We start from the raw sequence: 139595 nt of genomic DNA on the forward strand, positions 1-139595 counted from the left end.
ATCCTGCTTCTGTGATTCCCCCTGGCTTTTCCATCTGCTCAGAGGGAATTTTGCACCTCTAATCACCTCTGAGTGTGGGGAGAAAGCGCTGCTGCATTGCTGGAGTGGCAGATAGGAAGGTTCCCAATGTGTGATGCTCAGAGAGGGAGAAAGGAGCTGCCTTTGCTCTGGATATTCCCTCCTGCCCGGAGATATCGGATGGAATGAATAATTTGCTATCCGATCATCTCTAATCTTCATCCCATAAAATCAGCAGCAAGCTGGGAGGGTTTTTGAAGCCTCCAGCTGCATTTGCTGATAAGACATGAGGCAGGAAAGATTGGAAGCCCATAAAAATGATAATCTCAGGCTTCAGTGTAACTTGGTGGAAGGGTTTTCTCCTGTCCTTTCATTAAGGATGGATTTCATGATCTTCCTTAAATAACAACAAGCCTTCTCACGAGGAATCTCCCACCCGAAAACTGATTGCATCGTCATTAGGAAATAGGAGACCAAGAAGCCACGAAAAAATAGATGGAGCACAGCTGAGCTCCAGGCTAAGGCCGAGAGGTGGGAGGAAAAGAGGTAATTGGAAGTAATTTCTGAGCACAGAGAGAATCTTTAGGCATTTGGGGCTCTGCCTAGGAGAGTCAGGCACTGGCACCGTGTCAGGCTGCTGGGCACAAGCCTGACCATGAGTCTGGATGTGGAGCAAAGCCTCCTCTTCCTCATCTTTCACCTCCTTGGTGTGAAGAGAAATATCATGTCCCATTTCAGTGTGATTTGATACAGCATCGTCTACACCAGCCCCAAATTCAGTAAATCTGGAGAGAAGAAGGGAAAGGAAAAAACTCAGCTCAGCAACCATTTACATTTGAATGCCACCTATGATGGACTAAAGGAGGAGAAGGGAAAGATGACTGGTCTGGTGAGGGTGGAAAGTTTCAGGAAATAATTACCTCAGATGCCAGAATTTTAGGGAAAATAGAGGAGACATAGGAGAAAATTAAAAGTGTAAACTATATTCAGATGTTAAATTGCTTTTCTTCAGCTAATTGAAATAATGTTTTCTCTGCTACCCACCACTCTACCCCTTTCAGATGCTAATCCCTATCAAACATGGACTTACAATTACAAATTCATAGGCATTTTTCCCAGGAGCAGAAATTGCTTTGCCCTGTAACCTCTAAGATGAGGTCTTAATAGGAATTCACGAGCAGTCTCTGGTAAAGCTTCATTAGCCGGAGAGAATAGACAAGGGCAAGTTGCAGTGCTCCCTAACCACTCCAGGGAAAAATTAATTTAAATTACTTTGTAAAGTAACAAGGCCAGATAATGTGTTTCCTTCTTGGATTATTGTTTTCCAACACCCTAATATGGGGGCAGATTAGGTTACTTTGTCTGTCTTGATGGTGGTCCATGCTAAATTGTGATTTACGGAGTGCAGAAGCCTTTGGAAACACGGACCCCTTGGGCCAGAGCTGGATGGAGCTGGGGCAAGGACCTGGCTGGATCTCACTGGCTGGGTTGCTTGGAGGCTGTTGGGAGGCAGGGGAAAGCCACCTCCAGCACAACTTCAACACAGCCTAGGAGAGAATCTCAGCTATTAAAGGTGGCACTCCAGCGTTTCCCTGGCTGGAAACTGATCCAAGAGTCCTGCTGCTTTGGGGCAGATTTAGATTTGTTTCCTGGAGGCCATATCCTAAGCATTGCTGAGCTCTGTGTTTCCAAGGGCTCGACCAGCATGGAAAACCTCTTCCAGAAGTCCCTCAGCAAAGCCGCTGCATGGAACTTAATTTCACGGAACTAAAACCTAAAATGCACTAAAATATGCTGAAAATCAAGCCTGCAGCCCCAGGAAGGGGAGGCTGTGATTTCATACACCCCCTCCAGCCCTTGCCAAGCCTTCCCAAAAAGAGCGATAATTGTTTTCCCCTGGCACCAGTCCGGGTGTTCTTCATGCTGGTGTGAGTTTATGGAGCTTTGCAGAGAGCCAGGCGAGGGGCCATGGGGAGATGTGGTGATAAAGCCTTGGCAGAGGGGCTGGGACTCCTCTCAGCACCCTGGACACTGCCAGCTCCAGGCATTATTCACCTGAGGCTTTTCACCCAGAATGGGCCAGTCTGGCTAAACCCTCATCACTCAGCAAGGAGACAAAGAGTTCAAAGGGCCTCTGGGCAACAGACAGCACAGATCATCTCAGCTGATTAAATGGGTTCCTAGCTGATGTGGGACTCCTAGGAGACCAGCCTGAAGCGGGGAGGATTTATGGACAGCTACCTGAATTGGAGAGGGCATGTATTGATTTTATTCCTGGCATCTGAAGGGAATCGCTGCTGTTTTTCAGAGCAAAGAGGGCTGGTGAAAGATGCATCAAGACAGAGGGATAGATAGGTAGGTAGAGGGAACTAGGGACAGAAATCCAACCCATCTAATCATTTTCTTGTCCCCACTTACCTGGGGGAAGATAAAAACCTCATGGCACTACTTTCTGTCATTCTCCCAGCAAAACTGCAACACGTCAAAACAAGATATAACCCCCAAGGATGCAGGTTTATATCATCCCAGCTTCTGCAGTCACTTGAATTGTTTTATTCCTCATCATCAACCCAATACTGTCCAAGCTCTGACAAATTCTGGACCACCTTTGCTGCTGACAAGCCCTGTGTTTTGATAGCTCCAAGTACAATTAAGTGTGCTCTTGAGTCTTCTTAATTTTGCTGTCTCACAACAGGACCAAGCATCCCGGAAGGTAGAGGAGCACCAGGAAAGGCCATGTCCCATGAGCAGGACACCCCTGCATGACTGTCTAGGTCCCCAAGGGTTAGAGAAGAGCCTGCATTCAGTAGGGCACCCCTGCTCAGCACCATCTGAGGAAGGTGATTTCCTTCCTCCAGCCCCACATCCTTACTGGGAAAAAGAAAGGGTCCTGGGCAGAGGGAGGAGCATCCCCAACACAGGAGACCAGCCTGAGCATCCTTGAACTCTGGGCTGCAATCAACCAGAACCCTGCCAGCAGCCCTGTTTCCATGGTCAGCAGCAGAGGCAGCAGGTTTTCAGGTGCCATCTCTCTCCTCCTCCTTCTCAGAACCAGGGCAAAAGCCTGGAATGTGAAGGGGAAAAAATAACAGGACCATCGGCAAAAAGTGAAATGAACCTAATAACCTCCACTTCTTTTCAACGAGCTCCAGTTGTTGCTTTACAAGTGTACTCCAACCCTGGCGAGTGCCAAACAAAAGCTTCCCTCTCCTTCCCCCTGCCTGTTAAACAGCCTTTTTATTTCAGCGAGCTGCATCTGCTGGGTGGCAGCCGCGATTACCATAACACAAGGGTAGGATTTGGCCGGGATGCTTCCCCCTCCACTCTACAACAGGCGGGAGCCTTGGGCTAGTAGAAAAATAAAATGAAAAATAAAGGGCAGGAAAAAAAAAAAGATTGAATGCATGAAGTCACTTTTCTGGCTGCCACCCAAGCAAACAGATGCAGGTAATGGAGGAGAGGGAGAGAATCGTGTCTTCATCTCCTCAGAGCAGTGACTTCTGTTGCTGGGAAAGAGAGTGGGAGGGACATGGAAAGGCCAGAAGGATTTCATGTGAGTCCAAGACACGAAAAAGGCATTTCTCAGGGTATATTGAAGTTAGGAGAGCTTTTTGGGAACCTTAACCCATTCCTGAAGCTTTGAAGGCTGCTGGCCCCCCAGGATGCTGCTGCAGACACGCTGAGTGCCCTGAGAGGGGGACAGGGATCCAGGCCTCCTGCAGGAGGCACAGGATTGGTAGGAAAGGGCTGAACAACGCCAAATTGTGCCGATGTGCCACAGCAGCTCAGAACAGCCTCCCCTTGGATCCAGCCCTGAACAGGTTTTGAGGACAAAAGGTGAAGACCCCTGGGAGATGCCTTTGCCTGGGACTGAGGAGGAGAGGTTGTTTCCAGGACTGGCAGGACATTAATTAGAACTCAGTAATTAGCAGGGCATCGGCACAGCCACCAGCGCTCCCACTGGGAAGTGTGAGTCTTCATAGGGTCACCTCACCTCTGCTGAAACCCCAGCAGACTCGGCTGCCTGTGCTCCTCTGGCAGAGCCAAGGGGGAGCTGGTGACCACGGGCACAGAACCCACCGCCCTCATTCCAGGGAGTGGGAACCTGCGGACAGCGCTGAGACCCCCAGAGCCTGACCGAGCTGGGGGAACAGCAGCTGTCCCAAGCCGTCTCTCTACCTTTCTACCCCAGAATACAAATTTCTGCAGGAAAATAGCTGCAGGGTTCAGATATAGCGGGTTTAACACAGCGACTGTCGGTCTGCGGTAACCCTAGGAAGACCTGTAGAGGGTGGAGAGGGAAAAAGGAGAGGGAGGAATGGAGAAGGGGAGGAGGGGAGAAAGGGAGAATGGGGATAGAAGAGAGGAGAAAGGAGAAGGAAAAGAAAAAAGGAAGAGGGGAAAGGACAGTCTTTAACACACTTTATTTGGAAAACATGAGAAAACGCTAAACCCCGTTACTAACAAACCCCGGGGCAGGCGCTGCGCTCCCGCGGGGCCGCTCGGGACGGGGGGCGGCGCCCTCTGGCGGCAGCGGCGGGGGCGGCCGGGCTGGGTCCGCTCGGGCTGCGGCCCCGCTTCGGAACCGCCCCGGTTCCGTTCCGGCTGCGGCCCCGCTTCGGAACCGCCCCGGTTCCGTTCCGGCTGCGGCCCCGCTTCGGAACCGCCCCGGTTCCGTTCCGGCTGCGGCCCCGCTTCGGAACCGCCCCGGTTCCGTTCCGGCTGCGGCTCCGCTCCGGTTCCGCCCCGGCTCGGCCTGGCCCGGCGGGCAGGGAGCGCTGGTGCTGCGGTGGGTTTGATGTGCCGTTTATCTGCGAGCTGTTCAAGGGAGGCGCCCGCCCGGAGGAGGCGGCCCGGGGAGCGCCACGCCCGCCCGGGCTCGGTGAGGGGCTCGGGTGGGACCCGCGTGGGACAGCCCCGCTGCGACCCCCCGGGACACGGCACTGGGAAGGCGTCGACTGCGAGCTCCTGCCGGAGAACGGAGCAGCGGGCAGGGCGGTGGCGTTGGCGTTGCCAGCGAGGGGACAGTGTCCCCGCTGGCGGGGACGGACACGCTCCCGCTCACACCGCCTTTCTGCCCGTCCCTTGGGGTGTGTGGATGTCGGGCCTTATCCCCATCGCGCGGCACCTGCGCGCAGCGATAGAGGGGAGCAGCTCGGAGCAGGATGGAGCCAGCTGGAGGGTGCTCCCAGGGACGGGCAGAGAGCTGAGATAGGAGCAACGGCTGCCACGGGTCAGCTCAGCCTTCCTGCTGCCCTGGAAACACCCCGGGAAAACATCCAGAACCTGCTTTGCATGGTTTGGTGCCACCTGACCCAGAATGTTAAAAAACAGCTCAAGGTTTGCAAGGATGAGGCAGGGAGCAGCTTGTGAGTGATTTCTGCTGATGGCAGCCAAAAGCAAAACTACCCTGGAGTTTTGTCTGGTGAGGACAAGAAGGGCAGCATGCAAGGGGGGACACATGTGGAGCATGGGGCTTGGGTGGCTTGAAGACACATGCAGGAGTGCATGTCCACATCCATCCAAACGTGTATTTAGGACTGTCCACAAATGTGCATCCATGGATGCGCCCACAGGAATGGGACGTGCAAAAAGGAGTGCTTGTGTTTGTGCACCATTACAGTGCAAGAGCACACGGGCTGTGTGGTTGTGAGCAAGTCAGTGCACACTCACCTGTCCTATGCATGGGCAGGTATTTGTGGAGTGTGTGTTTGTGTCTCCTTGTCACACAGGTGGCTGTGCCGATGTGTCACTGCTAACCCCCCTCCGTGGTGTCCACACTGGAGCCTCACCCGGGCTTGTTCCTCACCTGCTCCCTGGCCCAGCACAAACAGAGCACCAGTTCACCAACTGCACCCCTGGCAAGCACAGAGATTTCCCCACCCACAGCAGGCGCTTCCCATCCACAGCACCCACAGTGGCACACTGCTGGCTCCATCCAGGACACCCCTGCCTCCAGCTCCCGTTTCAGTGCCATTCCTGGGGATGGAGCAGGCTGGATGCTCAGAGCAGTGGTGCTGCGATGCTGGCTGGTTGCAAGTCACAACTGGGAGGTGTGGATGTTTGGTTTTGTGTGGATGTGTGGTTTTGTTTCAGCTACAGCAGCGTGTGAAGGGATATATCACAGCAAACAAAGTGCTCTGGAGATGGGACAGCTGCTGTGAAGCATCCTCTTGCTCCCAGTCCTCTCCAGGCAGCCTTGGATGGGCAGTAGGTGAGACCACGGCTGGACCCTTCAGACATGCAGGATGGCTTCACCTCTGGTTTCTGTGGGCTCTGGGCAAGCCCTGGCAGCAGGGTCCTGTGCCGCAGGTGGTGACAGTGGTGGAAGCAGAACAGCTGCAGGACTGGACACATTCCCTTCCCTTCCCTGGGCTTTGGCCATCTTCCCAGACGTACATCTGGAGTGGGACACTGTTGTTCCCTGCCACAAACACATGGTGAACAGGGTGTGCAGGCAGCCACGCTTCCCTAGCCACTCTAGGCTGCGATGCTTGGTATTTTTGGAGCCATTCACTCCCGACAAGCCCAGCTCCCGGTCCCACATCAGGAAGGACCACGGCTTAACAGCTCTTCACACAAAGACCTACCTCCAGCCGGCTTATTTCACATGAGGCAGCCAGGATGCTCTGCCATGCCTTTCCTCACACCCTTGGCCATGCCCTCAAACCTCTCCTAGCCCATCCAACAAGACACCTCCCTCCCTTCTTTCCAGCATTCCTTGAGCCACACAACGCCAGCAGAAAGCCGCCTTTCACTTTGCAGTGCCCGCACCGAGGAGCACGGTACCACCGCGGCTTTGCCATTTGCCCTTTGCTGCAGGACCCATTGCCACCTTGGCACGGCCAGATTAAGCTGGTGCCATGCGGGATTTAGCAGAGGGATGCGCAGGGAGAGAAGCCCCCGGCCCCAGCACGTGCTGCCGGTCGGGTTCACATCAAAGCGCCGGGGCTTTAGCCGCGCTCCAGACGCTCCCTCCCATTTCCTGCTGGATTCCCGTCTCGTTCCCTGTGCCCGCATCAGCAAAACAGAGTGTAAAAATAGAGGCTGGGCTTCACCAAAACACAATAGTAAATTGTTCCCCGGAAAGGTCACTGGGGAGACTGAGAATAGCTCCAAGAGCAGGGGAAAAGGAATGCCTACCGGGGGGACAAGTCTGAAAGTGCATGTTGGACCCACCCCGGGAGGTTTCCTGCATCCTCATCAGTCGTGCAGGTCCCCGCTGTGGCCCCTGTGGTCTCAAAGCATCCTCATCCTCTCCTATCCACCCCTAGCCTGCTCTCCCTTCCCAGTTTTGGGATGGAAACCGAAAAAAAAACAAAAAAACAAAAAAACAAAAACAAAAACGGAGAGTGAGTAATAAGGTGAAAGGAGAGGCAGGAGGACCAGAAAGAAAAAACAGGACTAGGAGGAGAGAGAGCATCCTGCTCGCTGCTCATCTCTTCGCTGTGTGTGACAGTGCTGTGTCCCCTGGGCACCCCCGGCCGGCTGCAGCCTTTGTGTGGCGCTGGGAATGTCAGGGATGAGCCCTGGGATGAAGAGCAGATCGAGCAGTCCCAGAGAGCCATAAATTACTCCCTCCTGTTGTCACTTCGCCTGTCACAGCGAAGAGGAGAAGCTTTCTCATCGGCTGCCGGGGTGGGAATGTTTGGGTCCTGTCGTTTCCGTGAGCATATTTGATTCAATTATGTGGGAATGCCCTTAATGAAGCAGGTCCTTGCTCCTGGCTTCGGCTGTGTTCCCAGGCAGGGCTGCCAGTGCAGGCTGTCCTCAACGTGGCTTTGCCAGAAAGACTGTAATTAGAAACAGATAATGAGGCTGGAAAATAGTAGCTGCCCAAATTTGGACTGATTCTGGGGCTTTGTGTTTCTTCTTTCATAATTTTGGATATATACAATCCTCCCACCTTCTCTCTGGTTTTTAATTCAATTTTATCTCAATGTTGAGCCCCCTCTGTTCTCACTCCCCAGTGTCATCCATGCACTTGTAAGGGAAATTTCCTGCCACTGGAAGCCTGAATGAACAAAACACCTTTAAATGCATCTGTTTCAAGTTTGTGAAGAAACTGCTATTTGCCAGAAAATTTCCTGCCCTACAGACGAGAAGCCCCCTCACCTTGTGGTGCCACCAGTGAGAGATGGGCCCCAGCACTGTCCCAGGTGAGGCCAATGCCACCCATGACAACCAGGCTATTTCCCTCCTGCTGTACCAATCCCTTCTGTGCAGTGGCAACCAGGACGTTAGGGTGTTTCCCCAGCTTTCTTTTCTGTTTTGCATGAACAGAAAAAAAACCCCATGGTCAGTTGGGGTTTTTCCCCCATATATTTGAATCCACAGAGCATTGCACATCACCCTTTGCAACACAACATGATGGTAAAAAGGAATTACCATTTGATGAGAAATGAATTAAATTTTTCCATTGGAAGAAAAGAATGGGAAGGGCTTTCAAAAATTACTTTTAAAAAGAAACACAAAGGCAGGTGAATGTCTGCTACCTTCTGTGACATTTGCATTTTGGTGGCCAAGCAGCAACAAGGTCCAGATGCTCAGGAGAAAAAGATGATGGAAGAAAGATGCTTCTTCCAGCATGGCCAACATGAAGCCACCACCTGAGGACACATCCCTGGAGCCTGTCCCAGCAGAGCAGCACCCAGAGTCTCCCCAGCACCAGGGTCAATCAGGAGTGATGCACATTGACCATCCCACCAGGGAGCAGGTGGCACTGGAAGCCTCTCAGCCCTTTCCATAGGTCATAGAACCTATAAATGTGCACAGAGTTGTTTGAAGCCTTCACCCTGCACATGGTTTTCCCTTAAAGATGTGTTTTTTTCCTTTGCTGGTTGCAAAATACTTGTGGCCATCAAGGATATTTTACTTGAAGAAAGCAAAAAAGCAGAAGGGGGGTGTGAAAGGAGAATTGTCTGGGCAATGGAAGGAGGGAGGGAGAGGGGCAGGAGGTGGGAGGCAGAGATAACTGGTGGGTGAACTATCAGCTCTTGCTGGGCTGGCAGCACAACAGGAGACTGGGTTAAACCAGATGTACAGCCGTGATCTCCCAGCTCCAGATAAGCACCCAGCAGCCACACACTGCCCACACCTGCCCCACGCCTTGCCCCAGAGCCTGGGATGAAACCAGCCCAGTCCTGGCTGCCGGGGCTTTGCTCAGCCTGGCTGTGGAGGGGACACCCCCTGTCCCTCATCTGGGGCTCTGGACAGGGCTCCCTGCACCCCCAGGGTGGAGCCTGAGAAAAGCTCCCCTCTTCCATTTGGGGGAAATTTCACCTAGAAACCTTAAAAGCAAGCATTGGCTCACAGACTGCTGTGGAGGAAGGGTTAGCAGCTAAGCTTTTGTGGGAAGGCTTTAAAAAAGCAAGGGATGCTTTAAAAGGTTTGTTTAAATAGGCAACTACTCTGTAATTCATAGAAATTAAAGACAAGAAAATACTTGTGGTACCATTCCTGCTCATCTGCTCTGTGCTCAGTATGGCGTCAGCCACCATCAGCAGCATGATGCTATATACATATATATATATGATATATACAGATAGATACGTATATTTATATTTTAAAACATGCACATGTTCAGTGGAGTGCTTAGCCTGTAACAATCCCTAATTAGTGCTGCATATTTTTAAAAGCACTTATGCACGTGGCTGTGATAATTTATTTCTTGAAAAAGAGGAATTACTCTCACTGCCTGTTAAATCATGGTGGAATGCCTGCCATGGTGCAAAGGGAAGTAGCGTGGCCCCCAGCAGCCTCTTCATTGCACAGTCAGCCTCGCCAAAAGAAGGGAAAAGGCCACTGGAGCCTTTGGGGGACCTGCAAGTGACACGCTGGGGGTAAGGTGGGGGTGGCTGGTAACGCTCGCCAGCGGCGGGGCATTGCTTCATCGCCTGCCTTCCTTCCTGCCGGCCCTGCGCGCTCTTCCCCCCGCCCAGGCTGGACGGTGTGAGTCAAGCAAGTAAAAAAAAAAAAAAAAAAAAAAAAAAAAATTAGTAGCAGGTCCTTTTGCAACGTTTTTTGCTGCCCGTTTATGTCTTTGGCTGGCTGGGAATGGGCCACCCCGGCATCTTCACCCCACGACACTCAGGGATGAAACTCCAAAGTAATGATGGATTCGAGTGGTGAGGTGGGACAGAGGCAGACAGCGAGTGGAGGCTGCTTTGTAAAACTTTATTTAGAAATATTCTTGATATATTCATTATATATATATATTTATATATACACACACATTACAACAAATGTGTTTTCTAAATAGCACATCCACAGTGGGTTGAGACTCAGGGTACCAGGTCTGGTTACTTCGCTTCTGCAGAAAAAATGCAGAAATCCAAGGGGAGGGTGGCAGAGAAAGGGATAGGGCTGAAAAAACCAAAATTCGTAAGGCAGGAATTCACTCACACAGTACGACATCGCCCCAGAGCGCTGCTCCCAACAGGAATGGGGGTGTTGGTCCACACAGCGAGAGATGAAGCAGGCAGGAGGAGAGGTGGGCAGAGGAAATGTACCATTCAAATCACAATTAAAGTACAACTGTACATACCCCGGGGGACCTGCGGCACTCCCTGCAGGAGAGCGGGTGCCTGGGGGTGTTTGGGGGTGCTGACAAGGTTGTACCATTTTCCCAACTGTTCAGCTACCGAGAAGATACAGACAAGAAGTAATGAGTTTGTGTGGAATGAGGGATTTCTGAGTATCGGTGATTTTTTTTCTTGCAGCAGGTTAATAAGTAGGGTGTAAAACCCCCACATGCCCCACCCAGGGTTATTTGGGAACCAGGGGCTTTACCTGTGTGACAGCACCACCCTACTCCCTGCCCCGCGGGCCCCCTGGCAGCCCCACTGCTTGTCTCTCCTACCCCTGGCACGAGTACCAGTCCAAACCTCGTCCTCAGCATTGCCTCCTCACCCCCCAGCACCGTCCCTGGCCCAGCCCTGCAAGAAGCCCCCTCTCGTAAAAAAACCCCCTGCACAGGCAATCCAGACCCAAGAATTTTCCTCCTTTTCCCCAGTTTAAGATGGGGCAGATTGGTGCTTTCCAAAAATTTGGGGGCTATGCTGGAAATCCTTGCATGGGCCAGGATCTTTTCCCAGGCAACTAATTCTGCCTAACATGCCAAGCCACATGCCAGACTCTTACCTATTATTTACAAAGAGGCATCAAAACCAAGCAGGGATGGAAATGACAGGGCTCTGAATTAAGCCTGGATGGGCTTGCAGACACCCACTCAAATTCTCTGTGTTCCCTTGTACCTCAGCATCCTCGGGAAGGCACGAGTGTGGTGGAAGTTGTCCCCACTCAGAAAGATTTATTCCCTTCCAAAGGATGTTTGTGTGTGGGTTTGGGGTTTTTTCCTACTGTATCATGGTAGAGATTTCTGTGCCTTGACATCTCTGCAGAGGGAGAGGATGGGTTTGGGGCAATTGCTCCATCAGGCCTCAGGAGATGGGCTGGTGAGAGGTGGGCCTGATGCAGCAGTGGTGGCACAGTGTGGCTCTCAGCTGCCAGCCACCACAGCAGCAGCCTCCTGCTCCCCTCTCCTGTTTCCCAAATGTGCTCCTGGGGGGCAGCAGGATCAGGGGATCAGCTCAGTCACAGAGCTCAGTTTTGCAGCAATTTGAGCACTCGGGAGTGCAGGCTAATCCCATCACTGTTTTTACTGCTTCCCCCAAGATTCAGAGAGGCTATGGACTCCCACCAGCCTTGACAGGTGAGGAACTTCCTAACACCAGAATAAATCCAGCACTATTGTGGGCATTGGCACAGCTGAACCAACATTTCACAAAATAAAATCAAAAAATTCAAAGCATACAATCAAAAAACCTTTTTATAACCCTATGTACACGCACACTGTTGATACATCATTGACTTCTTTTGCCCTTTTTTTTTGATTTTTCAAATTTAATAATCCCCCAGTCCAAAGAAATACTTCACTAGCAAGTATTTTCTTCCTTTACCAACTCTGAAATTCGTCTTTCTCGAGAGAAGATCTGGCCCCACAGAAACCACTGGAAAAACTCTAGAAGACCTCAGCAGGCTTGAAATTCACCTGCTGAGTGTCACCAGCAAAAGGATCAGGGACTGGGAGGGTGGCAGAAAACACCTATGTACCTTTTCATTCAGTGGATACTGCATGACAGTGTTAAACGGAAGTAATCCCACATCATAAATACAACAAGCCCAAACAATCCAAAATTAGATAGAAGAGAAAGGAAGAAAGGGAAGGAAAAAAAAAAAAAAGAAGAAAGAAAAAAGGAGAGAAAAAGAAATAGTCTAAATCCTTTTAATAGTTCTTTTGCTGAGGGTATTTTTTAACCTCTTTAAAAAGATACAGTCAAAAGCTCTCGGACAACAGGAATATGTGGCCAAGCTCCTGCTCAGACCAGCTGGACATGCCACAGGCTGGAGAAGTGCTGCAGCACTGGCATGATGCAGCAGTTTCCAGCACCACATGGAGCTGGAAAGCGCCGGTGGCCTCCGTGGGCAGTGAAGAGGAGTTCCACGTCTCACCCCGATAACTGTTTGAAAAGAGACGTTCACCAAGTGGTCTGAAAACCCTCTAAACACTGGAGACGCACCAGCCATGTCTCCTTCCCCTCCTCAGAGTCCCATCCCGAGCAGTTCTGTACAACGAAGATGACTTCAACGCTTTTCTTCTTTGTACGGTCACGTACCTAAACCCCGAACGTTCATCTTGGGTTGGTCTTGTCCTCAGCCAGCGTGCCGGGCTGGGGAGAGCGGGCAGCCCGAGCTCCCAGGGAAAGGCAGAGTCACAAATCCCACAAGCACAAGTTCCAGCAATGGCACGGCCGGGCCCGGCCTCTCCCCCGTGGCTCTTCAGGAGCAGAGTGAGGGTCATCACCGCTGCGCGTTGCCTTCTACAGGGAGGATGGCATGGTGCAGGCTCCGCGTGTGCTTCGAATCCAGCGTCTCGTGCTCTTCCGTGAAGCTGTCCGGGCTCGCCGCTCCGTCCAAAGAACTTCCACAGCTAGAGTTGGGAGACAACATGTCCTGCAGGAGGTCTTCCTGGACTATCCCCGAGTCTTTGTTCACTTTGCCCCTTTGGTTTCCTTCTTCCTCCTGGTCGTTGAGCAGCTTGGCTAGGAAGTTGATGTATTTCATAGCCAGGCGCAAAATCTCGTTCTTGCTGAGTTTTTTGTCGGGCGGGTGGGTGGGGATGAGCTTGCGCAGCTCTGCGAAGGCCCCGTTGACGTTCTGCTGTCTCCATCTCTCCCGGCTGTTGGTGAAAATGCGACGAACCACTTTCGTGTGAGGACCTGCAATTCCAACCACACAGAATTAGGAGCTGGGCTTAACAGGCCAGGTATTACTTTGCTGAATAGGTCACCACTTTGCAAATATAACTAACTGGCTAATTTTAGTGAGGTTTAATCAGCAAGGCAGTGAAACAAGAGTTTCCAGCTAAGTGGAAACTGACTCCATGAGCTGAGAAAGCCATAACTTCTGTTCAATCCAGTGGCAGGGAAAAATGGAGTTGCATCTCTTTGGATGTCTCCTCAGATATCAAAATTTACCTCTCCAAAGAAGAAGGCTTAGGCCATGACATGTGTGCAGAAGGCTGCTATCATTTCAGGGTATCCCAACTTGTCAACAAGGATAACTCAGCAACAACGGTCCTATTAAAAGTTAATCTCACTAGATGGCTTTATTTTCCATCCCCAAAATTGTCTAAAGGACACACCATTGGGACGGGAGGAAATTAGCTTGAGCAGAGGCTTTGACAACTCTGAGATCCAGAGGTCTTCCCTGCTGAGAGAGACCAGAGGGTTGCCACCAGCCCTCTGAATGAAACGGGGTGGTGGGATTTGTCCCATAGCAATGAGGACAGGTACAAAGTGACCACACTGACCCACAGAGTGAAGGCAGTGTCCTGCTGGAAGGGTGCTCCCAGGTGAGGATGGAACAGTTTCACAGCTGACCTGAGGGCTGCCTGCTCTCTCTCCTCCTCACTGCCACAGGGCAAAAACTCCCTCTGACACTAATTGGAGAAGGCACTCCAAATTGCTGGAGGTGTCCATTTGACCTAAGTACATGTAACCCCCAATTACACCTTGAAATTTTACAGCCATGTTTCTGAGAGGGGATGCTACACAGGATGAAGGCACAAAACACATAAATTCTCCTTTCAGCACATCGGGGCAACTCCTGGTGTACATAAGAAAAGCTTTGTCTCTGTGCTAGAAGAGACCCAAAAGCCCATCTATTGAAAAGTACTGTTCTGCAGGAGCAGCAGCACAGTAAATCAGGAGTGCAGGTCCTTGGGTCCATGGAAACCAGCTCACATGAGGGAACATTATCATAAGATGTTTTTATTATTACATCCTTTCCATCATCTCCTTCAGGAGACATCAATAATGGAAGGTCACATCAATCTCACGAAAATCTGGAAGAATGACCAGGGCAGAAACTCCCATGGGATAGGAAGCATCACATACAATGAAAATCATCACGGAGTGGGAAGCAAAGCCTTGCAGGTATCACATTGGTGAGATTTACCCCAAAGGACTGTGGAATTCCCATTCTCCCCATGTCTCCCCTGTATTTCCCACTCTGTGACACCTGCTTAACTTCTCTCTCCTGGTGGGAACAAGTCCCTGGCCTTCGTGAGCAGTTTAAGCCACAGTTCTGACATCACCCAGTGGAACCACCACCCCAGGGCACGTTCAAACACCTTTATTCTTTTCTAGCAAAACTCTTGGCTGCCTTGACTGTGGCAAAGGAACCAAAGGTGTGGCTTTTTAGAAGTATCCCGGTCAGGCTGTACCTCAGCAAATCCCACCCTGCACAACAGGAGAAGTGGAATCCCTCGTTCCAGCTGATCAGATATCATCACGCTTTCCTCCCTTCAGGGGAAGCTGAGTCCCTGCAGCCCAGCACACCACACAGAACACCCTGCACTGCAGGGTTTGCATGGGGACACACTCCCAACAGCCAGTTCAAGCTGCCAGCTTCTCCAGTGTGTGAGCAGCCACACAATTCACTCCTCCCCACAGTGTGCTCAGAGCTGGGAGTCCCCTAAAGTCACAAACAGCCCCTGGGACAAGCTGGGGGATGTAGAAATGAAAAAAGCCTCTCTGATCTCTAGGATGCCAGTGTGATGCTTTAATAAAGGCAATATTCACCTCCAAACAGCACCTAATGCCCTCTGTATGAGTTAAGGTACAGGAGCTCATGCAAAGGGAATGTTTCTTGTCCCTGATGTGTGCAGCCTGCTATGCCACAGGATCATGGGGAAGGTGACAGGGACCTCAGCAGCACTGCTAATTAAGCAGTGAAGAATGTGCTACATCCTGCTAAAATAATAAATTTTAGCACTTTACTGCTCTTTCCAGACAAGACAAAGCAACGGGTCTTGAATCCAGAGAGAGATGGAGCTCAAAAGCTATTTACTCCCATAAAGGTATGAGAAATAACCCCATCTTGGATGCTGCTCATTAAAAAAAAATCCTCTAGAGACTTTCAGTCTTCAAATATGTGTTTCTGTTCAGTGATGACTAAAAGGCATCTATTACTAAACTGGTCAGAAATCAGAAAAAAAATAAACAACAAAAAAACCTGTTCATTTTCATCCAGGGGCATCCAAATCAAGTTTTAGTATATAAAACAAATTCTGACACCACTCAAATTCTTGATTCCTGCCCCAACTGAATTAAACATATATTTTAGAAAGACATCAGGCTTTGGCCAAAACGTGTCAAGCAATGGAGGAAATTAAAATGCCCCATAGCTGTGTTATAATAGAAAATCTACTTCTCATAAAAAAAAAAAAAACTTGCCTGATAATTAATTCAAGCAGTCAGATGAGAATTTTTGCCTGGATTTTGTTCTAATGGATTGACTGATGCTTTTTAAAATTAGAACTACGAGGGAAATTAATAAAAATACGATCTTCCAAAGTTCCAGGATATACTTTTTTAGAGATACTTTTTTGCATTATTATCTTCACTTCTTCTTTTAAAGAAGATATTAAATGGAAAAAAATTTCCGAAAAATAGATAAAGAACTACTGCAAAAAGCCCACCACTTATTCTCTCACAGAAAAAAAACACAAAGTGTCTGGGAAGACTTTCCTGCCCTTCTGCAGCCCCCAAGGGCTGAGGACCCTCAAGAGTGATACTCCTGAGTGCCATGGATGTCACCCAGTAGGTGCCCATCAGAGCAATAAGCAAAGGGCCTCAGACCACGCAGGTGCCTCAGCATGGGATGTACATCCCTATAAATTGCTCCTGTTTAGACAACATAATCTGATACTCTTTTTCCCCTCAAAAAATATTAAGGCCAAACTTGGAAATTCACATGAACCAGAACCTGCAGGATTGAGCCCAATCTGTACACCTGCATCAAAACACATGTTCAAAAACTTGGTTAAAACCAAGTATTTCTGTAATCCTTAATGCCTAATTTAATAGCAAGTCCAAAGCTTTAGTCAGACACCGAGATTTGATGGACTTTTCCCCATAACCGTTAAGCCTCGGAATCAAAACCCAGACAAAAAGCCCTTCTTGTGCCGGGGCTGTAACATCCCCTGTCCCACGGGGCTGCAGTCTGAAAGGACCGGGAGGACAGAGAGTGGGAAGGGGAGGACTGATTAATGCAGATAATACCCTGAGCCTCTCATTTCGGGATGCATTATTTTAGACTGATGTAGGTTATGATTTGATCTCAGATTTATCGGGTAGAAGGAAAGGGACAGCTAGCTGGAAAGGAGGAAAATTATTTGTCCAGGAATTGAAATACAGTGTTTACAATCGCTAAAGATAAAACACATTTCAGTGAATCTCATGTGTACGGGCTATTAACTCCAGAGATAAACAGGTCGGCCTTCCACGTGCAAATCGTTCTCGCAAGTGTTCCTTTGCGTGGGCAGCAGCCCGTGGGCAGATACCCCTCGCACGCAGCATCCCACACCCCAAGCCTGCTGCCAGGAACAGGCAAACCGTAAAACGCGAGAAGGATGCTCAGGCGGCTGGTTTAAAGGCAGGTTATCCTTTCTGCCCAAGGCTGTGGTCTGCACTGCCAACGCCTCCTGGCTGAAAGGGTTTACAGACCCAGCATCTCACTGCAATGGCCCTGATCTGCACTTCAACAAAGACGTGCACTTCTTGTCTTCTTTCGGATTTAATCTCTAAGCAATTCGCAGAATAGGGATGTAATTAGCCACAGGCTGAACTGCATCGCTGGGTGCTGGGTAAAGGCACACTCACCGAGCACGCTGCTAGGAACCGCAGTGGGCTCCGCTTACTGGAGAGCCCCCTGGACCCCCTGGGCATCCTACTCGCGTTTTACCGTTTGGGGGTTTTGTGCTTTTATTAGTTGGGGGTTTAGTCCCAGAGTGTGGCATTGTGCAGGAACTTGCCCCCCATGGCAGATGGAGACACCCCTCCCTCCCAAGATGCGGCGCAGGGGCGAAAATCTCTCACCGTCGGTGATCTCCATCTCGTACGGAGAGGGTCTCCGCTTCACCCGGTTGCTGCCGTACATGGAGAAGGAGTCCGGTTCGCCGAAAAACCCGCTGCAAAGAAAGGCAGACAGACCGTGAGGACACACGGACATCCCCCCGACCCGGCCCGTGACGGGGGCTGCGTCCGGGTCGGCGGGAAGCGGAGCTGCTCCGTGACCTCGGAGCGAGCTCGCTGCTCACGAAGCCGAGCCCGGGGTCGTGCGGTGACACCACACGCGGCCAACCAGGGACACGCAGCGAGAGACGCCAGCCCTGCGCGGGCAGGGGGATGTGAGCGGCGTGGGGGTTGCTGTTTAGGGCAAAATCCCCATTCCCGAGACTTCGTGACGCCCCGCAGGTGGGCACGCACGTCCCCCGGGCCGGGTGCGCACCGCAGCTTTCCCTGGGAGGCAAGGCGGGGGTCCGTCCCAGCGCACCCCCGGGCTGGCTCAGCCCCTGTCAGAGCCTCTGCTGTCCCTTTCGCTAATTTGCGGGACTCGTCGGAGAACAGAGAGCCCGGGGAGCTCGAAAGAGCTAAACCGGTTCTCGTCCGTTTATTGACGGACCCCTTCGCTCTGCCCAGGATTTTATCACCGCAAATATTTTTCCTTCGAGGAACGAATCTTTCGTTTCTTTTTTGACTTTCCCCCCGCATTTTCCCTTTCTCTCTTTGCAAACTTTGCGTGCAAACCCGCGATGATTAAGCGACGAGCCCCGCGCAGAGGAAGGGATGCTGCTGCTTCTGCCCCCGCATCTCCGCCCCGCACCTCCCGCCGCCCCAACACCGCGCGGGACACCCCTGGGGGAGCTGCTCCGGGATGGGACGGGACGGGACAGGGGAGACACGGACCTGTTGATGGTGGCCAGCGGCTGGCCCAGGTTGTAGAGCATAGCCCTGCCGGGGGGCTGCAGCGGGAGCGCGGGGGGGCTCAGCTGCACCATGCGGGCCTCGCAGGCAGCCTCGGCGGCGCGGCACGGCTCGGCTCCCGGCGCTCTCTGCATCGCCTCCCCCGCCGCCTCACGGCTTTTTATGTCCAGGGAGCCCCCCCGGCGCACCAGCTCGATGACGGGCACAGGGGCGGCGGGGGGCCCGGGGGAGGGCCGGCCCGCCTCCTTGGCCGCCCCGTTGAGCAGCAGCTGGGGGTCCGCCGGCGCCTCCATGCCCCCGCGGCTGCTCTCCGGCTCGCTCGTGGTCTCCGCTTCCGAGTCGTGCCGCCGGGCGGGGCGGGCATCGCGGGGGTCACTGGGGGGCGGCGGGGCGGGCGGCCTGTCCATCGTCCTGCGGAGAGAGGCAGCGCTCAGGGGCGGCCCCGCACGGGGACCACGGCGGGGCTTTACCCCTCCACGGGCACCGCCCCGACGGGGGGCCGCTTCGGGGCTTAGACCCCTTCGGTGAGAAACGGGGGAGTTCCTGATCACCCCAAATAATTTAGAGTTTGTTGGCGGGAGGAGAGGAGTATGTCGGCCCACCCCGCCGAGCCGTGCGGTGCCGTGACGTCACGGGGCGCCCCGGCCCTGCCGTGACGTCACGGAGCCCCGCGGAGCGGCGCTTTGACGTCTCGCAACGCCCCGGTCCCGCACGATGGGGACGGGCCGGAGCCGCGGCCGCGCCGCCGGCGCCCGCGGGGATTCACATCGGCACCGGCGGGGCGGCTGAGCAGCCGGGGGGCTCGGGCCGCGCCCGCAGCACTGCCGAGGGTGCGGTTAAATTGTGCGGCCAAATTACGGCGGAGACTCAGCGCACATCCCCGCTTTTCTGGGGGTATTTCTCCCCGTTCAGGGGTCCCCGGCGGTGTTCGCCACCCTGCGGAGCCAGCCCAGTGGCCGCCCGGCCTGCCTGTAGCGGCCTTAGCCTCACGGGCGGTCCCTTCTCTTCCCATGCTTATTTTTTATTGTTATTTATAAACTATCGAAATATACCTGAAGGCACTTTTTAGGGGAGAGGGCGTTAACCCAGCCCCTAACGGAGTCATCCCCCCGCGCACTCGCAACCGCAGGAAGGAGGAAGGGGCCCGGCCGCGGCCGCACACAAAGCATTGTCCCCCTTCTCCCACAGAACAAATGCTGTCGCGACAGGGCACCTCGTGCCTGGGGCAGATATGGCGATTATTTCTATGCTTTATCCCCCACATATACCCGCGTTCCTTTTTGGATTCTTTGTTTTGTTTTGTTTTGGTTGATTGATTATTCTTTCCTATATAAATAAGGAGATTCACGGAGCAGAAAGCTGCCACCCATCCTTCTCGCTCCTTTGCCTCGGGTAATTTTTTATTTCGTTTCTGATAAGCTGAGTCGTGAGGAAAAAAAAAAAAAAACAGAAAAAAAACCCCAAACCAAAACAAAACAAAAACGCAATTTTTTTTTTTGGCCATATATCACTATCTCTCTGGAAAATAAAATTTTAAAATTTACAACCACCCAACCTAAAGCACAAGTTCTCTGCCTTCCCTCCGGCCACCTTCCCACCAGCCCTCTAGAAAGAAAAAATCTAATTGCCTATTCCGATATTGTATAGGAAGAGATTACTCACATGTGTCATATTTAAGTAGGGACACCGCAAGTCTCTCCTGTTTCAACAAAAGCGCTCTCAGTGTCAGGCTGAATTTACTCCTCCCACCTCAAGGTACTTACGACTTTACAGAGAGGAAGGACACCCGCATCGGGATAAAACTGCTAAATCCTGGGAGGAAGAGAAGGGGGGGAGAAAAAAAAAGAAAGGAGAGGGTGGATCTCGTGGGTCTGGATTGCTAGAGATCAGTGCAGGGAGAAAGGTGCAGGGGAGAGGGAAGGAGGGGACAGCACCCCGGGAGGCCCCTGTGACAGGGGACAGCGGCCACCCCCGGGTCCCCCCCCGCCGCCGCCGCCTCGCACATGGGGCCACAACGAGCGACGGCCATGGTCTGGCGTGGAAAAAAAAAATAAACAGAGAAAAAAAAAAAGGCGTGAAAAAAAGCGCCCTATATTTGGGGAGAATTGGGCGGTTTTTTGGACACATTGCAAGCCCGGTCTTCCCGGGAGGAAATCACAGACGGGGCCGGACACGGGGTTGTTTTTCTCCCGATGGGCTCGCACGAAGCGGCGACGGCAGCGGCGTTTCTCCCACGTCCGGCTGGAAAATTTAATTCCTAAAGGGGCAAATTAAATTCCTCAAGGGGCCGGTTACCGGCCGCGCTCCCGGCCGAGGAACCGCGACAGCCGGCACCGGGCCGGCGGCGGAGTGAGCCCGCTCCCCGCCGCCCAGCGACAGGAAGGTGAGGCCGGCTCACCCCGCCAACGAAATCATGAAAAATTAGGTTTTCCCCTTCGTAAAAAAAAAAAAAATCCCGCTGGCGTCTGTTCCCGCATTTGTTAAAAACGAAATACGCAAAACCGCAAAGATATCAGCAGAATTTTGCCTTAAATTGGGGTGGTTTCGTTTAGAAAAAAATGGAGGGGGGCATTAAATCCCCGCCCGCTGGTTTCTGCTTCGCAAAATCCTTTTGTTTTCCAGCAGCCGATCGGCAGGAAATTTCCAACCCAAAAGCGCACCTCTCCCGCCGGCCCTTTGTAGGGAAATCGCCCCAAAGCGAAGGGGCGGGAGGGAGCGGGATATCGGGGACCCCCTCTCGGGGAGAAGCGCTTGGGTCCTGGCCGTGTCCTGGTGTTTGCCCCTGGGGAGAGGCTGGGGGAGCCGGGCCCGGTGGGCGCTTTGCCCCCAGCGCCCCCCAGCCCGTCCCAGCCGCCGCCTCGCTGCCGCAGCCCGAGGGTGCCGGGGCCGTGGGGGTGCCGCACCCCACAATTTCAAAGGGGAAGGTGTATTCTCCTCGTCACCGACCCCGCATCAAAGAATAAAAAAGATTAAAATCCAACCGCGGAAAAGATTTTGTGTTTTTTCCCCCTCTCTCATGTGGGGCAGAAGCCCCCAGAAGCTCCCTCGCTGCCCTCTGAAGCCCCCCAAAACCACATCCCGCCGTCCCCAGCGCCCAGACTTCTGCAGAGCCGATTCCTCTTTACTCACCATTTGCTTTTCATTGGGAAAAGTGAGTGGAGCCATTTTGTGGCCTACGCATCGCGGCTATATTTGTAGTAAGTGTTGGGTGGCTTCAGCTGGGTAGGCTCTAATTCCACATCACGTCCAGTTTCCTATTTAGTATGGAGAGCGGAACACTACTGCAATGTGGCCGAGAGAGATAAAACCCCAGCAGTGGCCCGCCTGCCCTGATAAGCTTCTAAACCCATTATTTATGAAATGATTCATTATTATTTGGCAATTTTATCGAAGGAAAGCGGAAAATTATTGCAGGGATATGCATAGGAATAACTCCGGAATGCATGCCTTCTAGCTTTTTATGTGTGTGTGCTTAGATGCTCTTAAAAAGACACTAAAAAAAAAAAAAAAAAAAAAAAAAAAAAAAAAGTAATAAAAAATTGCACTGTGGCTGCCCGCATCTGAATAGCGATTCTTTATTTTAGTCCTCTTGGAGGTTATTATGCCCCTGTTTTTTTTCCCTTTTTTTTTTTTTTCTGTTTTTTTTTTTTTTATTATTATTATTATTAAATATGGAACACCTACTCCGTTCTTAATTAAATTTAATGAGCCAAAATAAATTGTAAATTGTTAGAGATGTTGAGAGAGGGGGAAAGGGTGTGGGCTGCTTTGGGACAAGAGGAGGTAAATAAAACACATCGAAAGGAGATGTTTTGGAGAAAAGCGGTCCCAATCCCCAGCCTTCCCCCCCAGCACTGTGTATTTTTGCTGAAGGGCTGAACTGGGGCGAGCTCCCTGTCTCGTCTCCCGTTCTGGGGTGGGAGGAGGCCCAGCATCCCTGCCGAGCTGGGGGATGCTGGGGACTGTCAGCGGAGCGGGTACCGAGCCGGCACCTCTCGCCCTCTAGAAATTTGGGATGTTAGAGGCAGACCCTGGAGGAGAGGGGCTTGGGGAAGGGAGAAAAGGGCCCTGGCTCGCCCCGCAGCAGTGCGGGGCTGCCAGCGGGGCTGGGGCCGGGCTGCGCGCCCCGTCGGGGAAGGGGCTCAGCCAGGCCGCGGCGAGCTCCGGAGCCGGGCGGGCAGGGATCCCCGGCCTGGCCAGAGCCCCGTGCCCCCGGAGAGGCTCCTGGGGACGGAGCGGGCGGTGCGGGGGTCTCGGTGCCCTACGCGGCGATCGCAAAACGACGGGAGGCGTGAAAAGCTCCCCGAAATGCCAGAGGCTCCCGGCATGGAAAGGGGGAAGGCAGGAGTCGCTGGAGGGTCCCAGATCCGCTCCTCCGGGCACCCGCGGGTAGCGCGGCCCTAAAGGCAGCGGTGGGGAGCGGGTTTGGACAGCTCGGGGACCGGCCCGCGCGGGAACCCGAAAATCAACGAAATCACGGCCGGAGCGGGGCTGGAGGGAAGGGGGCCGGGCTGAGCCCCTCCCGGGGCACCCCCGGTCCCCTCTGCGGGGCTCGGGCCAGGCGGCGTCCCCCGGCGGGGCTCGGGGACAAGCGGCGGCGAGGCCCGGCCGCACCTGCCGTGGAGCGGGGAGCGGCGGCAGGGCCGGGGTGCGGGGGTCGCTATTGTCTCCCCGCCACCTGCGCGCCCTCCGCAGGGGGAAATGCCGGAGCTGTTATTCTTCCTTTCACTCCTTCCCCTCGGCCTCCCGCTCTGGACGCGGCCGTGGGAGAGGTTTCCACAAGCCCCGGGCGCTGCCCCCCGCCGCACGGCCGGGGCCGGGGCCGTGTCCCGGGCGGCAGGAGCCCGCACGATGCCGGCAGCGTGCGTGGGGCGGCGGGGCAGGGACGGTCACGACGCGCCGGAGAGCCCGCCGTGCCTCCCGCCAGGAAACACGACCATTTTCGAGCCGGCTCCTCTCACCAACAGGAAGCGTTAAAGATAGAACAGCCGGGGCTGGGCGGGGGAGATTAGGAAGCCGAGCATCTTCTGAGCACCGAGGGCCATTCCCAGCCGTGCCTGTGCCCGCTGCGGTGGGAGCCACCTCTGGCCCGCATTTTTACTTTACTGAAGAGGGATCAAACCCTCCAGTGAGGGTGGGGAGCATCAAAATGATTCAAAGTAAAGCCGTCAGTGATGCTCCGAGCAGGCCCAGCATCTTTTTGGCTAGCGCTATAAATATCCTCCCTTAATTATAATAAAGAAGAGCTAGAAACAATAGAAGAACAAAACAAAACAAACCCAAAAACCAAATCAGTAAAGCTTTAATGTTGCCCCATTAGCCATGCCATCACCTCACAAGCCAGCTCTGGAGCTTGGGCCTCAGTGCTCAGTTAACAAAGCCAGACCTGGCTTTACGTGTGTGCTTTTTTTACCTCAAATTGCAGTGGATGCTTCAGGGAAAAAAAAAAATATCCAGACATCTTGAAATTACTCAGCACCACACTATGAAAGGAAAATGCTGCCTAAAGGGAAGGGTGTATTTTGTTGCTTTGGTCCAGTAAATTAACATTTTGCTTGCTCAGAGGCTGCTGTCCAGGATTATATGCTTTGTATAACTTATTATAACACCACACCCTTGTCCTGAGCTGTGTGGAAGTAGTTTGGCTTTTGTTTTCAAATTGTTTCTAGCCCTTGAGCATTTGAAGAAAGTCTTTAAAATATTAACCAATACAACTGTCATCTTCCCGTGTTTCCAGACATTTTACAATAGGAAACAAAGAACAAAACCCTGCAACAATAGCTCAGAGGTATGAATTGCCTCATTCATCTCACTGGAATGTTCAAAAACATTAACTATTTTTTGACTGATTCAGCAGAAAATGTGCTGGCAGATAATAAGCTTATGCCTGATCCAGGGGAGATCCAGGGACTGAGAAAGGTTTTATTTTTCAGCACAGTATAAAGTAGCACCTTTCCTGAAAGGAAGCAAATATCCTTGTTGATGGAAGAGGCTGCGTGAGAAGAGAAATTCTGGCTTAAAGGAGCTGCTGCCTTCCTCTCTCTGTACTGGCTTCAAAACAGCACATGGCTTAGCCCAATTCTGTAATAAATTAATTAGTGCCCACTCAAACATACCAAGAACTAACACTGCAGTCCTTAGGATCTGACTGGGATTTCAGTGTGGGGTGTTTAAATCTCTGGTTTAACACTCAGAACAGGAAAGGCAAGGTCAGCACCAGGCTGAACTGCTGTTGAGACAATGCCATCACTAAAACAAAGTTTGTTCCAAAGCCTGTGAGAGAATGCTGATGCACCTAAAAGGCCAGTGAGAAAACACATGGCTCCACCACCATTCTACTGTCCTCCCACAAGGAATGGTGGGAATGGGAATGAATCACCACTTCCAGCCAAATTCTTCACCTTGTGCAATATTATCATCACAAGGTTATGGAAAAGAGCTGCTTCATTAATAGACTGGAGTGCTTGGTGACAAAATATTTATGTGTTAATCCAGAACAAAGTAAATTATTATTTCTGCTTACCCCACCACCCATATCAGATTCCTGATGAGTTCAGTAGCTGGTGAATGGTTAACTTGAACTTCAAGTTAACCATTTTAACAATGACTGGGAAGCCACATGTGTCTAAAATAAAGGCAGCATTAGTAAAGTGAAGATTAATTTTTTTTTAATGGAACCTTTGACCTTTATCAGCAATATGTAATTTTAAATAAATAGAAAACACAGAGGTGAAAAAAATTACAAGTCTTAAAAGTGCCAGCTTTCCCCCATTTCCTTCAAAGATTTCATGATACAGAGAGTTACATGTGCCATTTTGGCTGAATTCAAAACAATTTTACACAAAGTAAAGCCAAAGTTATATATTTCCCCACAGACACAACCCACACAGAGGAATCCAACCATTTCAGCAAACTTCTAAAAATTAGTGCTTTAGCTCTGTCACCTCTGCTCTGCCACACACATTATCAGTGGCTCACAGTTGGCACAAACATGGAAAAGTCTGTTTTTAAAAAAAGTCAACAAAAGAACACTTAAGTAATCACCACTGTTAAAATTATATTAAAAGTACATCTTGGGCTCAGGTTGATTCACCTTCAATATGCTTTAAAATCACACCTAACTGTAAACAAAAGTGCACACATATGTCTATGCTGATCAGCACTGCCTCAGCCAGGCACTTTGAGGTGGCTGTCCCTGAGCTGGCTGAAATCTCAGTTCTGCAAGTTTTACATTTCTACAACAGAGTGACCTCTTCAAAGAGAGCTCAATCCGTGGTTTCCTGTAGTCTTTTACAGAGAGGTCCCTCTGATTTGAAGCGGTGGTTGCAGCCATCTCAAGGGATGTTCAGAACAGCTTTGGTAATTGCCTGAGTTGTTTGACATCAAGAATGGTGCCAACAGAATTGATGCTGTTTGACTGGTTTAACATTTCAAGAGCTGGAGTGTGTAGATTTCCACGAAAGGCCTGAGTATCTCCTTCATCTTTCCTGACGGGCTGTTCAGTGAATTCAACCCTCCCAGGTAACAAACTGGTTTTTGATTTTAAATCCTTTAGGAACTGAAGAGAGTTTTCATCTGCTTGATCTGTTCTGGGAGGAAAAACTTCATTTGTAATGTTTCTTAACACAGGACTGTTTAATTCTTGTGGAGAAGCACTAGTAGTCAACTCTCTGCTGTAACTTTTTAGGTGAATGGGAAGTCTTCCATCCATTCTTTTGGGTAATTCAGTCTGATGGCTGAAGCTGTCCAATGCAGGGGTACAGTTTTTATTTGGCATGCTTTTGCTTCTGACAGTGCCAAAACTGCCATCTTGAGCCTGCAGCTCCTCTTCATCTTCGCTGCTGTCATTGCCCTGTATCAGCCCATATCGCTTCATGTACTTCTTGGTTGCAAAGGACATATTGTTGGGTGAAATTAAACTCAGACCCACCATGCTCTTGTCCGTATTTGTTTGCAAGATGTCTTGGAAGGAGAAATCTGTGGGAGGATTTTGGCCTGAGCGACTGAGAGACAGTCGGGATAACTGATTTTCACTGAGATATTTCAGGGCTATGGCATTTGCTTCCATGCTCAGATCAACAACGTTGGGACACATACTGACATTGGCAAGTAACATGGAATTTAATCCAGGCACCACTGCTTCAGGACTTATGCACGCCAAGATGCTGAAATAAAGCATCAAAAAGTTACCTTAGCATTACAGGAAAAGCATCCCTTTCACAATTTTGCTCACTGTACTGATTTCTCCTTTCTTCTGAACACAGCTCCATCAGGACTGATATCATATTATCTGCACATACTGAAAACCAGCTACTCACCCCTATAGTATCCAAACACTGTCAGAGGATGTATGATATTCCCTTCTCCTTCAATTCACAGTACCCTCATATGAAGAGCCACCCATCTCTAGCAGGTTACAGTGCTGGCTTTGGTTTTAAAGCAGGTTTGAACTCTTGGTCTTTTCTCACTAGTGAATGTGACGTTATGTGTGTCTGATCCTACAACTCTAAATTCTATCATTCAGCCCAAATTTTATAGCTAGAAATACAAGCCAAATGACTGAGACCAAGAACATCTTTCCCAATGTATGGTAATTCCAGGATTTTTACAGAAACTCTGACACAGCATCTGTTTCCAGAAGCCTAAAAGGTTCTAGTTTTTGAAGTATCTTCAAATGAGGAATGTTCATTTGTTTGTTCTGTTGCCTGGTGCAGCAATTTCTTGTATATACATCAAGTGTTTAAAGACTGAAAGAACAAGCTCTGGTACACCAGTAATGGTTGTAACCCACTGCATTTAGTTCACACATCATATATTAGTTTATAAACCCAAGCTACTCATATTAAGAATTAAGAGGCTTCCTATTTCACTGAGCACAAATTCTGAAGTTTGCCCAGGGAGAATAAATTGGCTCAGCAACAACAACCACTTATTATGCTATGGAGCTGCACTGTTGTTTCCTTCTCTACTGAGCTGTAGACCTTTTCTCAGAATTGTTTATCAGTCTTGAAAGTGGCAGAAGGAAGAACTCCACCCCACTCCCCAAGTTTGAAGAAAAAAACCCCAAGAGTTCCAGTTTCGCCTTACGGGTTCACATGTTACCATGTTACTGACATTAAAAGAACACTAACAGACTGCAGCCAGGAAGGCAGTCTAGAAATTCTAGAAAAACACCCAATAAAATACAAGTAAAAAGGAGAGAAAAGAGATTAGAAACTGTATGACTGGAAACAGCTTTTGACACATGGCTAAGGGAAGATTAATTAGGAGGTGGTTAGATTTTTTGTTTACATAACAGCTACACACTAAGATCAAGAAGACAATAAGGATGAAAGTGAAGCAGCACCAGGCAGTCAGCCTATGCCTACACAGCTATGCAAGTAAATTCCTGTGCCTAAAAAGCCTCCTTCAGAATTACTTCTCTGTTCCTTCCTCTGCTTCAACAAGGCTGTTGTTTCTCTCCCCAGCACTTTCTCTGCTCAAGGCACAGCACCCACAATAACAAGCAATTAGGACAGAACCAGTTTTGATTAGATACCAAAGCCACAATAATAATTTCACATGTACTGGTAAAGTGCAAGACAAAGGTTAAGAAGCAATGACAAAATACACAGCTGCTTTATGTTCAGTCTCTCAAGTCCAGAGTTGCTCTGGAATACCTGGACACAGACCAAAGAATTGCCCATAGCTTCTTCGTTATTGTAGGGAATTGCATGCACAACACTAAGAATCACCAGATGCTCTAACAGCAAGAGCTACTTGTGTTCTATTTAAATATTCTGAGTTTTGCTAGCAGAGCTCTTAACCTATCTGAAATGTCCATAGCATGAACCAGCATTTCAGTTTTGAAGGAAATGTAGATCAAGGTGCACCCAAATTCCAGTGGCAGTGAACAGTCTTCTCTTGACTCATTGAGCCAAATCTTAATTTTCAGTTGGATCTGCACATTACTACTCAAAACCACCAGCATCTTACCTGGCATTCTCCACTTTGTGTGCATTTTCCTTCATACTGCCAGGGGAGTCCACAGTCACCCCAAGACTCCTCAGCTGTTTGAGTGTGGCACTAATGACACTCTCTTTGTCCACCCCTCCTGCGTCAGTCTCTGAAGCCACTTCTGTATCATCAATATCCTGATACGTAGGACCATCATCAGCAACAAATCCTGATTTTAAAGGCAAGTGATCTTGCACTTCTGAGGTCTTTAAGAGGTGGTTTACTTGGCCCTACAGAAAAAGGGAGCACATGGCAAAAACATAATGACATACAGGGACTGTCAAATACCAAAATCCTGACTTACTCTTACACAACTTCAAATGCAACTTGATGGATTAATAGTTTATTCTGACAAAGAAGGCAAATTCAGATGCAATCACTTAAACTCACAGCAGTGTAGTCAAACACTGGAACATTTTACACTTCAAGCTTTCTATAAGAGTCTGTTCTGAATTTAAACACATCACATACTAATATTCTTCAAGATTAAAATATCTGCCCTTTAAGGGACTTGAAGGTAAAATGCTGTGTTATTTTTAAGGCCACTAATTTGGGAAGCTATCAGCTGATATCCTTGAATTAAAAAATTATTATTTATTAGCTAATAGAAAGTACTCCAGGTATGCATGAAAGAGAAGTACAAAATAACCACTTAAACATTTTAAAAAACTGAAGAACCACAAACTCAGTGTTTTCTGTAGAGCACAATGTGAATTTGAAAACCACAAGCAGCTTTCATTCATGCCAATACCACATCATAAGTTCAGCAGGGTGCTGTACTGACTGCTGCATTCAGTGCAGAATATAAAATGTGCATGAGTTACCAGTAAGTCCTGGTAAAGCTTCAGCTCCTCTGAGGGCTGCTGAGGCAGCAGCGAGGCGGGTGGCTCCGAGCTCTGCTCACTTGTTACCACCACCTGGCTCCTGGCTCCCTCCGATGGCTCTTTCTGTAAAGACACACTGACACTTTCTTCCAGGGATGAAGCACGAACAAGTGCTTGGGAAACGTTTCCAGTTCTGGAAGAGAACACCAAGATAGCCACATACCTCCTTGAAACAGCAGAAGCATCATTATCTACGTGCACTTTATTTGTTCATGAACATCAGAGGAGAACAATCGAGTACTGCAAACGGATCCTAAGGGGTTTTAGTTTTGCCTGCTGCTCAAGGCTTTGCTCCTTTCTGCAGTCACTTCCTCTCCAAAGTCATTTGAGGACTGAGGAAATAGACCTCCAAGTGTGCAACTACAACAGCCTGACTAGTTTTCCAAAAGATGATTTGAAAGTGGCAACGGCATCTCTGGACTAGTCAAAACTCAGTGACTCACTATGACTTAAACCAGATGAAAGGAAAGTTATTAACAATTTGGAATTTACGTTTTCAGCATATCACGTATAAGCCTTTAGAAGCAAGTATCTTCTGTGTGCTCTGACACGTGACATATTAAAAAAAGCTGCTTTTACCAAGGTACATGACTTATCATGGGATGCCTGTGGCATAACTTACCATGGGATTCCTGAGAAGTTTAAAAACTTCTCAAAGAGGGTTACAAATACACACATACATATTGAGTATCACAAACTGAGAACAAACAACTAGCTAAAATATTTTTCAATAAGAGATGTGAAAGAGGAACTATAAAGGCTAAAAAGGGTAAACATTGAATGAGTTATAACACAATGCTCTGCACCCCCCTCATTGGTGTGTGCATTGCATAAGCCTTTGGAGACCAGACATATCAATACTACTATCATCCCAAGAAGATCCTCAAGTGACCCTCCTCCCCCTTCCTGTTCCTCCTGAGGAGACAAGTGTAAGATAAGGGAATTTCAGAACTCAACTGATCAATTGCCTGTGTTGAAAGCGATAAGATTTAAACCACGTGACATACCAGATAGTCAATGTAGGTTATCAGCTACTGTTACACTAGCAATTATTCATCATTCCCAAAAATGTTCCCCTCCTCCTCCTCCAAGAAATCTGGGTGATGCTCTACATTCTCACTATAAGATACTTTCCAGCTATTTTACTGGTTTATGAATCCAAGTTGAAGAGAACCTTAAGATGGCATTGCCCTAAAATACAAAGGTTCATAAGACTGATCTGAATCCATAACATTTCTGGTACCAGTATATGTTTGCAGATAGCACTTTAATCAAGGACTACAAATAGTTAACTTATAGCTTAATTACCATCATTTTTCCCAATATGAGTATTTTAGGAACCTAATTTAACTGGAAGGGTATTCCCCCCTCCTTTGGCTTTTTATACTTAGACAATATTAGATCACTAAAGTGCTAAATTGTTGAGCTATTCCTATGTAGAAATACCATCCATATAGATAATTAAAAATATTTTTAAAACCACTTCCCAAATTAGTCTCAGATTAGTCATTGCTCTATAAAGCAACTGAGCTTAAAAATAATTAAATTAGCAGCAGTGAAGTCAGTATCTGCATGCACCACACACAAAGTAATCAGGCATAAAATAAAGAGAAATTCAGGGAACAGCCACATAATTATAAACACCTCATCCCAAACCCCTCAGAACAGGAAAGGTTCTGAATGCTGACAAGGAAAAGCTACTGCAGGAAAACAACTGAGTATAGCATCATCCCCTTTTCCAGTCAGGATTTAAGGTAAGAGAAGGAATGTTGCAAGCACAGTGCATGCTTTTGTAAGTTAAAGGCTTCTGCCATCAGCTGCTGCTGACAGGTAGGCGAGAGCTAAAACTGCATGACTGATAACTGCAGACTCTAAAGGCAGATGTGTTTTGGCGAGCTGTACAATTCAAAGCATAATTACAAAATAAAGAAGGGAGAGAACACAACAGCTGAGGTCAGACTATTTATAACTCCTGAAGAAAAAATATTACAGAAGTAATAACTTACATAAGGCAGTTCAGCACATTATGTGAGCACAGGGTGTTTCTGTTACTTACTGGGGAGTGTTCTGATTAGTTCCTTCTTCCACAAGGTGAATACTCTCTACAAAGCTGGGCATGTCAACCACCCTTAAGGATGAAGCAATACTTGTATTACTTGCATCTTGTTCAGCATTAATTGAAATGCTTATGTCCTTAGAAATCTCTCCATCTTCTTTTTTCCCTCGTGGTATGGAGTTGCCTTGTTTTTCTGAGGCTGTATTCCAAAATAAACTAGCACCTAGGACAAAATCAGAGATTTAACTATTTAGGAAGAGTCATTACTTTTTTCTGAGACCTTTGGCTTTCTATAGCTAGAGGAATAATTTTCTCCTGTTCATGTTTCTTTCACCATTTAAAAAGCGATTTACAGTTTAAATCAGCTAAAAGTTGCCAAAATATCATTCAAGTCCTAGTTTCTTCCAAAGTATACTTGATGAAAAGAAATGGTTGTATTAAATAATTTTAATGCATTGACCTTGAGCCTGTTTCAAAGTTTCCTCCAGACTAAGAACAACATTTCCATGGATTTAACAGGAACCAATATGTTAATATGCAGCTGTACGGATACAGCTGCATAACTCTCCTAAACTAAAGCAAACACAATCTCCTCTTCATGCATGATTTACAAACAACATCAATAATATATTTATTGGAACACTATATGGCATAGAAGCTATTACTTTTCAAAACAGTGGATGAAATAAAAAAAGATGTGGAGTTACATTTCAACAAGACAGCATTTTAAACAGAACACCTTTCTAAAGCTATTGGAAAAATAATTATTTCAGTGATGGCAATCAAAACCAAAAGTAACTCCAGCCTAAACTTGCAAATAACAGCTCAACAAGTTAGGTATTTTCTGGATCTAGGTGCACGTTTGCACAGCTTCAGCATTTCTGCAAATCATTTCCTCCATGCCCAAACGAACCACAGAAACGTCCCGAGAAAAGCGGTGCCGGTCTGTTTTAGAAGAATGAAGCGTTACCTGTGCTCACGGCCACGCTCACACTCCTCTTGTGCAATCTCGGTGAGGTCTGTGTTTCCATGGAAACAAGCTCCCCCGGCTTCTCCGGCTGCGCAGCCTCCCAGGAACGCTCCTGGCAAGCCTGAGCTTCCAGCAAGCGCTGGATCTGTAACAGTCACCGCAAAGTCAGGATCCGCACTATAAAATTCAGCTATAACAGGCAAAAGTGAATTCATTGGGTTCTGCTAAGATCTGGATTCAAATACAGGCTGCGCCGCCACAGCAGTCTGAACACCTTCCAGCTCTCAGCAGTGCACACAGCATAAATCAAAACACCAATTTTGATGTTGGCAGAGCTAGCAAAGAAGATCTTTAAGCACACTGGCAGAGGCAGCACCAAGACAACTCGGGTAAAGCCAATTTGCACCACACTTGCTGGAAGTATTCCTTCCCTTTCATTCACATACAAAGCCTATTAACCAACTTACTAGCCAAGCATTTATGCCAGCTGTCCCGACACCAACTTTTTATTAATTACAAAGCTAAGCAATTAAATTATAAAATTAAGGTTGCCAGGAAATCTTGTCTTTAGGATTTTTATCCACCCTGTTCACTGATTAGCTTGCAGCTCCAGGGAGAAATATAGTAACAGTGAAGGCTGGAGTAAGGAGGGGTTTCCCTTCATGGAAAACTGATGCTTTGGGAGCTTGACTTTACATACAGGAACTATAACAAAAACAAATTCCAGCTGCAGTTTTCTAGTTCAAGCACTGCAAACTTTTCTGTTTGTATTGTTCATCACCAGCAGCAAAATTTAAACTCTGTCTCTTCAGCCCCAAATCACACCCTGCAAAATAACAGGGCCAGCAGGTTGATCAAGGGGCTGGTATTTTGAAGAAACTTCACCTGGTGAGGCAACAGAGCCCAGAAAGACCCCCAAAGTCCAGTTTTCTAGCACAGAAAAGACCTGATGAACCAGGCCTCAATGCAGACAACTTAAGTTTTCAAAGCAACAGCTCAGGGAACTGCAGACTTGAAGGTGGAAAAAGCAACATATGAGAACATTGTGTGGCTCATCTTATGTTTACAGTAATTCCAAAGTCTATAGCCTATGTATTTTTTTTTAACACAGACAAGCATGTAAGTACAAAAGCATTTATACAGAAAGTTTATCATTTTGCATTACAAACGGTCTACTTAAAAGAAACCTTCATGTTGCGGAAATACCACAAAAATAAATGCAAAATTTAATTAGATACAAGTCAAATAGTTTTTAAAGGGACACCAATTGGTAGAGCTAATTGAGTCCCCTCTCCATGCCCAAACTGCAGCTGGTATGACACGCTCCCTTGTTCCAACACGGATAGACAACAGTTAATTTAATTCCTTTGGCAGGGGAGCTATCAGAGCATAATCACTGAGAGGGCAGAGGAGAAAGCTGACATTTCCACAAACCTGAGCCTGAAGTAATTTGAGTTGTCTGTCTTGCTCGGTAAGGAGCCGGTATGCATCTGGAGATAATCCCATCATGCCATTATCTGATGCTGCTGCAGGAGCAGGCGTGTGCAGGCACGGGGAGGGGGCTGCACAGCACTGCAGACTCGAGGGGCTCGCACTCGATGGCATCCTTATTCCAGGTGATAAGCCATTGTCAAGAGAACAGCTCCCTGTTTTCCCAGGATATCTCACGTTTATAGGGCTGCTTGTGGCATATCCTGGGTTGCAGCAAACGTTTGGGCAAATGGTATTTTGATGGAACACTGCACAAGGATTTTGCTGAGCCATCTCCGATTGGATTTCTGCTCCGTGTTTGGGGCTCGTTTTACCAACCCCTTGCCATGAGTTTATGGGATTATACTGGAGAGAAGCAGGACACTGACAGCTGCATGCTGGACAGGAAGGTGGCACTTGAACTGGCACCTGCAGATCTGGTGGCTGTCTGCAGCTCTGTGGTGACAAAGCTGAGTTGTGGAGGACTGGCTGTGTCACAGCAGGAAGCTGCTTGGAGCCAGATGTTGATGTTCTCCTAAGCAGAGGCTCTGCCTGTGGTGTGGCACTCTCAGGATTTAATACAAGTTTTTCCAATGGCTTTCTGGGGTGGTGCACAGATGTATCTGGGGAAGGCCCACTACAAGGGGTTGAAGAAGATGATACCGAACTTTTTCTTGATTGAGGGGAAGCCTTCTTACACTGCACCTGCTGCTGTAGTAGACCTTGACTTCCTCTACAAGGCATTGAAGCTGGAATCTTCTGGTTTATAGGATTTGGCAATCGTCTCAAAGTGGGATCTCCCATATTAGCAGGAAAGTTCTGCCTGTCTTCAGAGTGCTGGCTGGGGTGACACGTAGATCTCATGCAACACTTCTTTTTAATAGGCTGATTTGGCACTGTGGGTAGACTTTTAGCACTTGAAGTCCCCACAGGCTTAGATGATTGTCCTGATTCGACAAAACTCCCTTCCAAAATAAGTGACAGCTCTGGCACTGAAGGAAAAATTCTGGTAACCTGAAGGGACAATTACACACACATATAATAATTTTAAAACATTGTCTGCTCTTTGTATGCAGAATTTCCTCAAAGAAAATGTTTTCATTTAAAATCAATATATTATGATTATCAGCTTCCAAACCAATCACATGGTAAACACATTCCTTAAAGACTGGAGAATCCAGAAAAAGCAGCAAGATCTCTAGGATCATTCTTAAAGGAAAATTGCTTTTATATAATGTAACAGCCCTGTCTGCCAAATGAATGCTCCATGTCATTTGGGAGTACATTTCAGAATATGGATTTTTCCCTTCTAGAAGTGGACTCTGTGTCCCTTCTTACTATTCTTAAATCCGGGAGACAGCTGCAATAGGACACATTTTATACACAATTACCACATCCTTCTAGACCTATGCTATAAAAGGGTTGGTATTTATTGCATTTGTACACACTTCAGTGAAAAAAAAAAAAAAACCAGAGCAGATCTTTTGGGTAAATGAAATAAAAAACCACAAGAACTGGCTGTCTCTATCTCAGACACTACAGCTCTTCATTCAACAACAGTGAGATTCCTAAAATAGAAACTACCCTCTCTATTCCCAAATCACAGCATGTACAAGAATTTAATGTGTCCAAAATCCTGGAAAAATAGCAGATTAACCACAGGAATGGGACTCATGGTTAATTTCTTCAATTCTGTTTTCCCCTGCTAGCTTGAGAGAGAGAAGCTTTACACTCTCCAGTTCCCTTACACTGAGTTTTGCTGCTCTAAGTGTCACATCTGAGATACCCAGAGCAACTATTTATTTAGTTACCTGTTGACTCACTGGGTGAGGACTTGGAATTGGTCTGGGGGATAAATCCTCATCTTCCACACCAGAGTCATGATCACTTGCTGACAACTTGCTGGGTGAAGAGCCTTGGGGAGGACTAAAAGCAAAATAAATCCAAGTAAGTGTTTGATTGCCAGATTTGGCAGCAGTAACATGAAACTTCATGTTTATCAATGCGCCATCTACAGTGCATCATTTTTGTAAGAAGCAGCTGCTATCCATCTTCTCCCTGGTTAGCTGGGGAGTTCACCAAGCAAACAGTTCTAAGATGAAACAATGAAAATAAAAAAGCTGCTTTTGGGCAAGATACAAACCCTCCCTACACACAGCATCACAAAAACACACCTTTTAAGTGACATTCTAACAGCAAAGCACTGATATATAGTAAAAAGATAGGAGGTGCTACAGTAAAGATTGTAACATTGTTTGAAGGAAAATAAAGGCCATCTTCTAGTCACAGATAAAAATTTGATGGATAAGCCAGGTTCTTAAAAATTACTAAGTTTCAACCTATCCAGGTCTTGGAGCTCTGAAAGGTGGGAAGAAAAAAAAGGCATTTTTTTCAACTTAAGTAGATTTAAATTAGAGATTTGCTTCAAAGTACAGATCTCACTTAAAGCTTAATACAGCAAACTAAGCCTCATCAGTGAGGAAGCCTTTTTAGAAACTTCAACTGTATAAATTAAAACCACCAGTATCAAGTAGGTTTTTTTGGCATACAGACAGCTTGACCATCTTATTTGAAAAATATTAACTCTAGGAATAAATAAAAGCACATACACAGATTTTAATGCAAGAGAATGTATGCACAGCTCAACTGACACATAGCACAGAACAGATTAAAACCCTCATCCAATAAATATTTCATTTTTGCACATAAATGACATCTGAGAGATTTACCTTTTGATTAGAAGTTTCTTGCAAATTCTGCTGAAGAACTCAGTTTCTGAATTTTGGTTTTCTGCACTCAACTCAAACTGGATAGGGCTCTTGTCTGATGGTTCAACATTCTGGAATGAAATGTTCCATATTTGTGAAGTACAAAACCTTCAAACTTTCAATCACTGAGGTACTACTCCCAAAGACACAGCTTTAAGGACATTTATAAGATTATTTGCTGCTCGTCCTCTACTTTAAAATTTTTCAGCACTACAAGGAAGCAGGCAACTTCCCTTCCTGTTTAACACTGTTCCCCTGCTACTCTGTAAAGTAGTTGGGCTAATTATAGTCATGAGCAGATGCTTCCTCACTGTAACTGCTCACATACTCCTCCAGGGCTGCCACCACTACAGGAAACAGCAAACGTTCCTGTACTGTTTCACACACCACAGCTGGGCAACTCCTGGAGACAACAGAAGTGAGCTTCTGTGGAGAGATCTGTCATCTTCAGAAGGCTGAGCTGTCCCGAGGCTAAAGGTAGAAGGCAGCCCTGACAGAAAATTCAGTTGGGAAGAGAAATGAGTACACAGCATAGCACACACATTACACTCACTGCTTCCCTGACAGAGCATCGCAGCACTTACTGAGCAAATTAACAACTCAACTGCAGGTTTTGCACAAGCCTAGGAAAACACATAAGGAACTGAGATTTCCTAGAACTTCCTCAAACCTTACTATCCATCTCCCAGACTTATATCATCAAGTTCTTTCAGAGTTACTTTGCACAAAGATAAAATTTGCCATTAATAAAACTGTGATGAAGTTGGTAACCTCTGAATTCCTTTTTGCATTCAACTTCAAGCAAAGCACAACACTCAGCTTTGTTCTCCAGCAAGCATCACCCAGAGCAGCTGTTAGATGTGGCCAAGGTGAACACAGCACACCGAAGTAACAAATGCTGTACGAAGTCTGAATCTCTGCTCATAAGGTCAGAAGGTCATTAGTAGGAAGGAACACTGACTCAGCACACTATACGTAAAAGACAGATGCTTAATGCTATTAGAAACCCGAGCAGTGCTGACTTTGGAAGCAATTTCTCAATTTGAGGGACAAACTGAATTTACAGTAGTCCCCAGGAAAAGGCAGCTTTATAGAGTTACATCATTTTCAAACACTGCAGATCCATTTGGGTCACACCATAATGACTCTTTTAAGGCAAATTTTGAAGTACCACAATGCAGGAGGAAAGCAAGACACTTACTTTGAAGAGGTGAACTGTTTCATGGCAAGTTAGGATCTGAAACCCCAGCTCAGTGTGCCCACTGCATGGAACACACTCATAAAACTCTGGCTCCTTGTGTGTCAACGAATAAAGCACAATAAGAAAACACCCAGATTCTGAAAAAACCCTAAAATAGAAAAAAACCATATCTTTAAATAACCTAAACATGAAGAAGGCCCTTAGATTTTCAATACAGTGAACAGATTTTCACACAGTTTAGCAAACTGGTGAATCATAGCATTTTGAGTGGTGCTTAGCTATAGATAGTGCAGATGGATTTATGACTATAGCCACATGCAAGAATCAAAGAAAAGTAGAGGAATGGGAATAATCCAAGTCCTTTGTATTTCCAACCTTTACAATCACTTAGTACTTTAAATGAATTCCTGGAAGAGTTCAAACATATCAGAGAAGAAACCATCTGTAAAAATGATATTGTGTTTTATTTTCTTTTTAGTTTTCAGTTGAAGATGCATTATAAAGACACTTAGTGTCTCGGTTATCCCTAAACATTTAAAAAACATTCATTAGCAAAAAAAATTTTTTTTTTAGGAAAATTATATAGAAGTTTTTCTTTTCTACAAGTTGAGAATAGCAAGTAACAACAATCAGCATTTTAAACAGGTTCAAGGATAATGACAACAATGTGTGCTTCCAGTCAAAGGCAATACTACTTTCAGAACAGTTTTTTTATAGCACTTGTAACATGCTTGTTTGTGAGGTTTTTTATTTGTTTGCTTTTTCATTAAATAATACATGCAATAGAAAAAGCAGTAGAAACAGGATGCTTGAAAAACACATTCACACAACTTCAAAATTTAATTAAAACTTAAAGAGTTAAAAATGTATGATGCACAGATTAAACAGTTAGCCTGCAGAGGTTAATGCTGTTTGCACGGTTCATCAAATCTCCTTAATCCACTTCCATGATGGCATCAGAGAAAGTTAATGAGAGTCAAGCATCCAACTTGCCTATCTAATAATCTAATTGGTCTCTTATCTGTGTTTGGACATATTTCAGTTGTTAAGGGAAAGAAGTCTATATTGTAATTGCAGACACATCTGTTCACCAAACGTGGTTGTATTTCACAATTTAAAAACAAGTGTGGTCAATCAGAATAAGTGCTTATGCATACAGCATATTTTAGAGTCTCATTTACCGGAGGTGCTGTTTCAAACTACGGACACCTAAACTCTCTTCAAGCTCCATACAAATAGAACTCAGTAAATGTTACAAGTGAAAATATCTAGACAATGAGGAACGATTATACACTAACATCACAATGAAAAAACAGCCCAGAATGCAAACACTCCTAAAAAAACCTGAACATGTAACAGGAAGTCATAACAGGACAGCATAGGCTGCAAACCAATATGCTTCAATTTGCTGGTCAGGCACAACCAGGAAGAAAACTTATCTCAAAGAAAATACCCCTAAGAAAAGCTCAAAACCAAAACCCCACCACTGTTTAAATTACCCTTTCCTGCTTGTGGCTTCTTATTTAAACAAAAATGCCGTGACCTTGAGGATGTTAATGTTCACCCTCTTCTGACTTTAAGATACCAGCTCAGCTTTCCAACATTTCAGTCACAGAAAATTTTTGTGCAGAAACCAAAACTGAAAAGAACATTTAAACCAGACAGCTTTACCTCTATACAACATATAAATCACAGAATTTCCTCAAATATCTTTGAGCAGAGCCTATGTTGTCATGCACTTCTGTGGAATACTTTTTTGGCAGCCAATAGCTTCAATGTTTTACCTATAAAAGTGACTTGCCTTTCTTGAATTGAAGAACTGAACAAATATCGCAAGCAACAGGCCCAGACTTGAGGACTATAGATATGAGTAACTCCACTCAGCCAACTAAAAATAAGAAAAAAGTCTCTAATTAGAGACAGTTCTTATACCAAATTTTTGCTATGTAATCCCTCAGATACATCACAAATCAATGTGTGTATTAATCTGGACAAACACTTACACTCCAACTAATGGGAGAGCATAAGCCTTGGGATCAGACTCAAGCAGTAAAAGCAATTTCCGTGTTTGGTCCATAGTAAGGTAGCTGAAAGAAAGCGAAAGTTGGGTGGTTTTAGTATTTTGGAAGGCAGTTTTTCAGAAAAAAAATCCTGAAGAGAAAAGTACAAGTTTAGAAGAATACTGTAAGAAAAGAAATTTAGGGAAAAAAAATAAAGCTCTCAAAACTGCTCTTACTTCACACACTTAACAGCAACTCCCCAGCTTTTCAGCAATTCCCTGTGTATCAAAGAGTTATCGAGCACAAAATTTACATACTACTATTTGTAGTATTTTAGTGAATATAGAATTAGTGTTCATAACAAATCCCCAAGGACAAATCATGTTAAATTTGAAGAGTAACTTCCAGAGAGGCATTCATAAAGTCCCTGTCCAAATAAAATGACATTCAGTTGCTTCACACTATTTCCCTGATCTATCCTTAGTTCACCCTATTAAATTAGTTAAGATTGACTCCTCAATGATGACTTCCCAATACCATCTCAGAAGCACAATTAACGAAAAGAAAGCTTTGGTTAGCATTCATCTGTTTTTCATTGCAGGGCAAGCACTGATGGTGTTTAAAAAGCTGGAAGCTGTTTATATTTATTATGTTAATTAGGGGTGTGTTCTCCTGCCCCAGTAGGAAGATCCTTTCACTGAAGCCAACAGCAAGAACTTCTACTCAACCAGTTATAAGTTTTTGCTCCACCCCATTTCCTGTTTCTTGTTCCTAACTTTTAATACATTCCCAAGGCCAGAAGCCATGCTATTTTTATGCCTGTTATTTTACTAAAAAGCAAAGTACAGTTCAGATCTCTCCTACCCACCTCCTTTAGGAAGGCAAGAAACTGACAGGCAACTTTGACAGCTTTAGCACCACCCTTTACTCACCCACATTTATAAGTTCCTTGAACTTGTGCAATATTCATAGGACTGTTCAAATTTCTTGCTAGGGCTGTTGGAATAATTGGGACAGACTTCACAGGGGTGTATTCCAAAATATTGGCCACAGTAAGAGAAGCCCAGCAAAATTTAAAGTGCAGATTATCCAGGTTTTCTGTGAAAACAATGTGAGCTCTAACAGTGAGCAGTTTAGAAAGATCCAGAGATTCTTTACTGCACAGACTCTGCTGCAGACCCTAGAAGGGAAAAAAAAAAAAGTTAAATACACAAGATTATTTTCATATGATTACCATGATTCAAGATGTATTACAATAGGAATTCAAATCATTCATCACAGCTACTACTGCAGTAGGTAATATACAAAAAGCCATTAACACAGGTCTCCAAAGCTCACTGCTCTATTGACTATAATGAATAATGCAGAATACACTTGAAAATTAGCTATGCATACCTTAGCATTGTTTTATGTTGTATTAGAAAACCTGGGGTTACTTCAATTATATAAATATAATAACAGACAACTAAAAGGCTCAAGCTGATTTGTCAAAGCTTTCTTACTTGCATTCAAGAAATATGTAATTTAACATCTGGATGTATCATCATGAGAAAATTCAGCTGTGAAGCAGGCTTAATTTTTATTATAAAATACACACTGCAACAACTACAGGGAAAAGTGTATTTAGTAGATTACATGTCTACAGCAGAGCACACATTTCACCTGTGGCTGCTAACCTACATAGGGCTGTACACGTTTTGGGCGGGTCACTCACCTAGCAACACAACAACTGCCCAAATACTGCAACTGATTAATAACAGCTTTCAGGGGAAAATTATAAAAAAAGCTGTTTTCTCTTGTTTAAGTGAGTTTGCTTAAATCTCTTTTGTTTTGCTGGTTTTGGTGGTTAGACCAGCTGAAAAACTTTGGTCAGTCAGCAAGATTTTCATCCAAGATTAAAGACTGTGTGGTCCTTAAACACCTGTGAGGATTAACCGATTTTACAAGTTTCCAATACACTTCTCAATGACACTCAAGCAGCTCATTTCACACAATTAACTACATAGTCTTGGTTCAGCCATTACCTTGCTGTGCTGGAAATCAAGCTCTGTGCATAGTTCAGTGTCCTGCCTGGCAGACAGTTCACTGTTTAAGAGACCCTAAAGTTGCTAAGAGCTGCATACCTTGAAAGCCAAGCTGATATCTTCAACACTGTGCACTATTATATTATCTGAACAAGGTCCCCAGGCATTAACTGTACATGGAATCAAAAAGTCTCCGGGAAGGGATGCAGTTGGAATTTTGCCCGATCCACCAGCAACTTCTCGGCCAGGATCAAAGCGATCTATTGTTAGCGTTATGCCTTCGCCATCTTCAAAATAAATAAATAAAGTTAGAGTCCAAGATCAACAACTCAGGCTCCTTAACAACAGCTCACTCAACCAACCAACACTGCCTGTCTACCTCATGTTTAGAATTACCTTCATCTACTGCCAGGGTACCAAGCAAAAAACAGGAAAATGATTTCTTTTCATTCTGCTTAGCATGGCGATAGGCAAGCCGCAAGGTTTTCTCCACCAGAGATATTTTGGGGTTTCTAAAAAGAGACAATAAGCAAGTTTAAGTCACAAATTATTTTTAATGCTTGTTTTTAAAAAGTATCACTTACCCATGTGGGAAGAAAATGGAAAGAAATTTTAAGTCACTTTAAAATTATGCACCTTCAAGCCACTGGAACGTGTTACACAAAGGAAAGGAAACTGAAATCTATGCCATGAAAATCCCTATATGCTTATAACAAGCACACTGCCTCCTTGTCCTTGCCATACAACAGAATCAAAAGACAAAATGAGGCTTTGCATCACACAACCCATGATTTATTTTAACCTTTAGCTTGCCCGAAAAGGGAATCAATACCTGTAATAGGTGACATGTGTGCCAATGACATCGCCCATGGGGACTGGGTCCCAAAGTGCACACTTGGACAGAGGGAAACTGAAAGGGACCATCCTTTTGGGATCAAATCTGGGAAGATCACAAAGATTAAAAAAAAAAAAGATTAAGGTACATCATTATCTTAGAATGTTTGAAAGAAGGAACAAAGGCATGACACAGTAAGAAAACCAAGAAATAGGATACATAAAATGTTGGTACTTTTTTGTTTCAAGTCGAGGCCAACAAAGCAGAAACTTTGTCCTACGAAGTTCTCAGAGTTACAAAGTCAACACAAACCCTTTACTGTCCACCTGGCAGTTTCTTTGTGTAACCTTGGAAGATGCGTAGGCCAAAATACAAGCTCGCAGATAAGGCTTAAGGAAAAACTGCTTGGATATAGTTTAGGGAGAGAAAGAGTTATCACTGATTAGAAACTCCCATGGCACAAAAAAACCGATTTAGCAAATTTAACACTAGATCAGCTTCCCAAAGCCCTGTTTTAGCCTTCATATTTCAACTGAGCATTCCAACCACGTAAACTTTGAAGACTTCTGAAATAAAGCCTTGGCTTAACTCAAATAGTATGGTGCAAAACTTGCAGTCAGACTTCAAAGAGCCCTGGAGAAATCAGTATGTAATCACATTAATTTATTTACACTAGCAGGATTAGATTTTTTTGAGGTGCCTAAACAAAGCAACACACAAAACATCGGACAGCTCATATAATTTGGCAATTACCTCAATACCTTTAAACAAATAAGCAAGAAGTATTTTTGTAGTCATCTTAAGCATGAAACTTTGCCAAGCAAAGGTGCTTCCTCTGTATTTCAACTCGCCAGGAAAGAACTTTACTTTTAAGGCAGTCCTCCAAGGAACTCGGCCACCTCTGATGCTTCCAGCGGCAGTTAATTAACTCCCCTTAGAAGCCAAATGCCCAAACAAACCTCAAACTTGCAGAAGAGGACATTTTTTTAAAGTCCCACCCTTTCAACTTGACAAGCACGAAGCAGAAGCCCACCGCCCTCCTCCCGCAGCTCTTTACACCCCGAGCCGCACTCGCAGAGGGGCACCGGGCGCGCTGCGCTCGGCGGGGCTGGGGCGATGCGGGCCCTCCCGGCGCCGAGCGGGTACCTCCGATCCGTGCCGGGCCGCAACTCTGCCCGCTCCTCTTCTCCCTCTTCCCAGCGCGGGGCCCGCCCGCTGCGGCCCCCGGCTCGGCCGGGCAGCAGCCGTGAGAGAGGCGGCGGCTCCAGCCCCGGCTCCGGCGCTCCCGCCTGCCCCGGCGCCTTCTGCGGCCCCGGCCGGCCCTCTGTCCACGCCGGCCAATCAGAGAGCGGAGCCCGCCCCCTCCGCCCGCCCCGGCCCAATCGGCGCGCGGCGGGGAACGGCTCGCCCGGCCAATCAGAGCGCGCCCCGGGGAAACCAACCGCCAGCGCGCGCGCAGGGGGTTTAAAAATGCCAGGGGGCGGGGAGCGCGCAGGCGCAGTGCGGCGATGCGGCGGCGTTGCCATAGCAGCGGGGGCGCCGCCGCTGCCGTCGGGCCGGGCCGGGCCGGGCCGGGCCATGCCATGCCATGCCATGCCATGCCATGCCATGCCATGCCGGAAAGGGCCGTGGCGAGGCGAACAATGAACCGACACGCCCGGTCCCGCTGGAGCGCCGCGCCGGCCTCGGCCTTCTCCAGCCAGGGTCCGGGACTGTGAGTCCCCGCGCCGCCAGCCCCGCGGCCACGTGCCCGCCCCGCCCCGCCCGGGACCCGGAAGCACTTTCCCTCCGCGGGGACAGAGCGGCGGCGGCGGTGCCACAGTCAGAGCCCCGGTCACAGTCCCGGCCTCGGCCCCAACGCTCCCCGCCCGCCCTTCGGCCGCCCCACGGCCGCCGCCCCGCCGCCGCTGTCCTGCTGCTGCAACGCCGCCGCCTCCTTCTCCTCATGAAGCCCGTCGTCGTCTTCGTCCTCGGCGGGCCCGGGGCGGGCAAGGGGACGCAGTGCGCCCGTATCGTGGAGGTGAGGTGGAGGGGCTGCGCGGCCTGGCGACCCTCGGCGCCCCGGCCGAGGGGGGTCCTGGGGGTTGTAGGATCCCCCTGTGGGGCCCGTGACCCTCTATGGGGTGGTCACCTGGGGGTCGTGTCCCGCTCTGCTGCGTGGCGGGACCCCCATCTGCCTTTCGGTCTAGTCTCTTGTCGAGTCTCCATCCATTCCTCGCTCCTTCGATGCGATAAATCAAAATAACTGACCCACATCTCCCCTGTAGTGGGTGAAGTGGTGGGGCAGCCCCCACTCCAGCCCCTCTGTTCCCCTTCAGCCCCTGTCAGGCCGCCTAGCCTTTTCCCTTTTCCCTCAGCTTCGCGGGTGGAGGGAAAAGGGAAACTCTCTACGGGTGGGTCTGCCTGCGCCGGCGTCCACGCTGGGGACACCACTGGGGTTTTTGCATCCACTTCGGGGACACTCGCTGGCAGTCTGGAGGCTGCTCCGGTTTCGGCCGGGAGCACCGATTGCCCGCTGTGCCTCGGCGGAGGCAGAAGCTCCCGGCTGTCCGGGCGGTGCTGCCTTGTCAGGCCAGCGCCGCGGCCCATCCCGAGTGGGTGGCTCCCGACACGTCTGCACGGCCACGTAGGTGCCTGCGGGGCTGCCACCCGGATGCTCAGGCAGCCGGAGCTGTGGCCTGGGAGAGGAGGTGAGGTGTCTGATAGCCACTGGGGATACGTGCACTTCAAGTGGATCAAGGTCCATGTCTCCAGAGGCCTGTCCCATAAATGTTACAGCTGGTACAGTAGGCATTGCAGGGTGTTGGCTTTTTTACCCAGTGCCATTTCAGTAGGTTGTGGAAGTAATATGTTAAAAATAGAACATTTTTTTTTTCCTGTGACACAATATAGAGATCAAAGGATATACTGATCCCATAGATCATTCATCTTGTTCCTCCTTTTTAAAGAGCCTGACTGACAGTATAATTTGATTAAACTTTCAGTTATATTATCAAATTTTCAGTTTTCCAAATACATTTTTTCCAGCCTTTTGAGACAGCAAATATATAAGAAAGAACAGTGGATGATACATGGTGTAGTACTGTCTTTTTAAAACCGCAGGGATAATTACAGTGTATCCAGGTGGATAATTACGGAAGTAGTTAGGGATGAATGCTTCCAGACATGTGTGTGTGTTGGATTTGAAACAGCTCTTTTATCTTTTTGTCCCCCTTTTTTTTTTTTACTGAGTGGTTGTATGTACTTTTCTAATTGAAAGCCATATAGGATCAAAACTTAGTCATACCCTCACTGAAAGATATGGCTAAGAGCTGTGGTGATGTGCCTGTTCCTGAATCTGTTGGTGGGAAAGAACCCTAAAACTCCTGGAACAGACTCGTTGTGTGTGTCCCCTGTTCTGGTGGTACCCTGGGAGTGCTGTTACAGTTTATCCATGCTGCTGCTACATCCCAGACCTCGGTGTTGTATAACTAAGTTAGGTGAATTTGGTCCAGACTAAAAAAATGCCGTTATGACTTTAGTTCTGAAGGATTTAAACCTCAAATTACAGACTCACATTCAAACCAGCATATTCATTAAATTAAATTGTGGGATGGAAGGTTCACAGCGCTCATAAAGCCTTTTTGGTAAGGTCAAATTCAGCCCCTGGCACGTAGCAAACAAATGAGCTTAAACTATAGGGGAACCTTGTAGGCTGTCATTAATGGCTTTCAGCAAACCATTAGTGTAGCCTCAGGGCTGAAGTACCTTGTGTGGCTGCTGGCCTGTGTTTAGGAGGATAAATGCCTATGGCTGGATAGGCTGATATAATTGGATAAAGACCACTTTATAAGGAGGAGTTCAAATGAGCCATTGCTACTCAAATCGTATTTCCAGCTAGAAAGGCAAAAAGAAAAACCTTGCTTGTGCGGTATTTATTTTCTTCTCTAAGCCTGGAAAGGGAAATCCAAATTCGAATAAATGCAAATTTGCTTTAATTCTGCTAATCCTGTTCACTACATGGAAAAAAGTTTATTGAAGTCAGTGAGCTGACAGTAGAAAGGACTCAGACCTGTTGAATGCAAAGGACAACCTTCCTGCTGGCTCAGACACCTCCACGAGAGTCACTGGCTAAACTGGGAGGCAGGGAGGGTCTGAGGTAGTTTAATGAACAGCTGGACTGATGCAAGTGTGCTGGAAAACTTTAGAAAAAGGGCACATGAACAGGGAAGTGTGCGTGAAACACAGCAGAGGTACTGGATAGCAGCAGCTTGTCTAAGCACAAATCCTCACCGTGGCCCCTGGCAGCCCCCAGAGAGCCCTGCTGCAGGCGAGCGAGCAGCCTGTGTGCAGTCAATGCTGCCTTTAGGTTGAAAGTGTATTTTTATTTGTGTTTTAAACCCTGTTGGCAGTTTGCCACAGAGAAAAGGGGGCTGTAGCTGAGTAATAATAGACCTCATTCATCCTTGTTGCAAATGGACAGAATAATATTAGTTTACATTTGGAATGAATCTGACCCAGTATCTTGCTGTAGAGCTGAAGGTTGTGCTGAACAAAAAGTCAGTATGAGCTATAAATATGTCTTGGTTGCTATTCATACTGGAGATTTGGGACAGAGTACATCACATGTGGAAGAAGTCTCATTTGGCTGAGGTGAGCTCTTGTATGAATTTAGCATCAAACCATTTTTATGAAAAACCAAATGTGTGTGTTTTGTAGAGTAAGGGGGATATTATGTACTAAGTACCTGGGAACAATTTCTCAAAGAAGTTTTGTATTTTTTTTTTCAGACTGTGCTTTACATTCCCAAAAAAGGGAGATGGATATCCCATTATGTAGCTGAAAAATGTATTTGTTTAATACTAGTGTAAATCATAACTGCTCAATATGTGTGTGCTGGAGTCCCTGAATGTGGAGAAGGCATGTATTCCTGCCAAATTTGGACACAAATGGAGAAATTATTTGAGGGAAGAAGACCTAATAACAAGTGGAAACGGGTATTGACATAATGTAAGAAAGGGAGCAGTGGGTAAGTGATTAGGATTCTTTATCTCCACAGATAAGGTTGGATGAGACAGCTGAACCAGGCTGGTTTTCTCCGATATGGAGGGAAGACTTGACTCCTGTATGTTCCACAGACACAGAATTGTCAGGGAAATGCAAATACAGCAGAATTGCTGCTGTTCTGGAGCAGTTCCTCCTATTTAGAGAGGGATGAAGCAGAATTCCCTCTTAAGTTCTTATCCTCTCCCTTCCAGCTTTGCAGATTAACTCCTGAAACCTTCGACAGCTTTTTAGGTGGAGCTTGCCATCATCGGGGACTGTTGCGTTGCTGTCATGTGAGGCAGAATATTTGAGCTATAGTTGAATGATGTCATTTGAATGCAGGTTCTTGCAATAACCTTCATGCTTTCCACAGTGTATCTTCTGTGACTGTGAGATAATGAAATGTGCTTTATTGCTGACTTCAGAACTTTATGTATAAAATCATTATGGTAAAGTCAAGGAAAAATAATGCATTCAGCAAATCTGCCCAAAATATGCTTTCTTGTGCTTAAATTCTAAATCTTTGTAACCTCTGCTTGAGATGCAAAATCTTTGGTTGATGGGAAGAATAGTAACTAAATCACTTGTCTTTATTCCAAGCAAGATTTGAGTTGTAATTTTTTTGTCTGTTTGTTTTGGCAAGGTGATCTGTAGAGATTTGGGCTATGCAAGGCATTTCTCTCTGTGTACCTAAAATATAATTCACCTCCACCACAGCCCTATCCTGTATGTTTGTGGTTAAATCTAAAATTAATTCCACAAAGTGGGATGCTGAGCCTCCTTGTTTTTATAAGAGTATAAGTTAATATCCAAATGGAAAAAGCTGTTAAGTTGCTTTGGGATATATGATAAGGAGATTTTCTAGGGTGAAGGAAACAATGCAAAGAAGTATTCATTGTATCAGAAATGGTCCTCTGAAAGTAGCAGAGGATTTAGGTTTTGCTGTCATGTGTTAATTGTCTTCTGGAAGTCTGCTGAGATACAGTTAACTTCCTTGAAATAAAAACAGGGTTTAAACTCAACTTTTGAAATCTCTTTAATTAGTATCATGTATTAGTATTCTACTTAGCCTTAAGTTCTTATAGTTGATTTTTAGAATATAAATTTATATTTCTGAACTTTGGAGCTTTTTTAAAAAAACATGCTGAGTGTTTAAATCTACCCCCTGAAGATTTATCCCTGAACATTTCCATTTTGCAGAACACTAGGCATTAAATTTTGGACTTTCCTGAACATACTGGGTGCCCTGTATTGAGTCAGTGCTCCTGAAGCACCTGGGGTGCTCTGTTTGCCTCCCTCTCCCTTGGAGACACTGTCAGTGGGATGTCCATTGTGTGTTTTGGTTTGTTAATGTGGGGTTTTGTTTGTTTTTCTTTTCCAGAGACAAGAACATATTTCAAACTAAGAAAATTTCTTTATTTTTTAAAATTGGAATAAGCAGACGGAAGGTCTATTGCTGCATTATAGTCTGTACCCCAGAGATTTAATTCCATGTGCTAGTAGGACAGACAAACGCTTTCTAGGTTAAAAAAATCCCGACGGCTGCACAAGAACTGCTTTGCACAGTTCTGTTTTTATTTTAACTAGTTTTTGAATGGTGTATGTAACAAATTTTGGTTATTTATTAAAATTGCCCAAGATATGAGAGGTCAGAACTAGGGCAATAAAAGTTTGTATTTTATTTGTTTAAATCTTAAGACCTGTGACTTTCATTTTCAAACTAACATTGATAAGCCAAGATAGGAGTCAAGGTCAAAGCAGTAATTTGTGTTTCTCTTGCTTCTTGGCTTCTGCTCTCTTAAGGAAATCTCAAGCTGTGTGTTTAGTGGGGAGATTTGTTGCAGGACCACCAGGGCTGAATCAGAAATAAACCCCGTGCCCCTCGGAAGGGGCTGTGGAAGGAGTCCCAGCATCAGCTGCTGCACACCTCTGATCCTTCCTGACACCTCTGATCCTTCCTGACTGCCCGAGATTGCTGGGGCAGACTCCGCCTGGTTCCAGCCTGATGTGACTCATGGATTTCCATTTCTGTGCATCTGTTTATTGTATTTACTGAAAACAAAGCGTATTCTGTCTGCAGAGTGAAAGTTGCAAATCCCAGCTGACAGAAGGAAGCTGGAAGGGCAGGAGGGGAGGGAAGGGCATCCCGAGGAGGCTGCTGTCTCGGGTTGGAATTTGGAGATGTGGAGCTCACAGCTCATGTGTCCCAGTTTGTCCTGCTGTGACTGACCAGGCAGATCAAACAGCAAGTGGTATTCTGATCTGCCCTGTCCACTGCTGCTGTGATGGGATTGATGGAAACTTGAGCTGACCTTTCCGTTTCATTGGGATTTTATTAAAATTTATTTTTATGTTTTATTTTTTTAAAGCAAAAGAGGAGGATGATCTTGAATGGTGTTGAAGACAGCACTTTTTCTTTCACAGTCGATTGTTGTAAGTTATATTTGGAGACCCATATTTCAAAAAATGGTTTAAAAATAGTGAGAACTTGTCTAATAAATAGATGTGGTGCTCAATCTACTCTTGCCAGTTTTAATCAAGGTGTTTGGGGCACAAAATTTCCTTTAATTTTAGGTGAAAGAAACCCTCAGCAAGTGTCCTGAATTGGAGCAAATCATCACAGCACCAAGGGCTTGCACTACTGGTGTAGTAATGAGGACTTATGTAATAGTAACTTACCGATTTAATCTTTTTTCCTTCTTCTAGATCACACCAGTCTGACAACATAGCAGAAAACATTATCTCTGAAATACATTTTAGAATAGTTAATTCTATATTTTCTTTTTTCTTCTCTGTAATACCAAAATCTCTCCAGATTTTAGGTGCTTGGCATCCAAGTATTTGGAAATTATTTTGGACCTTTTTTTTTTTTTTTTTTTCCAAGTCGTCCTTTCAGTCTGACATTATGTGCCTAGAAAGGGCTGGGAAAGCTGCTTTTTCATTATTTGGCAGCCACAGTCCTGCTCCCTTTTTGATTGCGGAGGAGAATGCAGGAGAGGCAATGAGTCACATTCTGGGGATTGCATCAAGATGTGCTTGGCACTGCTGGGAAGTCCTGCTGCCACAAGGCAGACCTTGTCCAGACCTGAGAGCGTTTTGACCCGTGTTTTGTGCGGTTACGTCACAGTCTCTTCTGCGAGCCCTTGGCGCTGCAATGATTTGCTGCAGTTCAGGACCCTTGCTGAGGCTTTCTATGACCTAAAATGAAAGAAAACTGTGCCCTGAACATCTTGATTAAAACTGGCAAGGGTAGCACGAGCTCCACATCTCTGAAGCCTTCTGTGTGTGGAGCAGCAGCCAAGCCGTTCTCCCCCCTTGTTTGCATTGTTTAAGCCCACGTGTTTTCTTTGGCTCTTGGCTCAGTACAGTTCACAAATAGATGTTTTGCCCCTGAAGGAGAGGTTTGTTTTTCTTATTGCCTGGTTAAGCCATTCTGAGGGTTAGTCTTGAATATAATTTATTATTATCTCAAACAAGTCTATTTGTACAAAAGCACTTTAAAACACTTCTGTTTTTTGCTTTCCAGTTCAGCCGTTAAAAACTACTTTAGTTTGCTCTTGCAAAAGACAGAGAATTCCAAAAATTTTCTGACTCAATTTCATTTTCATGCATGAAAAGGGAAATGCCAAGGAAAATTAAATGGTTTGGTAATCCTCTAAAACCTAAGGGATTATATTTTCCTCCAGTTTTTTTCTTTGTAGAAACCTGATGTTAAAAAAAATCATCATTCTATAACTTTAGCAAGAAGAGCTACATGTTAATTTAGCATTCAGCAGAGTAATGTCTCTTGCTTATAAGGAACAATTTATTCTGGTTTATGGCTTCTGTAGGTTAGAAATATTTAGATTTGCAATTAGTTAGGCATATCCAAATGCAATGTACATTAAAGCAAGAGTACAGTGAGCTTACAGAGGATGTCTGTGAAGCTTTTCCTTCACACTTATTTACAGCAAAATCTTGCTTCTGTTTCTTGCCAACTGTGTACAGTTTTGGAGATTTAAGTAATTATATCCCTTCTTAAATTATGACTATGGCAGAACTAACTTTCCATGCTTTTGTGGGTGAAATTGGAAAGCAACTGAAATGTTTTAAAGTCACTTAGTGGGTTGTGTAATAATTCTGTTGTACTTAGTTCAGTAGCCAAGTTTTTAAATCCAAAGTTCACAGCCTCACCAAGTGTGTAGTCACATTATTATGCCTCTCAGACACCTTGTTTGAAATTTGCTTTGGATGTTGCTGCAGCCAAACTGATAACCTTGAAGTTTTTTGCTGCTGTTTTTGTTTTGTGTAAAAACTTTCAGATGAGAATGTATGTGTGTGCTGTGTTTTGGATATATAGCTAGCTTAGGTAATACCAAGGAGATGTCTTTATTGCCTGTTTTGATGGTCTTATATTTGGTTGAGGAGCATAGTGCACTTTGTTAGTTTTCTTGCAGTGTTAAATGAGCTGAGAAAATTATTATTTCTGACAATGCATTTCTCTTTGGTAAGAATGTGTTTGTATGCTTGCACTAGGTATCTGTTTACAATGATAAATGCCTGAGAAATTACTTCCATCAGTATTTTTCATAAGTGACTATTTTAGCTGTAGTTTGAGGTGACAGAACAATAGTGTGTGCTGTTTTCCTGCACAGTGCTGTCATATTGATAGATATGAATCTGATCTCTGTTTACTCTGTGTGGTGTGACAGAAGGTGGAACCAGTGTAGCTATTTACCTTCATCTACCACGTCATCCTTAGGAGAAGTCACTGCTTTTCCCCAAGTGCTGCTCTCCATGGTCATCCCAGGGAAGGAGGTAGCAGGGGCAGGAGGACTGTGCAGCTGCTGTGTTATAGGTGATTTCACCAAGGTGGGGGAGGAAGTTGGTGCCAGAACCACAATATGAACATAGGGATTTCTGACTTAGCCTGTGCTTGGGACATTCCTCCAGCTCCAAAGGACCTGCAATCACCCTATGTGTTTTCTTTAAGTAGGTAATTAAACAAAATTCCTGTCTTATCTTGTTTCCAAACATAACAAAATTGCATTTGAAAACAGTACAGAAATACCTGACCAAAGCCCTGTTGAGCATTTTACCCAAGGATGTCCAGTTCTGGGCCCCTCACCTCAAAAAGACATTGAGGTGCTGGAGTGTGTCCAGAGAAGGGTACTGGAGCTGATGAAGGGTCTGGAGAGTGAGTCCTGTGAGCAGCAGCTCAGGGAGCTCAGGGGTTTTAGCCTGAAGAAAAGGAGGCTAAGGGAAACCTTGTCATTCACAACTCCCTGAAAGGAGTTCGTACTAAGATAAGAGTCAGCCTCCCAGGCAACCAGCAACAGGACAAGAGGAAATGGCCTCAAGGTGCAGCAGGAGAGGTTCAGGTTGGACATCTGGAAGAATTTCCTCACTGATAAAGTTGTCAGACACTGGAACAGGCTGCCCAGGGAGGTGGTGGAGTCACCATTCGTGGAAGTGTTCAAGAAATGACTGCATGTGGAACTTAAAGCTTTGGTTTAGTTGTCACTATGGTGTTTGGTCAAAGGCTGGACTTGATGATTTTGGAGGTCTTTTCCATCCTTAATGACTCTGGTTCTTTGTGTGTTGTGTGCAGAGTGTGCTCTATTGTCAGATTGCACACGGAAGATGGAGCAGATCCATCGCTAGCAAGATACTGTTCCCTGGGTTTTCCTGTTGCAATGCAAGTGTAAAGAGGGCTGACACTGCTGGCTGATGTTAGGTTTGCACAAATGCTCTGACTGAAGGGAGCCTTTGCTTGTTTTTTCTGTTGCAGAAATATGGCTACACACACCTTTCTGCTGGTGACCTTCTCCGGGACGAGCGGAAAAGGCCAGGCTCCCAGTATGGAGAACTCATTGAGAACTACATTAAGGAGGGGGAAATCGTGCCGGTTGAAATAACAATCAGCTTGCTGAAGAGGGTAAGGGAAGGGCTATTTCCTTGCTGGGTCACTCCTGCAGAGTAAGCAGCAAAGCAGTGGCTGTTTTCTGACAGGGCTGCTTTTCCTCCAGTGTGAGCAGTATGAATGGGCAGACATGGAGCTGCTTCTCTCAGCAATCACTTGTGTTTCTTTCTGACTGCTGGAGAGCTGATGGCCTTTCATACCTGGGGATCTGTGAAAATGGGTTATTTTTATTTTCTTTTATTTTTTAGTAGCTCTAGGAAAAGCAGTGAAACTATTATTTCCTTGCACTAGCTTTTGGACCTCTTGGTCCATTCAGTCATATTTGATTTGAATGTTAGAGGCCTTAAAGGCACTAAGTTTTCTAAGTTTTGTCAAAATAGATAGTCAGGTGAAGGAGATGAGCACCTACTGATGTTCTTGTGAAAGGAAAAGCTTCAGCCTCTATTGGATGTCCGTGAAAACAATGAGAGTATCTCTTTTAAGTCAAAAGAAGGCTTCTCTTCATGGCACTAAATTTATCTGGAGCTTTTCCCTTCAAATTAAGTTTAGATCAGGGATGTTCTGATGTCTTATTGTGTAAAGACACTTCCCAGTATCTTGTAGAAAATAAGCTTTAAAGCTAGGATTTATTATGAGATTTGTTTATTACGAGATTTTTAAGCTTTGTGAAATAATTACTTCAATTTGAACAATAGCTGTGTTGGTGCATCAGTGAATTAACCAGCATGCATTGAAAGTGAAACAAAAGCACATTTTGTAAATCTGCAATAATCCTAAAATAAATGCTTCTCAACTTACCATGTCAACATCTTGGGGGTAAATTAATAAGTAGATAAATATGTGCAGGAGATTGTGAATTGAATTATCTTTTATCAGGCTATGGATCAAACAATGGCTGCCAATTCCCAGAAGAACAAGTTTTTGATTGATGGATTTCCCAGGAATGAAGATAATCTTCAAGGCTGGAATAAGACTATGGATGGAAAAGCGGATGTTTCCTTTGTTCTCTTTTTTGATTGTGACAATGAGGTAATGAAGTGTGTAATTCTGAAACTTCCTTTCTTGCAATATTGTGGGAATCATTCAAGAAGAACAATTAAACTCTGACAGGGAAAATGGACTAATGTAAGAGTAGAAGGAAAACTTGGCCTGGGTCTTTGAAGGATTTTTTGGCAACTTGTTTTAGCACATGAAAAGCTGCCTGTTTATTGCAATAGACAGCTAATGACACTTGGTGTAATCATATGTGAATAAATTATATTGAGGAAGTACTCCAGGCAATTGCATTCTTAAAGAAAATTTATCAAAACTTTAAATACATTTTACAAAATTATTTGGTTACTTTTCAGAAAATATTGCTCTGTTTACTCTTAGTAATTTGTTTTTTAGTCCAAAATGAACTTGGTACAATGTCTGCTTTAATTCTGAAGTGCGGCAGCAATCTTTATTTTATAGTTGAGCTGTGATGTAGGATAGTCAGTAATCAACATTTTATTCAGCAAGTCATTAAATTACAAGGGCATTTTGACAGTGATGCATTACATTCATTTAACAAGTGCTGTGATGTGCTGTCTTTTTAATTTGTCAGTGCCCTTGAACAGAAAAACTGTTATGAGTATCCCAGCACCTTAAGCTGACTTTTTTCCTGTTGCCCCTTTCCCCAGCTTCCTGAGATTTTGGTGTTTTTTTTTTTTTTTTTTTTACTTATTTGCAATCATTTTGTAATCTTAAAGAGTGCATGAAGGATTATTATTTTTCTGTTAAAACCTTAAATAAGACTAAATTAATTTTTTCACTTGGTGGGGGCTTAATTTTTGTGATTCTGATTTTTTTACTAGATCTAAAAATACGCAATGCCTAAATGATCTTTACCATGATTGTACTGTGTAGGAAAAATATTTTTAACTCTTTTCCTCTTGCATGAGTAGGATAAAAGTATTCACGGAGTGTACATGTGTCAGCTTTGCTTATTTAGCTAAAGGTTTAAAAAAGTTAGTTCATTGGAGCACTTCTAGCTATGGTTAGCACTTAATTTTTTACTTAGATTTTGAAGTCTTCATTATAGCAATGTCAGGTAAGAACATTTTAACTGACAGTAACTTAGTATTGTCAGTTTGCCTTACAAAATTCTTGAGAGAACATACAGTGACTTTCCTTTAGTGCAGACATATACTAATAGTCCCATTTGACATGCTGCTTTTCAGAAAGCCTGAACACATCCTTGAAAATCAGGTAATTTTCTTTTTTTATATCTCAGGTTGGGGATCCAGTCAAATCACAGAGGTTGATGCTGCTTTTACTTCCTCTGACCCCAATCCTGTTCTCAAAAACTGAATTGTAGACCATCATCCTTCTGTAGAAGACACTAATTTCCTATGTGACTTCTGGTTACATCTGGACTGTGTTTTGTGTGCCAGGCCAATTTAGATTTACAGGATTTTTGTTTGTTCCTGCTCTCAGGATGGCAGCTGGTGTTCCTGGCTGCAGTCATCCTTTTGATGTTTTTTTGTAGATATGTATTGGCCGGTGTCTTGAAAGAGGCAAGAGCAGTGGTAGGAGTGATGATAACCGGGAGAGCCTGGAGAAGAGGTACTGTCTTCAAAACTTTTCAGTTCCCTTCTCTTTATATTTTTCTATGTAATGTGTTCTTTTTCTCCTTGTGCTTTCTCTTAGAATTCATACGTATCTGCAGTCTACTAAGCCTATCATAGATTTGTATGAGAGAATGGGAAAAGTCAGAAAAGTGGATGCCTCTAAATCTGTTGATGAAGTAAGTATATACACCAAAAAACCATGGGGATGGCAGGGTGCATATTTTTGGCATTCTTCTGAGGGGTGTGTGTGTGATTAGCCTGCTAATTAAGCATTGATGTTGTTACTCGGGGATGTTGTGGAACTCTTGATTTGACTCTTGAAGGACCCAATAGGATGTGAATAACTTGAGGAAATTGATCTGTTTTGCTTGACTGTGAGCTGGACCTAACACATCTCCAGTATTTCTGTGTTTAACAGGGTCTTGCCTTCTTCATTTTCATGAGCTTTTGCTCTTCTCAAGTAGTGTTGCTCTTCTGTCTGCTTCCCAAAATTGATGCCAGTTTCACTGTTAAAGAATTACTGTGAATGTTCTAAAAGAACGCTATATTTTTTTAAGTAGTGTCAAATACTGTTTATGTTGGTTTAACTTGGAGTAACTGTTTGATGAACACTTCAAAACATTCTTCTTTATCTTTTTAGGTTTTTGAAAAAGTTGTACAAATTTTCGACAAAGAAGGCTAATTCCCAGCTTGAAACTCCATTTAAACTTGTGCTTGAATCTTGCTTGAATAGCTGCTACTGCAGTCCACTCTTTGTAATTATTTTAAAGATTTTTTTATTTTTTTCACATATCTAATGATGATTGGTAAAACAGTTTATTAGAAATGGATCTGTTTTTTAAATAGGAAATCATTTCTTGTGGCTATAGTATACAAGTTTCAGGGTTCTCCATTACTGTAAGTTCAGTTACTCACATGGCAGAATCACAGTTAATACATCTTTCTAAAGAAACTGTTTATTCTGTCACAGTTCTGTGCCTATCATGGGCAGTCCTTCTTTTTCCTTATTGCTGTACTCCTACTTTCTTTTTAAAGATCAACTGAACAGCATTAATCAATGAAGGACCCCTATACCTTGGGTTTTTTTTGGATGCTTGGACCAGTTTTTTTTTTTTTTTTTTTTTTTAATATAATTTTGCCCAAAATTCCCTTATATATCCCCAGACCTGAATTCTCTAAGTCAAGCTACAGTTAGTGTGAGAATCTGTTTTAGCAGTTGTCAAAAAACTATTCAATATGCTTTTCAGGAACAGACATACAAAGTACTTTATGGAAAGTGGTGCTTCCTTATGACTCTGGATGTAAACTGTCCTGCAAGTTCTTGGCTGACATGGCCCTGGATTTTTCCTTGTTTTCATTTGCAAAAGATTAATAAAGTCAGTTTAGTATTTCAATAGTCATTTATCTTAAATGATAGCTATGTTCTTAACGATAGCATAGTCTTCACAAGATGGCAAAGTTCTTAAAAAGTGTACAGTAAGCAAAATCTTCTGACAGTTCTGTCTTTTGTAACAAGTAGAAGGGTTTTTCTGTATTATTATTGAAATACTGTGTTACCAAATGCTTTAAGGTTTGTTACCTGGGGAAATATTTTTATGGTTAAACTAGTGAATATGTTTCCCTAAAAACGTGTACTTTTAATAGCTGTTTGTTTGAGAAGTTTGTAAGTTATTGCACTTTTGTTACAATGTGGTCAGCTGAGGGGAAGATAATTGCAGAAAAAAGTTTTATTCCCTGAAACAGAGTCCTGCTTCCCCATGTTCTCTTGAATAAGCCAAATGCAGTCAGCAGGAGGAGCTGGCACGAGCAGGAAACTGGTTGAAACAACCTGGTTGAAATATTTGCACAGATGGGGTGCAATTTTGTCTTTTGTTTAAGCTTTTCTGTCCCCTATATAGTATGCATAGGTTTGGGGGGCCCCAGCCATGCATTCCTTTTGTGCCCTAAGCTTCCACTGATGGCATGAAGATGAGAGTTTTAACTGATTTTAGTGCTAGAGTGGTTGTTCCTACATTAACTGACACTCTGATTGGTTTGTGACATGCTAATTACACAGAATTGCAATTTGGAGATCTTGACGCTCAGCTTTTCTTTAGTCATTAATTTCTCTATTTAGGAGAAGGTTTAAATTAAGCTTAGTTTTTAATTAGAATCAGATGTGTTGGTCCTCATCTTGCAGTCAGGTTTGTATTTTCAGGAATTCTCATCTTGCTGAGGTTATTGAGGCTCCTGGACTGGGGAAGAGACGGGTGCAGAACCAAGGGTAAACTGCAGTAGCTTTTCCAGTCTGGTAGGAGTTCAGGCAATGGACTGGCCACAAATAACTGTTAACTACTGCAGAATATATGGACCATGACTGCTTTTATGAGTGTGGGAGGCCAATGCTCTCACTTTATGAATTTCTCATTTAAAAAAATAAAATAAGAAAACCTGGAATTTAACTCTTGTTAACTCTGTATAAGTATGCTGACATGGATAGAATCCAGCAAAACTGCATGTTTTCATATGAAGGTTAGAATCAGGGTTTTTCGAAAAATACTTCAAACTGGGTTCTTTAATCCAATTAGAGAGATTTCAATAGCTCTTGCTTCTAAGGTACTGTTTTTTACAAGTTCTGTTCAGAATTTTCTCTCATCATATACTTTTCTGTGTATTTAAGTGCTGAAACAAAAAAAAAACAACCTCTGAAACAAGTTTTAGAAAAACACCCAATAATGTTTTGGCAGTATTGAATTTGGAGTGGATTGTAATGTGTCTGTGCAAGGACTAGATTTTTTGTCATTTTATTTATTGAAGATGCCATTAAATGTGTTACCACTTCTTTCAAGATGGACTTATGATTGAAATAAAAATTAAAGGCAATATGCGAATGTGTCGTGTCCATTTAGCAGCAAAACTGTATAAAGAATTTGAGGAGATCCAATAAACTTTGTTCTGTGGCTTAATGAGTGCTTGCCTTACAGTTATCTGTCACAAGGGATATTTTTCATATATATCCATCTGTATAAAGTGAGTATTTATTAGAGTTAAATACTTCATGTGGCCACATGCACAGGTATGTGTATAAAAGTTCAGTTTTCACCATCAAAACTGAAGTCCTGAAGATCCTTCTGGGCACAGGAGAAGATGAGGCCATTGCCTGAGGCACTGATACCTTTTCTTGATTATACAGGTTTATCAAATGACTGTATTCATATCGTTGTGCAGTGATAATTCATTTGGCACATGTGTGAAAGAAAAGTGACTTGGAGTGGTGTAGGAAACAGAAACCTATTGTGCACCTGCTGTTGGAGACATTTTTGGCCTGGATTTCTCATGATTCCTTGCTCAATCAGCAGCTGATCCCCTGACCACCATTCTGCTGGCTCTGCAGCACGTGTATACGTGCTCTACTCCAGGCTGTTCTTAAAGGAGATTTGTGCAGCATAATATTCTCTAGAAAATAAACTGAGAGGCTGCCAGGCTCATTTTAAAATAGCCTATTTTATGTAAGAGTCTCTTACAAAAGAGGTTGTTTTGTCGTGTGTAGCTTCCCATTAAACATCTTGTTGAACTTAAAATCATAGAATCATTTGGGTTGGAAAAGACCTCTAAGGTAGATCATCTCTTCCAACTTGGAACTTTACAGTGGAAAGATTTGCAGAGCTGGTCTGAAAGGGGTGGGGAAAAGCAGGGAATTTTTCAGTAGTGCTAGATACCTTTCTGCTGGTAAATCTGCAGAGGCTAAACTTTTGCTGAAACCTCACCCTGAAGATGTAGCATCTCCTCAAGGATGGACTGAAAGGGGCAAAGCCCATTGGATTTGCACCTTTTGGAAGGAGATTTTAAGTCTCACTTTGGGAGTAGGAGCAAGCAGAGGAGACCATAAACATGCACTTGAGGATTGCCTCAGTGTAGGATATCCCCCACCAGGAACAATTTGTCCTTAATAAGAAGAGCTGGCTCATGAGGGAATTCTGAGGTCTTGTGGAAAATTCTGTCTTACATCTGTGTGCTGCTGCCCAGGCTGAACTGGGGAAGAAGGGGAGAGTTCAATGGAAAAACCACTCAGTTCAGACCAGAGCTGCCAGCTCTCGTTACCGGTTGGCAGTTTCTGGCTGCCAGCATTTAAGAAACTTGCAGCTTAGGGGATTACTTTCCTCCTCTGGTGTGAGGTTCAGGACCAGTTCAAGTATTAGAGTATTCCTGTTGTGGCACAGATGTCTCTGAAGGCTATGATCTGTGACAGCTCTGCTGGCCTTCTGTCTGGGGGGCAGCAGTTGGCTCCTTGGCACAAACAGGTTATTTCTTCAAGCTGTGGTGCAGCAGGACTTGGAGACCCGGGGCTGTGCCCTTGCCACAGTCCAAACATCCCAGGGTTAATGGCTGCGAATGAAAACTGCGAGACAATGCGAAGAGGATTTGCCTGATCAGGTAAAAAAGGAGACAATTAGATAATGTAAAAATATTAATACATATATGTGTATACATACTGTGGTTTCATATAGCAGCAGTGTGCACACTCTTGTGATCTGCAGAGCTTTATAAGCCTTCCAGGGGAGATAGAGGAGCATGGAAGAATTTAATCTTGCATCTCTCTGCTATTTTTCATGGATTGCTTAATTTAAGATGGTGGGTTTCAGCCTGTGTGTTTGTAGAGTATTTCTGTTGGTAACAATAGGTGTCTTTATTGAATCTTCTAATCTCCTCAGCTGAGGTATGCTCTATCCTCTTTTTACTTTCTGCCTTTTAATGCCTTTTCCTTACCTTTCTGAACTGCAGAAGCTCTTTGGGATAGGGAAGGGAGTGCTTTTGCCAATCTCTATGTGCTTGCTAAATAAAGAAAACCTTTAAACCTTCCTCTGGAGCAATCTGAACCTTTTTCTGACATGAACTTGGTGCATAAGCTGTTACAAAACCAACATAAAGCACATTGTTTTGTTTTGTTTTTTGTTTTTTTTTTTTTTTTTCCCAGCTACAGGAAATCTCTGTGTAGTACCTCTGCTCTTTTCTCCTGTGTGAGTCAGATCAGCTGTGTCTGCCTTGCTTCAGCACAGTGCTTAGCAGCAGTTGCATGAGAAAACCTGCTCAGTCACTAGATGTTAAACCAGCAGTGACGAGTTGTGCATCAAGGGAGGCAAGTGAGATGGTTGAAGAGAGAAGATGCTTAGAGAAGCTCAGTCAATTCTCACTCATAAGACTTCAGCTTTGGATAAATACCTATTCTACAGGGCAGCAGTGCTTGTGGGGTCCTGCTATTTCATGATTGTGCTGTATAGAAATTAATGTAAAAGCACTCCGTGCCTACAAGTTCCTAATCTCCCCTTGTTGAGTCTGCCACCTTTAATGCCAGGGGTTGTGGGGACAGGATTTTCTCTTCAGGATAACACTGTAGAAACTGAACTGGGCAGGATGAAAGAAACATGAGCATTGCATGTAAAGTGGGAGACGCACAGTGTATTTCACTATGGGCAGCAGTGCCAGGCAGTTTTGGCATCCTGGTTTATAACTGCGTTCAGACAGCAAAAGAAGAAATTTTCTCTTCCCCCTCAAATGTTTGGCAAAAAGTTTGCTTTTGTCTAAAATGCTTCTTAAGCACTGTATGAACCCTTCAGTCCTAAACCAAATACCAGTTTGAGTTGTGCTTTTTCTATCCAATTTACAAATAGGAGGGTTTGGTTTAGTTTCTTGTAATAACTGCTGCAGCGAGACAACTCTTGGAAAGTACAAGGCACCATCCCAAAAGATATTATCTGCTTTACTCTGGAGGGTTTTTTAGCACAATGCTGTTTCTTTGTGTTAAGAAATGGCACAGATTGCTGTGTGACTACCAAAGTGTGATGGGCTGGGTATGGTACGTGAAAATGGTATCTTGGACAACTTCTGTTCTCAGCATGCACTTTTATTTAGTGCCAAGAGGTATAAAAAGAGATTTGGGGATAGAAATAGATCAAGTCTCAGGATTAAAGCTTAATCTATGGTGGAGGTCTTCAGGACTATCAGGATCTATGAGGGTGTGTGGAGGATGTAATATCTCCTGACTGAGCAGAGGGCAACTCTTTAGGTTTCTGTTCAGGGCATTACTACTCTTGTCTTAAACCAGAACCAGCTGGAGTTCCCAACTGTGGTCACCAAGTATGCTGAGGTTTGTAGTATGTTTAACTTAAATACCTCTGTTCTGTCTGAATACCCTCTCCAGCTTCATTTGGATGTGATGGAAATCATCAGGGAGAGGGAGGACTGGCACAGTTAAAGCTGCTGCTCCACCTCATGTTCGACACACAAATTTTTATGAGAGTGAGATACTTTCTGGGAACTGTAGTGACTTCCTTACTTCCATTTTCCCTTCCAGGCTATGCATGCTGGATGCACAGGAGTTCCCAAGGTATAGCAGTATCTCCATACCCCAAAAGGGGAGGTGGTAGCTGGGCCATGGAAGAAGCCCTTTGGGCAGAGAAGACAACAACAGCATGAAACATCCTGGGTGCATTTTTCAAATGAAAGTATAATCAGGAACCACTTTTTTTTCTGGGTAATCAAAATGTCTGTGGAAAAGAAACAGGGATGATTTCACCGTGTTCTTTCTAATTTAAAATTTTCTGTGGAAAGAAAGTGCATTTGACCACTTCCTTGTGACAGCAAACACAGGGATTTAAGTGCTGTTCCTGAAGCAAGCATTGCTTTTGGCTTACTATGTGTGACCCCTTGTGAAGCTTCCCTGGGCTCTTGGTTGCTGCTCTTGCCAGCAAGAGCAGATTGCTTCCAGCAATAAACATCCCACAAAATTATGTATGTTCTTTAAGAAAAGTACCAAGATTTTCTGCTAATTGCAAAAATACATAATGGATGCTTTCAGCATCTGTTATTTATTCTCTAACCAGCTTTCATCCAAAAGAAACCTTTAAACAAACATTAAGATTGAGAAGTGTAACTGTTTCAATGTGTCACACATTTCTATTCCCTCCGTTTTAATGATGTTTGAAACGTGTGCTCAGAGTTGACTTCTAGTAAGAGGCAGAAGTTGTTTATATCTCTAGCTCGGAGACGTTCACAACATGGAGAAGGTGGTGCTTGATGCCAAAGATGATGGATGTCTCTGTGCTCTTTTTTTGGGAGCCAAAGCCCAGCAGAGGATTTTTCTCACACGACAGTTGCTTCCATGCACCACAAGGAGGGGTGCAAGGTTCGCGGAGAGCAGGATGCAGCTTGGAAGTGGCAGTCATGGATACACACAGTACTGCCCGTCTATTGAAATATCTGATTTTTAGTTTAAAAGCCTATTTTTAACGGTGTAACTAAAAAAAAAACCAAAAAAACTTATAAAGAAAATGATTTTGATTAGTTTTTTGTTGCACTGAGATGAATATGCTGTGCTGGTAACTTGACAACAGTCATTGCTGTGCCTTTTTTTTTTTTATTAGTAATTTTATTTAATTGCATCTAATGAGAACAACTAGATGGGGACAACTTAATTATTTTGGCTGTTCTGTGCAACTGCATTCATGACAGCATAGACCAAAAGGTAACTTTCTGAGATAATCTTGAGTGAGAGTTTGCCACTAGTGAAGGAGTTTGATGCCTCGTACCATAGCAGAGAAGTATTTCTGGTGTCTCTCCATCCAAGAGTGCCTCAGAAGTGAGCTCTACCCTGGGATGGCAGAGGGGACACTAAAAGCAAAGCTGCTGGGAAGAGTTGAGTGGTAAGCACCTGATTCTCTTCCACAGGAAACTTTTAGAGAGAAAATACAGTAGCAACACAGTCAAAACCTTAATTGCTGTGTCTGTTGATAGATGTTTTTTTGTCAAAATCTTCTAGTTGCCCTTCTATCCTATTATTCCTTCCAAATGACTCTGATGGGAAAGCATGGACTAGTTTACTCTTCAGGCATGGCTGTGCAGATGCTACCCGAGTATCCTTCAGCAATAACAAGCCCGTGCTTTCCCAAAAGGACCTCAGGGTAGGGGAATGGGAAGAGACAGAATGGTGTTGGCATCTCGGCTGGTGCAGGGCAGAAATGAGAAGTGTGGAGGTGCCAGTAGGGTTAGACTTTGTTTTGACAACACTTTGTGCTGGGGCATGGCCTGTAATTCTGACTGTGGGGCATGAGCAAGACTGGTACCAGCAGCAACCCCCTGGGTAGGCTCAGCATCTCTGCTGTTCCAGTGACATCTGGGTCTTGTGACACTGAGACAGCAGAGCAGCACTGCTGGGGGCTCAGCACTAAGGAATTTGTAGCCCCTTTGCAGCAGATCTATTCCTCTCTGCTTAGATGTGTTCCCATTTTCTGGGCAGCCTGTATCACAGACCAGGAGATCAATGTACAAAAGGACTCTCAAATTTGACAGAAATATATCGTATATGTCTGGCAAAAGGAGAAATAGCCTTTGCACAGAGTAGCTGCTCAAATTTGAGCAAACTGGCTCCTAGCTCACCACAGTTAGCAGGACAAGGTCCCTTAAGAAGGGCAGGCTTACTGGGGTTGAGGAGATTTCACTGCATCTCTTCAATTTGCCTCCAAAGTTGGTCCAGGTGTTTAAGTCAGGATGTTAATTCTGCTGGTTTTCCAAAGGACTGAGAGGAGAGGGGTTTTACCTGGGAAATTCACCAATACAATTTTAGAGCACCTACTGATACTGGTAGAGAAGTGCCAGAATGTATCATAGTTGTGGGAAGAGTCTGAGAACCAAATCTAGCTTGGATGTCCAGCTGTCCTTTAAGGATGTGATACCTGCCAGCAGTCATGTCCAGCCTGCTAAAGCCCATCTGCACTGCAGAGTGAAAGAGTAGATAATTTTGTTTGAGATTACATGTGTTTTTTAAAAGTTAAAAACACCAGTTAATGAAAAGGATAAGGCACAAGTGACATTAGCATTAATAATAATAATTAAAAGTCTTAGCCTTAATTTCGAAAATTAGGGGAAAATGATGCATCCATTAACTGACACTGTGATAGAGACTGCTCTGGAGAAGGGAGATTTTGGCTCTCTGGGAGAGCAGGTAGGGTTCTCCTGTCAGAGCAGGCACAGGGTCACCACAGCAGCTAATGAAGGTGGTGGAGGCATATGAAGACCCTTAATTAGCTTAGTTGCTGTTCTTCCATTATGAGCAATTCATTAACTGCTGCCTTATCTACTCTGCTGTTCCCTGAACTGCACAGTCCCTTAACAATGGGAGCTCTGGGGGAAAGGGGGAGATGAGAGCCCCCACAAACAGCAGAGGAGATGCTGACAGCGAGGAAATGGGTAAAGTCTTTGGCAAACACCCACGTGTGAGAGTCCTTAGCACAAACGCTGATGTGCTGCTAATTGCTCTAATTGGTTCCAGCAGTAAACCCAGCCCAGACGGGTGAGGACAGGCATTTACCAACTGGGCTCCTACTGCTCCCCAGGAGTTGGAGCGGGATTGCTGACGGGACATCGCACACGGCGAAGGAAGGGCTGGTCCTGCAGCCCCAGCTTCGGGATCCGGGGAAGGAGCAGAGGTGAGAGCTCTCGGTTTGGTTGTTACCGAATCCGTTTGCTCGGGGGCGAAGTGGCTGTGTCCTTTGGGCTGTGTGAGGGGAAGGTGCCGGGGTGCTTTTGAGTGCTGAGGAGCTCCCTTTCATAGGGCATTATTGGAGGTGGGTGATCACTGGAGCCCAAAACCTTGGGATCCGTTAGGCTGAGGTCCTTATCAAGCTCAGGTCTTTCCCATGCTCCCTTTTCCCCATCAGTAAATGCCCCAAGGCTCCCAAGCTGCTGAGGAGTTTGATAACTGAGGAGTTACTTAAGGGGAGGGACTTTAGTGCCCCAAAACCTTCGTGACTGGAAAGCCTGCCAGGCACTCGGGGAGCATGAAATCCGGTTAGAAATCATTTGAAGCTTGGTTTGGGTTGTTTGTTGTATTTTTTTCTTCTTCTTCTTCTTTCTTTGTTTCCTCTTGGTTTGTTTCTTTCCAGTAACCACAAAGAGTAGGAAAGATGGTTTGCTTTTTTTCTCTTTTTAAGTGGACTCAGATTTCTGTATCAGCTCTTCAAGCTTTATTTAAAGGGAAAAAAATCCTACCCAACTCCCTCTGACTCCAGTATTAAAAGCTTTAAGGAAGTATGGCTAGCTCTATTCAGTGAGAAAACTCACCTTGCTGTCTCTGTACTGCAGGCTTTAAATTTAAATGGAGAAAATGAGTAAAGGGTAACAGGTGAAAAAAATTGCTGAAGGTTAAATGAGTTATCACACCTCTGTAGCAAATCAGTGAGCCTTGCTTGCTGGAGGAGCTGCCCTGCACAGGTTTAGCAGACCCGTGGCTACATCTGCCTGCTCTGCCCTGCCCACAGATCAGCAGCATGTGTGATGCTGAGAGGCCGGTCTTTTCTTGGCTGGTTTTAAGTCAGAGCCAGCTCTAAGTAATGGGCTAAGTGAGCTGCGGGAGTAAACCCTGGCCCCTTCTCTGCAGGTGACAGAGGTGAGGCAGAACGAACGTGGCCTGCTATCCCTGTTCCCTGTTTCATGTGCAGCTGATGCCATTCTCCCTTTTCTGCTGCAAAAAGATGGCTTTAACACCTGAGAGGCATAAGACAAATGGGAACAGTTTGCCCCAGGGCTGAGATGCTGCTGTGGATCTGCTGGCTGTGGCTGTGCCTGGCTGCAGTGACAGGCCCTCTGCTCCCCAGCAAACTCCTGGCCTTAATCCTTTGTGTTTTTGTCTTGCGATGGCGTGAGCAGAGGAGGTGGGTTCTTTGTGTGCCTAAAATTGGGTGTCCATTAGAACATGGCTGTGTCTAGTGGGTCAGTGGAAGGGAGGAATGCTGCTGCTGGCAGTCAGCCTGACCCTGCATCGTGCAGGGTGGGGACAGGGCACCAGTGGAGTGCTGGGCTGTGTATTGTAGGTGTGAAACCCTGTCTGGAGGATGGGTTCACCAGGTGGGCATCCATGGGGACCTGGGACCCCTGCCTGGGCTCTGCTCTCCCCATCCCCACACACAGACACTGGTCCCCAAAACCTACTTCTTTAGGGGTGACATTTTTGTCTTCCCACGAGGTTCCTGGGGGTGAAGTCACCACCAGAAGAGTTCAAAAGCCTTTCTGGAGGTAAATAAAGCCCCGAGCTCTCCTCCTATTATTTTAAAGAAGCTGCCTCCCACGTATGACCTTGGGTGTGTGTTGATGGGAGCCTGCTGCAAGGGTTTAGTCTGAAACCAAATCCCCTCTCCCTCTGTCTTTGTCCCCAAAATGGGAGCTTTCATCATCCTGCTCAATCTTTTAAGTCAGCCTGAATGCTGATTGTCTCTTTTTACTAGAAGGAAAGAGTCTGGGATGCTGCATGAGGCTGTGGCTCTGTTTTAAGGTGTGCTGTCACTTGCTCTGTGGTATTTGCCTGGTCTCCTCTGCCTTGTGACTCCAGTGAAGGTGATTCCCGATGAAAGGTTTGTTTTAGGGAAAGTGGGGCCGATGGAAAGGCTTGCAGACCTGTTGTTGACATCACTGTGGTCTCTTAGAGTGGGCAGCTGTTGGTAGGGAGGGGAAGAATTACAGACATCCAGGGTGGCTGCAGGTCCCCCATGCTCTGTGGGTGAGAGGAAGCCTGGGGGTCACCTCTCTCCTCATGGGTGAGAGCATGGCTCTGGGGGTGGGTGAAGCAGGCAGAAGTTGGGGTACTACTGCTCCCTGATAGAAAACACAACCATGAAACTGCTTGAAACACCCATCATGAATAACAAATGCACCAGCAGCTGCCAGGAAGCTTTTGGGGATGCACCAGCACTGGGGTGTTCTCTGCTGAGGCCTGGCTTGAGAGCATTGGGCTGGTTCAACGGGAGATGATATGTCCCAGGTGAAACATAATCCCTCTGACAGGGATGAAATAAACTCTCACAGCAGGTACCTTTCCCTGCTGAGTGTGGTCTTTTCCCTTTTTGGCCCCAGACCACAGCCTACTTGACAGGGCCATCTTTAACTGTGTCAATCAAAGTGCAGTGGAGAAGAGAAGGCAAACAGGAAGAGCACCGTGGAAGGGCAAGTTTGAGTGACCTGATGATGGGCTGGGGACATAAATCACTGGAGCGTGGGTGAAATGAATGGCTCCAGCAGTGAAATTTTCAGTCTTTCAGTGAACACAAGGAGGGAAAAGCTGTCTGGCTCCAGGACAATACCTGGTGACTTGTGTAGAGGAAGAGGTCTGGCACTGACCAATGCATGAGGCTGATGAGAAGTGATGTGGGCCGGTCATTCAGAAAATCTGGTTTGCTGGCCTGGGAAGGACATAATCACCTTGGACTGATGTTATCTGGGAGGCTGTGTTGAAGAGGAGGCAGTGAAATGGGCAGGCAAGCAGGAGCCTCTGGCTCAAAGTCAAGCCTTGAGATCCCAGGGAGGGGTGATGCTGGTGGGAGAGAGGATTTGAGTCACCTGTGCTGGGGAGGGATGCAAGGCATTGGAGGAGCTGGCTGGGCTGAGTCTGCTTTAAGCTGGCTCAACTTCATCTATCTCCTTTCTGATTCTGGGTGCAATGGTTTTCAGTTCTGTTTCTAAACACATTATTTTAATGTGGTTGTTAACTTGATTCTCCCTCCCCTAAAATGAGATTTAATCAAAATTTATAATTTAAAAGAAAAGTTTTAGTTTTTATCTTCATGCACACCTTTGAAACTAGAGGTTAACATACCATAGATCCTGGCAGGGAAAGGGTGAGTCTCTGGACATCATTGTGTCGCATCACAGGTCCCAGATCCTATAAGATCCCAAAATGTGGATCTCAGTAGGAGCTAAGCATCTAGCTCCTGATTAGTGGAGCTAAAGTGACTTTCCCAAAGGTTCTGCAGCACAAAAGGTAAAAGCCTCCAAATATCCCAGCCAGCATCAAAGCATCTTGTCTCCTCCTTAGCCTGCACTAACAGGCAACACACTCTGGCTCCCATTAGCACAAAACCTTGTTCATATTGGCTGATTTAATACAGAAATTGGTGTCTTTCTAAGTTCATCACAAAAATGTCTTGGTTTATTGTTATTTTCATTGACATTCTTATTTTCAGAGGGCAACGTCATGAATAGGAGGGGCCTGCTGAATAAACAGCTATTGCCTTTCTTTGTGAAGAGATTATGTTTTGTTGTGCTTGCAAAAATGACTTCTGCTGCCATGTGTTGCCCTTTAACAGCTAAAGAATAATAAATGAGCAAGAGCAAGGATCTCAGATACAGTGCCCATTTGGAAGGAAAAATCAGGTTTGGTACTGTGTGTGTAGTTCAATTTATTTTATGTTAATTTGATATTTTTCTTTTTTATTTTGGTGTAGCCTGATTAGTTCCACATGTTTTCCCCTAAGAATTGGATGGTAAAACTGCTTGTCTGAGTCATCAGCAAGATAAATAATTGGCAAATTCAAGGTCTCATCTCCTAAATCATTCCACAGTTTCTTGTGGCCCTCACAGGGCTCGGTTGCTTGTGCACTCCAGTCAGTGGTTCCGTCCCCAGCCCGGGCTTTCACTGGTCCCAGGAGACCAACAAACCTCTGATTACTGAGCCTCACATCAGCTTGTCTTGGCACATCTGCTGGAAGAACGCGGGGAGCTGCTGGGATCATGGGCTTAGGGCTGGTATTTACAGCCAGAGCAGGGGAGCCTTCCCAAAATGGGCACCCTGGAGTGCACACCTGGCATCTGTGCCACCCCCTGCACAGGACTGGGGCCTTGTCCTGTGTGGAGGTGCCATGGTGTCTCCTTCTCACTGGGTCTGCTGACCCACAGCTCAGGAGGTGCTGACCTGCCACGTGGGGATGCCATGCTGACCTCTGTGATTTAACAGGCTGATCCTGAAATGGGCCATCTCAGCATCCTTATCTTTCCAGCTGCAGGTATCAGTCCCAGGTCCAGCTGGCCTAAACATAACCCCACTCATGGATACTGTACAGTAGCCATGAGGTAGAAAATGAGAATATGAATACAGGCCCTGGGGTCCAGCAGTGTGTGAGCATTGAGAGGTTTGAGATGGACACATAGCTGCTTCTTCATATGTGGTGGTTGTCTGGTTTCTGGGGGAAGCATGAATCCCTCTACTCAAGAGAGATGTTGGACAACTGTTCTTCTGTCCCTGTGGGTTATTTCTGGCTTGGATTATTTTTTTAAACAATGCCACTTGTGTCTAGTGGAAATCATATCCAAAGTGTAGCCCCACCACGGTTGGAGAAGTTGTACTGCTGTCCTGGCAATGTTAAAGGAGCTGAACTGGATGGTCCCTCGTCTGAATATGTTTTTTTTTTTGTTGGTTTATTTTGGGGGAGGGAGTATGATTGCATTTTAAAATGAAAGAAAGTGCCAAAAGCAGAATGAGAGACAGCTAAGTGGTGATCTCTGAGCTTAAGGAAAAACAGTGTAAATCTGGAACAGGCCCATAGTCTTCAGAGTGGGCTCCAGGCTTCTTAGCAGCAGAGTCACAGTTTCTGCTGAATTGGAAAAATAAAGCAGCACAAATGCCTCTCGTGAGAGGTCCTGGCCCCTTGGCTCGAGTCAGACGTGTTTGGAGCAAATCTGGTGCCTTGAAAGGGAAGCCACTGAGCCCCAAGGAGACCACTGGGGATGCTGGGCATGGGGGATGCAGAGCCCTCCCCTCCTTTGGATGGTGTTGAGGAGTTAAAGGCGGTGAAGCTGAAGGAGAATGAGTGGATTGTGCTTTGCTGGAAAAAAAGGTCACCTTAACACACTGCAATGTGTGATGGTGACATGTGTGAAAGCTAAATTGGCTCACTGAGTTAAAGCTGTGCACTTTTGTGTACGTGTTCCCATCAGGGCTTCAGCTATCCTGGCTTTTGTGGTGGCAGTTTTGGACGTGGGCATCCAGAGCCCACTCAGGTCCTACTCTGGCAGGTGCCTGGCTTGGATGTTGGGTGCAGGCACTGCTGACACTGTGGACACCTGCTTGATTGGGGACGTGACCCAGATCTTGTGGTGGTGCTAAGCAGGAGCCAGAGCACTGTTCTCTGTAATGCTTACATTATCCCAATTAAAACAATGATGAGAAACTCAATGGGCACCTTCCTGCAGGGACTAACCTCTAGTCTGTGGTGGTCTGTCTTTGCTCCTCTCCTTGCTTCCCCTGTTTTTCCAGGAAGGAAATTGGTCGTGCAGCTCAGAGGTTTGTGGTTTTTGTTTTGTTTTGTTTTTTCTTTTTTTTTTTTTTTTAATTATCAAGACCTTTCTGCTTGGAGAATAGTTTCCTAAGAGAGCACACTGTGCACTGTGTGTCCATATACAGCACGTACCATGCAGTGTCAGCATGGGGCTGGGGTAGGGAGCTTCACCTCCATTCTGGAGTTGTCTGGGTGCTCCCAAGAGCTCATCAGCCACTCTGTGCCAGGGGAAAGGAACTGAGCCAGCCCCTTTCATGGATATTTCCCATGCAAATGATGAACTACCCTGGCAAGACAACTTGGAGACAGCCACCAAGTCTCCTTTTCTTCCCTAATCATAGTTTTATACTCAGTATAAGCTTTTTTCCTTCTCCCCTCCCTCTTAGCATTTGAGCTTGGGTCTAGGTCTAGCTTCTCAAGAAAACAGCTGTCCTCTTTCAGCTGCTTAGACTCTTCTCATTCTCCTATTTTAGCTCAGGAATAAATGGAACAGTTCACATTCTTCTTTTGGGTCTGGAGGGTCCCTCCATGTACAGTGAATATTTGGTGGTGCAGAAGAGTAAAAAAGCAGCAGAGGACTGGAACAAGCAATTTGGCAGTCAGTGCAACTGGCTGGCTTGAATTACGTGCTAAGGTTTTGCCAGTTGTCAGTGTGTTGAGCATTTTGTATCATTATAAGATTTTAGGAGTCCTAATGCAGATTTTCTGTTTTGCTGTCTGAGATTTCTGTGGTTTTTCTCTTGTAGAAAGAAAACTTGCCCAGCAATTTGCTGCACACATTTATGCCCTTATTTTTTTAGTGTGCAGTGGAAACAAGCATCTGAAATCATTCTTCTCTTTCTGACAGCAACATCTGTAAAACCTTAATGCTGGAAGGAGGCAGGAACCAAGAGATTTATAACCCCCTGCTGAAATATTGGAACGACCTTATTTCCCGGCAATTAGCTTTGCTCAAAACATTTTTGTTTCCTATTAGAAACAATCTACTAACATTTACATTGATGTGTTTAATAGTTGTTGGCCATCTCTGAATTCAAGCAGGCAAGGCAGGAGGAAAGGGAGGGAAGGAGTATGCTTTGTAAACTGTGAGAGTATTTGTGTTGCATTGTATGCTGTCTTTGTTGATAGTGGTGAAATCTTCCGAAGTGCTCTGCTCCAGAATGGGAATGACATTGTTTGGGAAAGGGAAGAGAGCTAGTATTAGCCCAAAGCTTCTCTACCACTGCAGCATATCAGGACCAGCTCCAGCAATTGCTGGAGAGTGGATCTTGATTCAGCTGCAACCCCTGAAGAGTGGAGAGGTGAGGAAAGAAGACGAAGGAGCAGCACCTACATGCAAGGTGGTGTAGCAATGAGTAAGGTCCAACAGTGAGGAGCTGGGTTAAGGGATGGGTGAATGAATGGATCATTCCCCTTCTTCAGTGGATGCACTGATCTCCAGCAGAGGCAGCAGCTCCTGAGACCTCTCTGAGGCCATCAGCAAGAAGCAGATTTTTGACTAGGTGGCTGAGTTTGGGTTTTTTATTTTGTTATTAGGAACTTGAGAGCATGATGTAATGGGATGAGACTGAGAATCACACATTTTAGGTTGAGTTGCAACACGAGGAAAGCCTAGCATCTGAACGCATTGATAGCCTGGGTTGGAAGTGGTGGCAAATACTCTGGCAGTATTGTTTCGTAGGACCAGGGGAAAGAAATGCCTATTTTCTCCTTGGCTTTGAGATCAGAAAGATTAATGTGTATCTAGATGAGGTCCTGAGTGGATCTGAAAAAGATGAATTGTTTAATTGTTGAAAAACGCAATTTTAGGGATGTTGAAACAAAGTCGAACTTGAAATATTGGGGATGTTTAAGGACAGTGTCTTGTGTCTTTGTTTTGAAATTAACGTGCCTTGAAAATGGAAAGAACATAAAATTACAATTTTGGATATTGTTAGCCGGCTGTGGTATGTCCCTCTGAGGAGCAGCATGGAAGAGAAGATTCTTGGGGAAATGCCATAGCCCTGCAGGTGATGGATGATCACCCTTGGCATTCCACAAGCTTTTGTTGTCTTTGCTTTCTGGAGGTTTCCTTCACCATGAGATATCATTTCAGAAGTTTGCTCCAGGATGGGCAGCAGATGGTGTCAACTCAGTTTTGCTGAAGTCATAGATGATTCACTCACTTGGGCTGAAAATGAGCTTTTCCTGGCCCCGTTGCTCTTCCAGCCATGCCCCAGCTCCCCATCCCTTAGGCTGTGAGGCTGTAAGTGTTTTATAAGGCCGAGAGTTTAGCTGGATATCCAAATGGTCTGGGTTAAAAACTAATCCTTTTGGAGGTGTGACAGTGAACTGTAGCCTGGAGCTGCAGGCATTTGGGATGGTAACTTCTCAGTCTGGCTCTGCTTTGGGAGTCAAGGCTTTGCAGAGTTATATGTGAATATTCCATCATGCAGATGATCTCTCTCCATAAATCATCCCAATGGCCAATCCTCGGTCATGGATGTGTTACATAAATACTTCCTAGCACAACTAGAGTCTTTTGACAGCTTTGGGGAGCAAAGATGTGTGCCCCAAAGTGTACCTGCCCCATCTACCACCCTTAGGATACTGGTTAGGTTCTCAGTGGTGTTTGGGGCACCTCTGTTGCATCTTACTGTTGTGGGGGTGAGGGTTGATATGTCTCTTTGTGTATCACATCCAAGTCCACCTGGTTCCTTAGTCTTCATGGATGGCTGGAGCATGAAAATGCAAGCTGAGGACTGAGACATTGAACCTCCACTGCTGTGTGGAGACACCAGGTGCTGAGATGAACTCACCTTTCCTGCTCTTTGCCACAGCCTGCTGCAGAGGGAGGGTGCTGCTGTCAGTCATCAGCCTGTCTCACTCCAGGCATTCCTGGCACAAGTCTCTTCAGGTTTGCCTCTTTGTGCACAGTCTGGTAATTCCTCCTGCAAGGAGTTTATTTGTCTTTGCTTTTTCTTTCTGAGAGGCTGGACCAATTCCCTGCTCCCCATCCTCCCCTCCTGAGACACAGCCTGAAAAATTATCCACCTCTTCAGCTGCAGACAGAGTCCCTGGCACACATCTTGGGCTGTCCTGGACAATCCCTGCCCAGCCAGCTCCCTGCAGCAGCAGGAAAACTTATTTAAGCATGAGCAACACTATGGCTGAACACCCAAGGGGAGAAGGGAGGCTGTTCAGGAATCCTGCTGGTTTCCTCAGCAAGGAATAAACTGGCCATGGATTAACTTATGCTTTAAGCATCAGAAGATGAAGGGCTGAAGCAAATTAATGTAGGATCTGGTGAGAAGCAAAATCTCAAGTGAGTTTTATGGTAGAGGTTGGTGCTTTTCTGAAAGGGACAAGTGGCCTTAAGAGCCTCTTCAATACATCTTTCCCTGTGGAATTATTTCCATAACATCTACCCCACAGAGACTACTTGTCCCCTTAAGCAGTGCTGTGTGTAGGAGAGCACCAGGGAGGCTTTTTCCCTCATTGCCAGGTCCATGTCCCCCAGACTGTGAGTGCAGAGCTGTGCTGCTGGGGCCACAAGGACAGTGGGAGGACCAAGCCAAGGTTGGATTGGACTCTGGCAACTTGTTTGGTTTGGATCTTGTTCCCAGAGCTTCATCTGGTCACAAGGGATGTGCAGCTGAGAGGAAGGATGCAAACTGCTCCCCGCTCTTAAACAACTGGAGGTACTGGGGAAGATGATGTGTTCATCTCACACATGGCACCAAGGACTCATTCCATACAAAACTGTTCTGCTTGCAGCTGGCCTGGGAGCAGCTTCCACATGTTCCCCATTGAAATGGAGGGTGCCCTGCCTTTCCCCTCATCTGCTGGACAAAGAGGCTTTTCAGCAGTGGAGATGCCTTAATTCAACCGGGTATTTTAACTGAAGGATGTTTCTCTGTGCTTTGGGTATTCCTTTGTGCCAGAAACTGTCACAATGTGTGGGAAAGTCCCCTTTCCCTTTTCCTGAAGGACAGGTTTCTTTTCACCTCCCAGCTGCAGGCAGGCTCAGCACACAGATTTATTTAGGGCCAGGGATGTGTGTGTGCATGTGTTTATTTTTTTTTTTTTTTGAAAGTACAATGTTGTGGCGGCTGACAGCTAATCCTAAATTTGGGATACCTGACATGGTAATGAAAAAACAAACCTTCCTGCACTTAAAATGAATGACAGGCCAGGTTTGGCCCCAGCAACCTTCAGAACTGGTTTGACCTTGCAACCAGATCTCCTGGGCTGACTGACAGCTTTTTACAGCCACATTAGGGCTGAGCTGACCTTGTTTATCTGGGGATTCACCTGGGAGACAGCAGACATGTCCAGGGATATTAAGTCTCAAGCTGAAAATGTTTGCTCAGGTATTAGGGGGAGAGTTAATTTAGACTGAATACCTCCTATGTGGCACCAGCCACTGCTCTGAGGGGCACTGTGCCCCCTGGCTGATGACAGTTGGTTTAGACTTTCTTTAGAAAGTGGAATCTCCTTTGAGTGGAGCAATGCAGAGCCCTTCAACTCGCTGAATTTCCTTTCACATTTAATATTTTTGGGGTTTTGGTAAAACAGAGCCCAGGTGAAGGTGCAGGTTGATTTTCCTGCAAAGGGGTCTTGCATCTGGCACCACAACTGCATTGGACCATGTGGGCTCACTTTGGCTTTATAAAATATGACATGTGTGTGCTGGCATCTGTCCCAGCTGTGGTTGGCATCCTCTTTACCTGGTACCTACCAGCTCCTCCTTCCCATGCAGAGGGGTGTACTTCCCCTGCTGTAGTGACTCAGGAAAAGACTGAGGACAGCAGCTCTTCATCTTTGCTTGTGCAGACCCAGAAGGAGAGGACCAAGCTCTGGAGCGGCCCTCCTCCTGCACCCTAAGGATGGGCAGAAGAGGAGCACCCTGTGGATGGTGCTCTGCCCTGTCTGCCCCTATCTACACATTCAGGAGCATCCAAGGGATGCTGCCTGAAGCCTGATCCATGCTGATGTCACCTGGGGAACTAAGCCATCGCAGCAGAATGATTCCATCTGGTGTGTGATTGGTTGCAGCCTTTGATTTCCAGCAGCACACGTGTACTCTGGACAGGTGGTACAGCCCTCCTACAGCGACTCCAGGTGCAGGCGAGATGATTCTGGGTGCAGGAACATCTTGGGATTTAAATTTTTAGAAGTTATTTCATTGGGCTTGCAGGCAACTGCAGCCCTTAATGTGTGAAGGAGTGCCTGGGTGGTCCTGGCTGTGTCCCACCCCTCAGGAGCACAGAGCATTGCTGTTCCCTGGGGTCAGGCAGGCACCTTTGCTGCTGAGATTCTCCAGGTTTCCCTTTCCTCCTTTTTATGATGAATCACATCAGTCCCTTCTTTTCAGATTCCTCTGGCAAGTTTCTTTTCTTCCTACCATAATAACTTTTCAAGAGTGAAGGTCTCATGTGCTGGCATCCCACACATGGGGGTCTGGTCTCTGCTGGATGGGGTTGGACTCGTGGCAAAGAATGGCTTGGGGGAAATCTGGTAACAGCACAGATGTCCATGGTGTGACATCCCTTGCAGATGGAACCCTTCCCTGGTGATGTAGGGAAGATTTTATTTAGTTATACCCTTCCCATTTTACCTGTTTGTATTCCCTGCTATAACGTCCTGCATTTATTCTGCTCAGGTTTCACCTCAGCCCTCCCTCTCCCCTCACACATGCTTGTTTGGGAATGTTTGGGTAATTGTTTGCTCACTGTATTGCATATTTCCACATTGGCATTGGATTTTTGGTCCCCAGCCAAGGTAAGAAGGTAAAATGCCTGTCTAGTGTGAGAGAAGACAACCTTATCAGGATTCCCCATAAGCAGCAGAAACTGAAGTCTTCAGGGAGGAAGGCTTTAAAGCAGATTCCTCTGCAGTTTGTGGAGGCAAGGGATGCTTTTGTTTGACTGTTCACAGTTCCACAAAAATTTTGAGACCAGATAGGCCAATTAAAAATCCTTCATTATAGGCTTGACTTTATCCAAATATCACATGTTGTGCTCAAGTGTAAAGTCAGCTGCTGCTCTAAGGGACAGCCAGCCATGGAGCCTCCTGTCTGTGCACCACACCAGAGCTGTGCCCCTTTCCTGTTGCTGTCTAGCCCAGGGTCTCAGGTCCCCTCGGAACCTCTCCTGTAGAGAAGGGAGGAAGGCACAGATGAAAAGCTGCCAAGGAGGAGTAGGATGTGGTGGTGCATCCCACAACTGGAGAAAGAGCAAGAAGCTCATTGGGTTATGCAAGTGCCCCAAATCCTGAATATTTATTCCTTTTCCTGATCCACCCTCCTTGGCCTTCCTCTGCATCAAGTTCTGGCAGGTCTCTAAAGGCAGAGAGCTCACATGAGCAGGAAAGGATCTTCGTATCTACTTGGGAATGGTGTCCATACCAATTGGTGTTCCTATATGTTGCTCCTGGGAACTGGTGGGGAAACATCAGCTGAAAGTGCCCTCTGGATGTGTGGGTCCTCAACACAGCACGAGCACTACTGTTGGTCCCTCCTGAATCATTCCACTCTCAGAAATGAGTCCAGCAAAGAGGGGAAGCATTGCAGCAATTTGGCCTGGAGGGCTGGAAATGTGGCTGCTGCAGCGTGAAGCCTCCCTGTGCTGGGGGAGGTGGGGATCCTGCTGCTGAGCTATTTATTTAAGAAAAAAAATATTATCATTTCAGGCGTTGGCAGCATGGGGTGTATCAGCCATTGTATCAAAGATGTGGTTTTAATGCACTTTCCTCTGCTTAAATGCTATTTGCCTTCTCCTTCAGGCAATTGAATTTAAGAAAACTCTGGTTGCCCAGGTTTTGTTGAACAAATTGGTCCCTGCACACACAATTCCCAGGAGGAGCCAGCTCTGCAGAAACTCTGGGAGCTGTCACTTCAGTGCATGGCTGGGATGGGCTGAGCGGATTACCCAGCTCTGCACAGTCTGCTCTTTTATCTGTCTCAAAGCAATGGAAAGCCAGGAATAACCCCTCAGGGTTCCTCTGAGCCCGTGGTTTCTGGAGCCTGGGGTCAGATGACTGTTATTGTAGCTAAAGGTGTTTAACCCCAATTGATTTTGACAAGCCCCATTAGCGAATCCCACAATTACTTATTGGGTTTGGAGAGGAACGTTGTCGATTTAAGGCTGGATGCTCTAACCTGAGTGCTGCTGACAGGATGCCATAAGTACCAAAGCTGTTTCTGCAGGAATCGATGGAAGAACTCCCCGTCAGTTTTTGGGGCCAAGTTCTGGCCCTTCCCCAGGGCCCGGAAACTCTCAGGGGTATCAGAATCAGCACTAAAAGTCAACGGGTTGGAATGAGATGTATGAATCCTCCTCCTCTGCAAAGTACAGAGCATCCCTGGGTTGGGCTTAAGTAAGCCTTGCTTGTAGCATAGCTTCCCACATCCCAGTCCTGGGGAACTGTGCAGACACCATGGGACCTGGTGCAAAGCATAGGAGAGTCTCTGGGAGCCTGCCCAGAACAGGCTCAGGGTTGTTTCTGCTCCCCTTCAAAACTGACCTGTCTCCCAGCTTGTGGAGAAGGGAGCTGAGGGTGTCTGGTACCTGCGGCTGCATGAGCAGAGGGAGACTGCTCAGCATCCTTGCATGCTCAGAACCAGTATTTATCCCATGGGATTGAGTTCAGAGCCTCAAAGCCCTGCAGGCTGGAGCTGCTGCTGGGCAGGCAGAGAAACTGCCCGGAGACTTGTGTCTGTGAGAAATATCAAGTGATGAGTTCTCTGAGGCTCATATCCCAAAGACGCCTGAGATCATTTGGGTGTGAATGGGAGTTATGTGCCCGAGTAATCGCAGAGGATCTGGGCTTGACAGCATTGCTGAATTTATTTTTTTTAATAGTGCAGCAGCTGAGGAAATAGAAGAATGATCTAAAAAAAAGGAAATCATTGCATTAGCCCAATATTTTAACGAAGCACTACTGCTGTGCAGGTCAGGTGTAGGTGTTTGTAGGTGGCAGGCAGCAGCCTGCTGTCACCCACCCCGGGGCACAGAAATGTGGCTGTCACACGTGCGAGTGCAGTTTAGCCCAGACACCGCTTTCGGGCTTAGAGCGAGCAGCCTCTTGGAAGCCCTGCAAGTTTCACACTTGCTTTTGCTTCTCGGTTGCTTGGGGAGAGGAGTCTCCCTCTGGGGGAAAACAAAGAGCGGCATCGCCTGCCTGGCCGGGGCTGGAGCGCCTGGAGACTGCCGTGAGTTCTCCGGGAGGTTTTGTAACGAACACCTTGTAAAACGCAAATATTTGAATAGCGACGTTCACGGCTAATGTGCCAGGTCGAGGAACAACTGCTTATGCTTTTTGCTGGCTGTTTGAAACTTAAAGGGTGAACCTAAGGATTTTCCAGAGACAAAAGCATTGAATACACTATTTACATACTCATTCTGCAGTTAGTGAACAGGATTATGAGCCATTTATTTAACAAAGAGACCCTAGTTAATCAGCAGTCTATTTATTGTTTCTTCATAATTTGGCTGTAATTCATAACTATGTCTTGTTTTTCATTATGGGCACAATTGAACTAAGTGTGTTTGCTCCCCATGTACCATCTCTGAATTTTATTTTCCCTTTGAAAATTGCTCATATTCTTAAATAAAGGATCATTTTTAAATGGAAAATATTTATTTCAGATGATTGCCTTCAAAAGAACCAGTTCCTTGCCCTGTTCTGGGTTGTTATATTATTTTCTTTGTTTAATTGCAGGCTTTTTTAGCTCAGCCTCCGGAAACCTGGGCAACAGAGGAGGTGGCTGTAGGTGTTGGAAAGCACTTGGGGTCAACTTTGGTCATCTATGTCCTGTGTAACTGGGTCAAGTCACTGAATGCCTAAAGGTAAAGAGGATTTTTATGCTGATTTTAGGGCTATTATTAGTTATTGGGCAATGTGTCTCTGGTCTCTCTGCCTACCATGGGGTGTGAAGGAAGGCTGAAGTTGCTGTGCTCCTCCCAGCCTCACCAGCCTGCTCTTGACTCTGGTGGGGTTCAAGCCTGACTGAAGGGACTCCAGACTGGAGTTTGACTTTCACCCCAGGAGATCTTACAGCCCAACCTGCTTGGCTGCAGATCCTGAAGCACTGAGATGCTTTTATCCCTCCTTGGGCACAGAAGTAATTCCTCCTTCTCCAGGTGCTTGTCTGACCTCTTGGTTTCCAGTTGTGTGAGGAGAATGAGGCTCTTTGCCTGCTCCCCCAGCCATTCCTGGGGTACCGAGTGCCAACAAATCAGGCCATAGTGACCTGCAAAGCCTTGTCCTCAGTATTGTCTCTTCTCCCACCCACTGCAATACTCAGGGGAATGATGATACCAATGAGAGCTCTTGGTGGTGGCTGGGATAGAAACAAATTACTTTCCCACTAGGAAAAGGTCATCTGTGAAATCTCATGGACAGTTCCCCCCACTTGTTAAACACCCCCTTCACTTGGCTTTTTTCTTTTTTAAAAATTTTATTATTATTTTTTGTGTGTGTAATTGCGTGTCAGACCAAGTGCACTCAGAATGTGAGCAGGGTCTGATACAAGGAGGGTGAAATGAGATAATCCATGTTTTCATCATCCATAGGCCTCTCTTTTCACGGGCCGTGGGCCGTACTTTATTAGGCTGAGCAGCTCTGGGCCTGCAAGAAAGAGGAGCCCTTTCTCATCCCGATGAGAATAGTGCAGTGAATGGATTCCAAGTGTTTACTCAGCATTTGTCTCGTGGTTTATCAAAGGAATGAGGAGGAGGTGCCGACAGACCTTTTGTCCTGCTGATGTGTTATGACAATGTTCCATGAATATGCAGAATGGCAGAAGGGATTAGAGCCAGTACAATTCCCCTCAGGCGCTTTTTTTTTTCTTTTTCTGCCTTTTTTTTTTTTTTTTTTTTTTTTTTTTTTTTGCCTGGGATGTTCAGGGGTTTAAGAGTGACCTGCTCACAGTCAGGGCACTAAACATCAGATTTTCCTGCAGATAGGGGTGTAAAAATCCCACACTTGTCCAAAGCTGTTAGCATCTGACTTGAAGGTTGGGCTGTCTTAGTCACTCGCTGCTCTTTATGAAATTTCGGCTGGCAGGAACTGCCTGGCTGAAAGCTTTGTGTTTTGGGAGACATGGAGATATTGGGGCATAATTAAAACTTGAGTCAATCAGTGACACGTGAAGCCCAGGGCTAGTGGGGATGTGACTGCTGCCCTCTGCTCTGCTGCTGTTAGTGTAGGCTGGCAGTGGTATCTTGCTGTGCTTTCCTGTTGCTTCCCAGAGTCCTAGCCCAGGAGTTTGGGTGTGATTCAATAAAGAGTGCTGACATCAGGCATCTTCATGTGCTGTTTTAGACGGGCAGGTTAATGAGATAACCCTGGTACACACCTCTGAGGTGGTGAACTGTTATCTCTGTTCTCAGCAGGGGGTACAGGGGGGAGGTGGGAGCAGACATGTTGTTCCACTGGTGTAAATCCAGCCTTTGGTGTTACTGACTCCTCATCTCAAAGTAACTGAGCCATGGCCAGGAGCTACCTGCTGGTAGAGTGTTTTTTTCAGTGCAATTATGCAAAGATGTCCCACAGGAGAAATGACTCTCCATTCGTTTCCTACATCCTAAGAATCTTTTCTGCCCTGATGCTTAAATGGTCTGCTGGGGAGTTCCCCAGATACATAAGGGGAATGATGACTTTGCATCCGTGTTGGCCAGGAGAAAGGGTGTTGGACGTGCTCAGCGCTGGTCTGATTCTTCTCTTGTTGAAGCTAACAGACCAAAGAACTGCTGAGAGCTGTTAAACCCGCCTGAAATCTCCCCTAGCCCAACCAGAAGATTGAAACTAGCCTGTTCCACCCTTGCCACATATGTGTAAGCTGGTTGTTCTAGCCTTTTTGGTGCCCTTCTGGTCCTGCCTTTATGTTTGGGATTTTGGTTGCTCTGTGGAGTATCTGGAAGACATTTGGTCTGAGTCAGAAGAGAGGTGGGATGTACTCTGCTCTCTCATTGAGCCCATGGGAATCACCCTGCCTATGATGACATCTGCTGTGGGGACATCCAGTGAAGGCCATTGGGAGAAATTGCTATCGTATCCTCATGTGCAGGGGTATTTGAGCAGTGATGCTCGGAAGGCGGTCAAGGACACCAGGCTGCTCTGCTCCTGTCCCCTTGGAATATGTGCTGTGCAGGGCTGAGGTGTGGATCCTGCACAGAGCGTGCCATGGCAGGCTTAACCTGTGGCTGCTGTTGCCACTGTTTTTCCCCTGGAATGGGTAAGAATAAGGGAGTTTCTCCACAAGCATCAACCTGAACAAGGCCTGTGAGACCCTCTAGGGCGTCGAGTTTCTGTTTGCAGAATTAGGCATTTGCTGAGCAGGGGGCTCGCAGGTTTGTAATTTGAGTGTGTGTTAGGGAAAAAGGGAAGAGGCAGAGCCTCCTTGCAAGTCCTGGCACCTGCTGTGCAGAGGTACCTCCTGCTGCTGTGGCATGTTTGTTCTCCTAGCTGCAGTCCCTCTCCACCCACCTGGGAACACAAGCAATAATTAGGTTAATGGATTTTGATGCGGTGATCCCAAGCCCAGCTCTTGGCTGGTGGCCCCATGACAGCAGCTGGCAATGGCTCCTGCTGATGGAGGGCATGTGCTCTGATTTGCTCCCTGGAGAGGTTCTTGTTTGGTCTGTGAGGAAACAGTGACTTCCCATCTCCAGAGGCCAAGGACCATTGTCCAGCCAGTGCTGACATCCCTTCTCTGGGGTCTGCTCAGCACTGGGGTGTCCATGATGGAGCTGATGATGGGGGACCTGAGGCACCTCAAGTTTAGCTCTTAGGCCAGCCAAATTCTGGAGACTGGATTAAGAGAAAAAAGAGCATTTTACCCCATCTGCCAGCTCTTGCCACCATCAGCAACTGACAATCTTCCTTTGGCCTCTGGGGGTGTGCACAAAAAACCACAGTTTTCAGGTTATCCTTTACAATCCTCAGTTGTGTAAGGAGTAAAGAAACCAAAACAATTAAATGGGGGCAAATCCTTTCCACTCTGAGAAATCTGTGATGAAAACACAAGGGTTGGCAGCCCTGGAAAGAAGGCCAGCCTTGGTCTCATGGGACATTTACAGCACAGGCACCCTGCTGCTGGAGCAGCTTTCCATTCTCTGTTTATCTTTTATCCTCTGGGACAATGTTGATGGCTGAAAGCTGCATCTGAGTCCCTTTTCCTTAGGGGTGGTCTAAGCAGTGGAAGAACAAGCCCGTGGCAGACACCAACCTCTGGATTTTGTGGGGCTACATGGCAAAGCCATTAGGACCTGTTTGCAACACCTAATTCCGTGGTGGAAGCTGCTGAACCCTCTGGTGGGATCTGCCATGCTGATGGCATCCCATAACTGGCACCTCATAACTCCTTCATCCCGGTGGATAAGTACATATCTCAAATACCTTTGTGTTGCTGTGCTGCTCACCTGGGACTTGAGACAGTTCTTTTGACGTCCACTCCACCCGAATGTGTTTGGGCCTCTTAGGACTCCTTTTGTCACTGATGATTTTTTATTTTTCTTTAGGAACTTTATGGCATGATGTAAGTGCCGAGTTCTTGTTGGCTGGGATGTAGGCTGGATTTCTAACTTATACTAACCTCTCCCAGACTCTTTATGCTGGAAAAATGATGACCAGATTCTGTATCTTTTTCTCTTTTGACCCAGTCTTAGATTTGGCTCAGGTTTCTTCTGTCTCACTCTGCCTCAGTTTCCCTCCCTGTGACGTGTGGGACAAGCTGCCCCTTTTTAATGTTTTAGGTCTACAAAGATTTGCCGTGCCTGCTGAGAAAAACACCAGGCAAGAACATTTGTGCTAAGTTTGTACACTCCAAGTTTGGTGTAAAGAAAATGGATAATATTCCACACAATAGTGCTGTGATCATCTTCCAAAGAAGGGTGTAAAGGGAAAGGGAAAATCTTTTTAATGCAAATAAAAACTAAATGTATGCAATATATAACACTGTGTATGGGGGGAAAAGCTTCCAGAGATACTTTGCATCTGCAAAGTAGATGTAAGATTTTTATGTTCCATCAGACAGTATTTGGATGGTGGTTGTGATGATGTCACTGCCTTTCTGCCTTGCTTCAGATGAGTCAGTCCTTCATGCTCTACTTGCATTAAGAAATGGACAAAATAATTTCTGACCTTTCCCCAAGGACATACTGTACTAGACATCTTTTAAAGAAGGGTTCTTGTTTCTGATATCTTGAGGTCTCCAATCCTTGCTTAAGGGCCCTTCTTGAGGTTGAGATGATGTGAAGGCAGAGCTCTGCTTCCTATTCAGCTGATGAAGGAGGTCAGTGTCTTGTTTCGCACCTGTCCTCTTGGGTAACCAGGATCTGAGCCAGGTTTCAAGCCCAAATCCATCTCCCTCACTGTTTATACTCAGGGTGGCACTACCAGATGGAGTTGGCCTTGTTGCAAACCTTCCAAATGGACCCTGAAACCACTGCCTGGATGCTGCTGCCTCCCTGCATCAAATACTGCCTGTGAGACAGAGATTCCCATTTCAGCTGGAGGACTCAGTGTCCACAGCACTTCAGCAGTGGCAGATGGAAATGAATTAACTGAACTTCTGTGCACCCCCAAATTAAAGAAATGCCTGTATTGATTCTCCCAGCCAGAAGCAGTATCAGGCAGGGATGGTTTTGGCTGGAAGGAATGGGAGGCAAATGCTGTGATTCATACTCATCCAGTCTGATTTGAGTCTGAATCACCTCTCTCCCTTCTCACTAGGAAATGATGTGATGAACACTAGTCTGTCATGGCTGGAGACTCTTTTCCTGTACCACTTTTCCATGCACTTTGAAGTCATTGCACAGAATCTTAGATTTTGGTCATTTGTGGAGTGGCCTTAAAGGCAGATAAGGTTGTCACAACCTCAGCCAGCTTCTCCACCAACACAGACATGTGGTGAGCTCTTTCCATTTGGGACTAAAGGGCTGGGCAGTGGACAGGTGTGAAGATCTTTGTTCTTCTTCCCTTCTGATGATCATCTCATGGCTTCACCTCTGTGTCCTGCTCCATCCCCACCACCTCATGAGACCCTATTTCCTACACAGCCTCCATCCACCTGGGCCCAGCAGCTTATGGGGTGACCTGTCCCTCCTGCTGAGATCAGTGCTCCCCCTGCACTACCAGCAGGGGCTTCCCAGAGGTGCCTGGCTGGGCTGGGGGGATTTGGGAGTCTTTGCTTCAAAAGCATGTGTAAGTGGTGAGAAGAAAAATAATCTGCAGGTTGGGCTGCAGGCAGATCAGGCTGAAGGTACAAGACAGGAGGGAAATTCTTCATGACAGAGGTGTGCTCCTGGCCTGAGGGGAGGGAATAGGCTATTATGGTTGGAATCAATGAAATCACTGCTGGCAGGGGCATTAAACAGAGGAAAAAGAGAGCAGATAGTGAGGCAGCAAAATGGGATTTTAACCATCTGCCTAGGCTTGCAGCTAATTAGTCTGGTAGTTATAAGGGAATAGTAAATCAACAAGGAAAAAGGGAAAGTTTTGCACTGAAGTCCTTGCCTGGGAGCTCTGGTGTGCAGCAACTGGGGCAGCTGGGCATCAGTTCCTTGATTTCATTGACAAACCCGAGCCTCATCAGGCTTGGAGAGCTGGGTGGGGATGGGGTTTGGGCAGCAGGAAAGCCTTTCACATGGCAGCCAGGAAGCACTGGGAAGAGGCAGAACTTCTCGGTGTGGCGAAGGTGGGATAATGCATGCGATCAGGGAGAGGGAAATAGTGTGGCAATGCACAAAACACTCCTGCTGCAGTGCCCCTGTCCAGGTTAAGTTTTCCTGCCAGTTTCTGTCTATTCTTGTGATCCTGAGATGGATTTGTGCCCTTCTTGAAACCACAGGTTGATAGGGCAGGTTCACCGAGAGAGTTTTTTTGACAAATGCCATAGCTGTATCACAGTGATGAAGCCTCTTTGGGTTTCTATAGTATTTAATATTGCTTCATAAAGCCAAATAATTAAATATTATTTACTACCTCCATGCATGACCCACACTTTGCTGTTCTCAGTGTCTTGAAGCCAGCAGGCAGGAAGGACAGCTGAGAAACCAGGGGGAGAGGAGCAGCTCAGCCTGGCCCTTGTGTGTGGTCTTCTCTTAGGCTTGGGTTCTGGCCATGAGGTATGGATCTGGGGCAGAAATTTAAGGAGTATATTGTTCCAGGAAGATGGAAAATTCAATATTTATTCACCTCAAATACTGAGGCTTGTCTTGAGCATAAAAAGCAACAAAGTTTATAGAAGTGAAATCACCAAAACGCCATACCAAAATTTATCCCTGAAGGATTTCAACAGCTGAAGTCCCTCGTAATCTTTTCTGTTTTCTTTCAAATAAAAAAAAAAAAAAAGCTTCTGTTAGAAATATTATTTTTGATAAAAAGACAACCAAAAAAAAAATCTTCCCCCCTCCCGTGCCCTTTTTTCCCTATAGGAATAAAAAGAAACTTAAAAGTATTACATCAGAATGATCTTGGGGAAGAAAATCTGGATGGGTTGTAGTGGGAAAAACCCAAAACTTGCCCAAAAAGGTGCAGATTACTTCAAAAGTTTCTTTATCTAGAATTTTTCCCTGCTGTTCCACAGTTTCTCTACATGCTTTTACCTATACTTTTTGGGAAGAAATTATTTTGTCTGGACCTTACTGCACAGTTGCTTACAAATACATAAGTGACTCAAAGATTTAGTTCTCAGGAAGAATTTATTTGCTTTGGTTATCAGCTTCCTGCATCTTGAAGAAGTGGAATAGCTCAGGAAGGGTGTTTATTTCATGGCTCCTTTGACCCCAGCCATTGCCTGGTGTCCTGGGCTGGTTTTTGCATGGCTGCTGGTCCTGAGCAGCATGGTGGCCCCGCTCCTGAACATGTGCTGTGGTCACAAGCCACACAGTGGACCCTCCAGGTCTGCTGTTTGCCCTCATTGCTGCTCTTCATCAGATGTTCCTCCCCTAAGAGTGGCACCCTGTGAGGGAAATGTCCCAGGAGGAGGGGATTTCTCACACACTCCCAAGCCATCATCAGCTGGTGCAAATGTGCTGAGTTCTTACATGGCTCTCCTTGGTGCTGTCTGAAATAGAACAAGAGACAATGAGCATAAAACGATGCACAGGGAATTCCACCTGAAAATGTGGAAGAACTTCTTCACTGTGTGAGTGTCTGGGCACCAGAACAGGTTGCTTAGAGAAGGTGTGAAGTCTCCGTCACTGGAGATATTCAAGAACTGTCTGGATGTAATCCTGTGCTCTGGAATGCTTCTGCTTGGGCAGGGAGGTGGGACCAGATGACCACAGTGGTCCCTTGCAGCCTGAGCCATTCCATGATTCTGTGGGCAGTGTGATTCACCTTCTGGTGGCAAAGCCTTCCCACTGCACTGAGCACCTGTGGAAGGAGGCTGTCTCAAGACTTTCAAGGATCTCCATCTGGGAATTTGAAGCATGGGTGGATTCAGACACTGATGCACAAGGGGTGGGAATGGACTCGAGTGTTACGTCAGGGCCATGCTGCTCCTCCAGCTTTCAGCCAGGGAAGTACCTGAACATTTGGTTGTTGGTGAGTGAAGGGGTAATTCAGGGCCATCCTAAGAGCACCACCAGCAGATTTTGTGTCACTGAAGCATCCCTTATGGGCCATTGCTGGCTCTGAGGTTGGAGGGTGCCTTGGATTATTCACTGTGGAATTTCTAGGGAGAGAAAGCAGAGAAGTCCTTGCTGTCAGGGCTCACACTCCCTCTTTTTCCCTGCACATCCCAGAGGGACTGAGAAACAGATTACAGGTTCACAGGTAATTGGAGGGCTCTGGAAAGAGGGATGATCCAAATGCATCTGTGCCCTGTGCGGACATCCAGGCAACTGTTTTACTCAGGACAGGGCAAAGCCACTAGTCTCTCAGCATGGCTACATTAAAGACCATAAAGCTTTCACCCAGGTACTCCCATACTTCCTGTGGTTTAGCAGAAGATTGTTTTGTTTTGGGGGAAAACAGCACACATTTTTCTAACCCATGTGATTGCCAAGTGTAGCTTGGACATGTGGCCTGGGTACTACAGTCAGTTGCGATTCCTGCCTGGGTGCATGGGGGGCTTAAAACAGAATCTGTCTGAGGGTGCACAGCCCCATTCCTCTGCAGTGAAGCAAGTTCACCTGCACTATAAGGTGATTTGTGTGTACAACATTTCTAGAGGAGGCTGCAGCTCCAGTGCAAAACAGTTCAGGAGCTGAAGGTTGAAATCTCTCTGTGTACTCAGGATGAATTGATGCAGAAGGCAGCAGATGCTGCCAAAACTTACACTTGCTTAGTAAATGTGATTTATTCCCTTCTCATCACCTCCTTTTAAAGAGAGTTCCGGATTATGTTTGTTTGGTAGCCACTTTCATTATTTTCTTCCACTTTTTAATAATTGATCTGGGCCAAAGAGCACCCTGAGTGAGAAAGCATATGTGGGAATCAGAGTCTGTGTGTTCTGGCCTTCCTTATTCCATGGTAAAACACAGCTTCCTGCCTGTGTGCTCCTGCCCACCTCTGTCCTGCTGTTTTATCCGTCTGTCAAAGCTATTTTGACATCTGGGTCTTAACACACTGAAGTTGAGAGCTGTTTGAATGGTCCCATCAGCTTTAAAGTAACTACTCACCAGCTGGAGTCTGAGCTGGCCCACAGCCCCAGATGGGGCCAGGGCTTCTTCCTCTGTGTGTAAAATGACATGAGATCAGGGCTTGGGACTATAAACACTTAAAGCAGTTGGGTCTTCATAGCCCATTGTCCAGATGAGATGTACCTTCCTTTGCTAGATCTGATCTCAGGTGCAGACAGCTCCAGATCCAGCCATACTGGATGGGTGGGTTTTCTGGTGGGTTTTTTTTTTCAACTCATTTTCAGTTGTTAAGAATAAAAAACCAAAACAAAACCATGAAAAAAAACACCAAAAAAAAAAAAAAAAAAAAACAAAAAAAAACCCAAAAAAACCCAAAAAACCCCAAAACAAACAATTGGGAGATAGTGAGTGATAAAATAAGGGCTGTTTGATATGACTGAGAAAAGCTGTTCCTCTTTTGCACTCCATAACCCTTTTCCCTCCCAAACCCATTCTTGCCTGATCAAAATGCATTAAAATCCTTGCATCAACATGAAAATCTCACCAGCTAATGTTGGTAAAGCTGAAGATTTCCATCTCCCCCAGGTGGGTAACTTCCTTTGTGCAGTCTGGACTGATCTTTAGTAACTCCTTTCTTGGATGTCTTTCCTGCCACCCTCTCCAAAGAGTGGAAAAGTCAGATCATCTGGCTGGAATGAACCACCTCCATTCAGATACTTGCTTGATTTAAATGTGCACTTCAGGAGAAATACGGATGTTCCTTTCTTTTTCCTTTGGCTCTCATTAAGTGAGTGAATGGTCTCAGCCATGCCTTTCATTTGCTTTCCTCCCTGAAGATCTGTGTCTGGAAAAAGGCACCCTTCACCCTTTTTCACCTGCTCTCTGTCCTCCAGCCAGCACCAATATTCCCATTATCCTCATTTGGCAGAGTGGAGACTGAGGCAGTTAGCTGAAACAGCACTGGTCTGTGTCAAATCAGGACTGGACTCACAATTCCCTGCCTGAGCCCTGGAGAGTGGAAGAAGAGCCACAAATATCTGCAGGAAAAATAAAGCACAAACAAAACCACATGCAGACAGAAGAAGGGGAATGAGCAATGGTGGGAGAGAACCTGGATGGTGAATTTAAAACCACTAGTAAATGCTTAAAGGAAAGGGCTGAAGACTCTTCTCCAAAAGGTTGGGTGAGCTTTTTAGCTCAAAAAAGGAAGGTAGAAGGATGATAGGACCTGGTCAAGCTCACCTGCTTGCCTCTGTGGAAAAAAACCTTTCATTGTGCTCTGCTCTTGGAAATACTTTCACGTAAGTTGCAAAGTTGAAGACTTCAAGTTTTACTCCAGCGGGACATATGAAGGGATCTGCCACTGCATTCATGGTACTTTTCCATCTGTGTCGCCAGGACATGGACACATGGCTGTGCCTAAAGCTGTGAGCTGGTTATAAAAGTTCCCCCTGGCTTGTCCAGCCCACCCTTAAGCAGTAGCTTCCTTCCCTGCTCTGGTCCAGGGGCTCCTTGGGCAGGCATTTGGCTTTGAGGTGACTCTCAGGAGCAATGGGTGAGCACAATGTGGAAGCTCACAGGTTTGTGGTGCTGCTCAAACAGCCAGCAGCCCCTCAGCCCTGGTAGCGGCATGTGCTGAGGATGAGAGGCTGCAGTTCTGCTCAGCCAACTCACTCTGAAGAGATTTTCCTGAAACCCAGTAGGGAATTCTGAGAGTGGTGTCTTCCTTCAGCTTCATACCCTCTGCAGTGATAGAGACCCTTATTTTCCCTTTCCTTCTCCAAAGTGCCATCCCTGTCCCACATCCATCGCTCACAGTCTGGGCAGCCCTGAGCTCTGTGGACCATTTCCCTTTCTCCTGGCAAAAAGAAAAAAACCTTTTCCTAGGATTTTCTTACCTAGGAGGTCTCACCAAGATGCAAAGTAACTAAACCGACGGGCTTGGTTCTGGAGAGAGCCCCTGGCTCTTGCCGGCGCTGAGTTGGGGCTACTTCTGAGCGCATTTCACAGGAGAAAAAGACAACGAAATCCAAGCGCAGGAGGGGTTGTGAAGGGAGGTTACCTGCTCTACTGCTTGGGGCTGGCAGCGGCACCAAAGTCGCACCGGGCTGGCTGTCGGGGCTGCTTTTGTTTGGTTTTTCTCCCGGGAGGAAGCACCAGTTCCGAGCACAGTGAAGCGCCGCGGAGAAGGGCCGGGAGGAGAGGCGGCGGCAGCGCTGGCCCCGGGACCCCCGGGGGAGGGACCGCTCGGGGGCATGGCTATAGAAGGAACCCCAGGAGAGGCTGGGGGATTTAGTCCTGGGAGTCGGGACCCCTCCCCGGGGGCCTCCTCCTCCCGCCGGAGGAGAGGGGCCGGGCGGGCCGGCACCGCACACCCCTCCGGGGGGGCGACGGCCCTATATATTGCCAAGCGGCTCGGGACCGACCTCCCCATCGCAGGGAGCTGCCGCCGAGCCTGTCCCCCTCCCCTTCCCCTCCCTCTCCCCTTCCCCTCCCCTCGGGGGGGCTCTTTCTCCCGCCGCTCCCCCCCATCCTCCGAGGAGGAGGAAGGCGAGGGCCGTATATGAACGCGGCCGGCTTCCCCTGCCTGCGAGGCATGTGCACGCTGCCGGTGCCCAGCCCCGCGGCCGCGGCCAGCCCCGGCTCCCCCGGGCCGCCGCGGGGGTCTCCGCAGGCGCCGCCGGTGAAGCCGGAGCCGCGGGGCGCTGGGAGCAGCCCGGCTCCGCCGCCGCCGCCCGAGGAGCCGCCGCCCCCCGCCGGGGGCCGCCGGAGGAAGCGGCCGGTGCAGCGGGGCAAACCCCCGTACTCCTACATCGCCCTCATCGCCATGGCCATCGCCAACGCCGCCGAGAGGAAGCTCACCTTGGGGGGCATCTACAAGTTCATCACCGAGCGTTTCCCCTTCTACCGGGAGAACCCAAAGAAGTGGCAGAACAGCATCCGTCACAACCTCACCCTCAACGACTGCTTCGTCAAGATCCCCCGGGAGCCCGGACATCCCGGCAAGGGCAACTACTGGACACTGGATCCGGCTGCAGAGGACATGTTTGACAACGGGAGCTTCCTGCGCCGGAGGAAGCGCTTCAAGCGCACCGACATCACCACCTACCCCGGCTACATGCAGAACTCCAGCGCCTTCACGCCCCCGCCCGCCGGCCGCCCCACGGCACCCACAGCGCCCTACCCCAATGCCCTGTGCTCGCCTGGCTACGGCCCCCAGCTCTCCAGCAGCGTCTTCCACCCCTATGCGGCCGGGGCAGCACCGCCGGCACAGCATCACAGGATGTTCAGCATCGACAGCCTCATCAGCGGGCAGCAGGCCCTGCAACCCTCACCGCCCTCCGAGCTGGGCCACCCATCGCTGGGCTTGCCCGGAGCAGAGCTGGCTCCTGCCTGCTCCGCCGGCAGCTCCGAGCCCCCCTGCTTCCAGGCACAGCCTGTCAGCCCTGGCTTGTTGGGCCGGGCCGCCCCCAACTCCCTGGCGTACCCCTATGCCGCCTCGCCCCCACACCTACCCGTGGCTCAGGGCAGCTACTCGCCCAGCAGCCCGCAGCTCTACGGGGCTCCCAACAGACTGGCCCTGCCGGCCATGCGGGCCCCGGCCTGCGCCGAGCACGGCGAGCAGCTCCTGGGGCTCTCCGCCTCGCCCCTCGGCCAGTTCGGCTCCAGCAACACCTACATGAGGCAGCCCAACTTCCCCGCCGGCCTGGAGCGGTACATGTGATGGGGCTGAGGGGGCTTGGCCGGACATCCCCAGGCTCCCACGAGCAGCTCTGCACAAGCGGACTTCTCCCTGCTGTGGGGGTCGGCTGGGGTGGAGTCGGGGTCCCGGGCTCCCGGCTGTGTGCGGACACACACGTGGGGGAGGACTCGATTCCTCTCTCTCTCTCAGCTTATTCTGAAGAGGAGGCAAGGTGATATCTGTTTATCTGCTCCGTTCCTTCCCGGAAAAGGTGTTCCCTGACTCTGCCAGGCAGGGCTTCCCACGCTTGCCCGTGTGCCCAGCCTGGCCCCGGGGATGCCACCTGCAGCAGTGCACCCCGGGGCACCCCCTGGGCGAGCAGGAGCACACTCAGGAGGTGGGTGCATGGTTAATATGCAGGAACCCTCTCTCAAATGGGCTTTTTCCTCTCTTCCCTGAGTGCCTCCCGTGTAACTGGAATGAAAGTTATCTAAAAAAGCCCCCAAACCACTAAACAAGTTCACTGGATTTTAAATGAATATTTAAGATGTTTATAATTTCCTTTCCCTGTAGGAAAAGAAACCCCAACTTGACTACTTCTTTTTACTATTTTTAAAAATTACTTTTATTGTTAGAAAGGTCTTTTTTAAAATAAAGCTTTTTCTTCCAACATGAGCAGTGCTGCTGGTCCTCTGGCTCTGGATGGATCTTGGCAAGAGGATATTATAGTCTTGTAACTGGTGGGAGATGGATTCGTGCTGCTGTTATGACACTGCCACATCTTACATTTTTTACAGCTTTTACTTGACTTGATAGTTTTCCATTTGCATAAAGAGAATGTGTCTTCCCTCCAAGGAATCCCTTGCAGGTGAAATTCTGATTTAGCCCATCAAATTAAGAGATCACAGTTTTTCTTCCTAGCAACAAAATCAATTAAAATTCTAACCTGCTCATTGTCTGGGCTGCTGCTATTTATTTACAGGACTCCCAGCCAGACCACCTGACAAGGTTTGAAGGGAGAATTCCCCATTCCCTAATTTCGATTTTTTTTTTTTTTTAATTTAAACATCCTTTGGGTAAAAGTGCCAAGCTAGGATTTCTCTCCTTTTTTTTTTCAAAGGTGTCTTCTGAAGCAGAGCAGTTTTCTGTAGTCCCTATTGCATTCTCTTCTCTAAGGAGTTGGATGTCATCTGATCTTTGGTGTAAAACAGCATCTCATCCCCAGCTGCTGGGCAGGATCAAAAGCTGGTGTGCTGGCAGGTACCCACGGAATCAGCTTTTGTCCACAGCTTGGGACTTTGTGTCTTGTCATTCTTTCATTCTATTCCCACTCACAGAAATGGAGAGTGGGTTTAGTATGGGAGTGGAGGGAAGAAAATGCTTTTTTCTTCTTGGTTTCCTTAAAATTTGGCCTCCATCTGTCTCTAAAAACTGGTCTGCTGTCTTCAGCTGAGTTGCTGAGTCTCCTCTCTGGTCCATCCAGCTTTACCCTTTCAGCTTTCACACTGGCCCCAGCAGCACCTTCAGTGTTTTTCCCTGGCAATGACCCTGCTCAGAAAGGGCATTGTGAAAGAACGTAGCCCTTGAAATACTTTGGCTCTCTCCACTCGATATCCATGGGCAGACATCTTCTGTCTAATGGAAATTTGCAATGTGCCATGCCTGCCTGTGACATATTGTCTGCAGAGATCACCTAGGGGGGTGCTGAAATAACCACTTGCAAGGACAGTCAGCAGAAAGGACATTTGTCATAGCTCACATTCATTCCCAGGGCCCGATCCTGCAATGTTTTGCTAACAGAAGAACTTTTGAAATCTTGCCTAAGTACCCAGGATGTCAAAGCCAGATGTGTGCCAGAAGCACTGGGTCTGGCAGCTGATGGGGCTGTGACTCCACTGGGTTTGCACCCTGAGCAGGGGGGCTGCTGAGGCAGGGGAGAACCAGGTACTGACATGAAATAAAACCAATATTGGCTGTAGGGGGTGGGCAGGAGGTGCTGTTCTTCTGCCTGGGTGGGATGCCCTGGGAAGAGTTGGCCAAGCTGTGACAACTCAGACCAAGCTGAGCTGGCTCGTCCCCAGTCATCTTGGAGACTCACGGCAGCAGGGAGGTGGTGTTGGAAAGGGCTTTCCGAGTTCCTGGTGTCTCTGGGTGTTAACTCAGGTGCTGCTGGAGCCATGAGGGCTGGGCTGAAGGGGGGCTGGGCTGTGCCTTGCTCCTGTCTCCCAGCTGCCTGTGCCCTCCTGCTATGGGGCTTTCTGGACAGTGGCATCCAGCTCCAGATTTAGGGATGTGTCTGTAAGAGGTCCACCCATGCCTGTGCCTGTGCAAGAGGGGCTCTCTTCAGCCAAGGAGGCTCTGGTGTGAGTGAGTCCCCACAGTGGACTTGCTCCCCAAAAACCGGGCTTGGAGAGAGTGCATGACCCCATCCTGGTGTGTTGGGACAACCCTTGGTGGGTAGCACTGGGTTGCACATTTTCCCTGGTATATCCCTGTTTGCCAGACAGCCCAGAGCCCCCTGCAAGCACCAATAAACCACCCTCACCGCAGGCCTTACACTGCCAAACAGCTGGAAAACAGGGGGAACAAACCCCTTTTCTTATTTTTCCTGTAGATATTAATCCTCACATGCACAAAACTCTGGCAACTTGTATTGTGATTGTCATTAAACTAATGCCTTAAGAGTGTCTTCTTGGTTAAGTTAATGTATCCCAACGAGGCTTTTAAGCTTCCATTTCAAAGCTTTGTTTACAGTTAGGGTGAATCTAGCAAATGAGTAGGATTAAGGTGTCATGTAAAGCATGAGCCTTGCCAGGACAGAGTAGTTTTAAGCTTTGTAAAGTTTATACCTGAGCTCTTCATCTGTTTTAGTGTCTCTTCGATGTCCCTGTTCAGTGAATAAGAGGGATTTGAACGAAACAGGAGTAATTATCACTCAGATTTCAGTTGTGAAATCAAGTCTCCTTGGAAATCCTCCCCTCTTTATTTAGGGAGTTAAGGGAATATTATGTAATGACAGTTGTAACAATCTCAAGCTCACACAAAAGACAGAGGGTTTTTTTTTTTCCCCACAAAAAACTTTCTGTGCTTTCTGAGGTTGTGGAAAGAATGTCATACCTCAGGGTGATGGCAAGAGGTACACTGGACTTCCCCATGGTGGGGAGAGCCCTGTCCCGAGCCTGTGAGAAGCTGATGGGGAAGGTGGAAGAGATTTAGTGGTGATCTGGGCTATCTTCTCTGACTTCTCCTGGAATAACTCCTTGCAAATCAGGCTGATTTCAGATAACCCAGGCTGCACGTTCAGAAACACACAGCCAAAATGAGCTGCCACTTTGAAAAGATGTTTGTTTTTCACTGGGAAACTCTGGCTATGCTGGGAGGACCAACTGAGCTGCCGTGTCTGTCTGTGCACAGCAGCATTCTGCACGTTTCATGCTTTTACCACCTTCCTGCTGCTTCCAACAGGTTCAAACAAGCAGCAAGAAATGCTCTTTCCAGATTATATTCCCAAACTATAAATGGTGTTTCCCACCCTGTTACAAGCAAACACAGCACTAGCTGGAATTTTAGCTGAAACACATTTCCTGGAGAACTAATCGGTCCCTCTGGTAGTGTTAGTTTTTTTCTGGATGCTGCCAGCTGTTCACTGACAGTCTCAGTGCTGGAAATGTTACACCATAACTTGCTGTTATTCTATGCAATACTTTGCCCTTTGCAAATACCCAGCTTGAAGACATTCAGTGGTGTTTCTTGGAGGTCAAGATTGAGTTGGTAAAGTCAGGCAGTGATGGGGAGATGGGCAGTGGGTGCAGTGGGACCGGCTGAGATTGGCTTTGCCAGGTAATAATGAGATTTTAACAAATTAGCATCTTAGAGTCAGCACTGCCCAAACTCTGAGCTGCATCTCGGGGTGTCGGGAGTCGATCACCACTTCTGCTACGTTACGTTTAGAACCTTTACATTCGGAAAGTTCCTACAAGGACAGGAGCGGGTGACGGAGCCGCTGTGTTTGCACAGGGCAAGAGCAACGCTGCGCTGCCCTCCGCCGCTTTACTCCAGGGTGTAACGCCGCGGCAGGGGCGGCACGGCCCGGAGTGACAGCCGGCGTGCTCAGGCCAACACTGACCTCCAGCGGAAAGCCCTGGGAAGCCGCTCCCGGCTCCCGGGGGGAGCGCTCAGCACGCACCGGCAGCATCCCGGCCTTGGAGGCGCTGCTCACGGCTGCCGGGGATTAGGACACCGGGGAGTTTTGGGGTACGGTCGGGATGAAACACAGTGGAGTTTGTTCGGGGAGGGTCGTTGTGAAACACGGTGGGCTGCATACAACCTCCGTTGTATCACTCTAGGGAGGTTTCGAAGGGAAAGTGTTTCTTCCTTCTTTTACCCTTTTCCTAAGCCATGGCTGGGCACAGGATACAGGCTTGGGCTGTGCTGGCTGTTCCCTGCAGCTCTTCTCCCTAGAGTGAAAATAGGAAAACGAGTGGAAGCACAGCGAGAATCTGCATCCTTGATGGAAGGGGAGGGGTTGGTGATGACAGATCACTCCTCTGCAGCAGCCAGTCTCACTGGCAGCCTGACTTTGTGTTTGAAATGTGCTGCACAATGGTTGAATGGCAGAGCTGGGGGCTGGCCTGGCTCTTAACAGCACCCAAAGTGCCAGGCAAAGCCTGAGCATTGGCAGCACAGCACCTACAAGCTCTTGGGAGAGACCCGGAGTGAAGTAATTTCACGGCCTTTGTGCTGTGGTTGTTGAAGTGGTTCCACTGCAGCAGTTGGGTTTATGAATGTAATGAATCAACTGTGCCATCCCAGCACCAGCAAGCACCTCTGGCTTGTGGCAGCTCAGAGTGTTGCATGGAGAAAAGGTGCACCTGAGCCACTTACACACCTGGGAAAAGTTCATTTTCCATTTGCATCAGCACTGCTGAGCCAAAGGCAGCAGGGTATGACCTCCGCAGAGAATGGGCCCGATGGTCTCAGACATTTTGTGTGCTTTCCATCTGCACCAGAGTCATCTCATCTTGGTTTTAAATCTCTCCTGCTAATCAGGTGTTGGAAACCAAATTTAATCTGTAGATCCATTTTCAGGAGGTTTCAAGTGATCTAATCTGGCTGGAGCAAATGGACCTCAAAAAGCACAAAATTGTCCAAGCCCACTGATCTCCCTGGCTCTTCACTGAGAGCAGCCCATGGGTCTCAGAAAAGGAATTAGTTCACTTGTGCAGGTCAGGCCAACCCAAGTCTTGGTTGTGCCCTTTTCAGATGTTCTCTGATTGAAAGACAGGAGTCTGAGTAAAGCTAAGGGGACTCCGCTGTGCCTCACTATTTTCGGTTTCAGAAAAATGCTTATATGGAGCTATAACTGCCTCCTGAGAGCATCCCCTCCAGCACTCTTCTGCAACAGAAATGTGTTTACTCATGGGAAAACAGGAGGCTGCCAAACCAATCTCACCCTCCAGAGCCTTCACCCTCAAGAAATCACAAGTTTTGCCATCCCAAAGACACAATTAGGAGGGAGCATTTTCTTGCCAGACCCCAAATGCATCCCAGCAGAACTTTGTGTTCCCTAGAGGTGGCTAAACTGGCCACTTGGTCAATATGCTCCCTTCAGGTCACCATGGAAGCGATGGGAGTGGGGTGTGGTTTTGCCTCCTGCACTGTAGGCAGCACCCACGAGGTGGCAGCCAGGTGACAGCCAGGCCAGGCCCTGTGGCCCACCCTCAGCTCTCCTGCCCAGACCCCACCAGCCGCAGACCCTCTCCAAGCAGCATTTGCTCCTGCCTGGTTACTTATTGTTAGGTTTTCCACAGTGTTGGTTTAAGCACGTATCCATCCTCCCTCGGCTCCAAGCCCTTTCTTTCCAGGCTGTCTGCTGCTTGGATTCTCCCCAGCTGATGCTCACCCTCTAAGTATAATTGCAATACAAAGTAGTTTCAGAATAGCATGCAATAGTGGCTAATTATTTGGAACAATTATACATAACAAAGACAGAGCCAAGCAGCAAGAGGGCTTAATTGTCTGGCCAAGCATGAAATAGCACAGGATTATCGCTCACAGGGGGAGGGAAGGCAACAGAAGAGAATTGCCCCATAGAATAGGCAAGAATCCAGCCTGCTCTGGAAGACAAAGTTTATTGAAGAACTTGAAAATTCCCTGTTGAAGCATCTTCTGAGATGGCAGAGAAGACATGAAAAGGATAATGACCCAGAATACGGGCTTAAGGCACAAATCCCTCCACTGACAGACTCCAGGCCTACGGGTGCTTAAGAACATGCTTAAATTTTAAGCACATGAATAGTCCCCTTTGACTGCTCACGTGCTTAGAGTTAAGCTCAGGAGTAAGTGTTTGTAGGATTGGAGCCCAGATTTTTATTGCAACTAGGCTCTTCTCAGTAATGACAGGAAATAAGAGATGTATAAAGTGCACAAGCTCGCAGGGCAGTGCCTTGAAACCCTTTGCTCCATGTGAGTGACGAGAACCTGCAGTGAGCCACGGACACATCCACACCTTCCCTCCCTGCCATGGAGCTGGGGGGGAGAACAACAAATGTGCAGTGGTGAGAGCAGCATCTCCAAGTCATGAGTGGAGCCTGAGAGTCCACAGGTGTGGGTGAGAAGGTGTGGAGGTTTCAAAATGGAAAAAAGATCACCATTAAAACCTAAAATGTTCTGCTGGAGGTCAGCCTTACTTGAGAGAATCAGAGAGCAACATGTTGGAGAGCTCCTGAGATAGTGTGGGAAATGAGAATAATTTTCAGTAAAAGTGATGAAAAAAAAATATAATCCTGCAGAATATGGACAAATAAATGCAATGGCAGCTCCTCTCCAAATAATCCCTTCTGAAGCATGTACCTGCTTTTTCTGTAGAATAAGGTTTCTCTCATGTGAGATCTTTCCTGCTTTTTCTCCATCTCTAAAGGTTTTGTTGTTTGCAAGGCTTCCCATTTTTACAAGACCTGCTGGGGAGTAGCACTTGTCCCTCTGCTTGAACCTACATCATGTTTTTCAGTTGTCTTTAGGGCTGGAAGAGTTTTTTTTTATTACTGGGACAACAGCCTTGTGCTGGTGACTGCAGATGTGCTGTAGTGGAGGTGGTAGAAAAAGTGAAAGGGGTGGGATATGGATGCTGCAAGCTTCAGTGGGCTGACTGAGCCCAGGACCTGTGGATGTCCCATCTCCCAGACCTACAACCATGGCTGAAGCTTTGGGTGAGGGTGCCCATGCCAGCAGCAGCCTGTGAGAGCAGTTCAGCCTGGGGACGTAGCTGTGGAGGAGATTTTTCTTTGGGAAAAATGAGTAGACACGTGGATCTGCCCCCCAGGATCCCAGGCCCCCCTCCCCACTATTGGCTGTACTCTGCACACCCCTGTCAGCCCCCCAAGGGCTCCACAGGGATGTGCTCCACAGGGTGGGAGCTGCTCCCTTAGGTACACCTGGCACCTCAGCTGTGGCTTGGCCATCGGCCCCCGTGGGTCCAGCCTGCTGCTGGCAGCCACAGGAGAGCATTGTCCGGTACCTGCAGCCTCCTTCTCCAGCCCCACGTGCAGCCTCCTGCCTTTCCCAGGCACCGACAGGTGCTATGAACACACATCTCCTTTTACTCCTTTGTGCCCATACAGGCCGGGGAAGAGGGCACTGGGCAGCTGACATCACCTCTGGGGAAGGGTCAGGCCAGCTGGTGCCAGTGTGGGCTGGGATGTCCCTCGAACACTCAGGAGCTTTCCAAACCACCCCGATACCTCAGTGCACTACCAGCCTGCCACGACGTGCCTGTGCAGCAGCTCAGAGCAGCAGGGCACGGGTGGAGGATTTTCTCTGAAGCCAGAGGTTAATTATGCTTTATTGGATAATTTTCAGCTGCCAGTGCTGGCAATAAAAGGGATTTCCTCTAGATGGCACGCTTATCTCTGCACTGAGGGAAGCCCACCAGGCTGCATCCCCCGCAGGACCCCAGCGATGTATTTTCAGGGAATGTTTAACTTATGTCCTCTTATATCACAATTTGAATGCTCAATAGCTAGACTATACAAAAGCCTGGAAAATGGTAATAAGGAAAGACATTTCATATTGAGCACTGTTGGGATTCAGTTAGCTGGGTGATGCTAAATATCCAGCTTGAAGAAATCATAGAAATTTCCAAGTAACACAAAGCCAGATGTGAAACATCTTCCTTCATCAGCCCCCAGTGTTACTTCTTCCATGTGAGTGATCCATTTTCCTCTTCCCAACAAGAATAAGCAGCAGCTTACCTGCAGTAAGTGCAAGAAGTGGGCATGTGTTTGTATGTGAAGCCTCAACAAGCCAAGAGTGGCTGGATTAATTTTAATCTGTCTGTTGACAGGTTTCTCCTCTCCTGCCTCTGTGCACCTCAGGGTAGCAATTCCTTCCAGTGGTTTGAAGAAAGGAATTGAAGTTCAGACCCATCTGGAGCTGAGATTCACCATTCTGTGCATATGCAGCCACAATATTAAAGTGGTGCAATTTAATATTTTTTCCATCTGGCAGTCCTTTACTAAATAAGGGGAGAGGGTTAAGGGGTTTGGTTCTGCCTCTGCTTCTCTACATGTGTGAGATGCCTCACATCTCTCCCCATACATTAGGTTGCAGTTGTTTATCTCTGTTTATTCAACTCCTTCCCAAGATGGGAACAGGGAAAAGGAGCCCTGTGCTATATTTCTGTGCAATCTTATATAGGGTCAAGAGGCAAAACATATTTATGAAGGTCTTTGCAAGGCAGCTCCATAGATATGTACATGCAGGGCTGATTTTTCAGAAGGATACAGCAGATGGATACAGATCTGATCCTCAGCTGGAGACTGCTGAATACTTTCACAAAGACTCCTATCCCCAACATTTTTTACATGGAAAAAAAAAAGAAAAAAAAAAGAAGCTAAAATCTTTTTGTACCGATCAAGCTATATTCCAGTAATTTTCCACCTTCTCTGTCATTTCCTCCTTTGAAGGCCCTCTTTGTATTGTTTCTGGCACCCAAGTTGAAGGTCCTCAACTGGCACTTCTGGCAGAAGTGGACTTTTGTGATGACCTCAGTGGGTGACGTGGGCATTGCTGCTCAACTGCTGAATGCAGAAAACTCAGCATCGGGGATTTCCTGGACAAGTTTGGCATGATCAGATGCTAACATGGAAAACCTGGATTCAGAAACCTCATCATGAGTTTCTAAATCCTTGTGGGTCTGGCCATTTATTCAGGTTCTTGCACTGGTGCACCCACTTTTGGAAAATCTGATTCCACATATATCTCTCACCTCCCAAAAAAACCCTGAAAATCCTTCCTTCTATTTTCAGGGGATTTTGGAAAGAATGAAGTGATTTAGCAGGCTTGTTTTCACAGGGATATTTTTCCTTGTGTGGTAGGCACAGTTACCAGGCTGTTCTACACACATTGCCATGTGCCAGAGCATAATTGCCTTCCACATGCATTGGCCTTTGGCTAATGTGTTTTTTATGGCAACCAGGAGAGCTGACTTTGGTGAGTCTCAAAAGTGCACCTGGTGGTTTATGGCTTGAAAATGCTGTGCTCCTCTGAGTCATGTAAGTGTGTGTATCTCTTTACATGTCAGATTGATGAAGAATGGTATGAAAAAAGGGCTTAGAGAAAGCCAGAGTTAATCAGTTGAGTGTTAAGCTGTGTATGAGCTTGCCTAGTGGGCTCCAAATCCACATGGGATAGGATCAGTTATGAAGAGAGAGCAGGAGGCAAAGTTTTGGAACTGCAAGCTCAAAACTAAGGTCTTAAAGTCAGATCATAGCACTTAAATGGACGTGTTCTCACCATGCTTCCCACTCGTCTGAGGAACAGGAAAGACAGGGATAATTGTGCTCCAGAGTTTCACGGGGACTCAGCCCTGCAAATAGGGTTCCTGGGAAAAGCCTTCATTGAAATCCAGGCCTTTTTTGGTGTTGATTTTGAGACACTTACATTTGAAAAGTCAAGTCAACAAACCCGAGCTGTCCAACATCTGAATGCTGCAGGGATGGATATTGGCACTTGGCTCCGGTGGCTTTCAATCTGGGAATTTCATGTATCTCTCACTATCTGTCACCACCATTCCCACTGACCTCCCTGTGCTGGGAGCTCATGGTGTGCAGGCTGCAAATTGATCTTTGCAGCTGGGAGCTGGCAGTGTGGGGCTGGAAAAAGGGCTGAACCGCAGGAAGCACTGAAGGTCTGAGCCTTGGATATGGAAAGAAGAGAAATAATATCAAAGGAAATCACATAAGTGGAAAAAGAGCCCCCTGGGGCAGCCCAGGCAGCAGCAGGTCTGTCTTGTTCATGTTTTCAGAGAAGTTAGAGGTCAGCTAAGCTTGATAACGAGGTAATAAAGAAAAATCCATCACTGAGCCTTGGGGGACTTGTAGATGCAGTTCTCATCAGAATAAACGAATTTAGATGCTGCTCAGCAGAAGCAACAAGAACGATTATGGATCACAAACCCAACAGATCATCTGGAAGGATCTGGGAGCAACGTCATCTGGCTGGAACTGAAATTTCCACAATTTCCAAGAGCTTCACTTCCCGGGACTTTTCCCTGCTAAACCCCCGTGTCGGGAGATGCTCTTTGGGTGGGCATGACCGGTGCCAGGGCAGGAGCAGCGATCGCACCCTGCGGTGCTCCGGGCTTCGTGTTCTGTCCTCTGACTACACCCCCACCAAATAACGCTCTGGACGGACGGACTGCCAGGAAAAAAAAAAAAAAAAAAAAAAAAAAAAAAAAAAAAAAAGGGGTCTGATCGTTGTGTCCAGTTTTGCATCTTTCAGGATCTCCGACCCAGGCGGAGACACTGGGACACCCAGGGGGAAAACCGCAGCCGTGGGGATCCACCTGCTGAAGCCGTCAGCAGGGCATCAAACACCGACCCCACACGCCTGGATCAAACACCTCATTAAGACAGGCGGTAAAGACAGTGAAAATCTATTTAAAGGAGAAAAAAAAAATCATAATGCTCGGTTGATGGTCTTTATTTTTTTATTCTTTCCCTACTTTTGAGACTTTTTGGAGACTCTCTCAACTCCAGCAGCACTCATCCCCATGCACGTTTGATTCCACAATTTAACGTGAAATGTAAAGCAGAGTTGGGTTCAAATGGGAAGCGAGGCTGTCTGTAGGGAAGTACTGCAGAGAGGAGAGCAAAAAAATTAAAAATCTGCCCAAGGAAAAATACTTCCCTCCCAGCCTAGCATGCCCGGGCTCAGCGGGGCGACGACAAAGCAATCTTTTCGTGCAGATCAGTAGGGTTTTTCTTTCGGGAGACTACATAATTTCTTACCCGGGCGCACATTAAAACGCGCCCGTCGCTCCGTGTGTGGGTGCACGGCCGGGAGTGCATGAGTGTGTGTGTGTGTGTGTACCGTGTCTGGGATCAGACCATCTGGTTTGTTTCAGTCCAGGGTTTCCCTTTCCTAAATCATCTCGGGACGGGTGTAGTTTAGGTACTTTTTCTCGTTTTGATTTGTTTCTGCAGCCGATCTTGTGTGGCAAAGCCTAGGCTGAGACCGACTCGGCGAACAGAAGCCGTTCGGAGACTGAGAGCGGGATTCATTCACTCTCGTTCCATTGTGGATGATCCCCGACTTAAACGGGGACCATGATGTGCCTTGGGACAGGCAGCAGTCGTGTCGGTGCCGGCTGACCGGGACACGCTGCTTGTCGCGCTGCGGCGCGCTGGGTGCGCGATGCTGAGCGGGAGAGCCCGGTCCAGGCGGGAGCAGGACGAGGCACCGGCCGCATCCCATCAGCAGCGCCTCGGATCAGCCCTCCTCGCCTCCCCCGTACATTTTCGATCTCATCGGGGTCCCCATGCCCGTGACTGTACCAGCGAGCGCCTCCACCCGAGTTCCGCGTTGCCGGGGGCTCCCCCCGAGGTCTGCCCACCTCTCCAGACAGGGGGAAAGCAGGCAGCCGGGGCAGGGCAGGGTGGGCAGGCAGCAGACAACCACATCTGTTTCACTTCGAGCTATGCGGGACCAGCCTGCAGACGGGCGATCGGGAGGCAGCTGCCCTACGACCGGGGAGCTGCCGAGCATCTTCTCCCCCGGAGCATCCCCCGGGCGGTGTCCCCTGCCCCCGGCCGCTCGTAACGCGTCATTTTGCTGCCCCCCCGCCCTCCCCTTCGCCGCCCTGCAGAGGCACAAGGCGCAGCTCCCGGCGGTTCCTCGCTGCCATGAAATGCACCAAGTGGAAATTCAATCGCCCCGTTGTGTGTGTGGTCGAAATCTCTGGCAGCTGCTTCGGAATTTTTTATGACACTTTCGTTTATGTAGGGGAGGCATAACTATTATTTTACTTAATAAAAGTGGAAAGCGGCTCGGGTTTTTCCCTCTCCGCTCTCTTCCATTTCTTCTTCTCATCGCTTTTCCACCGGGCTGATGAACGGACAGTTTAAACAATGTTGGTAGGAAAGATGCGGCATCTCTGAGGCATTTCTCCGTGTTAAATAATTATATATACTTATATATATGAAAAATAATATATCGGGAAAAGAAAGAAAATAAATATAGATATAGTTGAATATATATATATACGCAAACTTATGAGAGGGAGAGATATGCGTATGTGTTGTGAACACAGGTTAGGAACATCGAAGAAGTATAAAAGTGAAAGCTCGGGAAAGCTTTCCCAGAGCTGACACGCGCCCGCGGGACAGATTTCCCACCTTCCCGAGAAACTCTCAGCACGTCTTCCCCTCTACTTTTCCCTTCCGATCGAGAAATTCTTCCCGATGTCAGCGCTGGCGGCGAGGAAGGAGGATGAGACCGACTCCGCGCAGAGGCTCCGGCTCTGAAATCGCTGCTTCCACTGGAGATGTGCGGACTGAGACGTCCGCTTCTGCCCTCTCCTCGGGGTCCCGCCGAATTCGCCGGGCCTGTGCACCGAGTCGTTAGGGCTTGAGTAATTGTGACCGGCATTTGGAAGCGGGGCCGTGCAGCTGTTTGGCCCGGCTCCCCGGTATTAGTGCTGGAGATTTTATCACCAAATGCTCGCACCTGTTAACTGCAGAGACTGGCAATTCATCACCGCGGATTCTCACACTGCCGAACGTGGCCCTGGCGGGGGGACATCTCCTCATTGTACCCCCTTGGAAGAACCCATCCCCTTCCTCCCTCCCCAAGCATCCTCCCGCGGGAAAGCAGATCCGCGTTTGCAGAGCCTCCCAAGGGAAAAAACCAAACCAAACCGAACCAAAACCTAACCGCGCGAGCGTGGTTCAAAGTGTCCGCGATAGAGACAGGGACAGCCTGCTGTCACAGCCACCTACGGGACATGGGCCGGGCAGCTTCAGCCGTGGAAGTGTTCCCCGCCCTGCGCCAGGGCAGCTGCAAGGAGGGCAGCGGGGCTCTGCCACCCGCGGGGACACTGCGGTGGCTCCCGGGGACCTTGTGTGCCTCTGCTTAGAAGAAAATTCTCCCGCTTCGCCTGCAGCTCGCGACAAGGTGGGTGTCTGCTGCCCACCGCCTCCTCCTGCCAGCCGTCAGGGAAGCGGAGGCAGGAGAGCGGCAGACAGGAGATCCCGAGGCCGCAGGATATTCCCCTTCCCCAGGGGTTCCTGGGGCCTGGCCGGGCTGTGGGCGGGCTGCCTCGCAAAGTGGTACCCGGCCGGGCCGGCCGCGTCGGGCGGCGATGCAGGACCCCGCGGACACGCACAGCCTTCGCTTTGGTTGTTTGACACGCACAGCCTTCGCTTTGGTTGTTTGACACGCACAGCCTTCGCTTTGGTTGTTTGACACGCACAGCCTTCGCTTTGGTTGTTTCTCGCGGCGGAGAGGCTCGGCAGAGTGCTGCTCTTCGCCCTCCGGCCCGCACCTGCCGGGCGCAGCATCCCTTCCGTGGGAGCCCTCGGAGGAGGCGGGTTTCCAGACAGGGTGCTCCGGCCTCGGTGACGTGTCGGTGACGTAAGCGCGTGGAGAAGGGGAGCGAGGATCCCCAAATTCACACGACTCCTAAAGGGGGCCCGAAGGCTCGGTCCCGGCGGAGTGAGGGTCCCTGTCGCCGAGGCTGTGGGAGGTCTGCCGCTCGTCCCCCAGCTTCGGGGATGGGCAGCCCTCGGGGGGAGAACGGACCCTCCGCGGACCCCCGGGCCGAGGAAGGCGACGGTCGCATCGCGCAGGAATGGGGTCTGAGAGCCTCCAGCACCGCGGGGCTCTTGGGGCGGGAAGGGGCTTTATCCAGCGCCGATCACCCCCCTCCTACAGCAGCCGGCTCCAGACGAAGCTGGGGGCATCCGAGAGCCAGGGGAGCGGGCAGCGCCTTTCCTCGAAAGCATCTCGGGCGGGGGACACGCTCCCCCGGGACCGGGCCGGGCAGTCCCTCATCGTGCCCCGTGGGGGCTGCGGCGGGCGCCACGTGATGCCGGGGCGGCCGTATAAAGGCCTGGGGAGCGCGGGCAGCAGGCGCAGTGTGGGATCGTTTCCACCGGGTCCCAGCTCGGGAGGGGTGGGGAGGGGGGAGCCGCCTTCCCCACTTCTGCCCTCCCCCCTCCCTCTTCCCCTGCCCCTCCCTTCCCCCTCCCCCTCCCTCCCCTCAACCAGACAAGAAGCCGTCGCAAACCCCACTTTTCTTTTTTTTTAACCTTTTTTCCTCCCTTCCCCGCCCCCCCCCCCCCCCCCCCATTTCTCTCCTTTTATTATCATTATCACCATTATTTATTATCGCTGCTCCCAAGCGCCCTGCCCAGCCCACGGGCGCCCCCGTCCCTCCGCCCCCGCCCCGCGCCCCCTCCGCCGCCCCTCCCTCCGCAGCCACCACCCCGCAGCCACCACCGCGGCCCCGCCAGCAGCGGCGCGGCGAGCGGGGCGCGGAGCGGAGCGGCGGCGCCGGGGCGCGGAGTCCCAGCGGCGGCCGCAGCCCTCCGGCACGGCCCCGGGCCCATCCCGGGAGCCGCCGCTAGGTGGGGGGGGGAGCCCGGCCCCGGCCGCCCCGGCCGCACAACAATGACTTTGGGCAGCAGCGGCGGCGGCGGCTGCGGGATCATGTCCGAGCGCTCCCCGGAGGAAGAGCCGCTCTCCGAGGTGGAGGACGCGGATATCGACGTGGTGGGCCCGCCCCAGGATGGGGGCAAGTACAGCGAGGAGGAGGAGGATGAGGACGAGGAGGAGGAGGACGAGGAGGACGGCGGCGATCCGCTGGGGCTGGCGCTGCCGCGGAGCGGGGCCGCCAAGGCGCGCATGGGGGGGTCCCCGGAGCGGCTGTCCCCCGCCGGCGGCTCGGAGCCGGCCTGCGCCCGCGGCGCCGCGCCCGGGGAGAAGGCGCCCGCGGGCGGCGGCGGCGGCGGCGCGGGAGGGAAGAACCCGCTGGTGAAGCCGCCCTACTCCTACATCGCCCTCATCACCATGGCCATCCTGCAGAGCCCCAAGAAGCGGCTGACGCTGAGCGAGATCTGCGAGTTCATCAGCGGGCGCTTCCCGTACTACCGGGAGAAGTTCCCTGCCTGGCAGAACAGCATCCGCCACAACCTCTCCCTCAACGACTGCTTCGTCAAGATCCCCCGGGAGCCCGGCAACCCGGGCAAGGGCAACTACTGGACGCTGGACCCCGAGTCCGCCGACATGTTCGACAACGGGAGCTTCCTGCGCCGGAGGAAGCGCTTCAAGCGGCAGCAGCAGCTGCACCCGCCGCACCCCGAGCTGCTGCTGCGGGCCGGGGCCGCCGACCCCGCAGCCTTCCTGCCCGGCTTCGCCTACGGACCTTACGGCTACAACTACGGCCTGCAGCTCCAGGGTTACCCCCACCACCACCACCACCATCCCGGTGGCGGAGGCGGCGGCGCCGCGGGCGCCTTCCCCTTCCCGGCGCCGCACTGCCCGTTACCGGCTCCGCCGCCTCCCGCCGCCGCCTCCGTCTTCTCCGCCGCCTCGGGGCTGCCCTCCTTCCTGGGCGGCGAGCTGAACTGCAGGAAGTCCTTCTACCACCCCCAGCTGAGCCCCACCGCCCTGCCCGCCGCCCTCCTCCAGACCCTCAAGCCGGACCCCTCGCCCGCCGGCGGCGGCGGCGGCGGCAGTGGCGGCACCAACCACCCCTCCCGGCCCTCTTTTTCCATAGACAACATCATCGGGGGGGCCGTGCCCCCGCCGCCCAGCACCAACCCCAGCGTCGCGCCCGCCGCGCCCTACCCCGCCGGCCAGGCGGGCCCCCCGGCGCAGGTCCTGGCCGTGCTCAGCCCCGCCTTGGCCCCGGCACAGCCCCAGGTCAGCCTGGCACACGAGCCGCTCCTCCAGCCGGCCCAGAACTTTTCCAGTAAAATCACAACCCTCAGCAGCTGTCATTTTTAAAGTGTGCTGGGGACTGGGGAAGGGGAGGGAGATGGGGGGGAGAGTCGCGAAGCAAACGGCCCCTTTCCAGCTCTCCCCCACTCCTCCGAAACTGCTCCCCTTCCCTCTCCCCGTGTCCCCCCCCATCTCCTCCTGTTGTGTATTAAGGTAGGAAATATTTCTTTTTTTTTTTTTTTTTTTTTTTTTTTTTAATTTTTACCTAATTTCCAGGCTCAGTGGCATCCAGATCTGTTTGTCTCTCTTTGCTCGGAAAAAAAAAAAACCAAAAAAAAAAACCAAACCCCAAAACTAATTCAACAAATCGGGAGGGCGGGAGGAGGGAAAGAATAACACGATTTGGTCCTACAAACGCCAAAGCGTATTTATAAAGTGGCCGTAACATAAGCTGGGACCTGGGCTGGTTGAACACGCAACGTCTTGTGAGGGGCGGAGGGGGGGGCATGTGAAGAACGAAACGGTCTTAGGGTCGGAAATGTTTCCTTTGAGAGGTGCGGGTTTTCCGCGGGGGTCCCCCAGATCGCCTGGGAAAGTGGCCAGGGGAGTTGCGGACGCCCCCGTTCGCAGCGAGCCCATTTTCGTTCCTGCAAGCCTCTGTGCCGGGTGGTTTTGCCATGTGTGTCTGTCTCTCCCCTGCTCTCAAAGAAAATATTTTAATGGTCCGATCTTGTTTTTAGTTTCTTTGAAGCTTCGGGTTCGGTTTTAAAAGGCACTGTTTAAGGTTTCTTTGTTTTTAAGAAGAAGAAAAGTCGGTGAAACTCAGGACTGCGGGTTTTTTTTCTTTTTTTTTTTTTTTTTTTTTTTTTTTTTCCCAATTAGACATTCAAATGCACGTTTAAAAGAAATTCGGATCCGTCAGGAAGTTTGGACAATTCTCATACTATTTTTTTTAATACCCGTTTTCCCACCCCCTCCGTGCGTGGGTTTTTTGGTGTATTGGTAATTATTTGTATATAGATTATTCGGGAGCTAATGAGCGGAGTCCAGTTAACTCTTCACTGGTTGTACATCCGTCATATCTATTTTATTGAGAGAATCTGTGAATAATTTGATGTGGAAAAGGAAACAGAATTTTGTCCACCGTTGGTGTAAATTAATAAATGTTTGTGACCTGGTTAAAAAAAAAAACAATTCAAATCGTTCTTTGCGATGTCCTTTGTCACGCTGAGAACAGAGAGCCCCGCTCGGGCCTCGGGGAAGCGAGGGGCTCCCAACCTCGGGCCGGCGACACCCGGGCGTTCGGCAGGGGCTGAGCAGCCCCTCCGCGGCCGGGCGCGCAGCCTGCGCGGGGCTGCTCCGCGCTGCCCCCTGCCCAGCGCTGCCACACCGCCCGGCCCACGGTGGCGATCCTCGCTGTAGGTCCACGGGCCGGCAAGCGAAAAGATCCCCGGATTTTTTTTTTTTTTTTGTTAACTTTATTTTTTGTTTATTGGACTTTGGTATCCCCCAGGGAAAAAAAAAACAAACAAACAAACAAAAAAAAAACCAAACCAAAACAAAAAACAACCAACCAACCAAACAACAACAACAAAAAAAAAAAACACCGAAAAAACCCAAACTAAACCAAAACCAAAAAATACCTCTCGTGTTTTCAGGGGGAAGGAGGTGGCGGCCGGGAAAAAGGTTCTCCCTCCTTCACCCCCTCCCCCCCCACCTCCTTTTATTTTGTTTGGAAAAGTTGACACATGAGAAAATAAGTTGGAGGGCTTCCCCCCCGCATACATGTCGCCCTTGGGCCTGCAGTATCTGAATGACCGAATGAAACTTGATCTCTACCTAAATTTTGCAACAACTTACAAAGTAAATAAACATCTTAAAGCGCTCCCTTCTCTTCCAAACATCTCTTCTTTCCCCCCCCCCCCCCCCCCCTAATTTATTTATTTCAGGGACCAAACGTGGCTCTTTGGTTTGCTTGTTGGCAGGGACCATGATCGAAAGAATCGAGGCCTTTCTGACCGGGCAGCCAGCTGAAGTGAGAAGGAGAAAAAGGAAAAAAAAGCTGAGCCGTACGAGGCAGGGAGCGGGGACGGAGCCGGTCCCAGGGCAGCGGGGCTTTGTGCGGGGCCCTCCGGGGCTCAGGCAGGAGCAGGAGACGGGCGGTGCGCCGGGGAGCAAGGGGGGGGATCGGCTTTTCTTTTCTCTTCCCCCACCCATCCCTTTTTTATCCCCCCTCCGCTGCCCCTGTCTGTGCCACCTCGAACCTCCGCGCAGTTTGTTGATGTTGTTCCTGAACGTGCCGCCTCCCCGCAGCGAGCGGTCTCACATCTCGCCTTCACACACATTTGCTTTTGAAAAGCGATCTTCGTGTCCGGCACTTGGTTGTCTCCCTTTCATGTCCAGCTCCTACAAAAGGGGCTACAAGACTCGACATGGGAGAAAAGAGGAGGCCAATGAATCTATTTTCCAGATTGCCAAGCACATGGTTGGAAACTGAAGGGGCTTTTGTAGCATTTCCCCTTCCTCCCTCCCTCCACTCTCCTTTTCTTTTGCTTGTGTGCAAATTGTTCAATTGCTCTGGCAGGGGTGTTCCTGACAAGCTCATTACTAGAAGGTGCCAGACCCCTCCTCTCCCTCTCCCCCGAAGTCTTTGATGAAGTTAAAATGCGCTGATAGCTGCTCTCGGGGCTATCTTTGTTCAGCCTCTTTTAATAACCGAGCCTGCTTTGAGGAGACGGGGTCCGAGGAAAGAAAGCGATGTGCAGCGAGGCTGGATGGTGGTTGTGTGCCTGGCAGAAGGAGGGCTGGTTATTTTAACATAAAGTAGCGATTTTTTATAATTTTTGACTTGTTTGTTTGTGAAGTGCAGGAGGAAAAGGAGCCAAGGGTGCCAGGAGCGGATAAGAAATGGCAGTGGATGTCCGTAGGGATGGAGGAGGCGTGTGGCCCCTGCAGTCCCGCTGGTGCAATGGGTTCTCCAAGTTGGTGGTCTCGGAGCTTGAAGGGATGGAGGGGGGTCCTCTGCAGGGAAGCGGTGTTTCCCTGGAGAGCCCCCTGCCCCCACACGCTCAGGAGAGGGGAACGGGGGAGGGTCTCTGGGACGGGGACACCTTTCCCCGGCTCTGTTCGTCTCTTTTTGCCTTGCGGAGTCATTGTGGGTTTTTCAGCCGAGGTTGCCGGACAGGATTGAAGCTGAACTGACTTGGGGAGCGGGGAATTCCCCTCCTTAACCGGGAATCGTGGTACCCACGCAGGAAGGGTCGGGCTCGGACCTGCGGGGGCTGCGAGTCCAAGCGCCGTCGAGGTTTTATTTTGGAGGGAAGAACTCCAAACATCTCTAACATTAGAATTTTCCCTATTTCCCTGAATTCCTCTGAAGCACCGCAGCTCGTTCCGTGTCCCGATCGGTCTCACGCCGCCTGCAAGTGTCTGCGTGGCTCGGGGAGGGCCGGCGGAGCGCCCCCGGGAACCGGCTCTGCCCGGCCGCCGGAATGGGGGGCGGCGGGGAAGGACCCAGGGGTCTCCCCTGGGTCCGAAATGCCCTGGCCGGGCTCGGTTCGGGGGTTTCACGAGAAATTTTGCCTCGGCTAGGCGGACGGATAATGGCCCCTAATTACGGGGCTGGCTGGCTCCGCGGCCCCGATCTTCACGGGACGTTATTTTTAAGCGTTCAGCGAGGATCATTTTTCACGCCTCGCTGCCTAAAGGAGGGTTTTATTTATTTATTGGAGGGGAGGCGAGGAGGACACCAGCAATAACCGAGCACTGAAAGGAAAATAATTAGCTGTTGCAGTCGCTGCTTGGGAGTCCCTGGCCAAAAAGGCGACTTAGCATTTCCCTTCTCCTACCCTCCCGTGCGTAGGCTTCGTAGCCCAGGTTCTCGGGGCTGCTTTCGGGAGTTGGTTTTGTCAGTGCTAAACCCCGGGCAAAGCCCTCCAGGAGCCCGATCCTTTTCTGCACGTTTGGGTATTTTTTTTTTTTTTCCAGCTCTCCCTTTCGGATCGGCGGCTGCTTCCGAGTAGGACCGGGGGTTGCGGATTCCCCTGCCTTGCTTTGGCTTTGGTCACGCATTCATGGAGATTTTTTTTTTTTCCCTAATGTGCCCCCACTCCTCTGCTTTCTGTATGTCAGATGAAAGGCTTGTAGCAAAATCGCGACGCTCTCTGCGTAGTTACTCGGCGGAGGATTTCCGTGTGTGCGCAGCCCGGGAGAGGCGGAAAACGGGGGATTCTCTTCGGGTTTGTCGGGGCGGGATAAAACGATCCTGCCCCGGAATATCCCCGTCGGGACCACAGCGGGAGGGCTGTGTGTGTGTAATTTCTTTCTCTGCTTTCGCTTAACTAAGCCCGTGTTAAGTGGTGCGGATCCCGAGGAGGGAAGCGAGTGGCCCTTCCCTCGCCCACTGCGGGCTGTGGGTGCGGGACCCCGGCCCGACCGGCCCCGCCGCGCCGCCCGCTCGGCCCTCACCCCTGCCTCTTCCCCTGGTACCTTCTGCTTTCCATTACTGCTGATTTGGAGAATTAGGAAAGGTCAAGATCTTATTCCTTTCTCCGGTAGTTTTTTTTTTTTTGTTTTCTCTTTCTAGTTTCTCGCAGCCCCGAACAAAAATAAATCATCCTGGATTATAAAAACCACCTTAAGACATCAAGAACATATTTTCCAATAGATTGATCCTTCCTCCAGGACTGCCCTGGCCTTTCCTTGTGACTGCGCAGAAACTCCCGTTTTCACGGCGAATTTAGGATTTAATAATAACGTCCAATCTCCCTGTGCCCCAGTGTCCGACCTGAAAACATTGCCCTCCAGCATCTTCTTTCCCTCTCCATCTCTTTTTCATTTCTTTCCTTCCCCGAGCAGAACGTAGAGAAACGAGATGGTTTCAAAAAAAAAAAAAAAAAAAAAAAATTAAAAATCCCGTTTTCCGATCTGAAGAGGGCAGGAAGAGCTGTTGGCTCAGCCGCAGGAAAATTGCTTTGGAAATTAAATTGGTGTTTTTCAAATCTCCTCGAGATGTTCGCGGTAGGTCAGGGACCTGTACTCGTCCCTGTGTCCGTCTGTCAGGCCAGGAGAGGGGCAGGGGCTCCATGCTCTCCCCTCACCTCCCGGACTACGGCTCGTCTGACCTTCTTCCTCCTCGTCGCCTTTTATTTACCATCCGTTCTTTTTTCACTTTTTATTTCTCCTTTGTAATTTCCCGTCTTCTTTCTTTCTTCCCTTATTTCCTTCTTTTTATAATTATTTTCCTCTTTCTCTCGTTATCTTTCTTCCTTTCACCTTTTCCTTCTTCCACTCGTCCGTCTAATTCATTCAATTTTCTTTCTTTCTTTCTTTCTTTCTTTCTTTCTTTCTTTCTTTCTTTCTTTCTTTCTTTCTTTCTTTCTTTTCTTTCTTTCTTTTCTTTCTTTTCTTTCTTTCTTTCTTTTCTTTTCTTTTCTTTTCTTTTCTTTTCTTTTCTTTTCTTTTCTTTTCTTTTCTTTTCTTTTCTTTTCTTTTCTTTTCTTTTCTTTTCTTTTCTTTTCTTTTCTTTTCTTTCTTTCCTTCTCTATTTTTTTCTCTCTATTTCTCTCTTTCATTTTTCTCATTTTCTGTCTCCTCATCCTGTTAAATTTCTTTGTGCTTTGGCTTTTCCCTCTTTCCCCCTCATTAAACATTTTATTTTGTTTTTCTCTCTTTCTCTCTCTCTTCTTTTTCGTCTTTCTCCATTTTCCTTTTTCTTTTTCTCTCTCTTTTGCTCTTATTCTGTCTAACGATTTTCCTTTTTATTTTTCTATTTCTTTTGCTTCCACTCTCTTTCTCCTTGTTTTCGTCTTTCTCCCTTTCTTTTTTCCTCCCTTTTCTCTCGCTGTCTATCTCTCCTGCTTCACCCACTGCTGGGGTTCATCGAGGGCCTCTTTCCCACTCTATCCAGATTTCCAGCTGTGTCCACCCCCGGGAATCTCTCTCTTGGCCGCAGCGAGGGGGGTGTCTCCCCTCTGAACCAGTAGCGAATACTGCGGGCGCCCCTCCGGGCTCAGCGCTTCTCCTGCCTGTGCCCGATGGGCTGCAGAGCAGCTCAGGGCGAGTTTTTGGAGCGGGGGACCCTGGAGCCCACGCCCCAAACCCCCTTTCACCGGCCCGCCGGTGCATTTACCGGGGAGGTCGCTCTGGGACGCGCCGGCCCATGCGGGGTTGCAGGGCTGAGCGTGTGCCGGTGCCCGCTTCCCCCTGGATCGAGGGTCCTGTGCGGGACCAATTCGCACTTTATTAATTTCTTAAATGAGATGTACATTGGCACCGCAAGCCCGTGGCAGCAACAGGTGACGCTGAGATCCAGGATGGGACAAAACCGGCTCACGGCAGGGTTTTATCCGCGCTTTTCCGATCCTTCCTCATCATTCAGATGCTAATGATATCCTCGGGTGAACGGTACCGGGATGCGCCCGCCCGTGGCCCGGGAAGGGGCTCAGCCCCACTGGGCAGCCGGTACCGAGCAGCCCGGAGCCCAGCAGCCTTTCCTGGCCGCGGGCAGGCGGGATTCCTGCTTCCCATTCGCCCTGGCTGCCCGCATCCCTTCCCCAGGGATCCGGGTGAATTAGGTTCATGGGTATGGCGTGAAGCACACTCATCCCTCCCTGCCGTTACAGGATGAAACCTGCAAGGGATACAATCTCCCCGATGAGAAGTCGGGAGGGAGACCCAAGCGTTGTAATGAGTTTGTCTGTCAGTTTCTCCATGGGAGACTTCGTGTCCCTGCCTTAGGATCTGTCTAATGACCGGTTTAGTGGTGTTTCTCCCACTCTCGATCCTTTCTGATTACCGAGGCTCGGACTCCATGACGCAGGGTGGCAGAGAAGCGCTTTTCGGGGGCGTCTTTATCCGTTTCATTCATATTTCGTTTTCTCTGCCTTAGCTCGGCTTTTAAGTGAAATTAGATTCCTCTTTCGTCAGTACCGCGGGTTTGAAACGGCTTGAAACAACACCGGCGATTCCTTTCACTCTCACAAAAATTCCCAGATACTTCACTTCTCCCCGCCGACGGAGGCGAGCGGAGAGCCCTCGGAAAGCTCGTGGATGAAACCCCGCTCGCCCCCCGCCCTCGCAAATCACTCTTCAGCAGTGAGAGCCTTCTGCGGGGCACACGATCGCCTTTCATTCTAGCTGCACTCCCTGCAAAGTCCGTGGGAATTTTCCCCCCCTCGGACGAGATTAGCTGGGGGGTCCCCCTTAATGTCCACCCATCAGCCCACGCCAGAGGGAGAAGGGGGGACAGAGGACAAGACTCTGGTGTGGGGAAACTCCACCAGCGGGTGGGAGCGGAGCCGTGCTGGGGGCCGGACCCCGGCGGGTCGGGGATGGAGGTGCTGCCGCTTACTCTTTAAACTGAAACAAACCAAATAGAGAAGGAAAATATTCCTCCCTCTGGGTATGGGGATGAAAAATGTCAGGGTTCAGCCAGACAGGCCCCCCTCGCCCCGGACCGCGGCTCCTCTTCCGCGGCAGGTCCTGGTGGGGCGCATAGGGGCGAGGGGAGGGAAATGGGAATCAGCTGGTGGGGCAGTGCTGACCCCCTCCCTTCGGCCTGCAGCGCCCCTGCGATCTCCACTTTCCAGGAGAGAAACGTGGCCACAAAATAAAGGCAACAAAAGGAGCGCACAGGGCTCGGCCGAGAGAGCCGGGGCCGGGCAGGATGCAGAGCCGAGCACCCACTGCCAGCCCGGGGACATGTTGGGGCAATCCCTTCCCATGGCGAGCAGAGTCTCCCAGAGGCGCTCCCCCAACTCACCTTCCCACCCCTAACGGCCTGAGATTTCACCCGTGTTATTCCTAAAATGCTCTTTTCTCTTCTTCCCCCCCGACTTTTTTTCCCCCCTCTCTCCTATTTAATTACTTCTCTTGCAAAACCAGAGGCCGCTGCCACCTAACGCGGCACTGAAATCCACGTCTCCTCTGTGATTTACAACCCAAATCCCAATCCCATGACCTTTCTCTTCCCCCCCCGCCCCGGGTCCCCCACCCTCGGTCATGTGGGACACGAGTAAATTTATCCACCCTAGTGGAAAGGCCTCCATTTCTGCAGTTGCTCCCTAGGAGCCTGACACGTTTCACAAGGAGGACAGTTTCTGTTTCCCACCTTTCTCTCTCTTTTCTCCTTCTTTTTAACTCGGTTTTAATTTCGTTTTCTCCCCTGTCCCATGAGGCTGCCATCTCTCCTCAGGCATGCTCCTACTCTGTGCATGTCTTTCAATACGTCCCTACCAAGAGGGTCACTTCAGAGGGACGTTTTTGACGGCTCTTCAGCTCAGGAGATCGTTAGAAAGAACATTTCTGGCCTCCCTGGAGCGGGAGCGAGCTGAGCTCAGGGTGTTTCCCCAATAACCTCTGCTCTCCCGGGGCTCCCCTCCAGCCGCTCGGCGGAGGGTCCCACACCCAAGGAGCCGGACGCGTGTCTGGGGACAGGGACCCCCTCTTGGCCCTGCGGTAGGGGACACGCACCCGCGGCCTCGTCTCCGTCTCTCCCGCGGCTCCGGCCGGTCCTTTCTCACCACCTCGGCTGCTTCTCCCCCCCACAGCTCCTGCGGGGAGACCGCACCCTCGGGTCCCCCCGGGAACGGCGACTGCCACCACCGCCCACCCCGGACGGCCCAAAGCCCGGCCCGAGCGCGTTTTCCAGCAGCAGCCAGAGGTGGGAAACTCTGTCCAAGCTGCGGGGTGGTCCCTGCATCCCACCCTCATCATCTCTGCTGAGATGTGGGTGGCAGCAGCAGTAGGACGCCCCGGGCAGCCGCAGAGGTTGTGTGCGGGGGAGGGAGGCAGCTCCGGAGGGTCGGGCAGCTCTCAGGAGGCCGGGGCCAAGCGGTGCCCTCAGACCCTGCAGCCCCGGCCCCTTCCCACCCGCCACGGGCGCTCCGAGGGGGGAGCTGGGGGCATCCCCCAGTGTGGCCCTGTCTCTGGGCGGATACTCGGCGTGGTGCGAGTGTCGGTGTCGCAGCCTCGCCGTCGGGGCCGGCCGGAGGAAGCCGCTCCGCCGCCGCAAGCAGCGTGTGAACCGGCTGCGGGCGGCGCCGCTTCGGGTTGTGCAGAATTCTTCCCTCTCCACCTCCTCTTTTTTTTTTTTATTTTTTTATTTTTTAAATTTTTTTTTCGGCGCTGCCAACAGTGAACACGTTTCCCTTTCTTCCCGGAGTGGGGATTTACCCCAACCGCAGGCAGGTGTTGGGCACGTTTTGGTGGAGGTAACGAAACCACGGCTCTGAGTGGAGCTGTCAGGTCTTTCCACTCTGTCCTTGCTCGGCAAACTCTCGCCCACGGGTTCACATGGGAAAAAAAAGGCGAGGAATTGATAGAATTTATTCGTTTCCCGGCCTCACTGAGAGGTCGGGAAAAATATTCTGGAAAGCGTCACTGAAATCCTGCACGGCTCGATTTCAGGCGCTGCTATCAGCTGTCGACGACGAAAAACGGGCAGTACACTGTCTTATACGGAAATCAAACATATTGTAGCCTCCCGCCAGATCCAGCTGATATTACAGTCGATATTCCCAGAATTTTCCTTCTGCTTTTGCACTATATTCCTTGGTCGCACTTATTTATGTGCCTGGGACAGAGAGCAAAGAAATAATCATCGAGAGGGAAGGGCTTCTTGGGATAATCGGAAGCAGGGGTCCTTTTTAAAAACATCTTTTATGGCCCCAAAATTTGTGGGAAAAAATGAAAAATACGTGAGAGCACCGTAGCAGAACCGATAAGAAATAATAAAGGCAAATTAATCGGAAACGAAAACCAAGTGGAGCAAAGCGGATTTCCAGCGCGGGGCCGGGCCGAGGGAGAGGCTCTCACCGCCCAACCCGCAGGTGCCTCGGCGGGGCTTTAGAACCCTTAGGTTTGTACCCTTTTCCCCGCTCCCGCCCAGTGCTCGGGGCAGGGATGGATCCCGGTTTGGTCCCGCTTCCCAGCCCCGGGCTCCTCTCGCCGTTCCCGCCTGGAAATTCAGCACTTTGGTCATTTTCGCCTCCCGCGGCCGCGAGGGCTCCGCCGCATTTCGGGGCTTCCCTCGGCCGCGTTCTCTGGGAAGGTTTTATAGAAACCAGCCTCCCGGCCCACACGGATTGTTTTCCGCTGGGTACCCGTGTTATTCCCCGGGATGCCCCGACGGGAAGGTGCGGAATTTTGCCGGGTTGCTGCCGGTTTTTAAAGGAGGGAGAAGAGGGGAGGGGGGTGGGGGGGGGTGGCGGCTGCCGCCTCTATTTTAATGTCATTATAGTTGCCGTGGCAACCCATTGGATCACTCCTCCTGGAATGAACCTTGTGACAATGGTTGGTTTGCGAGAAATCGGTAAATGTGCAACCGGGGGACACAGCTACATTACCGCGAACAACAGCGAGGGTTTAACATGTGACCCTTCCAATTATGCCGATGATACCTCGGTGCAGCTGCCTCCGCCGTGCTGCGAAGATGTGGCCCTTTGGGGGGGCTGGGGAGGGTTCCCGGGGCTGTTTCAGGGCACAGCCCGGTGGGGATGGGGCCGCAGCCCGCACCGCCTCTGCACTGAGAGGGCAACAGCATCTCTGCACCAGGATCGTGAACGTGGTCCCAGCCACTAAAAGAAAAAAAGGGAAAAAAAAAAAGGAAAAAAAAAAAAAAAAACAAACCCAAAAAAAACCCCCAAAAACAGAAGAAGAAAAAGCTTCTTTGGGGGAACGTGTGGAGAGTTCAATATGTGAAGGGGCTGTGGCTGTAAGGCTGTGGAATAAGGACCTGCTCTGGGGGCTGGGCAGAGACCCCCCGGCCCCGGCGCACACGGTACATCTGTGGCACGGCTGCAGGAAGGAACGAACGAAACCCACCCCCTCCCCGGAAAAAAAAAAAAAAAAAAAAATTGTTACAAGCCTTAAAATATGGTTCAGAGAATTACAAGTAATCAGAGCTGCGGGGGTCAGCAGTGCAAACTTTTTAAGACTAATGTTTATTTAGAAAAGTGAGTGGTGTCTGCGTTGCTTTTCTAGTGCCCCAGTACAAAAGTCCTAATGGCTTTTGCAGACTTTCCATCACAAACTCCTGCACAGGACGCAGGGACCACCGCCGAAAGCAACCCCAAGCTGCCCCTTTCGAAGGTATCATCGGCACAGGGTTTATAATCCCCTCGCCCGTCTTTCCACGAGTCAGTGACGATATTTTCTGAACCCCTTCCTCAGTTTCGCCCCTCTTTCGCGTTAGTTTGGTGTAACCCGAACCCTACCTAATACCGTGGAGGAGAGAAATCGGGGGATGGGAAAGGCTATTCCCACCTCCCTCCCCAGTCCCGCTCAGCCCTGGACGGTCCTGAAAGCAGCGCGGGGCTTCAGCCGAGCTGGAAACCTCGTTAGGAAGAACCCGGGGGCAGAGGCAGGAACCGGCGCGGGGCCGGCTGGCCGGTGTCCTGAGAGAAGGCAGAGCTGGCAAATCCATTCTCACGTCTCATCCCTTCCAGCAGCTCTCCCGAGAGCCCAGCCACAACACCGGCCCTTGTGTAGCTTTGGGTGTCTCTGCTGAGCCCATCCCAAAACTCATCCCGTGGATAAAACATGATCGCCAGTTGGGATTTGACTGCCTTAGCAGACCCGAGGCTCCGTCTCGGGATGCTCCTTTTGTTCTCAGGACTGGAAGAATAAAACCAGCAACTTCACACACCTCTGGGGACAATTCCCCCTCGATTTTAAACAGGACGTAGGTACAGGGTAAACGCAGACCTGGAATCTCACTGAAAGCAAGCGGCCTCAGCCCTAGGTGTCTTGCAGCAGGGCAGGGGAAAATCCCCTGTGTTCGGTTCCTTCCCTCCTGCCCTTGACAGGTGTCAGGATCTGGGAAGGATGAGCAAGACAACAGGATGTTGTCCCCTCTCCTGTCATGAGCATTCAGAACAACCAGAGCTGCTTTCAAGTGGGATGTGCAGGAGAGAAGCAGAGTGGCAAGAGGAATGGGATGGAAGGGGGACAGAAGGGGGCTGGATCTTTCTCCCTTTCCAGCCAAGTGACTGTCATGTCCTGATCCTGAGAAGGTAAGCTCAGTTTCTTCATCTGCATAGGGAAAAACACATAGCTCAAACCTGGGAAGGCTGAACCAAGAAATGGCAGCTGAAGGTGCCTCTGGAAACACACACCTGAGGCCTGATCCTGGCTGCCCCTGTCTGAGTCAAGCACAGGTGCACAGCTCTGTCAGAACCACATCCAGGGTTGATGTTGTGGCTGGTGCTGCGAAGCTGATTTTGGTGGAGGGAGGACAGTGCTATTTCTAAACTGCTGAAATGTGCCTGACACTTGAGGGAAGATCATCTCCTCTCCCCCAAGGGCTTTCATTTGAAGGGTTTGACTCTGCTTCCAAACAAGTTGATAAGACATTCTGGCCTTCTGACTCCCATTATCTCCCCGAGGGCCCTGCACCCTCCTCACCACGGTGCTGGAGCACCCAGATCAGGTTGCTGTAATTGCTCATGGAGAAGAGGACCCCAGGCAGGACCTGGCCCTTCTCTTCTGGGTTTGGAGACTTGGTGCAAAGCCAGGCAGGGGGAGGGGGCTGGGTGACAGCAGTGCCTTGCTATGCTGTATCCCTCTATCCCCCTTGCAAAGCAAAAATGCTGGGAACACTGTTCATCCCTAAATTTAGAACATTTGGGCTGGAATTTTTTGGATACATTTGAAGAGGGGAGGCAGGGAAGAAGGATGCAGAGAGGGGCATGAGAAGGAGAAAGAGCCACAGCCCTGCTGGCATGAAGTTGATTTGTCTGAATCCTGTCCTTTTGTGGCTGTCATTGTCACTGTACTCAGGAGATGCTGCAACCACATGCACATGAGGCTCAGCCATGCAAGAAGGATCCCACAGGTATCACAACACTGCAGCAGCTTGACTTGCCCCTCTGTTTGAACCAAAGCTGTACTTTTCCTTGCTAGGGAAGGGTGGGAATTTCAACCAGCTTCTCCTGCAGCTGGGTTCTTCTTCCCAGGAGCTGGGGGGAAGAGGTGCATGTGCCACCATGGGTGATGGTGAAAGATGGAGCAGGTGCCAATGGGTGCCCCATCGAGTCCATGGGCCAGTGCAGCAAAGCCCCTCCATCCCCCAGGGGCTGGGGCCAGTCTGATGCTCCAGCAAGGTTTTTCATCTCCCTCCTCAATGTCAGCAGAGCACAAAGGCAGGGGAGAGGTCAATCCTTCTGTTAATACACGTGTTTTAAATAACTGGTATTTTTATTTCTTTCCTTCGGTGCGGTGAGTTTGGCACACATCTTTGTTTGCACAATTGTCCTGCCCATAGGTTCTGTTGCCCAAGTAAGGAGAAAGAGATCCCGTGTGTGATCTGGAGGTGTGCTGTGCTTGTTCTGACATGTAAATATTAATAAAGAAACAACAACAGAGAGACAAAAAAAAAAAAAAAAAAAAAAAAAACCAAAAAAACCCTCCTATCCTTGAACCCCTTCAGATCCCTTTATTGTCCAGGCATTTGTTGCACTTGGACTGGCTTTTCACTTTCTCCTCTCAGAGAGGCTGGCTCCAGCAATGGTCCCCAAATTCCTCAGCTACATCCTACTGAGGGAAAACATTTATTGAAGTTTTCAGCTTATTAGGGAAATACATATTTCTGCTTCTTTTCCAAACTCCACTGACATCTTTTCGAAGCCAGCCCCGTGTGTCAGCATGGGGGAAGGCGAGGCATCCCCTCTCTCTCCTCTTGCAGCTGTATGAACTTTGAGTACCCCAAAACACCATGGAGAGGGAATTCCTACCACCACCATGTGCTGCTTTGGTGGACAAAAGCGGTGAGTATGTGTGTAGATTATTTTCCTCCATAAAGCTGTGCTTCAGCTCACTCACACCTCTGAGGAAACACAGGGTACTTGGACACACCATCCAGCTCCCCAGATATCCATGTTTCAGATGAACTTTGCCAGGGCAGCATTGGTGAGGTGAGAGGGCACAGGGAGGTGTCCAGTGAGAGAATTGGACAGCCTTTTTCACAAGAAGAAGACTAAATACTTTTCCCTGGGTTATCCTATAAAACTCACTTTCTCATGGCTCTCACTCTGCTGGTCGACTCTCAGGTGGTAGCTACCAAGTGCTCAAGTCTGGATGTCCAAGTGCTCAGACTTCAGATGTCCTTCAGGCTTCAGTTGGCAGAGAGTAGCAGGGAGAGAAACATTCTGTGCTCACTGCTTCTTTTATTTTCTTTCTAAGCATCCATCCCTAGACACTGCTGGAGGGGAGATTCTGGAGCTTTGGATGAAATCCCACAAATTTTCATGGAAGCAGAACAGCAGGAAGGCAAACAGGAAAGAAGAGGAGTAATATACTAATCTCAGGGGCACTTGTTGCATTTCTCTCTTTTCTCTGCTGCACTGTTTCCTTTTCCTCCAGCCACATACTACAGGATCACACCAGATGAATTAAGGGATTAAACCATAAGGGAGAATTAGGATCCTGCTGCTTTAGAAGCAGAAAACCAGATGGGCTCATTGAACTTTAGATGATGCAAGAAAATCTTGGGTAGTGCTTTGGATGTAGGATATTCAAGCTATTGGGAACCTCTGAAGATATCTGGTCCAACAGCCCCAAAGCAAAGTCAGCTTAGGTGAGATTGCCCAGGGCTTTGTTCAGCAAAGTTTTGAATGTCCTCAAGGATGGAGATTCCCCCACACTTCTGGTCCTCTGTGTTGAACCATCTTCAGGATAAATTTTTCCCCAATATCTAATCCAAGCTTTCCCTTCTGCAATGTGTCCTTCCATGCCTGTGTGTACATCAGGTTCATCAGGACCCATTCAGGGCCCGTTATACCTCCCTTGTAAACCAGATTGTTTGGCACAAATTTCCTGTCTTAAACAGAGGTTTGTGGGCCTTCTGAGCACCTTGGATTCTGCCAGTGTGAGCAGGCCTGGATGGGAGGTCTCACCTCTCCAGGGTGCATCAGTGCTGCCTTTGAATGGCTCTCACCTGTGTAACAGGACGAGGATTTGCTGTTACTGTGACTGGAGACACCCCGAGCAACATCCAAACATCACTCCCATAACCCGCTTTCAGGATCATCCAGGAGGTGGTGGGTCTGGAGAAAAAGGACACGTGGCAGCCTTTGGCCTGCTGCATCCACCTGGGGAAACAAAGGCATGGATAATAAAGGTCACCTGTTCACCTTCATGGCTGACAACTGAGCCAAGACATTCCTTCTCCCCAGTACCCTGAGCACTCCTCCAGACTGCCTGGGGTCACACAGCATGAGGCCATGCTCAGACACAGCTTTTGGTGACAAGCTCACAAGCAGGTGGACCTCTTCCAGAACATTTTGGCAGCTGGGAATCATCTCAGTGAAAGACAGAGCTGTGACATGTTTGGCTGTGCCTTGTAGGAGGGAAGAAAAAATTAAAAAAAAAAAAAAAAGAGAAAAGAAAAGACAAAAAGGAAAAATAGTTGTCTACAACATCCCAGCCTGTCCCCGATCCTAGGAGTGGATGTGAGGGCTTGTTGAGGGAAAAGGTAGCCTGACCCTGAGCAGTGAGAAAGGGAGAGGCAGAAGTCATGAAACAGGGCTCTGTTTGGACTCAAATTTGATTTGCATGGTTAAAACTTGCTGATCCCATACAAGGTTCTCCTGGCTGGGAGCTGAACTTCGTTCCACAGCCAAGCTTTCTTCTTTTCCAGAGTGTTCAGCATAAATCAGACTTTCACAGACATCTTTGAGTGGAAGGAGCAAGAAATCACGTTTTGTCTCCTGTCCAGGAACTCTGGGAGAAAGGAGCTGTCAGAACCCAGGAACCAGCCCAGATCTGCTGACATGTGCTCTGTGAATCCTCCTGCCTGGCGTTGCCCTCACCCATCTGCAGTAACAACTCCACCAGCTCCCATGAGCTGCTTTTCCCAGACGAGATCCCAGCCAGGCTCCTGACACCCAAGTGGAGCTGTGCCCTGAGCAAGGGATACCCAGCCAAAACATCTTTTGGGCTGGGTTACACTCTGCCCTGAATCTCACCCAAGCCATTAAGAGGGTTTTAAAGCAGATCCAGACCTGGTGTGATGCTGTGTTGTGACCATTTGCACTCCCCTGGGGTCATATCTTTAGGGTCTTTTTTCCCCTAAAGGATCAGCCCAGAGAAGTCACCTTTCCATGTGCTTTTCTAACTCTCTTGTCACTAGTCTCACTAGGAATTATTTTCTGAATATTTAGGTAGAATTTCCCTTGCTGTACCTTTTGTTTCCAGAAGGATGGTGGGTCCATTGTCTCTTTCTTTTCTGACTGAATATCTTTCTCCACATCTTCCAGCTTGGCAAAGTACTGCTAATTTTCCTTGTACAGCTTCATAGGCATTTGAGGGAGAGGGGCAAGTTTCCACAAACTTGGAAAGTTTGGGTCATGGGTCATGTCCATCTGAGCATTTCTTGTCAGAAAGGGAGGCTTTGGTGGAGGTGGCTGCAGAAATCCTACCAACACCTGCAGTGGACCAAAAGCTCCACTGCTGATCCTGCTGAAACAGAGGGTTAAAGCCTCTCTTCTAGAGCCATTCCCTGCTAGTGAGATCCATACAGTCCATTAAAATTAGGGATCTTATTATGGGCTATATAAAAAAGGTAAAGAGGAAATGAGAACCTTATGAAGGGTTTCTTATGTGTGCAGATGGCAAGGGCATCTGAGGCTAAGAAAGCCTTTCCAACAGGCTTTTTCCAAACAGAAATGCTTACTTTACAGTGTTTCCTCTCTTTTAAAAAGAAATAATAGATACAGGAATATCTATTCTGCACAATTCCCACTTGCTAACCAGCCACACTGTCCTTGGGATAGAGAAACAGACCCTAACCCATATAATTCACTGTCCTGTTTTCAGCTGGGATAGAGTTAAATTTTTTCCTAGTAGCTGGTACAGTGCTGTGTTTTGGATTTAGTATGAGAATAATGTTGATAACACACTGCTGTTTTAGCTGTTGCTAAGTAGTGCTTACCCTAAGTCAAGGACTTTTCAGTTTCCCATGCTCTGCCAGCATGGAGGTGCACGAGAAGCTGTGAGGGAGCATGGCCAGGACAGCTGACCCAAAGTGACCGAAGGGATAATCCATACTATAGATCATCATACTTGGTATATACACAGGAGGGGAGCTGGCCAGGAGCCACTTATTACTGCTTGGGGATGGGATGGTGAGCAATTGTGTCATGCAACACTTGTTTTTCTTGGGTTTTAGTCCTCTCTCTTTTTGTTATCTCCCTTACTAATATTAATTATTTAATATTATACTATAACTAATTTCAGTTCTCAAACTGTTCTCAGCCCATGGGTTTTACTTTTTTTCTAATTCTCATCCCTACCCCACTGGATGAGGGGGACTGAACAACAATCTCCACGGTACTCAGCTGTCTGCTGGGGTTACACCAAGACATGCTCTCAGGAGCACAGTCTCCTTGTCCCCTAGCACCAAATTCAGCTTTCAGATGCACTTGCTCTCTCTCTTGAAGAAGAAGCATACTGTGTTTGCTGCCTCCTGCAGCCTGACTGAGGACTGGTAGCACATTCATCAGCACACAGGAATTATTTGAGTCTATTGAATAGCATCAGGAGCACAGAGAGCTGGCCAAAACTGGGAATTCAACCGTCCAGCAGTGGCCACTACTCTGCCTCTGCTTCAAAGCAGCAGAAACCAGGGACCTCAAGCATGAATGGACTTTGTGTCTGTAGCAGAACCAGAGACCCTCAGAGTCTGGGCATCTATTTGCTTGGTCTAACCACCTCCTAGGACATTTTTAACCTGTCTTATCCTGTCCCCACATGTATGGCTGTCCTGTCACACAGCAGTGCCAGAATGGGACAAGGTCCCAGAGCTGCTCTCTGAACCTATAGGATCCTGTGGGAACCCTTGGCTACTACCTTAGGTCCTTTAGGGGCCACAAAACCAAGCAGAGACAGGAAACATCCTTGGAGCATGATCCGTATTTTTACAGAAGTATAATCTCTCTCTAAAGGTGTTGTAGGAGAGTGATTCACATCTCCCTGTGCAGGCTGAGAGCTGAAGCACAGTGAGGCTAAGTGACATGAGCAGGGCTGGGCACATAACCTGTGACAGAGCATAAAGAGCAGCCCAGCAGTGTTGTGAGCCCTTTTCACCGCTGCTTGTCACCACTACTCAGTGTCAGAGCTCTGGCCACCTTGCCTCCCTGCCCACCCAGCCAGGCAGCCCACTCCTTTCTCCTTCAGACTCTTAAAATAAGACTCGCAAAGCCTCGAGCGTGGTTTCGATTTCATTAATAAATCCCTGCTTGCACTTGAAGCTGCTGTGCCTTTTAAAACATCATCCGTGGCTCTGGTTACACTCCTGATGAAAGCAGGCATGGCCCTATTAGTTTTCATGGCAAACAGCACTGCCACGTCCTGCGATCCTTTACGCACTCGCTGTAACCCAAGTTTCACAGGAAAGGGAGGGGGCAAAAAAGGCATCTTGAAAGGCAGTGTCCTTCTCCTTCACTGCAGACCGAGGGCACTGCACACTTGAATCCCTCTCAGAATCAGCTTTCATTAATCAGTACCATTTAAAAATAGTTTTGATTATTTTTAAATCGCTACCAACAATCACCTCCTGGCTCTGCAACTCCCACCTGATGCCTGTGTCCCTCCAGCCCTGGGAAGGGGCTGTACCAAGGGGCGGGAAAGGGCATGGGGTGTGGAGAAGGGAAACAGGAGCTGCTTGAGCAGTGAGGAGCAACAGCTGTTCTGTAGCGCAGTCTCCTCTTCGTGGCTCAGAGAGGAGGTGTTTTTGCTGGGGAGCAGAGCTAAGTGTCCACAGCCAACCAGTGTGAAAAACCCACCCCATGGCAACAGGTTTGCTCTGGGTCATTAATCCCAGATCTGCAAATGGGTAAATCTAGGCACAAAGGGTTTAATGTTTGCTAGTGGCAGAGGATGGGGAGGACGAGGGGAACTGTTCCAAAACTGCTGGAGTGAGTTTCCAAATGCCTTCGGCTTTGCTCTGTCCCTTAGGCAATTCTTGGAGAGCTCTGTGGAAGTGAGTTTGCAGCAGAAGCCGAGAGACCGTGCTCAAACAGGCCAGCAGGAAACCAGCACAGGGATGCAGGAGTGTGGCAGAGATTAAAGGAAATGGGAAAGGGGAAAGGAAAGGAAAACAGAGAGAAAGGAAAAGATATTAAGAAAAAAGAGACTAATGAAACAAGAAAAAAGGTGAGAATAAGAAGAGGAGAGAGAGGAAAGTCAGGAAGCCCCTTTGCATCTCCTGAAGCAGACAGGTGCTGAGGGCCATGATTCCTCCCTCCTGCCCTGGATCACACATCTCCACCTGTGTCCCAGCATGTTCCCTGCCCCACAGAAGTGCTGGCTGCCCTGCCCACCCCAGAGCTAAGCCTGGCAGCTGTCAGAGGGGCTGGATGGCCAAGCCCTGGCCTGGCTCTCTTGCTGCTCACACAGAGCAGCCGGGAGAGGGTGGCAGGTGAGCAAGGCACAGTCATTGCTACAACAGATGGTAGAGGCATGACATTACATGGCAGGACTATTATTTATTGAGTGCTCGTGTTTGTCATGGCTGAAGATGACATCTTATTAAAGAGTCATGACACTGGGCGATTTTTTTAAGCCTAGGGGCCAAGAAGGCTAATGAACAGGGATAGCTCCAGGAATAGATGGAGGGAAGTGCTGTTTTCAGGTCACAGGCAAAGCTGACTAATGTTTCACTGACCTGATTTCTGGGTGATTTCCAGGCACATCTTGCTCCTGCTGATTAGGGATGGATGCTTCTTGCCATGGCCTGACAGTGTTGGCTCAGGGGGAAGCTGCTCTCTCTCAAGAGACCCTGTGGCAAGGGAGCAAAGCCTGGGATGTGTCATGAGAAAGCTCCCACCCACGGACAGCCAAACACCAGCACGCCTGCAAACAAGGGCATGTGGCGGGTAATGGCTTTTGGACGGGTTTCCCCAAATCTCACCTTGCAGGAGGTTTGGAGGAGAGCTCTCAGAGACCACAGGCAATAGCTGCGGGAGTGTGGGAATCGAGACCCCGCTTGTCACTGTGGCACTTTCCCTCCTGTGTGATGCTTGTCAGGACAGCTAGACCAACAGCAGGGCTGCCTAGCTCATTTTGACCCTCTCAGCCTGCCCTGGCACCAGCTCTGCAAGGCTTGCCCTCCTTAGCCTGAAACAAGAGCAGTCTCCCTGCAGCTCCCATGCACTGGCTCCTTATCGCTGACCCGCTCTGTCAGTGCAGATGCTTGACTAATGTTCCCTTGTAAAATGTTGTGTTAAGCACATTCCAGGCGCTGACATTAAATACTCGGGCCAGGGCAGCGCTCACCCTCCGGCGGGCGCAGCGCTGAGCCAGCCCCAGCCACTCGCCGCTGCTGCCGCAGCCAAATTTGCTTTTTTCTGCCCCGTCCCCACCTCCCCCTGCCCTCCCTCCGGCACAGCCAGCGTGGGCAGTGGGGGAAGGAGGCAGCGGGCAGGACCGCGGCTGTCTGGCAGATGAAATAATAATTACCCCAGCAGCCTCCGGCCTCCCTCGCATTCCTCCGTGCTAACAGCTCGGCTTATTTTGTTTTCATCCACAAATATTGACTCGTCGGGTTCTTTTCACCTCGTGCCTATTAAAAAGGCATTGCTCAGAGTATTGTTATTGAATTTGTTCTGCAGCTGTGAGAAGCATCCAGCAGCTTGAAGGAATTCACCCACACCGTTAGTTAGCGCAGGCCCTGAGGGCTGTGTGCCCTCAATACCCTCCAAAACTGCTTTGCCTGCTGCTCTCCAAGAGATAGGACCTGGGTCTGGCTCAGCAAGGATTCTATCCAGCCTTTCTTCCAAGGGAGAGATCAGGATGGTGCTGGGGATGAGGCAGAACTATGATCTGCTCCTGGGGGATGCTGCTTTGCTGCTCTGTGCCTCAGTTTCCCTGCTCAGCCTTGTGATTCCTGACCATTTTTGTGATGGGCTGGGAGTGTTAATCATAGACATGCGATTTAACAGCCTGACCTTTTGTTGCTGCAACTTGTCCTTCAATATTCACTTCAGCTTGAAGATGTGGGAGTTGTTTCCAGATGCCTTAACCTGGCTGGAGCAATAACCAGAGAAATAAATCCCTCCATTTCTCACTGAGCTGAATTATCTGGGTAATTAGTGAGCGTGACAGCAATGCTCACACAGCTCCAGCGTGAGAGTCTGGGATGGTGGCTGGGGGGGATGTTGATGCCTCTCCCCCCTGCAGGGGGTGCTTGGGGTGAGCACAGGGATGTACAATCTCTCCCCACTTTCCCCACAGCGTTCAGCCAAGGGCAGGGGCAGCGGGAGAGCAGCCTGCTCGTGAGGAAAGCCCCTGTTTCGGCAGCTGTGCTCAGCTTTGGCATCTCTCCCAGAATTAAATTGACTGGCACCACATTCCCAGGGACTGCCCTCTGTCCCCAGCCCTCCCTCCAGGGGAAATCCCAGGGATGCCAGCACTCTGTAGGCGGATCTCACCTGATTCCCAAATGAGAATAAGAATTGAGACAGGTGAGAAAGGCTGAAGCATCAGAGGGTACCCTGAGGTGGGTGTCCTTACTGAAACCTCTCCCTGTCCCCTGTGAGTGTCCCAACGGACCCTTCTCCATCAGGGGTCTGACAGATGCTTGTTCCTGTGGGTGGGTTGGGCTGTGGTGACCCTTGGGATCCTCTGTGTCCACATCTATGGCAGGATCCTTTGCTCAACTTCTCCACCCTTCCAACCTCCCTCCAGATGCCTTTTTAACCTCTTCCAGCATGAAAAGAGCCAGCAGGTGAAATCCCAGCTCACCAACCCTGCCTACACCTCAGCGATAGCCACAGCCAGGTGTGGGACATCAAGAAAAGCTCTGACCCTGTGGTGGAGGGATGCCCTTTTCGGGGGAGGGATGGATGGTGTGGCACATGATCCCAAACTCCCTGCACTGAGCAGGTTGTCTCCTGCCTCGTGACCAGCCTGCAAAGAGGAACGCGGCTGCCCCCTTCTCCCAGCGCCTGTTGGTGGAAAGCAAATGTCAGCGTTGTCATGCCCAAGTGTTTATTTTGGAAACAGCCAGGGGCCTGGCCAGCAGGCTCGGGGGACATGATCCTCCTTCACGGCAAGGAGGATCAGCCACCCGGCAGCAGATCCTACCGTGCCCCACCGAGGATGTGGCTTGGCCAGAGGGCTTCTTTCTCCTGCCTTTGGCCTGCACCACATCAGGTCTGTCGTAGAAACTGACCAGGCTCAGGGAGGGCATCATGCTGGGCCCTGGTGGCACCCAAAGCCCGGGAAACACAGACCTGCCTGCGTGTACCACTGAACCTCGGGGTGACCCGTAAGGGCGCTGGCTCTGGCTAACACCCAGGGTCATTCCAGGCATAGCAGTTCCATGTCCCTGCCCGGGGTGCGAAGAAAATCATCTCTGAGAAGTGTCCTGTTCTCCTGACCTTTGCTCTCCAAATATTTAGGATCCCACAGCGCACAGTCACAGGCCTTGTTCAGCTTCAGTGCGATGCCATTTGCCTCCTGTCTCAGCTGTCCCCAGTAATTCATCTCTGGCTTGCTGATCTGGGGATGTGGAAGATCCTCTAGCACCACCAGGCTTCCCTGAGGTGAGTGCAGGCACCAGAGCACCCTCCCAAGCCCTGTCTGTCCCTTGTTCCCTGCACACCCACATTACCCTCTTGCCACAGGCTGATGGTCACCAGGAATTGAGGGGAGCATCCATGGAGGGCAGCCCCCTGTCCCTGGCAGGGTTCACTCTTCCCTCCCTGGTTTGCATCTGTCACTATTCCAGCAGTGACAAGGGAGAGCTCAAGTATGGCCAGAGTGAGCAAATTCTGGCAAACTGTTGGATTTTGCATTAGGGGAGATGCTGGGAAAGTGCTTTTGGGTTCTGTGTAACAAGCAGGAGGAGAAAGCTGGGATTTACACAAGCCAGCAGTAAACCAGAGAGGCAAGCCCAGACTCCCACATAGCCTGGGATTTTTTGGTCAAGGGCAAGGACTGGTGGCTTTGGGCAGACTCAGACCTGAGCCCTTGGAGGGTCTGAACTTGCTGTCAGAAGGTGGCATAAATTAAGAAGGATGCTCTTCTCTCTTGGGGTGGTTGTGGATTTACTACCCCTGTTTCATGAGTTCCTAGAGGTGTCTCTGCCCAGTGGTTTCTTGGAAGAAAAAAACTATTTGGAGAGGTCTGGGCTGAGGATGGGGACCTTCAGAAGATACTCCAGGAGGAAGAACTTTGGACAGTTACACCACCTCAGTGAGGAGGGAGTGTGCTCAGCTGGCAAGTCCTTGAGGAATTGGCACTGACTGCCACTGAGCATTAGTGAGGGTGCAAGGGGAGAAGAGCTCAGGAGGGGATGCTGAAAGGAGGAGTGACATTTTGAAAGGGGACATAGTAGCTATTGAATTTGCTTTGCTCTGACCATAGGTACAGCTTATTGTACATCCTAAAATCCCAGGCCTGGCCATTTTGGTTGAACATCCACTTCTTCCACAGAGGACTTTCCTATTGATAGCTGATGCAGTAAAAGAATAAGGATTACTTAACCACAGAAGAGCCAGTGCTCTATTTGAGACAGAGCCATAGAGGATGTGTCCATCAGAGACCATTGAGCCAGAAGTCCCAGACAGACCCTGCTGTTCAGAAGTCCCTTTCCTACTGCTTGCCATGGGCTGAGGATGGCAAAACACCCAAACCTCAGCCTGCATGGTTTTATGATGCGATAAAAGTTTGTGATGCTTCATAGACAATAGGGGATTTTTCAACATTTTTAAAATGACAATTTATGAAACTAAATTATCACTAATTATATTTCATACTTTTTAAATTAGAGGTGAATTTTCAGTGTGCTACTTGAAATCTTGATACTAATTCTTTTGTTGGCCAGACAGTACATTTTCCTACCAAAAGCTGTATTTGGGATGGTTTCCAAAATTAGCAGTAATTTCAACACAAAATACCAATGAAATATCATTAAAAAGGTGCCAATTTCAAATGATGTGGAAAAAAAAGTGAATTTTTTTCTTTTTCAGATGGATTTGTTTTCTTGAGAGATGATGTTATTTTCTTGAGAGAAAAGAAACCCCAAGTGATTGTAGCAACACAGCTTAGATTTCCAGCAGATGCAAGTCAGGTCATTCCCACAGGGACTGGCACTATGTTGCATGGAGGGAAGGTTTAGCCCCATGTGTTTATGAGATGTCCTCACTCCTCTCCATTTGCTGCTGAAACCACTGGTAGCACTCCTGCCTGCACCAATAGGGCTGCAATTGAATGCTGTAGAGCAAAAGCCCCAATGGAGACAGAGAGAAAATCATAAGTGAATGAAAAATGGAAGTTGAAAGGTGAGGTTTGAGGAGAGGAAGTGACTCATGGGTTGGGAATGAAGGATAGGGTCTTGGGGAGGCTCGGCAGCTCGAGCTTCAGTGACCCCCGACTGTGAGGAGTCGCGGGGAGGACTGAGGAGAGGCCAAGCATGGAGCAATGAAATGAACAGTTGAGCCCAGGGAGAGCTGTGAAACCCTGGAAGACAAGTCCATGGCAGTCATGAAGAAAGGGGAGGAATACCCAGCCTTTCCAGACTGTCTGAGATGTTTATCCTTCTCTCTGCTTTGAGTGGGGGCTGCGTGAGACACGACGAGGCAGAGACAGAAGGGAGGCCAGGAAAGCTGATGCGTCTACAGCAATGGCTTAAAGCTGTGCTCAAACTCCTGACTGCATCTGCTGTGCTGCGTAGGGAAAGGGGCAGCGTTTCCTATGCCACTGTAGCATAAAGGAATGGGGCTAAGTTAGAAATATGTTTGAAATAGTTTGGATATCCCCAAATGAGCCCTCTGACCTCCTCCTGCAAAAGCCATAGGAACCCAGCTGAGCCATCACGTGTGTCCAGTCAGGGCTGGGCGAGTTGGCAAAGGATGTGTGGGTGCAGTGGTGGCACACAGGTACCACCTCAAGCCATGGAAATGTGGGGGGAGTTAGGGCTCCTTTCCCCTCCATCCTCCAGGAAATCAGTGTCTGTGTGTAGTGGGGTTTTTGGTGTATTTGCATCTGCTTGTGAAATAACCTATTAGCATATCTGCTGTGCCTTAGCAGATGGTGCCTGAAATATTGCAAAGACCTTGTGCCCACAGAATGGGGCCGGCTCAGGAATCAGAGAGCTTCTTGCAAAGGTGCTGCAGTCACAGCTGGAGACCAAGCTGTGTGCTCACCCACTGGGATTCTCTGCCTGCCCTAACCCCATCTCCCAGCTGCCTGCACCCTCCTGTCTCACTCCACGTGGCTCCTGTGGCATCCTCATAGCTCTGAGATCACATAGAGGGCAAGTGCCAACGGGCATCTTTGGTCTCTGTCTTTGGAAACACTGAGCTGTTCTTGGCTTTGTTAAGGCCTGATTTGCATAGAAGGGAAATACTTGGCTCTAATTGACTTAGTCTGGGCATGGTTTTCAGAGGGACACAATGCTTACCAGGGAGTTATGCAGCAAAGTGACTTTTTCCACCATTTAGGGGAAGGAACTATATATGTGTATATATAGATAAGATAGATAATAGATATCTGCTTTTGCAGGTAAATAAAACTCTTCATTTCATCCCACCATAGTGAAAACAGACTTTCAGCTATGACAGCAGTTTGTATCATTTATTCTGTGAACATGCAGATACATCTTTGCCATTCATGCATGGTTTGAGTGAAGTATTTCTAAGGGCAAAGCAGGCTGGAGATGCTGCTTTCTCAAGAGAATGTAGCAGTTGCCTGGAAACCCTACTGGTTTCTGAGTTGCCATGTGCTAGGACATGAAAAAAGATTTACTACAGGGTCTGTTTCCTCAGGGGTATATTAGACAACCTCAAGGAAAAGGAGCTCAAGGGGATCTCTTGGTCCTTCAACCTTTGTATCCGATCATTGCTTCTGGGGGCAGAGAAGGAAGAACCCTGTTATTTGGAACATGAAATTATCACTCCAGCTATTGCAGCATGGAGGTGCTCTATTTCTCAGGTTTTAGCACATATGCAGAAAAGCACAGTTTTTAATGATTTCCTCTGAATGGAAAGTCCCAAAAATACCATACAGAACCTACCAAAGCCCTGGCTGCACTTCCACTGTCATGGAGTGGTTTCCATGCTCACATCCAAAAGGCTTGTGGCCAACCCAGTTTAAGCTCAGCATGTGATGGAGCTCAGCATGGATAGAGCCAGTCAAGGTATGCTCAACACTTCCCATCTCTTCTGATAAATCTGCAGCACTCATGAACTAAAACTGAGCTTCTGCAGACTCTCTAAGGGAATTTCTCTCTTGCTTTCCTAGGCCAGCACTTGGATGAGGCTTGGCAGAAGTTTCATTGTGGATTCTACTGGGCATAGTGCTGGGGACTTTAATTGTTGTAGGAGTTGGCTTGGAGTCCTCTATTTCTTGAATGCTGCTGAGACAAATATTCTGGCTAAGGAGTCAACCCAGGCACCCACTAACTTGGAGGCAGCACGTAGGGCCAAGTTCTTGTGTGGAGCACTGTGGAATCTGTCGCATTCTGCCTGGCTGTGCCCTTCCAGAGTGCCATCACTTTGGATGCTTAAAGATCATTTAAAGAACCCAAGCCCTGCAAAACAGCGCTGCTCTGGAGCCAGGAAAGCAGTGCCCCTGATGCCATCTATCACAGCTTGGTGGCCACCCTGTGTGTGTGTGTTAGCCCTATGTTGTCACAACAGGCCTTTAACACACGACATCCTTATGTCCAGATTGGAGAGACATGGATTTGAAAGGTGTACTATTTGGTGGGTAAGGAACAGGCTGGATTGCTGCAGCCAGAGAGTCAATGGCAGTCAATGGCTCTATGTCCAGGTGGAGGCTGGTGACAAGTGCTGTCCCTCAGAGCTGTGTCTTGGGACTGGCATATTAATATTAATATTAATATGGCATATTAATATTTCCATCAGCAGCATCAAGCTCCATCTCCCACAGAATGTGGGATCAAGGACACCCTCAGCAAATTTGCAGGTGACACCAAGCTGAGTGGTGCAGGTGACAGTCCTGAAGGATGGGATGACAGCCAGAGGGAACTGGAGAAGCAGGCCCATGGGAAACTCACCAACTTCAAGAAGTCCAAGTGCCAGGTGCTGGTCATTGGGCAATCTGGGAAGTCCCAGACATGGGTATGGACTGGGATTGACATGCTACTGAGAGTAGCATTGTGGAGAAGGACTTGGGGGTTCTAGTGGATGAAAGGCTGCACACAGCACAGAACACCAACCAAATCCTGGGCTGTGTCCAAAGCAGTGTGGCCAGAGGGTCAAGGATGGGGATTTTCCCGCTCTGCTCTGCCCTTGTGAGGCCCCACCTGGAGCGCTGCATCTAGCTCTGGGCCCCACAATACGGGAAAGTCTTGGACCTGCTGAAATGGGTCCAAAGGGGCCACAAATGTGATGAGAGGGATGGAGCAGCTCTCCTATGGAGACAGGCAAGAGAGATGGGGTTGTTGAGCCTTGAAAATAGAAGGCTTCAGGAAGAACTCATTGCAGCCTTCCAGTACTTGAAGGGAGCTTATAAAACAGCATGTGAGTGACTTTTTACACAGGCAGGTAGGTAGTGCCAGGACAAGGGGGAAGGGTTTTAAACTAGAAGAGAAGATATTTAGATTAGGCACTGGGAAGAAATTTCTTGTTGTGAGGGTTGCGAGGCCCTGCCACAGGCTGCCCAATGAAGGTGCGGATTCCCCATTCCTGACACTGTTCAAGGACAGGCTGGACTGGGCTCGGAGCAAGCTGGTCCAGTGGAAGGTGTCCCTGCCCATGGCAGGGGGTTGGAACTAGGGGATCCTTAAGGTCCCCTCCAACCCAGACCATTCTGTGATTCTGTGATTATAGGATTTGCGGTTCTAGGATTCTGCAGTTCTAGGACTCGATGAACAGACCCCACCCCTTAACAACAGGTCCTGCCCAGTGACAACAAGCCCAGCCCAAGACCCCTCTCCAATATAAACCCCTCTTCCCACAGCAGGCTCAGCTGTGCAGCAGAAGGTGCTGGACAGGGGTGAGGATGGAGGGGTGTGCCCTGCTTGGAGTGGGAGAATAGGGCGTTTAGGTTGCCAGCAAACTTCGTGCAAGTTTTTTTTTTTTTTTTTTTTTTTTTCCTGCTTGTCCTCCAGTTAGGCAGGAAATCTCACTCTGCTGCTTGGAAAGTAATCTCTGGTATATTCACCAGGGATGGATTTGTTGATTGCAAAATTAAAGGAGGCTTGAGGATTAGGGATTCTGAGCTAGCACTTTCTGAGGCTATGACTGCAGGTTGGTGTCTTAGCTAGAAAGAAGAAATTTTTGTGCTAGCAAGTAACAATAAACAAGCTTAATATAGGTTTGTTATGACTCTGTTAGAAAGACTTTAAATGTGTAGCCCTAATTGGAGAGAACGCCTGGTTAAAACTCAGTAAGGGAAGTTTATTGAAGGTTTTTAAATTTTTTTTTCTAAAACTTGATGTTTTTCCTAGAGAAAAAAGTGTTTTGCTTACTTTCTGAATCTATTTTTGATGTGATGAAAAAGCATGAATTGAACTTTGTCTTTAAGTAGCATTTCCTCTTTTTCTATATTAAAATGGCAGGGGAAAGGTAAAGGAGCTGAAGGAAGAGGAAAAAATGATTTAAAAAGATTAGCCCTTCACTCCTAGTCTTTTTGATAAAACCATTTAAAAAACATTTTTAGAGAGCTATCATTGTTTCTTCTTGAAGTACATGGGTTGGAAAGAGTTGCATTGTAGTGGAATGAGCCTTTCACTTTTGAAAAGAAACTTTGGCAAAATATCTGTAGTTTAACTGAAAGATTTTAAATTGCAGTCATCTTGAATGCTCAGAATTCCTTCCATTATCTTCTGAGAACTCTGACATCTGTATATATATTTTTTTTTCTTTTTTAAGGCACAGCAGTTGAGAGATACTGCTGAAGAGACATTCCTTTATTTTCTGATGATCCTCCAAACCTGCCTGGTCTGTAAGTCAATGATTGAATAATTGTAGTCTGGATAAAGCTTTTAGTGCTGAGCATGAAAAAATAAGCAATGGGAATGGGGCTAATTTATCTCTCCCCTTGGAGAAGGAAGACTCTTGTGGCCCAGTTGCCATAGTGTCAGCCAGAACTGATTTGCAAATGAAGGGTCTGAAACTCTAGATGAGCATATGGCTGCTCCAAGAGTTCATCCCATAATTTTCTGTGTGCTTTTGTCTGCTTTATTGCTCTGGGGTATGGCCAGGTGCCAGCAACATGACAGCAAGGGGTAGACACTGCCAGCAAATCCATTTTGGGCTTAGCTATGAGTACCCCAGGTGAAAAGTGTTAGCTTAGTCTGACTGAAGTGTCCCTCTCCATCTCCTGGAGGTGACTCTACCTGGGATGTCATTTGAGGAAGGGAAGGATCTGCCCTGGATTCTTCTACCCATTTGCAGTGGGATGTTGCCATCAGCTTTTGAGCCTCTATTACCAGGGCAATCCATGCTCCATGGACCCACCAGGATTTGTTTTAGGAAGATGTTCTTGATAGATGGAGTTATATGGTTGGGGTATGGAGGGAGAGGAACATTTTGGCCATTTGTAATGAGTCTCTGTTTTGCCTCTGCCCAGGTTCCCTGATGTGCCAGCAGCTGGGATTGGTAGTCCATCAGGACAGCAGTGCCTGGGTATAAATTTCAGTTGGATTGTAAGGTAAGGACAAGCTTTGCCCCTCAGGAAGAAGCTCCACCAGCTATGCAGCCACCTTATCCTCCTGACCTTGTGTGTCACCATCTGCCATGGGCTCACAGGTGAGAACTGTTTCCTTTTCTTGGAGAGAGGAGTTTAAAGGTGAAGCTGATTGTTGTCATATGTTTATTGCTGTTGGTTTGTTGTACCCATGTGGAGCTTATTGCAGTGTTATCCTATTCATATCTATTCACAGTTCCCCTTTGGTGTTTCAAAAATTCCTTCTGGCTAAGTTCTTTATGGTGCTGCTTAGGGCAACTTTGTCAATTTCTGATGAGTACTGATCCTCTTCTAGGTTTGAGGACTGAGATGTGACATGGATGGCAGTTACTTTGATTTATATTGTCAAAGGGAAGGTTAAAAAGTTGATTTGGTGTATGCTTTGTAAACAGAATATGATGGGAATGTGGAAAATCTTTGCTGAAAAGAAATGTTCTTTTGTTTTGCTACATTGCACAGACCTGTTAAGAGCAGTCTTTGGAAGCCTTCTGAAGATAAGGGGCTGGATGTATTTGTGTTGTCAGCTGTCCCATGTGGTAGTGCAGGCTGGTGGGATGGGAGAAGGTGACCTGCAGAATCTGAGGTTTCATGATGAACAAACCAACTGAGCCACACATGCGAGTCTGTGACTTGCTTGCAAAGATCCAGAGTAGCAGAAGGAGCATTTCATAGGATATGAGCCTGCTTTTTAAGTCTCATTTTTTTCTGTTTTTCATATCCAAACATGCTGTTTTAGGACAAGTGGATGATTTGCTACAGGTGTTCCTTGTGGGATGGTGAGTGAGCAGTGAAGGGATCAGGTGCAGCTGGGAGTGTAACCAAATACCAGTCCAACTAACCCGGTCTTTTGGCTCTGTGAAACCATGTTAAACTTATTTCTTTTCCTCTTGGGAAAGGACGTTTGCAGCACATGGGATTTCTGGGAATTCTTCCTTTTTCCTGGGTTAAACCAAAGTAGAGCAGAAGCTGTGCTCATCTAATGTGCTTGTGCATGTAGCTCCACCCAGAGCCTTCACAGGGTGTTCCCTGCATGTGAAACCAAGTCCTGGGAGTGAGCAGTGTCTAATGCCACAACAACAAAATCAGTTTCAAACTGAAGCTGTTAAAAGTTGGGGAATAAATATGCTCCTCCTGTTAGCTTCATGTTCTGCTGAGATATCCTGGAATATCCTCACTCTGTTTATCAGAGTCTCTGGACAAGGCACTGGGATTTTTTTTTTTTTTTTTTTTTTTAATGAGTGAAGACGCATCAGTGGGACTGAAGCAGGCCTGAAAGAAATTTGGGAATGATATGGTTTCTGTTTGG

General features: G+C 48.1%; 5 protein-coding genes and 6 long non-coding RNA genes across 15 annotated transcripts in view; 5 read left to right on the forward strand and 6 right to left on the reverse strand.

Moving 5' to 3' along the window:
* Positions 1-10178: 10178 nt before the first annotated feature.
* On the reverse strand, positions 10179-21683 carry TAL1 (TAL bHLH transcription factor 1, erythroid differentiation factor). 2 transcript variants are annotated; one of them, XM_068198669.1, is made up of 5 exons: positions 21480-21673; positions 20013-20162; positions 18333-18761; positions 17463-17554; positions 10179-13298 (listed from the first exon to the last, which is right to left on the reverse strand). In XM_068198669.1, coding segments are annotated over exons 2-5 (942 nt in total). In that variant the 5' UTR covers positions 20015-20162; positions 21480-21673; the 3' UTR covers positions 10179-12879. The 2 variants fall into 2 exon arrangements, with proteins under 2 accessions (XP_068054770.1, XP_068054768.1); XM_068198667.1 differs by lacking the exon at positions 20013-20162 and having other exon boundaries at positions 21480-21683.
* A 3315-nt stretch (positions 21684-24998) lies between these two features.
* On the reverse strand, positions 24999-44164 carry STIL (STIL centriolar assembly protein). The gene is made up of 16 exons (XM_068198672.1): positions 43701-44164; positions 42552-42659; positions 42116-42231; positions 41819-42006; positions 40628-40875; positions 39699-39782; positions 39497-39583; positions 37696-37843; positions 36456-36565; positions 35538-35652; positions 33691-34740; positions 32257-32401; positions 31287-31509; positions 29171-29363; positions 28326-28576; positions 24999-26515 (listed from the first exon to the last, which is right to left on the reverse strand). Exons 1-16 carry the CDS (start codon positions 44162-44164, stop codon positions 25696-25698), a joined length of 4350 nt encoding a protein of 1449 aa, XP_068054773.1. The 3' UTR covers positions 24999-25695.
* Positions 44142-61208, forward strand: CMPK1 (cytidine/uridine monophosphate kinase 1). Of its 2 annotated transcripts, none has more exons than XM_068198671.1 (6): positions 44142-44574; positions 53350-53496; positions 54358-54510; positions 55994-56070; positions 56155-56251; positions 61030-61208. In XM_068198671.1, exons 1-6 carry the CDS (start codon positions 44143-44145, stop codon positions 61048-61050), a joined length of 927 nt encoding a protein of 308 aa, XP_068054772.1. In that variant the 5' UTR covers position 44142; the 3' UTR covers positions 61051-61208. The 2 variants fall into 2 exon arrangements, with proteins under 2 accessions (XP_068054772.1, XP_068054771.1); XM_068198670.1 differs by lacking the exon at positions 61030-61208 and adding an exon at positions 56716-59020 and having other exon boundaries at positions 44149-44574.
* An 18627-nt stretch (positions 61209-79835) lies between these two features.
* Positions 79836-89869, forward strand: LOC137478698 (uncharacterized). Its single transcript, XR_011001737.1, has 2 exons — positions 79836-79983; positions 89657-89869. It is a non-coding gene; the product is annotated as an uncharacterized lncRNA (long non-coding RNA).
* Positions 86577-88974, reverse strand: LOC137478700 (uncharacterized). The gene is made up of 2 exons (XR_011001739.1): positions 88463-88974; positions 86577-87206 (listed from the first exon to the last, which is right to left on the reverse strand). It is a non-coding gene; the product is annotated as an uncharacterized lncRNA (long non-coding RNA).
* A 31-nt stretch (positions 89870-89900) lies between the features above and the next one.
* FOXE3 (forkhead box E3) lies at positions 89901-92509 on the forward strand. Its single transcript, XM_068198677.1, has one exon. The coding sequence runs from the start codon at positions 91292-91294 to the stop codon at positions 92450-92452; it is 1161 nt and encodes a 386-aa protein (XP_068054778.1). The 5' UTR covers positions 89901-91291; the 3' UTR covers positions 92453-92509.
* An 11200-nt stretch (positions 92510-103709) lies between these two features.
* Positions 103710-106985, reverse strand: LOC137478699 (uncharacterized). The gene is made up of 2 exons (XR_011001738.1): positions 106233-106985; positions 103710-105475 (listed from the first exon to the last, which is right to left on the reverse strand). It is a non-coding gene; the product is annotated as an uncharacterized lncRNA (long non-coding RNA).
* Positions 106986-107127: 142 nt separating this feature from the next.
* FOXD2 (forkhead box D2) lies at positions 107128-108952 on the forward strand. Its single transcript, XM_068199159.1, is given in 3 exon segments — positions 107128-108146; positions 108149-108192; positions 108194-108952. Coding segments are annotated over 3 exon segments (1335 nt in total). The 5' UTR covers positions 107128-107359; the 3' UTR covers positions 108698-108952.
* A 14429-nt stretch (positions 108953-123381) lies between these two features.
* Positions 123382-128422, reverse strand: LOC137478690 (uncharacterized). Its single transcript, XR_011001730.1, has 3 exons — positions 128295-128422; positions 124813-125086; positions 123382-123968 (listed from the first exon to the last, which is right to left on the reverse strand). It is a non-coding gene; the product is annotated as an uncharacterized lncRNA (long non-coding RNA).
* A 5775-nt stretch (positions 128423-134197) lies between these two features.
* On the reverse strand, positions 134198-135371 carry LOC137478691 (uncharacterized). Its single transcript, XR_011001731.1, has 2 exons — positions 134649-135371; positions 134198-134479 (listed from the first exon to the last, which is right to left on the reverse strand). It is a non-coding gene; the product is annotated as an uncharacterized lncRNA (long non-coding RNA).
* Positions 135372-135549: 178 nt separating this feature from the next.
* Positions 135550-139595, forward strand: part of LOC137478696 (uncharacterized) — a 16124-nt gene continuing 12078 nt past the window's right edge. For 2 of the 3 annotated variants that reach the window (XR_011001734.1, XR_011001733.1), the window contains exons 1-2: positions 136487-136581; positions 138173-138351. This is a non-coding gene — a long non-coding RNA (uncharacterized lncRNA). Of the gene's footprint in view, positions 135679-136486; positions 136582-138172; positions 138352-139595 lie in introns of those variants that run through there. The other variant, XR_011001735.1, reaches the window with a different exon arrangement.

Source organism: Anomalospiza imberbis, chromosome 9 (genome assembly GCF_031753505.1).
Source record: "Anomalospiza imberbis isolate Cuckoo-Finch-1a 21T00152 chromosome 9, ASM3175350v1, whole genome shotgun sequence".
Classification (NCBI taxonomy): domain Eukaryota; kingdom Metazoa; phylum Chordata; class Aves; order Passeriformes; family Viduidae; genus Anomalospiza; species Anomalospiza imberbis.

Coding starts and splice junctions, on each gene's coding strand:
- CMPK1 (XM_068198670.1), top strand. CDS start 44,158: ATGCCATGCCATGCCGGAAAGGGCCGTGGCGAGGCGAACAATGAACCG. Junction 53,497..54,357: donor CAATCAGCTTGCTGAAGAGG/GTAAGGGAAGGG, acceptor ATCTTTTATCAG/GCTATGGATCAAACAATGGC. Junction 54,511..55,993: donor TTTTTGATTGTGACAATGAG/GTAATGAAGTGT, acceptor GTTTTTTTGTAG/ATATGTATTGGCCGGTGTCT.
- TAL1 (XM_068198667.1), bottom strand. Junction 17,555..18,332: donor CCGCTGGCCACCATCAACAG/GTCCGTGTCTCC, acceptor CTTTCTTTGCAG/CGGGTTTTTCGGCGAACCGG. Junction 13,299..17,462: donor CGAGATGGAGATCACCGACG/GTGAGAGATTTT, acceptor TTGGAATTGCAG/GTCCTCACACGAAAGTGGTT.
- FOXE3 (XM_068198677.1), top strand. CDS start 91,292: ATGAACGCGGCCGGCTTCCCCTGCCTGCGAGGCATGTGCACGCTGCCG.
- STIL (XM_068198672.1), bottom strand. CDS start 44,164: ATGGCATGGCATGGCATGGCATGGCATGGCATGGCCCGGCCCGGCCCG. Junction 36,566..37,695: donor AAACAGTTCACCTCTTCAAA/GTAAGTGTCTTG, acceptor ATTTCATTCCAG/AATGTTGAACCATCAGACAA. Junction 32,402..33,690: donor TCAAATTACTTCAGGCTCAG/GTTTGTGGAAAT, acceptor TGACTGTTACAG/ATCCAGCGCTTGCTGGAAGC.